This window comes from Scomber scombrus, chromosome 6 (genome assembly GCF_963691925.1).
Source record: "Scomber scombrus chromosome 6, fScoSco1.1, whole genome shotgun sequence".
In the NCBI taxonomy this organism is placed as follows: domain Eukaryota; kingdom Metazoa; phylum Chordata; class Actinopteri; order Scombriformes; family Scombridae; genus Scomber; species Scomber scombrus.
Genome location: NC_084975.1, coordinates 23530149 through 23671934, shown reverse-complemented (window position 1 = coordinate 23671934; position 141786 = coordinate 23530149). Strand labels below are relative to the sequence as shown.

The 141786-nt window shown below is 39.7% G+C and overlaps 7 protein-coding genes across 17 annotated transcripts; 3 read left to right on the top strand and 4 right to left on the bottom strand.

Moving 5' to 3' along the window:
* Positions 1 to 36599: 36599 nt before the first annotated feature.
* tjp1b (tight junction protein 1b) lies at positions 36600 to 75778 on the top strand. Of its 8 annotated transcripts, none has more exons than XM_062421340.1 (28): positions 36600 to 36740; positions 55827 to 55883; positions 56309 to 56433; positions 56553 to 56655; positions 56873 to 57188; positions 57549 to 57652; positions 58349 to 58517; positions 58704 to 58848; positions 60921 to 61054; positions 61606 to 61711; positions 62305 to 62455; positions 63080 to 63188; positions 63282 to 63501; positions 63745 to 63929; positions 64031 to 64126; positions 64235 to 64317; positions 64428 to 64638; positions 64734 to 64834; positions 64933 to 65283; positions 65619 to 65846; positions 66900 to 67760; positions 67861 to 67952; positions 68651 to 68866; positions 68967 to 69103; positions 69550 to 70015; positions 70200 to 70417; positions 71022 to 71126; positions 72801 to 75778. In XM_062421340.1, the coding sequence occupies exons 2-28, from the start codon at positions 55836 to 55838 to the stop codon at positions 72893 to 72895; spliced, it is 5175 nt and encodes a 1724-aa protein (XP_062277324.1). In that variant the 5' UTR covers positions 36600 to 36740; positions 55827 to 55835; the 3' UTR covers positions 72896 to 75778. The 8 variants fall into 8 exon arrangements, with proteins under 8 accessions (XP_062277324.1, XP_062277325.1, XP_062277321.1 ...); XM_062421341.1 differs by having other exon boundaries at positions 57546 to 57652; positions 71022 to 71105; XM_062421337.1 differs by having other exon boundaries at positions 57546 to 57652.
* Positions 75300 to 83818, bottom strand: zgc:101540 (hsFATP2a_ACSVL_like domain-containing protein). The gene is made up of 10 exons (XM_062421346.1): positions 83302 to 83818; positions 81244 to 81453; positions 79333 to 79491; positions 79096 to 79220; positions 78810 to 79004; positions 77131 to 77221; positions 76729 to 76927; positions 76374 to 76471; positions 76103 to 76233; positions 75300 to 75940 (listed from the first exon to the last, which is right to left on the bottom strand). The coding sequence occupies exons 1-10, from the start codon at positions 83774 to 83776 to the stop codon at positions 75764 to 75766; spliced, it is 1860 nt and encodes a 619-aa protein (XP_062277330.1). The 5' UTR covers positions 83777 to 83818; the 3' UTR covers positions 75300 to 75763.
* Positions 83819 to 85506: 1688 nt separating this feature from the next.
* On the bottom strand, positions 85507 to 93661 carry LOC133981415 (long-chain fatty acid transport protein 2-like). Of its 3 annotated transcripts, none has more exons than XR_009925298.1 (10): positions 93148 to 93661; positions 91049 to 91258; positions 90804 to 90959; positions 89652 to 89776; positions 89353 to 89547; positions 89163 to 89253; positions 87781 to 87979; positions 87599 to 87696; positions 85818 to 85943; positions 85507 to 85692 (listed from the first exon to the last, which is right to left on the bottom strand). XR_009925298.1 is itself a non-coding variant. In XM_062420082.1 (10 exons), the coding sequence occupies exons 1-10, from the start codon at positions 93602 to 93604 to the stop codon at positions 85516 to 85518; spliced, it is 1839 nt and encodes a 612-aa protein (XP_062276066.1). In that variant the 5' UTR covers positions 93605 to 93660; the 3' UTR covers positions 85507 to 85515. The 3 variants fall into 3 exon arrangements, 2 of the variants coding, with proteins under 2 accessions (XP_062276066.1, XP_062276068.1); XM_062420082.1 differs by having other exon boundaries at positions 85818 to 85948; positions 93148 to 93660; XM_062420084.1 differs by lacking the exons at positions 85507 to 85692; positions 85818 to 85943 and adding an exon at positions 85958 to 86978.
* Positions 93662 to 95891: 2230 nt separating this feature from the next.
* Positions 95892 to 109290, bottom strand: cep152 (centrosomal protein 152). The gene is made up of 28 exons (XM_062420510.1): positions 109105 to 109290; positions 108809 to 108923; positions 107078 to 107187; positions 106899 to 106959; positions 106492 to 106809; positions 105906 to 106071; positions 105334 to 105474; positions 104791 to 104930; positions 104200 to 104400; positions 103910 to 104057; positions 103716 to 103807; positions 103429 to 103592; positions 103058 to 103259; positions 102717 to 102821; positions 102498 to 102628; positions 102263 to 102391; positions 102020 to 102155; positions 101440 to 101625; positions 101089 to 101349; positions 100749 to 100880; positions 100003 to 100653; positions 99668 to 99743; positions 99398 to 99565; positions 99222 to 99306; positions 98436 to 98527; positions 98065 to 98221; positions 97874 to 97977; positions 95892 to 97788 (listed from the first exon to the last, which is right to left on the bottom strand). Exons 2-28 carry the CDS (start codon positions 108893 to 108895, stop codon positions 96992 to 96994), a joined length of 5040 nt encoding a protein of 1679 aa, XP_062276494.1. The 5' UTR covers positions 108896 to 108923; positions 109105 to 109290; the 3' UTR covers positions 95892 to 96991.
* Positions 109291 to 110355: 1065 nt separating this feature from the next.
* galk2 (galactokinase 2) lies at positions 110356 to 115684 on the top strand. Its single transcript, XM_062421056.1, is given in 11 exon segments — positions 110356 to 110472; positions 110584 to 110672; positions 111092 to 111215; positions 111335 to 111428; positions 111518 to 111664; positions 112280 to 112378; positions 112585 to 112737; positions 113133 to 113343; positions 114025 to 114226; positions 115129 to 115169; positions 115172 to 115684. Coding segments are annotated over 11 exon segments (1374 nt in total). The 5' UTR covers positions 110356 to 110422; the 3' UTR covers positions 115336 to 115684.
* Positions 115685 to 117137: 1453 nt separating this feature from the next.
* atp8b4 (ATPase phospholipid transporting 8B4) lies at positions 117138 to 129945 on the bottom strand. The gene is made up of 28 exons (XM_062421541.1): positions 129903 to 129945; positions 129457 to 129515; positions 126387 to 126479; positions 126160 to 126273; positions 125964 to 126062; positions 125801 to 125862; positions 125640 to 125712; positions 125279 to 125349; positions 125078 to 125157; positions 124797 to 124955; positions 124623 to 124711; positions 124251 to 124447; positions 123853 to 124061; positions 122937 to 122980; positions 122674 to 122839; positions 122399 to 122587; positions 122070 to 122185; positions 120930 to 121094; positions 120732 to 120843; positions 120530 to 120635; positions 120186 to 120327; positions 119613 to 119796; positions 118904 to 119127; positions 118729 to 118812; positions 118005 to 118250; positions 117769 to 117907; positions 117544 to 117674; positions 117138 to 117461 (listed from the first exon to the last, which is right to left on the bottom strand). The coding sequence occupies exons 1-28, from the start codon at positions 129943 to 129945 to the stop codon at positions 117138 to 117140; spliced, it is 3720 nt and encodes a 1239-aa protein (XP_062277525.1).
* Positions 129946 to 132808: 2863 nt separating this feature from the next.
* On the top strand, positions 132809 to 140133 carry LOC133982423 (sulfide:quinone oxidoreductase, mitochondrial-like). 2 transcript variants are annotated; one of them, XM_062421476.1, is made up of 10 exons: positions 132809 to 132938; positions 133561 to 133765; positions 133993 to 134163; positions 134331 to 134384; positions 134492 to 134686; positions 134769 to 134978; positions 137072 to 137255; positions 138540 to 138607; positions 138916 to 139094; positions 139187 to 140133. In XM_062421476.1, the coding sequence occupies exons 2-10, from the start codon at positions 133568 to 133570 to the stop codon at positions 139242 to 139244; spliced, it is 1317 nt and encodes a 438-aa protein (XP_062277460.1). In that variant the 5' UTR covers positions 132809 to 132938; positions 133561 to 133567; the 3' UTR covers positions 139245 to 140133. The 2 variants fall into 2 exon arrangements, with proteins under 2 accessions (XP_062277460.1, XP_062277461.1); XM_062421477.1 differs by lacking the exons at positions 137072 to 137255; positions 138540 to 138607; positions 138916 to 139094; positions 139187 to 140133 and adding an exon at positions 135430 to 137064.
* Positions 140134 to 141786: the final 1653 nt, after the last annotated feature.

The following is a 141786-nucleotide window of genomic DNA, read 5'->3' as shown; positions in this document are numbered from 1 at the left end:
CATTTACACCTAACTGATAAAATGAACCCTTAAGGAGCTGAGTTGTGTCTTATACATTCGTGTTATTTATTAGTTAAGCCATCATTCTACAGAAAACTGCATTTTTCACATTTATGTGTATGTGTGATATTTGGACAACACAATTATTTCACCATTAACAAATGATACTGCACAGTTCCACAAGAACAGGCTGTACACATGTGTTTGCTGATCAGATAGAGTTATGTCTATGCAAAGATTTAATGGACTGAGTCAATTTTATGGAGATGTATTTTGTGATGTTTACGGAGCAGGTTAAGCAATAAGCCACAGAAGGGAGACGGCACTTCAGTGTGGATTAAAGTACACGTGTGCTCAAACAAAAACATCCACTATACTGATGAAGTGTCTTTGAACAAGACAGAAGCAGTATTGGCTCCTGAGACACCAAGCACGAAGTTTACCCATAAAAAAAAGAAGATAAAATAAAATCCATGCAGGAATTAAAATGACAATTACAGTCATACCTGCCACAGTCATGGGATGCAGATGAAAACAATGCTGTTACTTTTATTTACTTAGGATAGTTTAACAGGAACGCCCTGCTCCGTTCACAACAGCTGATTAACTTTGTTGGTTTTGATATAACTTAATCTTTATTTAACCTCTTGAAATATAATATGTCTTTCAAGGGAAATGTGGCTGAAATGTCAGCGTACAATAGAAAAGTTACTTTAAGTTAAGTTACTTTAAAACATTGATTTACAACAATCTCAGAAAATATGAGCAAGATAAAACATGACTATTTGAACAAATACATTCCCCATGAAACATTTTTTTCAATGTGATGCTTGAATTACCGATATGAAAGCCATGTTTCCAGATGAAGTTTATCTCATTTTTGAATTCATATTTTTCCACAAGAAGAAGAATCAAATCAAAAACAAGTGGATCAAACTGCTGACAATGCAAGTTAGTTAGATGATGTACGTTCCCATTCTTTAACAGTGCACCGGTGTCAATACTGTCAATTAAAACGTAATTTGCAAGTATTTTTTACTAGACCTTAAATGTTATTACAGAGAAAACATGTCTGTCTGAAGACATTTCCATCTACTTTACTGCTTGTTAAGCATGTGCTTGGATCTGGATTCCACCCTCTTGTGGCCTTGGCTGAATAAAATATACACTATTTTCCTCATAAAACTGGCTTGAGTTGAATGCAGGTAGGACATAATTATTCAGCCAGTCATTGAGATCGTTCATAGAAGGAATCTTCAAATCTGATGCAGGAGTCGTGTAAATTGGTGGTGCAGGAGAGGAGAGGTATCATTCATTCAATTGTGTTATAAAAATGTTATACTGCGTTTCGTAATAATTCTTCTGAAAATAGTAATATGGGAAGCCAGGAATGTACATTAGTCCCTTTCACTACCCCCATTCTTATTATAAATGGTGTGCAAATATGAAACATTGCAAAATTGACAGTACCCTTACATCATGAGGAATCTGTCACACAATCAGAATCCTACAAAAGAACAAAAGAGCATACTTTACCTTTGTCTTACATGTCATCATTTTTTGTTGTATTTTCTTGAGTACGTTCAGTTTTTTTTTCTTATCTGTATACAGTTTTATCGTACCACAACGCCATTTATCTAATCTTTTTTTATCTGTGAGCCACCATGCAGAGCCTAGTGAATTTGGTTAATATTTGGTCAGGTTGTTGGCACAGATATGGTCACGAAATACAAATTACCGGCAGCGTCCTTAATCATTCTGCACCACAGCCTCTCCCATCTAAGCTTGATAACTTCTCTTTGTCTCCATACTGTACAACTTGTAAAGACTTGAAGAAAGAAAAAAAAGTTTTTAGACAGATAAGAGAAATAAACACTGACACCATGAAATGGCCCTTACATCACCCAGTTATGTGTCTATCTTTGTCACTGTCACTTGTTAGCTAACATTTGTACATACAATATTTTGGCAAGCACTTTACAAGGAGTTATACACAAGTTGAGTCATAAAAGCAGTTCCTGGTATTATGACCAATTTAAACTATGGGGTTTTTTCCACATGCCGGGAATAAGAAAAGTGACTGAGAAGAAGTTTGGGGCAGAAATATATATAGGGAAACAAATGGATTGTATAATTCATACTGTATGAAAGTTTCCTGCTTTGAATTATCACATATCAGATTTGAAATTGCTTTAAAATGTACCCAAAAACAATTTATTATGATACCTATAGTAAAAACCATAAACAGGACCACATTGTGTCATTAATACCAGAAACAAGACTCAAGTAGTAGTTTGGAAATAAGGAAGCGATGCAACAGTAAAGTTTTGATAGCAAGCAGAGTCTCAAATACCAAACATACAGCTGATAGAGAGACCTCCTTCTGTTCGCCAAAGGTGTGTGTGTGTGTGTGTGTGTGTGTGTGTGTGTGTGTGTGTGTGTGTGTGTGTGTGTGTGTGTGTGTGTGTGTGTGTGTGTGAGAGAGAGAGGCAATTTCGTTGGAAGATGAAGGTTACAGGAAAATGCCCTGTGCCCTGTTTCTTGGGAAAGGTGGATAACCCTGACTATTTTTACAAGCCAGTTCTCAGATCGAGAACCAGAAACTGAAATCGTGCCTTGTCTTTAAACTTTGAAAAGTAATATCCATGTTTATGATTTGTTTTGTGCTGACATGTTTTTCATGATCTCTGTTAGGCCTGTGAAGGGTGTTAAGCAAAAAGAGGATGATGTTGTCTTTGGCATCATCATGACTGCTGTGCAGAAATTAGATGGAAAGAGGATGGATGCCCAACCTAACCTAACCTAACCTAACCTAACCTAACCTAACCTAACCTAACCTAACCTAACCTAACCTAACCTAACCTGTCTAATTTCCAAGGAGCTCAGGCTACTTCTTCTAAATATTATTTTTTTAATCACACATAAATGGTAACATTCTTCCTAGATGACCGGGCAGATGCTTGTTATGACATACTTTTAGTTAGACAGAAACCAGCTCAAGCTTCAGGGTCATGATGTTGTTGAAATCTACTTTGTTTGTTTTTCCTATTGATATTGTAACTTAGTGTGGATGGTTGCTGGTTTTAATCTGCTTCCCAATTTTATAATTGTTTGTCTTGAGGGACTCTTCTCTTCTCTCCCTTTCAAGAGAAAGTAGCTGCCACTCTGCAGCCTTCTGTCTCTGTTTTCCCTTTGTGGTTTTGGCAAGAGAAAGCTGGATATTTTGGTTTTCATTTATGCTTCTATACAAAGAACATAAGACTAAAGCTAGAGGTTTGAAAGGCCATGAGTAGAACATGAAATAGTCTTTGGATTTGCATTTTGAGCAAGACTTCTGTAAACTTAACAAAGGTGCTTGACTCAGAGGACTCAGACACATGTCCTCCACAGAAGATAAAAATGAATTGCCAATTCTTTGGAGAAATGTCTTATGGGGGCTCCTGAGGGAGCTTAACTAAGTTTGAGAAAATAACCATAATGACGCTATCGGCATTATCTCTAACTGAGCTTGAGTCTTCAAATCTTTAACAGCAAGCCTGCCAAAGTGGGCATGTGCAGTTGTCCGTGTTTATTCGGCACAGAGGATTCTGACCACCATCTTTTAAATGTGTCTCCTGTAAGTCTCACAACTCCTGTGCACTTTGTAAGTGCAACACTAAATCAGTAACACTTCTAAATGTATAGCCACTGGAAGTATTAGGTCCATTCGTGACTTTTGTGTGGCAATAGGTTTTTTTTCATTCTCCCATCTGTTATATAAAATACGGCTTCCAACCTCTGACACACTGAACCACACAGGGGCACTTTATGTCAAGTCACTGTTTTATTATCCCACAGCTGTATGCAACATGCAGTCGCACCTGCATGATTGTGCAATGAGATAAGGAGCTTTGATTTAAACTGAGACAGAAAAGAATCATATCATTTTCTGTTTGGTTTATTTGTGAATAGAGTAGTCACACATTGTTAGACGGGCAGGTGACCACAAATAAGAGAACAATATGTGTTTTACAACCACAAGAATGTTTGGAGCAGCTTCTATGACTCTGCAATTTTGACATTTATCTGCTGTATCAAAGGTCACATGAAGGGTGTGTGATGCCAGACAGCAGCAGATAATGATGCTGTAATCACTATTGTGCAGATTATTTTAATATATAATAAAATATATTCTCTAATCAAGTTTAGTGAAAGTAAAAATTTAAACAATTGATTCCGATTTTTTCATATCTATCTAACAATACTCCCAAGTTATTGTCTGATATTCAGGATTCAGGGATAATATGTGACAACTGAATAAGTCAAATCAAGAGGGTTATTTCCAAAATTACAATATTTTTAAGAAGTTCCCTCTTTGTGTCACTGTCCGTGCACTGCAGCACAGCAAAGAAACATCCGGAGAAACACAAAGTAATTAAAAATGTACTGACAAGACATAGAGCTACAAGAGCAAGCTGAGCTTAATTGTCCAACAAAAGACCTATCCTTTAATTTGGATTAGTTCATAAATCAGGAAACCAGTGAATAAGATATTTTATACAAACATGAAATGTTTTTTGTTTTTTTAAAGTTATGACATTTTAGGAAATGGCATTTTTTGTTTGTTTTCAAATGTTTCATCTACTGGAAGCTCCTACACAGAGCTAGTATCATGTATAAGGCTATATTGTCTTTTGTGTTAATTTCAACTGACTTTATCAGCATGATGTAAAGATATTTGTGTTGCTAAAGCACTTAAAATAGTGGATGCAATAATTATGATACAAACTGGTTATGTAAAAAAGATTTTCAACAGTGAACATTCAAGAAAATCATTGTACTGTACATCTTTAGCACCATGTCTGTGTTATGTGTATAAGACATAATCCAGTCTGATTGTACAAATACAGTAAATTCAGCAGCTCTGTATGTGTGTTGATTCAATACGCACATAGCAGCTCAGTTGGCTGTGTGATTTGTTTCCTTCTGTCCATTGATTACAATACCCTTCTTTTAGGGGGTTTCAAAGGCTTTGATGGATTACACTGGTCTGTGGCTCTGAGGCCAGCTGGTTGTACTGGTTCATTTGTATTCTTTATACTTGTCGATACTCACTGATCAAATGGCACCCTCTCCTGGTAAAGAGTAAAGCTGTTCTCCATCCTTCTTCACAGCAGCTGGATAAAATGTGATTCAAGGTCATGCTGGTTTGTGCTGCATTACTGTTTAAAAAAAAAAAAGATTTTCAGTGCAATCATTCAGTGCATTGACCTCCTCTTTAAATGTCCTTGTTCCTTTCTATTATATGTTAATGTTTCTCCTCAGTACAGGCCTGACTTCTCAATGTAACGGGTCAATACCCATGACAAAAGGTTTTAGTCTTATTTAAATCAGGTGTCACATTCACCGCAATAACAGGGCCATGATCAGAGGAGCAGCTGGAGGGTCGGTGCCTTGCTCAGGGGCAATTTAAAAGTCTAATTCATTTTACAACAGTTTGACACGATGGAAAAGTTTTGAACCCCACAAGCCTCCATGTATAACTTCCTGATGATTTTTAGGCTAGTCAGCATTCCCCCAAATATGTGCGGATCCTGGTTGTGCTAAATTATCCTCAAGGAGCTGATAGAAAGGAGAGACACATTTTTAATTAAAGGGGGCATATGGTGATTAAATGACCACTTAAGGAGCTCAAATATTTAGTCTTCCAACAGGACAGACAAAATCATGTAAAATATGTTGAGGATGTCTGCGCAGTGGTGAACAGTTTGCATTGGCTTACTTAAGGGTCTGGTAATCTTCTTAGCGTCAGTAAGTACCCAGCTAGAAATCAGCTACTGTCCAGATTGCCTCTTCCTGTCCCAGATAAACGACTCAGACAACAACAAAGTGAGGCTTGGGGAAATATGTGGCATGGTAGCCTCACTGGCATAAAATATGCACCTCCCCTCCTTTGGGAACTGTGTTGACAGAGCTGTGGAAGACGTTTTGGTGGGTCTCCTCAACTTGAAGATGTTTGGCAGTGGCACAAAGAAGTGGTTTGTGAAGAAGCAGAGGAGGCAGCAGCAAAGGCCTGGCAGGAGGCCATGTGCCAGGAAGAAGAAGAGATGGGTTAAGATCCTCAAACAGCACCGACAAAAGATCTTGAGCGAGCTGGATGTCAACACTGTGCTCCCCTACTTGGTATATGATAAAGTTTTCTCACTTGGGGAGTACAAGGAAATACTGGGACAGGACTCCAGCAAGAAACGGACGGAGATATTCCTGGACCATCTGGCCTCGAAGGGGCCTACTGCATTCTGCTCATTCTGCTCTGTTTTGGAGGAAGTGTGTCCCCACCTGCTAACCTGCTTTCTGTTGGATGGAGAAGGTACAACCACTAATTAAACAATAATTACATCAGCCAATGACTAACACAAAAAACTAAGGCAATAGAGGGCAGCATGCTTCTGCACTAAGATTTAAAAAAAAAAAAAAAAAAACGTTTCAGTGTGCATTTCAAATGAACAAAAAAGGGTTTCAGCTCGTTGATCTGTAGAAGCTTTCTGTTTATTTGTGCAGCATTTTCACTTATCTTGTGTTGCATTTAATTTTCTGTGACTAACTGAAAACATCAATAACAAAACACATATAACATAAATAATAATATAATATAAAGAGAAGGAAACTACTTTGGAGTAAGCCAGCACCACAGACTAAGAGCCAGCAAAAATAGCTTCTTAAATCTGGATGGCTGAGGGGATTACTGAGCCACCACGCTAGCTAACTAGCCACTGACAACTTATGGCCTCAATGTGGCTGCAGTGTACGGGGCCTTGAGTGTGTTGCACCGCTCCAAATGAATATGATTTACTTGTCTTTACATAATAATGAGTGCAGAAAATGACTGGCATTTACAGCTCAGTGAGCGTCTGCTTAATCTCGGTGTAATATCCCACAATTAAGAACTTGTGTATCCTCCTGCTCACTCGCCCAGGCAGCAGGGGAAACGTGTAAATTAACTGCACTATAAAAATTGTCTGAAGTACAGTTTTAATCTGCTCTTACAGATGGTTCTCCAGGATGGGGCAGGAAAGGGGGTCTCCCTGTTCCCTCAAACAATTCAGGAAAGCAACCTCTGTGTCCCTCTTCCATGTACACTGACCCTGCATTTGTCTCCAGGTAAGAGTGCTTCTTCACGCATCATTGCTATGATGCCTGCAGAGTTTTCATTGTGTTAAAAAAAAAGGTTTTTCTTAGGGTCTAAAAGGTTGGAGAGCTGAGTTACACACAAATATGTTTTCCTTTAAATATATACAAAACTTCATAGTGTTCACGAGGCCTGCTTCAAATTATGCTTGCACCTGGAAAATCCAATAATGCAAGACAATTTGTTTCTATTTATGGTCATTACGTCATCTCACACTTGCACAAAGATTGCAACATAGACTGTTTTTTATATTCTTATGAATGGAGTTATTTGGGCATCTATGTGTAGCCTGCTATTTCCAAACCACTGTCTTTTCTGATCATTCACATTATGCTTTCAAATTTCAATGTTCAAAGTGCTTTATTTGTCATTGCTACAAGAACAACGAGACAGCACAGCATCTCGAGAAAATAGGCAATACTAGTTAAGAAATTTAACTTTAAACATACTAACGGGTAATACATTGAAAGATAAATTTGAAGCAACATCATAGATGCAGATGCTTGAAATACAGGACAGAGGGGGACTCTGAATGGTTGACTAATAATATAATGGCCTTTGACGTGACCAGATCTCAACCCAATTGAACACCTATAGCAAACGTTAGGCCAGCTTGTTAGATAGTCCTCTCCAGTGGCTTCATCAAAACACCAGATGAGTGGGTATCTTTTGGAAGAACACGTCTACACACTTGTAGAATCTGTGCCAATAAGCTTGGGGTGGCCCAAGACACTTTACGTGTTGTCTTTTAATCTGTCAACCGTCTGTTATTTGACTGATTTGGCAGAAGAGATTGCATACAAGTGAAGACTATTACGGCTCTATATTCATGTCTTTAAAGTGTGACACTTAACTGCAGATATAAATGAAATGACTGCAAAGAGGAGCATAAAATGACATCTGCTGTGGTATTCTTTGGTGTATGAGCGGTCCGGTACGCTGGCGCAGAGTCCTGTGAGGCTGCTTTTGTCACTGTGTGTCAGGCCTTGTGAATGCGTCATGGCTGAGTGATGGTGTCTTTCTGGGTGTGTGTGGACCCCTGGAGAGTACCCTTGGCCCAGCTAACACAGCAGGGGGAGGGGAGAGGCATGGAACACAGCACAGTTGACAGTGTGTGTGTATATATATACATGTGTGTGTGTGTGTGTGTGTGTGTGTGTGTGTGTGTGTGTGTGTGTGTGTGTGTGTGTGTGTGTGTGTGTGTGTGTGTGTGTGTGTGTGTGTGTGTGTGTGTGTATGAGAAGTAGTGGGTGGGGGTTTGCTCGGATGTGATGCCTGAAGTGACGGGACAGACAAGCTGATATGCTCCCTAGACCGTTAAGGAGGCCTCTTTAATGTATGACAGCTAAGTCAGCATGGAGACAGCTATCCCAGTGGTCTGGCCCTGGGCACTGACACACACACGCACACACATGCACACACACTCACACACATACACACAAACAGGCTGACAGAAACAGTCCAACTCACACAACACAGCTTTATAGCAGGACACACAGCCAGAATGATCACAGAGCCTCCACAAGAGACGCAGTACGCCAACAAGGCAATGTAAGTCTTCTTGAAATTTTGTTTTAGTCACATATCAATATAAACATTTATTTATATGTACTATACGCCAATGACTCCTGAGTGCACCTGTATGTGATGAAGCTCCTTAGATAGTGACATCTCTCACAAATAACTGTCGGTGTTAGGAAAAGCAGAACTTAGCTGCATGCTTTCGTTGCTCTTGCTGTGTTGTTTCGACCATGAACTGCTGCTTTTGCATCACCTGTCAATACGTGCAGATTCTGAGTGAAAGAGTCAAGCATCGGGCAAGACTGACTACATGTATATCGAGACGAAAATGGCATAATCTTTTGTTTGTTCACTCTTGGGAGAAGTAGGACAGAAACCGCCTCAAGTCATGGATGCTTGGCTTTGCGTGCCAGCATGTGTCCCTGTGTGACAGAGTGAAGCATGTCTGCATGCCACACTTGTTATTAATGTGAAAACAACCTGGGAGTATGTGCTCCTCACAGTGAACCGTACCTTTGCACCAAATTGTGTGTTTTTGCACACTTTCTCTGATCCACGCTGGAGGAGCGGATTGATTGTCAGCTCTGTACGTTCAAAGAGACACTGTGTTTATTAGTTTGGCTTTTCATGTCCGCCTCTGGTCAGTATCCTGCTGACTGAGGGTGAACATGCATGCATTTAATCACATCTCTGGGCTTCTGTCTTAAAGGGCAGAGGGGCCAAGGATCTGTGTATAACTGTAAGAGCAGCGCGGGAACTGATGTGATGCTGACTGAATCCAGTTTAATGGTCACCAACTGCAATATTATACTTCTTTTTAAACAGACATACAAAACTTTCACCGCAGTCTGAACAAAATGTTTCTGGGCAGAAATGAATGCGCTTATTTAAGTGCACTTAAACACATGATCATACAGAAATATTAATGGGATAACTGGGGGCGGGGGGGTGGGTTAACCAAAGGACATCCTGCAGAGGATGTGTGTGTGTGTTTCCTCAGTATGTGTTGCCATGTGGTTAGATCTGTGGCCTTATATGTATATGTGAGGCCACAGCGATGATGTAAGTCACCGTGCCTTCATCCATAAGTGGAGAAAATGAGATGCTGGCAGGTTGAAGAGGAGGTGGAGGAGGAGGAGGAGGAGAGGAGAGATTAGCTGAAGCTGTGAGGTTATGCTTCTCTGTGCTGATGACTCACCTCACAGCACATAGAGAGAAAGCACTGCGACAGCACTGAGGTGTGACTGTGTGTATGTGTGTGTGTGTGTGTGTGTGTGTGTGTGTGTGTGTGTGTGTGTGTGTTTCATTACTCTTGTTCTTCTTGGTGCAGTGCATTCATGTGAAGAGGACTTTCTCTGTGAACTTCTCCTCTTTGTTTGGTGCAAAAGTAATAAATCACGGTGTTACAGCGGTAGTGGTTCTTAGGGCTTTCGTCCAGGTTTGTCTCCTCTGGGAGGAGCCTCTGAGTCCTACAAACCAGCTTTGATTTTGCTGGTCAGAATAAAGTAGACAAGAGAGACTAAGGACACAAGAAAGAAGGGCAGCCCTGTCTGTCCTATTTACACGCTGGGAAAAAAAACAACAGTACTTCAGTGTGTTACGGGCGTAAACGTGCGTCTGTGCGTATCTTTGTGAGCTTGTGGCGTACAATAAAAGATGTCAGCTGTGGGTTCCCATGTAAGAAGGCTAATAATGGAGCAGGCTGCTCTGAGCCATTACTGTGGAGATGCAGAGGGGGGATACCAATGTGAAATCAAAGTGCTGCAGTGGAGTGTGCATGGGTATGCAGTGGGCTTCAGACTGCAGCACAACCACTGACCCACTGCTGTCTCAATGCTTCCCCAGTGACACACTACTACTGGTTCCCATGCATGCTGCATGTAACGTGTTTGTGTGTGTGTGTGTGTCTATAAAAGACAGCGAGAATGGGAGAGAGCCCTGATTAATATGTGTGTATGAGTGTGTGCGTGAGTCAGTTGCAGTTTCCCCATTCCCTAATGAATGCTGTGTCTTACATGTCCGGTAATGGTGATCTGTGGTGTCTGATTAATCTCGATAGTTATCTGAATGGCGTCCTAGTCGATGTGAGGTGACAGAGTGCATTGCTGGTAGGTTTGCACAGGAGGAGCTCTGCTCTGATGATTCCATTAGCGGTGTATTAGTTGAGTGTTGACTGGATTCAAGAGGCTACGAACAGGAAGCAGTGACATCACTGCCAGCGTGCAGTCAGGACTCATTGAAAACATTGTCTGTCCTCAGCATATGAAAACTGAATCATCATATGCTGTGCTATCATGCTACTAAAACTATTTTCTGCTAGTACAAGACATCTTGTTATTACACCAACTTACGACAAATTCTTTCAGTATAAATTTAAGCCCCATTTAGCTCCAAATCTGATACAGATTTTGGCTCAAATTGTCATTATTTCATGTCACTATATGATTCCTTATTTCCAGTTTCAAACAGATGAACCTGTGCGGCACTGAGGCTTGCTTAGTGTACACAAGTGTATTTGAAGTCATAATTTCCTTTAGTCCAGTGTGGCTTGAGATTGTTTGTTTTACCCAACCAAAACGTCTAAAACTCAGATATCCAATTAACAATTATATAAAACAGTGAAAAGCAGAAAATGCTCACATTTTGATGCTGAAAATAGCAAATGTTAAGGATTTTCTTCTTGATGAACTATTTAAATGATTTAAATTGTAAACAATTTATTTTCTATGAATTAGTGATTAGCTGGCTAATCATTTCAACTTTAATATGTGTAGACCAAAACATACTAAATATTGTTGTTTTTTTTGTTTTTTTTAATGAACCATCATACATTTCAGTAGAACCGTGCTCACCAGCAGGTACTGCATCGAGGAATATTTGTACATATGAGGACTGGATGAATTTAGGTTCCCTCAATGCCCTGAAGGGTTTTCTGCTTCCAGTCACCCAGAACTAACTAACTGGCAACCACAAAAAGGCTGTTTTCACTTTCAGAATAGGCCTGATGCTCATTCTCTGTGTTACACAAGCTTTGTTGTACAAAAATTCTAAAATACCTGAAGCTTGAACAGTTGATGTTTGTCATAGTTTTATCTACATTCAACTCATTTAATCAGATGTTTCCTTTCACATAGTGTGTTTAAACATGCAGATCTATGTGTTTACCCGACACAACAAAGAGGTTTACTCGGTCATTACTGTAGGTTATGCACACATGTGGGGGATACTTTCATCCACAGAGCACTACAGTGTCATGGGTGCATACATTTTTAGCAACGCAGGCCACAGAGGGATTTGTTCCCCTGACACTGGCAGCGTTAGTGCCATGCTCTGCCTGTTTGGCTGTATGGTGGAAAGCTTCTGCAGGACAAAACAGTTGTTCCAGTTCATTTTCAGCATGTGCTGCAGTCAGATTTTTTCCTAATTAAGAAACCAGATAATCCTTTTATCGCATAATGCTTATATCAGCTATTACCTCTATTGTACTGCTGAAAACAGATAAATGTACGTTTTTCCGTTTCCATTGATTTGGCCTCCTCAGACCTCTTATGTAGTTCGACATCAGCGTTTAAGTCTGTTTGGCATAGTGAGAGTGAAACGTGCACTTCTATACACAGGTGAGAGTGCGGCTCTCTCCTCTAAGACTTCAAAGTCTAGACTAATCGACTTACTCTCAAGCTTAGAACAGCACAAGTGTGTCAGTCTATTGACTGAAAAACAACCCATGCCAGCCTGTTTGCTGCTAATCACAGGTGGTGTAAAGTCCACTACAACAGAGCTGCTGTGTGTTTCACCTAGGATTTGACAGACTCAAGTCACAATATTCTGCAGCAGAACTGAGATGTAGCATATTGTTTCAAGCATCAAAATGTGTCTCTTTAACATTGGCTTAAAACTAAATTCAAGTCATGAATCTAGATGTAATTTAAATTTAAATCATTATCTCAAAAGACTTTAACTTCTCTTTTGTTCTTTGTGATATAGTGAGAAATATGCACAACATCACCAATAAAACTTAGAGCACAAGTGGGAAAAATACACTGTTTCTAAGAGGTCTAATATTAATGTAAGTATACAAAAAACATGACTGTACAGTAACATTGAACATCAATAATATCTGCCATTACTGTCATTGGCAGTGTTTAAACACATACAAGACGATGCAACTCTTCGTTAAAAATTAATATACTGAGTGTGAAAAATGTCTATGTTGCAATGTTGCATTAGGATGCATAAGCAAGTTGAATTAAAATGCACCATGTGGTGGTCAAGATCCAGTAAAGTATGTGACGTACAAACAAATCAACACTGTGGAGGCCAAACAGTGTGCAGAAAACTTTTTGTGTGGAGTTTGCATTTTCTCAGTGTCTGTGTGAGTTCTTCCAGTTTTGTTTGGTTAGGTGAGTTTGTGAATTAAAATTGCCAATAGATGTGACAGTGAGTGTGAATGGTTGTCTGTCCATACGCTGTAATCGACTGCCAAACCTGTCCTGAGTGCTCTCTGCCTCTTGTTCATTGTGAGCTGGGATAGGCTCCAACCCTGTAACCCTGTACAGGATGTAGATATAGATAATAGAAGGGTGGATAGATGAAATTAAGTAACATCATGCATTGTTCTCCAAAGTTTTATCAGTTCATTTAGTAACACTGGGATAGATTATCTGTGTATGTGTGTCATGAATAGAATTAAGCCCCTCTTTGGACATAAAAATTTGACATATTTCTTGTTAAACACACCAGAGGAACTGAGGCATGATCTCTAACCGGTATCAGTTTACCCTTCCCGGATTTTATTGTGCATTAATGAAGTTTAATTAACCACCAAACAGGTCCTGTTACCATCTGCCATTTTCTGTCAAACATTAATGGTTATCATCACAAAGCTGTCAGAAATGCCAGAGAGGTTTAATATCTGTGAGAAGAGGTGTTTTGATTGCATATCAATCAAATACACAGAATGCACAGTGACATGAAAGGATGTCTTGCTCATTTGCAGGAGAGCAAATCAAGTCAAACTCTGTACATTAAGAATAATCACTTAGGTCTTTAATATTACATACACTGTACTGGTATGACAGTGTAGGGTATACTATGAGCTTTAGAGGTGATTATTGACCTTGGAAAGAGCAGTCTGACAAAAAACCCCTCTGAGCACTAAGTGGAAATTTGCTGAGGGAAGCCATGAGATGCGGCTGAACGCACCGCTTACTGGAAATTAGCAGAAGCCACGCTGTGGTCTTCATCATCTGAGGGGGTTATTCCATCTGCTGATGAAGACATTTAAAATATCTGTAAAGGATAATCTGTTCCACAAGATGTGGCAGAAAGCTCCTGAAACCTTCTACTTAGTAGATGATGAGCTAATTTTTTCCATCAAATGAAACCTGCATATCTGTGTGTGTGTGTGTGTGTGTGTGTGTGTGTGTGTGCGTGCGTGCGTGCGTGCGTGCGTGTGTGTGTGTGTGTGTGTGTGTGTGTGTGTGTGCTAATTATATGAATTATTAATTGTAGGACAAAAAAATCCCTCGATCCACCACCCAAAAAAGCAGAAAAGGGGACAGAGCAGTGTCCTCTGAGGCTTTCAGGGGGGCTCAGAATTTCTACTCATGCCCCTTTCTTTGTAAGTCATTACTGCTTCCAGGAAATGTTGTATAACAGAGGCACATGATTTTCTATAATAATAAACAACCGTAAACAAACTTTAGACTTCCTAAACAGATGCTACAACTGAGCATCTCCAAATGAATCAGTCCCTTGCCTCCTCCTCCTCCTCCTCTTCCTCCCCCTCCTCCTCCTCCTCCTCCTCCTCCCCCTCTCCTCTCCCTCCTCCCCTCCCTCCCAGTCGCTCCCCTCTGACTACACTGTACACACACTCTCTCCCCTACCTCACACACACTGACGCTTGGACGCTGCAGCGTTTTTAAGAGAGTGTTTCCAGCCCTGGATAGGAGGGAGGAGGCAGCAGGAAGGAGATAATGTCCAAACCCTGACCGTATTTTTTTTTTTAAACAAAACAAAAACAAACTAACAGAAAAAAGGAGCCCAAATCGGATGGATCTGCGGTGTGTTTGCGAGCGTTAAACACGGTCAGAGTGTCATTGCAGACATGGGTCGCAGCGGTACGGCACCTTTCTTTCAGCTCCTTGGGGAGTGTTTTCACTGTCAGTCCTTCAGCGCTGGAAATGGCGTTGTGATGCTGAGCATGGAAGACGCAGCGGAGGCGGATGCCAGGGAATAAAGAAATATATGATCACCTGTGCTTTTCTTTGGGTTGGATTTTTAGTAGCGGTGGACAGTACCATGGTGAATTACCAGAAATACATTACTGTTATGCAGCTGGCTTTGGGGGTGACCGCCTCCAACAAAGAACATTGTCTTCCACCAAGGAAGCGTATGTGGTGAGTATGAATCTTGGTGCGGATGATGATGATGATGATGATGTGATGCAGGTTGGGAGAGAAAAAAAGGGGGGGCTGCGATGAGTCGAGCTGTTGCCTCCCACATCTCGTCAAATGATGAGCGGGTCATGGAGCCACGGTGCGCCCGCTTACTCCCCCCCCCCCCAAAAAAAAAAAAAAAATATTCCCTTTCAGCCACTGCAGCCAGTCTGCACCATGTTGCAAGCATCTGAAACCTATTGTGGTCGATACACAGTAGGTAAGGTAACTACTCCGCATGCTGGGAGTTTTGTATGCGTGCGTGCGTGTATGTGACACCAAGTCCAGTGGCTCTGGCTCTGTGTCCTTCCTCCACATCAGTTTGTAAAGTTGAATGCGTAGGATGATGTCATTGCCTCATCACTGTTTCTTTGCCTCTAACTTCATGTGCTTTAATGTAAACGGCCTTCACTGCACCGCTGCTGTCACTGGAAATGTCCTCATCAAGCTAACCATGTGGTAAAAAAAAAAAAAAGAAGAAAAAAAAGACCCATCATCCTCCCTCTTCAGCCCCACTCTTCCTCCCTCTGCTGTCATGTAACTAATTAATAAAATGTAAAGCATGAAATATGGTCATCTCCTGTTTTTATTTCCTGTGCTGCAGCCAGGCCTCTGTACACCTCTAATAACCATGTCTATTAAACATTTTCTACCCATACTCTGCTCTCAGCATGCGTTTGTGTCTTGTCTATCCACCTCTTCAGTGTCCTCATTACTCTCTGTGCCTGTATGCTACCGTAAATTGCAGTGACCACCTCTCTCTCTCTCTCTCTCTCTCACTCTCTGCTCTCTCTCTCTCTCTCTTTCCTGCTGCGGCCTTCTTCATTTGTTTACTTTAAGACAGTCCTCCTTTTCATTCCCCTTTTTCCTCGCTGTAAGCAGATTGCTGTCGAGGCTGCAACTTGTGTGACATAGTATCCCTAATTACAGCTGGATTACCATCTTCTTTGAAAGCAAAGACGCTTAATTAGGAGTCAATAGGCTCAATTGCACTCTGATAGGAAATGTCTCCAGCAGACTCAAAGTGTTTTTGCGTTGTGTGGATCATTTTCCCTTCATAAGGGCAACAATGCAGTTACATTGGCGTGGCTCCAGTGTGTGAGAGGCTTATCATCACATCTTCAAAACCAACCTAAACCACAACAAAACACCAATCCTCCATTATTGTCTTGTGGTAGATAATCATGATGAAATGAGGTTTACAAAGACGCCTGTGTTTTTAGAATTTGTGAATGAAAAAGAAGAAAATGACACATGCTGCAAATAGTAAATGTTGCACAACAGGTTACAAATCTTTTTTTTACTCTATCTTTATTCGTACATTTACAAGAACATAGCCACAATCTCCATGTAAACGCATAGAGAAGCAGTGTCACTGAAGTCAAAATGCTGCTGTAACCTCAGCAGGGGTCAGAAGCTTATCACATGCTGCTTTTTTTTTATCTCTTTGGCTTATCATATTCCTTAGTCATCCTCTTTTTATCCTATTGCCCCATTAGGAGAAGACAAGGGATTTTTTTTTTTCTGAGATCTTTCATGTTGCTCCTGTTATAGTTGTTTTAATACTCACATCTCCATATTCAAGTAGATTTAGTAAGGAGCTTCTGGTCTCATCTACAGCATGTGCACTCATACAAAAGGCTAAACTAGTTATGTAACTCTTAGAGTGAGATCTGGCCTTGTTAATTTTTTTTTTTTTTTTTTACAGCCAGAGTGGAAGAACAGTAGAGCCGACTATTGTGAGGTGAAGTGAAAATGCTGAGTTCTTTTAGCTCATTTACGCCTAATAAGCCCTCAGGAACAATGGAGTATTTGATATTTGTCATTTAAAGACTCTACCAAGAATTTTGCATATTTCACTCCATTTACCGGATATACTCTTCATTAACAACTAACCATTTTGTAAATCGCATTGCTGTGTCTTATACTTCTGAACCCATTTTTCCTGCCGTTGTCATTTTCCACTAACTCCTGCATTAAAAAATTATTATCCGGCTCTTGAAATTTGCATTAGTCATGTAATTCATCACATCGTACATCGTGTCTGCATTCATTTTTGTCAAAGTCACATTATTCTTTTTGAGGCAGTGGAGTGCAGACTTCTTTAAAAAAAACAATCACTGCATTACCACTATTGATCTTTAACAAGAAAAACTATTGCAGATGTGATAGCTACTGAGAAGGTTTACCCATCTGTAGCATGTTTCAAAAGACTGATGATTTATATTTGTGCTAATTCACTAATTCTTACAGTAATATCTGGAAATGAACGGCAACTTGGAAGGTGGGAAAATACATCCAAAAATAAATAAACAAAGCGACTTGTTATTTGTTTGTTCAGCTGTAATGTAAGAATTCATTAAGCAAAATCTGCATAATAGATGTATTTGTCAGGGAGATAAAACTTGCAATAACAGCGATATAGTCCTTTAATCTTAATTATTATATAAAGAGCATTTTCTTTATATCTAAGAAGGAAAAGCTAATTAAAAGCTAATTGTTATCCCTGAGTGCCATTAATTGACTGATAGCTAACATGAGTTGGTTTTATATCCTATTAACTTGATGTTGTGACATCTGAAATAACAAAGTAGTTCAAATTGATATTCATAGTAAACGGCTTCAATACACATTTATTAGTAGTAGTAGTAGGAGGAGTAGCAGTAGGTATTTGTAGCCAGTACAATTGCTGCCTTTCTTGTGTGAATTTGTTTCTTTTCTCCTTTTTACTCTTTTTATCACTGTGTCTTCAATGTATGTTTTACAAATATGATGAACTGCATGAGGAGTGTGTCCTCAAACATGAATTAAAAAAAAATAATAGCAATGTTGATAGATGTATTCTGTCAAATTTTGGTACAGATAAATACTCAGTAAAGCATGTTATTTATGTCCAACTGATTGAAACGAAGCCTATAGTGTCCACTGTCAATTTAAATATCTAAACCTGGTTACCGGAATAGGTTAATATCCGGTGAAACATGTTTTTGACACCTCATGAATCATGAACACTCAACGAATCCTGCATCAGGTTTCATAATAAGCCGATAAAAACTCAGAATTCTTATAATATCTATCAGACATGAAGCACAGTCTGATACGTATTAGACGTTTTCTACAGAGCAAGAATTTTATAACGATAAATGTCCAAATGTAAAATACAGTGTATATAACTCTTCATATTTTTATGATCTGTTCATATTATCTGAAGAAATATCCTTCATCTTGTTTTTGCCAATATTTTGGAGAAAATGCTCTATCGGTTTAACCTTTTTTCCACAAATCATATTGTTATCTTGATTAAAGTGACCTTTTAGATCAATACTGCTCTATACTTATTAACACTGTGTCCATACTGAACACTTCACTAGAGCTGAAACTAGTATTTGATTAATTGATATGTTGATTTACATAAAATAATCTTTGGATGTAAGGGTCAGGTCAAAATAATCAAGTGAATAGATGAAACATTTTCAGGTTAAATCTGCTCAAATGTGAAGATTTGCTGTTTTTCTCTTTAATCTTGTCCAATCATCCAATTTGAAGACATCACTTTGCTCTGGTCACTAGCGGCTGCCGTTTCTCATTCTCTTTGCGTTTTTAGAATAAATGATTGTTTAATCAAATTTTAATAATCAGTAGATTTTGTTGACAAAAAATAATCATTATTTATCTCCATAGATATTATTATTATGTTATATTGTCATCTGAATATGACACCCCATTCAGGATTTCTAGAGGCACAATAGGAAATTTGCCATTAGATAATTTCCGTCATTGATAAACACATTTAGTGTGCAGATGAATGACAAGATGTGATGATACCGACAGACACAGCACTTTGAATGAAAATATCATATCTTTGAGTTTTCCCATTTTTAAGTTCTTTACATAATTGCAACATTAATTCTTTCCCATTCCTGGTCAAGCGGTCAGAGCTTCTTTCCTGTTCGTTTGATCTCACAGCATGTGGTGATGAGATTACACACCACTCTGCCTGGACACTTATACCATCCACCGAGCAGACACTGTGTGCACCATGTGCATCACATCCTCCCAAAATTAGAGGAGGTGCAGCTCCGCTTGCCTTTGATAAAGACTGAATAGCAGCAGCTCTAAATTAGGATTAGTCTTCGCAAACAGATGTTCCTCTTGCCTGCAGTCTTAAAAACCCATTTCTCTCTGCGCATAGTCAAAGATTAGCATTAACCTGACTTAATGAACTTTACACTCTGTTGCAAACCTGGAGGGATAATACAACAAGTCTATTGTGTTTATGTAATGTTTCCTCTTATTTTTAACCTATTTTTACCATTTCTCTAAATAAACACAAACAAAAGCAGGCTGATAGTGTGGTTACAGTGCAGAACTAACTCATTTAGGCCCGTCAGATAAGGTCTGCTGTTGAATTAGCTGAGTATGATTGTGCGTTCTGTGTGTCTGTTTTATCTTGTGTGTACCAGACACTGGTCAGAATTGCTTTCATTGTTAAGTGTTATATTAGCACTAGCCAAGATGGGAGGAATGAAGCGTAACATTGCCTATTGACCTGCTGATTAAGCAGTAACTGTTACTGCTCAAACTGGATGAGTCCTCGAGGCAGACTGAGAGAGGGGGAACAGAGGGACTGCATAAAGTCCTGTAACTGATTAATGTGTGTGTGTCCCTCGTCCTTTCTTCGTAATAGCATTAGGCATCTGCTTGACCTTATCTGTGAACTACATTACCACGCTCTGTGGTGGACGGTGCGGAGACATCGGGGGTCTTGGCATTGATCTTATTCCATTTTCTTTTGAAGTGGATTAGTCTTTGTTCTCATAAACAGCAAAAGGTCCAATACTCCAATACAGTCATCATATCAGGGCCAAACAGGCATTTACCATGTTGTGAAACCTCAAATATAAAGCGCCTCACCTGTTTGCTAAAAAACAAGGCAAAGATAAAGATTTGAGGCCACCATTTATTTAATTACTGATAAAGATCATCTAATTTGCAGTCTTTACAGTACCATCTGACACCAATGGAGTAGAAAATCATGCATTGCTGTTTCAGTGATATTAAACAGTATTATAACTAAGCTCAGCCACAGAGCAGATCACATTTAAATAATTAAAGGAATGGTGCAGTTTTGGGAAATATGCTTATGCACTTTCTAGCAGAGAGTTAGATGAGACGATTGAGACCAATCTCATGTCTGTACATAACATTTTGCTTAAGTAAGCATAAAGACTAGAAGCAAGGAGAAACAGCTAGCCTGGCTCTGTTAAAAGGTAACAAAATCAACCTACCAGAACCTCTAGATTTCACTGTCATGTTATATGTTGTTTATTTGATCCATACAAATAACAAAGTAAAAAAAAAAAAGACTAATTGTGGTTTTACAGAGAGTTGAAGATATTTCTTTGCTGGGAGCAGTGATGACAAAAAAAATCTAAGAAGTCAATGCACCCGACCAAGAAGACCTTCCCACACATAAGCCCTCGTAAAACTGCAATTTGTCATTTGTACACTTTTGCTTTGCACAGATTAAACAAACAAAATAGTTTGTGTTAGTGGACGTTAGAAGAGCTGGTTGGCGGATTTTATTCCCTTTAGACAGAACCAAACTAAGTGTTTCCGAGACTGTCCTCCCTAAAAAAATGGCATAGGTCATAACGTCAGTCAAATAAAAAGGACACACGATACAGATGCCATCTAGCAGCTGCAGTAATTATGAACTGTAACAGTAGCACGGTTCAAATGACAACTATGTAAATTAACACATTTCCTCATTTGGAGATGGTGAGTTGGGTGGATGGTGTAACCCAACAGTGGACACAGGGGACTGCTCCTGCGATGCCTATGGTTATTATTGTAGCCATGACAATGAAGGTCTCCTGAGAAGGTAGTAACATGAATCCACGCCACATATATCTCTAAAATTAACATAGTTATAATTTTAACTCAAACCATCTTTGCCTAAACCTAACTAAGTGGGTTTTGTGCCTAAATCTAACCAGACCTTAACCACAGCATTGTCACATCATAAAGCATTACTTTACTTTTGGATAGCGCAGCTGTTTTAGTCAAGCGAATTATTTGGTGGAGTACTTGTTTCTAGTCTTTATGCTAAGCTAAGTCAACCGTCTCCTGGTTGTAGTTTCTTATTTAAAGTACAGACATGAAAGCGGTATTGACCGTCTCATCAAGAAAGTTAATTATTTCTCAAAATGTCAAATTACTCCTTTAAAATGATGTCATATTTTATGATTATGTACGTAAAATGTACAACGGTAAATGGTCCTTTGACTTTCAATAACTTGTGCAATATTTTTTGATGCCATGTGCCAAGTGCTGTTCATCCATGTATAGTTTAAACTGTACCCATAAATATGATAAAGAGAGGAGACATTAACATTAAATCTCACAGTTTTATACTTTCTCTCAAACCTCAAGTGAAACACATTACACCTGCATATTTGATAGAGAAGAAGAAGAATCCATCAGATGGCAATGTGAAATCATTCACTGCACATTATATCTGACTCGGCACAGTTGCTGGCACTATGTTACCTTCTGCCTTTGTGGCCTGAAGTGTTTTGGCTGAACTCCATTTCAGATTCAACATCCAAGAAATGAGCCTCTGAATGCGCAGGACTGCACCGGGCCTGTGATACAGTCCAAGCAGCTTTTCTCATTAGTCATGTTTGCTGTATTGTTTATGAGAACAATCTGAGTTCGCCTGTAATTGACTGCGTGTATTGTCAAATGCTTTTACGTTGCTTTTCCATCCAGTAAGCACCTCACTGCGCTTCAGGCAACGATTGAATTAATGCAGAGAGAAAGTGGAAGGTGATGTTCCCTTTCCCCCATCTTTGTTCATTCCTTCCTTCCATAATTTCCCCTGCTGAGTCTCCAAACCTCAGGAGCTCCTCGAGGCCTTGTGCTGAGCCTGCTAATGGATATCTACTGTCTCTGAGCCACACTGTGTTGACAGGATTTTTTCCTCATTGAATATTGTGTTAAATTCTCATTAAGAACAACTGTCCTCCATGACACTGAGAAATAGGACTGGGGTGATGTAGAGGAGAGAAGAGAAAAGAGGAGAAGAGAAGCTGTAACAATGGGGCCAATTCGAGCTACACTGTGGTGTATGAGCGCTGTGCATTTGTAATAAAAACTAAATTAAACAAGAAGGAAGTAGATAACAGTGAAATTGTCGTGCTAAGGTTGCTGGTCTGACTATCGATGTGGTATCAGAATGCAGCGAGTGAGGACTGAAGTGCAAATGAGAGGAAGGACACAGAGGAAACGTCTCAGTATATTTATTCCATTAGTTAAACAAAAAAACACTGCGCTCAATAAGGATATCTAACTGAGTCACTAGACTGTCACAACAACAGTGCAGAAAATAATACTGTAAAATAAGATAAACTCTTTTGTGATACTCACACATGAAAGCAGATTTAGGATTCAATAACCAGAACACACTAACAGGGGGTGTATAAATATATTAGGAAACATTTGAAGACATGATTAGACAGGTGAAGGTTTTAGCTGGAAGTTCCTGTTGGCAGGAGCCTTCCCACTACAGTGGGTGGGGAGGAGAAAGAGAACTCTAGGTAGCTCCCCAGCTGCTCTCAGCAGCAGGATCAGCACCTTGGAGAGCGCTGCGGCACACAGTCCTGACATGTGTTAGATATGATGGTACATCACCCTTTATAAAATGGTTTATAAGTTGTAACTAATGGTCTCATTCATGGTTAATAACGCCTTAATGAAGCTTTCCTTAAAAGACATTAATGAGAATACCTTTTGGGTTACCCGCTGGTGTTTATCCTCCTCCAGCAGACACGTTTTACACGTGTTTTAACTTGTTCTTTTCTTACCCCCCTTTCCCTGTGGAAAAAACTGCAGTATCTGGATCAAAATACATTTACCAACAACTCATTAACATTCATAACTCTGGAGTTCATGGCTCATTAGAAAAGCATGAAATCTACAAGCTTTTATGAATGCCAACATTTATAGCTGCAGAATTACCAGATAGAAAAGATAAACACCAGTAAGAAAGATTTTCACAACCTGGCAGCCCAAAAGTTACTCTTATGAATAGTTTTATTAACCATTAATAAATCCATTGATTACATTACAGCCTATAAACCCTTTATATAGGGATATAGTAATTATACTGCATATACACTTAGAATATAGGAGAAAGTTGTAACTGGTCTTGAAAAACTATGTACAAGATGGATTGATAAACCAAATTCTCACTTCAGTTCAGTTCTATTTACTCCCACAGGGATAGTTGATTTTACACATTACACAGCGATTAAGCAAAGAACATGGGAAACACAAAGGGAATGAGAGGCAGAGGGTTTCAGTGTGGTCAGTGGGGTGCCAACAGCGCTGCTTAAGTATGTCATTTGTGAAGGGTAAAACATTTCCTGAGAGTATTGGTGATAGGTCAGCCAAGTGTGCTTCTTCACCACATCTCACCATGACCCAGCTTCAGTCTGGCTGGTGTGGTCTACAGAGCCATTCAGGCCCTCTGTGTCTGAAGCTGCAGTGCTTCCTGAGCCTGAACCAGTTCCCCTACAGGGCCTCTGTGACATTAAATCCAATTATAGATTTCTTTAAATGCCATTTTATCCAGCGGGGGACTGTGGCCTTTTGAAAAACAGAACATGACCACAGCGGTCTTCATCCTCTTCTTCAGCCTGCCCGGTGGCGTTTTGTCCTGCTGTGATGCAACCATGCTGAATGTGTACTCACTTGTCCTGATGTAGTGCTGTTGTTTTTCTTTGTCCTCCTCCCGCCCCCTCCGTGCTGACCTTAGGATACACCCCAGCCCGACCGCTGGCTCCATCACAGCAGCCTCCTCAGTGAGCACCATTCAGGGCAAGCCATCACTCCGCCGCATCAAGGGCCGCATTCACAGGAGCAAGAGCCTGGACAGCATTGATCTCCTTGACTCCAATGTAAGTAAACAGCTAAACAGCTTAACTTAATATACTAATGACTCAGAGTCACTTAACCACAGCCACCATAATGTATGTCCGAATAAACAAGTCAGCAAACTAACAGTATGATAGATTTGGCCTTGGCTCACAACACATAATATGCATATATACTAACAGATATGTAAAAAGTTTGAAATTTCATTGTTTAGACCAAAATATTAGTCCAATAAATTAAAATCTCCTGCTCCAAACTGCTAATTTACACTCCTTCCAAGCCAATCTTCTGCCAAACAAGGTTGAACAAAGATATTTAAGATATTTTTGTCTTGGGTGAAAACACAGTGAGATAAACAACACACTCATCACTCAAAAAAAAAGAGATGCAGCATATTTTGGATTGGCACCAGGGGCCCATTGGGGAAGAGATTTCAAAGGGTGACAAAGTTTAATTTTTCAGAAATGAATAGGATGAAAATCCTACAGGGCTCTTGCATTCTTATCCACACGCTGCAAATGTGGCATTTGTTTTTATTATTGAAATGTGTTAAAGTTAAAGCATAAGGAAACTATCTCATGTTGCAAATCACTGCTTTCATGTTGCAAATGTGATAAGTGGGGCCCCTGATTGACATCACCTACCTTACTTAGAAAGGATAATGGCACAAGATTAATCTTAAAGAGGTTGTGAACATTTTTTAAAGGAGTCATGAAATGGTATCTGGCATCCTTATCCATAGATAGAATATTGATATCTGCTACTTTGTTATGTCAATATGTTTCCTTGACTAATGTGAACACATGGTTTACATCCACATTTAAGTCAAGTTGAAGATCCTGAATTTCACAGTGTGACATTTAATGATCTCCTCCAGACATGTTTTAAGACATATAAAATACTTTAAATACTTTGTTAAATATTCAAACAACAACATAAAGTCCTTCTACCTCCAAGAAAATCCAGAATCTATGAATATACAAATATAATTCATTTTAAAAGTTTAACTGTGTAACTAGTGCCAAACTTTGCACATACATCATTTAGCACAGTGAAGCTCAAACATTCAACCAAAAGTACAATAAGCAAAACACATTTTTGAGTGGAGGATACTTTAATGTATCCTCTAATATATGATATTTAATACAGGTGATACTTCATGCTCTGTTTTCAATTGAATATTTTTTGATGAAGATTATTTACGATTAAATTCTGCATTTTGTTCTACTTTTTGTTATGCCAAATATATTATAATTATTCTTGTTTAAGGATTAATGTATTGGACTGTAAGGACCATCAAGGTTGCTATTATATTCCCAGACATACACACATCCTACTTGCATGTGCATATTCACATTCAGAAAACAGCTATCTCAACTCTTAAATGCCTCAAAATGCTCTCAAATGCTCAGTTTGAAACCCTTTCATTTCAGTTTTTTCTTGTCACAGTGAATTATCATGAAATAATTTTGCATCAGTGTTTTTTTAGATACAGAAGGCATTTTTAATTCACAAAGCAGTATTTTAAATTTGGAGCACTTATTTGTGTAAATCAAAGCAGACACAGTTGTAATACACGTACCTTGTTGTTTCCAGACAGAGCAGTAGACTGCTGGAGGGCCTGAGCCTCAGGGGAGTTATATTGTGTTGACAGCTACGCTATGACCTGACTGTGAATTCAGCTCAAACGCTCCATCTCATTAAAGGATACAACAAACCCAAAAGTAGATGTATCAGAAATTTGAAAAAAGAAAATTTGCAAGGTGCATTTGCTGATTTGTATCTGCTTAAAAGCATGTTGAACCAAATTTTGTGATTAAAACCATGAATGAAGTTATTTGCAATACCATTTATTATGCCTTGAGAGTTCATATTTGACTCCTGTGCAAGTAAAGTCTCGCAGCTTAGTGGTGTTTTGTGTCACAGAGCTTCTCTCTGAAAAGCTGATTTATTAAAAACAGTGAAATTATTAGAGCACAGAGAATTTGGCAACAAATTCTCATCATTAATTGAACAGAAAGACCTAGATTTCAAAAAGTAATTTCAAAAATCATCATTCATTGGATGCTTTTAAGCTGTAATTGACAGATTAATGGTGGCCTTGATTTTAAGGCATACACAGCAAACATAAGCCTACATCTGAATGGAAAAGGCAGCGTCTAGTGTCATTGTATTCCTCGTATCCTCTCCTGCTCTGTAAGTCATAGAGAGAGTGACTTACCACATTGGGGTCATTTGTCTTTATGGCCTGCCACTCAGAGGAAGATTCAAATGGCTTCAAGAGGACACTATCTCACCAAAGACTGAGAGCTCAGCTAAGGGCTCTTGGCCTTTCCAAGGTATATTTCTTTTCTACAGGCTGTGTGTGCACTAGAGGAAAACTTGCTGACTTGCCTAAACTCAAATGCAGCTGATGGAAGTAACGGTCCGCCTTACAGTGAGTGATGAGATTGCAGGATGCTGAGCTTGAGGAGCAGTTTCCATTGCATCCTACTAAAATGTCACAACAGACACAACACTGCCGCTGAGCTGCTGGATGATATGCAGTCATTTCCTAACAGAAATATCGCCTAATTGGTTGTTTTAAGAGAAAAGCAACGATATTAATCAACTGAGTGTATGAATTTAGGTCCATAACTATCATTGCCCATCAGCGTAGGGCTAAATAATCAATAGTAGTTAAGACTTTGTTTATATCGATTGCTTCTTTTGATTGCTTTTCTCTCTTGATAGTCAGGGGAGGACTTTGGCGCCTGGCCCACTCACGCTGTCATTTGTGTTGGCAAGCAGTGCACTTGTTCACAGAAAGCTTGAATCAGATTTTAGTGCTAAGGCTGCAGAAAGCACAACAGAGATGGAGAGGGAGGGGGGGAAACTACAGTCTTTAATGCACCCGATGCCTTTGTGTATACAAGGAGTTATTTTTTTCTGCGTTCATCAACAACACCTCGTCCCTTCAAAGCAGCAGCATTTACAGTATTTCTTAATGCTTCAGGGAGATGCATAAGTCCATCGGTTCTACACAAAATCTTATTATCGTCAAATTCATTTATGCCACTAATACAGCCTCTCTTTGTGCCTTTTCTATTTTGCTTTTTTTTTTTTTAAAAGAAAGAAAATCTCAAGAATTCATGATAATGAACACTAAACTGCCACCTTCAAAGGAGATTTGGCTATTTTTCTCTGTGTGTTAGTATTTGTATCCATACATCAATATTGAAATTCTTCTGAATGGTGTGGATTATCCTTATTTGTGTTATATTTCAACACGGAAATGTGAGGGGAAAAAAATCTTTCACACCCACAAAACTACTGGTGCAGTGTGGATGCTAAACTGAGGTTGCGGTTTCTGGAACATGTGCCTTGATTTTGGGAAAGTTCTGTTTTTAATGCAGCATTTTTCCTGCCTTCTCAGCTGTTTTAGGAAATGTTAAAGGAATGTTTGCTGCAGAGGCTATAACCAGGTGAGTTGCAGAGAAACTAAGAGTGCATCAGCAGGACCAGATGCAAATAAGCCAAGATGAAAAGGGCAATTAAATTAATTACTCCTTAACAGATCAGGATCAGTCACCAACTGGGCCTGAGCTTTGCCTTGGTCAAAGTCTTAATCTCTTATTAGTTCTGCTTGCCCCATCCCACTTCTAAAATCCCATCCTTGGCTGCAGTCTGCCGTGGAGAGAGGCACTCCCCCCTAACCACCACCAAAAAAACCCTGGCGTAAGCATTTATTCGCTGCTCAGTCTTCGGAAAAGTGCTGCAGATGCATTTACAGAGAGAGCAACTGCAGCTGAATTAACCAATCTGCATATTCAGGGCCTGTTAGAGGGAGATTGTTCCCATGTGATGAAGGTGCACGAGGGTGGGCGCGGAAGGCCGGACCTGAGTGAGACACACCAAAAAGGCTGTGGAAAGAGACCAGAGAAGGAGGAGCTGTGCACAGGGGGTGGGCGCAGGAGATTTATCACGACTAACACTGTAGGAAGGCTTATTGGAAGGAGGAGAGGGGGGGATGAGGGGAGGCACTGTGATTGGAGCAGCAGCTGATTTTCTCTAGGTGAAACAGGTCTGTTACATAAGAACAGAGTCGAATGGATGTAATTTCTTTTCTTTGTCCTAGAGGTGATGAACACTGGGGGATGGTTGGAGGTGATGAAGGGGTTGTATGTAACACTGAGGTGGAGCCATGCGTGATGCGTTTGAAGGTTGCGTGTGTGGTCCCCACTGGCTGTGTGGAGGGGATGGCAGATGTTGGGTGCATTTCTGGAAGCTGTGTCTCAGGCGCAAGGCCTGCTTATGTGCCCTCTGATGGGACATATGGCAGGTCACTGTAGGCGCTGTGTGCATCTACTACCATCATGTCACACACCTTGTAGCACAATGTTGACTTCATCACAGCCTCTGCTGCAGAGATTAGTATCATTTTCAGGGCTTGTTTCTGAAATTGTAGCCTTCAAAAAAAAGGAAGAAAAAAAGAACATTATTAACATTAAATTATTATAATGTTGATCTTATACTGTTACTATATAATGTTTGTTTATTAAGCTTGTTTCATTGCTCAGTTTTATCTTATTTTATTTCTCATACAATTGGATCAAAATACCCCCTTGGTCCTTAAAGGATTCAGGGTAAAAATTATTAACAGCAGAGTCCTCAACTGTCAGAGGGAGATTTGAAGAAAATGACTCTTGCTTCTGAATTGTTTTTATGGTCGGGCTCGTGTCCTTCATCTACAACAAATCATTTCAAGAGAGAAGACTCAAACCCACATAAATCCCAACAACTCTATTGACTTCCCCACATGATTTATGACAAGAGGAGAGAGAGACCTGGACAGAAAGCACCATCAGCGGCCGAGGATTAGAAAATGTAGCACTAAACCAACATCACATGCAATATTTTCCATTCCAAAAATACAGTCTGTATCTATTTATAATAGACTCTTGTTGTAATTTTGGCTTATTTTTGAGGAGAGCTTGAGGTTCATTTGAGCACTCGAGGACAGGGTCAAGTGAAGGACAACCAGCAGGATGATGTAATGTTTGTAGGAATCAAGATGGTGGCCATGGTGGGGAAGTCAAGCATGAAGAATGAAACACTGGGAAGGTTGTCCTAAGACAACCTAATCAATCACTGTGTATGACGCTCACAGTTATGGATGCTCTGAAGATTACACTGTTCACTGTATGTTGATTGATTATCATGAGATGAACACATACTGCTTTTTTGTTTTTTTTGTGAAGGCGATATTTTTGTGTTCATCCACTGCAACTAAATTGAGATTTCACAGGTAGAAATACGGTCTGAATTTCCTCGTATTTATCTGCTTCTGTAGAAAAATATAAAAATCAAAATTGACTCATCTTTGTTGTGAGAATCACTGAATAATTGTGATGTTCAAAGAATATGAATTATTAGTAACACCATAATTCAAGCCCAATCAATCTTTTATTCATTGATCGGATAAAACAAGCCACATTCACTGGGGTGTATGAAAGCCTATTATTGTTGTCTAATCATATAACATGTAACAACAGAGGTCCATTGATGGTAAAAAGGACAATGCAAAAGATACACAAACACAATATAAACACCTGAGCTAAAAATAATTTGTTTTAATACAACAGGCTTCATTTCCTACATCAAGCCAAAATGTGTACACTGTGTTGGAGAATGAATGAAAGGAGGAAGTGTGTGTACATTTTGTGTATTTAAGATGGTGTCTACGGTGTCAATGGTGTGTGTTGTGTGTGTGTGTGTGTGTGTGTGTGTGTGTGTGTGTGTGTGTGTGTGTGTGTGTGTGTGTGTGTGTGTGTGTGTGTGTGTGTGTGTGTGTGTGTGTGTGTGTGTGTCATCACACAGCCTGCTGTGTTGCTGGACATGTAGGATGTGTGTTGTTGCCCAGGGAGGCACCATATGCTGTTTAGACTCAGGAGCATCCCATCACGGAGGACCCGTGGGTGAACAACCCCAGCCTCTTTCTTGTGTCTCCCTCTATCAGTTCAGGCGTGCATCATCAGCCAGCAGGGGTTGAAGTCACGCAGATCCACTCTCCTCACGCTTGTTTCCACGCCACTGCAAATCATTTTTCATATAGATTTCCTCTTGCAAGGCTCCACAGGGTCAGGTTTGACGCAGGCAAATAGTGTTCAGCTGAAGTCCTGCAGAGGGCAGACTTTTACTGCATAAGTGTGCAGGAACACACTGAAACATCCATGTTTGCACAGCTGATGCAATAGTGAAAGGAGGGGTTGGTTGTGCAGTTGGGATATTGGATTTGGATGAATGTGCCTGCAAGTGTTTTGGTGTTTGCCAAGATACATTGTGTTATTAAAAACAGTGGGCAGCGCAGCCACAAGAAGGGGGAGAGTTGTTGGGTTTAAGATCTATTGCTGCTCATGTGGTTGGTGAAGTCAAGCAGGCAAACATACAGTTTGACCTCCCATTAATCTGATATATTGCACAGGCAGTCTTTGCTCTGAAAAAATAATTGCTGTTTGATTTTTTTTTTTTACCTTATTGGATTTATCAATGAGTAAACATGTAGCTGTGATAAAATTCATTTCCAGCTGAATTGAAAAGCGGTGAAGATTTATTGTATTGTCTTCTTTCCGCAGTGCGGTGAATTAACCCAGGGTGATTTTTCTCCCTTTTTCCTTCCCTTCTGTGTTATCCCCATCACCTGCCCTCCACAATACCCCTTTGGTCTGGTCTGAGGGGAGCACCTGATCCCACACCACCACAGGCCTTTTATTGCTTTACTCTCATCCTGAGCAAGGCTGCTCTCTCAGGGGAGGAAAAAATCACAAATAGGCAACCTCTTATGTATCTAAACCAATTTAAAGGTCAGTTTGACGGAAAATGAAAAATTACAGACACTTCATTAATAATTTAACTGATAGTTCACGTCACAGGTCAAACAGTGTGTAAGGTGATTCCACTCTAATTACAGGAGTGTTTAATATTGTGTATTTCTCAGAAACACCAGCAAGTCTCCCTGGGCTCATGTGATAAGAGCCTCAGAGTACTTCTGGTTAATTAATATAGATAATTAATCTGCCGTCGCCATTTCCAGCTGTCTGTCTGTGAAATCACAATTGGATTGATCAGTATCCTGCTGCCTTAAAAGCTTTTATTCCCCCAAGGAATTCAGCGTCATGGATAGCACTACGATCTATGATCTGGGCGTGTGCTCAAAGGCAAAGTAAAGCACCATTTTGCTGCTAAAGACCTCTCTGTCATACATGCTTCCACATTAACTGATTGGAATTGTTCATCTTTATTAGCATTTGTGCTCCCCCTCCTGGGATAAACATACTTTAGGTGATTGCTTCTTTGCAACTGTACATGATGCTGTAGTTTGATCCAGAGGGGATTTGGACATTGGTGGCCCTGCATTGACAGCACGCCTGTTGTCACATGATCTGCCGGCTGGGGATGTGAGGTCATTTCATGTCACCTGATATGTCTGAGCTCTCAGCTGTTGGTGGGAAAAATGAGCCGGAGATTATAGGTTCATTTGGGGAATCTTGGAAAATATGTATTTCCTTTCTGTACATGGATTTCTGATTTTAGGCTTGAAATGTATGAATCAGCAAATCCAGATTGGTGCCTTTGTCAATCACATCCTGTATGTTCACAGTGTCAGATGGTGTTTGTCTCTTTCTCCTGCTGCCTGTGGCTCAATGTTATGTCAGAGTGCATGAAATACCTGGCTTTAAAGCAGAAGTGTTTTTAAAAATCACTATCGCTATCATCCTGCAATATTGCAAATGAATGCAAGCACAGTTTTTTTTAATGTCATCTATCTATATCTATCTATAGCACATAGTAACTGGAATGATATTTATTAATGTCATGCTTTATACAGATGTATTTGTTTCATTGCTGCATTTCCACTGCTGCCAGCGAAACACTGAAATGTCAAACATGCGCCTCCAATATGTAGCAAACTGTTAGAAACACAAAAGAGCTAAATTAGTCCTCTGCAAAAGCTGTTGTTTTATTGATTTAGTTAGCCCCTGTATAAAAGCTGAGACAAAAGCCAAAAGAGCAAAACCGGTTGGATCATTATCATTCTGTCTGTATACTCATGGAGGATCTAAATGTTATGCTCAAGATGGATGATGAGATATTTCTTCCTTTGTGAGACAGGTGGTGCAATCACATACTGTAAAATCAGCTGCTAATAAGCTGGACTTAGATCAGGAGGCTGCTGCCAAACTCCGGCATGTTTCAGCTGCAGTTTACTGCTGCACATCCTCAACTTGACTTCACCAAGGTCACACTTTACTCTTCTATAAAGCACCTTTTGATAAGTGTTTTTTTTACTGCTGACTTTACAAGGTAGCTCACGCTTTCTAGATCATGGACCACTGTCTCTCAGTTCGGGCGGCATTACAAAGCCTTGTGTAAAGAATTTCTGTCCTGAACTAATGGGCTGGCTGTCAAGTCAGTGTGCTGCTTTCTCGTGCTTGAGGTCAGTGATACTGACAGAGGACAACACAGAAGTCACAAAAATACAAGCCTCTGTACAGTAGCCAGCTCACTCCATTATGGGATTACATTGATATACTCCAATTTGTAAAACCAATGACTTGATAACAAGATAAGAAGCAGAAACTTGTGTGTATTGTCTTGCAGCTTTAGCAGCATAGTGTCACATAATATCTTTTTTTTCTTTTTCACTCTTGGACAAAAGCATTTATTTTCCTCTGCTGCAGTGCTATGTTTAACGTCTGTCATGTCATTTGATAGCTGCAGTCATTAAAGCTCATATATAGCCATGCCAACCTTTGCTTAGTAGGCTGTTTTCCTGACCTGTACAGCTGAGAGGTGACTCACTCGCCATCAGGGGCAGTGCACTCTAAAAGACAACCTGCTGTGAATTTCTAATTTGCTTTTCCACTCGTGTGATTTGTTTTCCTGCAGTCATACTCCGGTTTGGATTCTGTCTATGTGTCTAAATGTGCTGATAGGAGAGAGGGTCTGCATAATTCTGTTGCACGGCATGTGAAACTCCCTCTGTGCTGTTGGAGCTAGTGATGCGAACACTGTCGTAGCATTACCAGAGGGTACTTCAAGGGCTTCAACAGAGATAGATTAAGCAGCATAAGCTCACATCAAAGCCAAGTCACTCAACTACAGGCTGTAAAAAAAGTTCGCATTCATGCATTTTCAGAGAGGTTTGATGGCTTGATTATATGTTTTTGATCCAATACTTAAGCCAGCTTTAATACTGCATGGTGTTGACTAGTGATGACAATTGCTATCATCTAACTTATCTGTCATTCATGCCTAGTGACAAATACTATCCTGATATGTTGCTAAAGGTTTGTCTATTATCACTGCCAATGGACTCAATACAACTGTAGAGGTGCAGGTCACGCATATGTTTACTGTTTTGTGGCGTTTCCTTCTTCTTTTTTTTTTACAGCAGCATTTGCTGTTCATCATGTTTTGTTTCTCCACAGGATATCTATGACTGCCCTTGTTTATTGTATTCTTATGACCTTGGCCAACTCACATTGTTCCATTCAAGATACCCCCGCCCCCCTCTCCTTACGATCCTCCAATGGAATCTGCGGCAAGTCTCCTTATGTCAGCAACATTGCAGGACCTCTTTGCTCCTCCAGCATTATATGCAGCCCCTATCTTCTCCTGCGCTCATTAGTGCCAGAGGTAGAAGTGACAAGAATGGTCACACAATCTAAAAGTGATAAAATGCACAACAGTAGGTGCTGCGGAGAATTAGATACTTCTGGAAGGCCAGCACAAAAAAACTAAAGTGCATGCGATAGAGTCTTAAGAGTGGGGTTTGGTGCAGTGCACAATTTACATTCTACTGTATATTGATTAAATCTGTATACCCCATGGGAAGGAGTATTGAGCATCGTGACTGTAGGGTGGATTTTAGTTCTATCCTCTGCATTTTAAATGGCTTTATGCAGCATGTCATTACCACTTAAGTAGCCTACCTCAGCTTTCCTTATACAGAGTTTGTGTTTGCTGTAGTTAAAGCTGATATCCAATTAGATTTCTTCACACTGCCTTTTGCACTTAATACATTAAAGCATTCATGCAGTTATCCTCTAATTTTCATCCAGCAAAGCATATTTTGCAGATAGATAACATTTTGAAATAAATTGCAGTCTTTCCTGATTATGCCCACACACAGAGAAACGCCTAGGGGATAGACCATCTTGTCCTTGTTCAGTCCTTTGTTTCAATAGGACTCCCAATCATTCAAATCACTACTTTGTTTTATTTTATACGTCAAATCTGATCATAAATATTAAGGCCTACTTAACATGAGAAAGTTCATGTCTCCTTTTTCCTTTTACATTGGTATACAGAGATTATGCATCCAGATGTTCTGACTGTAGAGGTAACTACTGGATATCTATTGTATCTATCTGTTGGCTGTTTACATAACAGGTGTAAAAAAAAAAAAAATAAAATCCTATTGTTGTATGCAGAAGCAATTTAGAAATATTCTGGCAAGTCTTGAGCCCTAATACATGTTCAAGTACTGCTTAGCACGTGGTTGAAATGTGATGTGCAAATAGTCTATTTGCATCATTAAACAAAGCTAAATGTATAATATAAAGACAAGTTTTAAACACCTCTCTCTTTAGGTGAATGAGGGCAATATAGCTGCACCCTCACTGCAGACTGAGTAGCTCTCTCACGCTTACATCGATTTATTAGCTCGCTGTTTGATCAGGATGCATGTTAAAAGCTCTTTAAAGATAAGATGTGATTCCTTGTGTCACATGCGGCAAAGGCAAAGCTTACAATGGGTTGTGTGCACAGTGGTTTGTCAGGCCTACGGCAGTCTACTAGTAGTTGTCTGTAGCGCTGGTGCAGTAGGCAAATCATATCACCTGGAAGCGGAAGGGAAGCCTAGGAAGAGGAAGCCCATACAAAGTTCACACAGGGATGTTAACTGTTTATAAGCAGAAGAATTTTTTGCTTCATTGCTTTACTGCATTACCACTCACATAATTGTATTTTTGTTAAACATACCCTAAATAAGTTTTTATGAACACATAAAAGCCTTTAGCCTTTATCCACATAAAAAGTGTTAGACCTTACTAACTCATAATTCATTTTGAGAGCTGTCACTTACTCTCTGATCAACCAGACACTAACACAAAAGCAGTAGCCTAGCTGTTTTTGTCGAAGCTATAAAAAAAAAGGGCCAATGAAAAGAATAAACATGTTCTTTATTTGCAGTGTAGTTAATGCTTAACTCCTGCCATCAAGCCTAAAGTTTAAAGTAGGTTGTAAATAATTATATAATAATAATAGTCAGGGGTGGTGCTAAGGGATGGGTTTTGGGGCTGTAATGCCCCAAATGTTTTCTCAAAAGCCCTGAATCTATAAAAAAAAAAAAAAAAAAATCTGGTTAAAGTCACTTTTTATGAACAGTGACTTCAACCAGCTCCTGACTGAATCTGAGTAAGTTTATAACAATTGTGATTAAGCGTGAAACTTCTGAAGAAATTTCAGTTGAGTCAGTGTTAGAGAGTGAAACGCAGTAAAGATAATAATAATGTTGTCTTCATTTTGATTTAATTCCTTATTGTTTATTTATTTCTATGTACATTGTTTTTGAAAATTGTCGATAAGGACAAAAATAAATCACTACTACTACTACTACTGTTAAACTCCTGAATCCGCCCCAGATAATAACTAATTTAAAAATAAATAAATAAATAAATAATAATAATAATAACTTTATTTGTATAGCACCTTTCATAGAATAAAAGCAGCTCAAAGTGCTTTACAAGAAAAATAATTTACATACACCAAGTGCTTCACATAAAGGAGCATACAGCAATGTTTTAAAAAAAGAAAGGAAATGAAAACATTAATGTTATATAAGATGTGATATACGAATAAAAATAACAATTTAAATAGCACAAAGTAAAAGTAATTAAAAAAATCGGCCTAACAACATATAAAATCAAGTAAAAAACAACTATTACTATAATTATAATAATTATAATAATAATTGATGCTAATACTCATATATCAGGACCTTTCCTATAAAATGCAGTAGCCCTAGTCTAGAGTTTTCTCTTTTTTTTTAGGGTTAAGGATGATGTTTTTTGTAGGGACATCCTCCTTATTAATCGATACATTTGAAATACACGACATATTAATAACAGTCGCATCTATTTCTTCATCCATGGTGGGTACTGATGTAATTATGGGGCCTCCCTGGGTGTATTTTATTTTATTTTTTTACCCTCATCGACGACCCTCTGTTCTCCCGCTGGAATGGCGCTGGATGCTGGATGCTGCTGCTGGTGTGGACAGCCTCTCTGCATCCCTCCTCCTCTTCTCCTGTCCTCTCCTGTTCTCCTCTCCTCCTCTCCCCCTCTCAAACCGAAATGGTCCCTTCCAGTGCGAACCTGTCACTGTCACCGGTGAAGCGGCCGTGAAGGCAGCCGGAGTGTGAGAGCAGAAAGAGAGGGAGGGGGGTGGAGGAGAGGGAGAGAGAGAGAGAGGGAGAGAGGGAGGGAGGAAAGGAAGGCTTCATCCACTGCCTGCCATTGCAGTGCGGCGGCTGCTGCTCTGGAGCCACACCAGGAAAGATCTTTGCCTCTTTTTTTCTGTAACATTATTAACAAGCCTGCCGTGAGGAGGACCATTGCTTCTGCGAAAAGGTGAATGGGGGGTTTCTTGCTTTGTACCCGTGAGTATGTTATTCCAGAGTATATACGTATATGTTTTGGGGGGTGGGCTCCAGAGTGAGTGTGTGTGTGTGTGTGTGTGTGTGTGTGTGTGTGTGTGTGTGTGTGTGTGTGTGTGTGTGTGTGTGTGTGTGTGTGTGTGTGTGTGTGAGAGAGTGTGTGAGTGAGTGTGTGTGTGTGTGTGTCCTGCGGGTACAAGCTGAGCGGAGGTAAACTTAGCTACCTCACTGCTATGCTAAAGCTGTTAGCTAGTTACCCCCCTCCCTCCAAAACATGGTGGCGTTATCTTTTCACTGAGCGCATCAATAATGATGTGAATCGCTTTAATCTCTGTGGTGCTTGCATAAACTGTAATATTCAGTCACAATATCCATTGCGGTCGAGCTGTCACCGGGCGTCCAGGTAACATTAGCTAGCCTAGCGTTAGCCTGCTGTAACAAAATGTCGGCCAGCTAAGGGGGGGGGGGGGGGGGGGGGTGATGATTTGACCAAGCAAGGGGTACTTAAGTGGGCACAAGATTTATGAAGACTGCAGGAGGCAAAGAGTGTATGGTGTGTGGTGCAGCTTAGAAATATGACATCAGGTTTGCTAAAAAAAAAATGAAAGGGGGGAAGGTCAGGCGGTGGTTTCACCTTGTTTTGATGGCCGGTGTTATGTCGAAATATGTTCCCCTGTCAATATGTGTCCCCTCTCGTCCATACAATCGGGCGTCTTCTGAGGGGTTTAACCTTAAACCATGCTTACCTTAACCCCAACCAGCTAACTGTAACCATAACCTAACTCCAACCTGAGGATGTGTTGCTATGAGAAACAGTTTTAACAGGAGGGGAACATTATTCGAGGGGTGACAGACTTCGACATAACACCGGTTTAGTAAAAGCAAGAGTGGGCGAAGCTAGGTAGCAGATGAGCTAATGTTAGCAATGTTAGCTGGCTTTAGTTTGTGGTGGCACTGAAAGACAGACACTGCTTGCATGCACAGTGTTAAACCAGCTGTCATAATAACGCACTGTCATGTCAGCTGTGTGTGTGTGTGTGAGAGGGGGGGGGGGGGGGGGGGGGGTGGGGGGGTCTGTGTTTGGCACATCCAGGCGAGCTATCTGACTGTTTTTAATGTCCAGGACAAACACACACACACATAGACTGCGGCTAACATGAATAAAAAAAGAGCATCAGTTGTCACCTGTTGAGTATTGATGGACGGTGTCGGTGTGAGTTTAGTCACTGAGCCAGCATGCAGACTGATGACGTTATCTTGTTAGCACACTGTCCCCTCTCATCCTCTGACTGCTGTACTAAAATATGTAACGACCAGAGTTGGGAAGGTTACTTTAGAAATGTAACAGGTTACAGATTACTAGTTACACTATTTAAAAATGTTATAAATAATATAACTATTTCACTTGCCTAATCAAAGTAATGTAGCTTATTACATTTGATGACTTTTCTTATTTCTAACATGTTTTTAGCTGTTAGGGTAAGTGTACCCATGAAGCCCACCAAAATCTAAGTTCAGGTGTTTTTCATGGATACTGACATGATGTATAAGGGAGACCATTTTCTTATAAGTAATATTTATCTCTCACTTGAAAATGTATTTATTACTTCATGTAGATTTTGGAATATAAAATAAAGATATTTTTTGAAAAAAGTCTAAAATCTGGCATTGGCTTAATTGGTACTGTGACACCATTTAAGCCAATGTGTACTCCACATAAGCCCACATCATGATTTATTCACAAAATATAAAAATATTGTTTTCAAAGACTTAAAAACAGTAATTTATGTATTCAATACCATGTTGAATATTAAAAAATGAGGGGAAAAAACCCTCCTCCTGAGCAAAATCTTAAAGGTCTGACTTCAGATGTAACCTCCTTTGTAATCATCAACATTTTCATAACTAACTAATTTCACAGTTTTTCTCAGTAACTAACAATTACATTTATTTTGTGATTACATAACGCTGTTACATGTAACTAGTTGCTCCCCAACACTGGTAATGACAGTCAGGAGAGGAACATGTTGCACAGGAACAAAAAAATCATCATAGATCCTTGTAGACGCGTTTTGGCATGAATGCATTTGCCTCAGCCATTTGCTCTATAGAGGCGATGCAGTTAAATGAACTAATTGGGACTGTTCAAGTTCAGTGAATGCATCCTGCTTTACCAACATATCTCACAACCCTATTTTAGAGTACTAACTATGAAAGCATCTCTTATAATGGTCTGAATATGGCCATTAAATGTATCTTTATATATGTTTTTAGGAACTTTGTTTAGTGAAGTCTTGCACTCAGAAAAAGGCAAAAAAATAGTTTTGAAGCGCTTGTGAGTGGCAGTGTCGTATGGTGTACAGAAATAAAAACAAAAGAAAAAAAACAACTACAGGAAAAACAGCCAGCTTGGTCAAACTGTATTTCACATCTGATGGTGAGCATAGTATCCTAATTCCTCAGAACAGAATAAAAAAGAGAGAGAGAAAAATAAATACATTAAAATAATTATGGAAAAAAAAATGTAACCAAATAAAAGCTAGTAGTGGGACAGGGTCGGATCTTATTTGGGGAGAACTGGGAGTATAGTCTCTTCTGCCTAAGTGAGGAAATGCCCTGACACCTTATATATCTATACATCTTTAATGTAGTCATTATTCACCAGCTCCACTTTTCAGGTTGTTTCGAATTTTTGTAAATGCTAAAAGGCAGATAAGATGGTCATGTCATAGATTATTTGTCTAGTTTTTATAATGGATAACAGGCTCCCAAAATACTTTGTAAAGCATCCAGTGCCAAATATATATAAAACTGTAACATGTATAATGGTATCTTTCACAGGAAGTATGATTCATTTCACGTTTCAGTATTAGACTCTAAAAAAGGGATCACCCTTAGGTCTGAATGTGTCATCTTTTGCCTCATGATAGTGTTGTAAAGTTATATTAAAACGCAGCTTGGCAGGGCAACAGATTAGCCAAATTAAGTGGGGGGCAGGGGGAATGCAAATTATATTTGTCTCAGCCATTAGAAGTGTCATTGCACAATTTAGTTCAGTTTGTTCTCTTTAAATAATTCAAATTACAGCGCTGTGCAGGGGATGCCTCTGGGCAAGCATGTTGCCTGACATGAAGAGAAGATCTAGCTGCTCAAGGGCAGCTGTAAATGTTGGCCTTTAAATCATGTTGCCCTAAGCTGTCATAGAAACAGCAGCCATCTGAGTCATCGTGGTTTTGGAAGGTCAAATGTGTCCGATATTTTGCCTACTTAAGTCAAATTTGACTGCAGTCTCACGGTCGTATGTATTTTTGAAGCTGTCTCGAACAAGACGCTCATTCAGATGTTGCTTATGACATACTAATGAGACTTAATTACTGTATTTTTACATGTAAGGTAATGTGCACACAAATGGTCTAATGTTATGAATATAAAAAGGTGGATGGCCTCTGGTGTTTCTTTGAAGAGAGTAAAGTCTAACAGACAGGGTGCCGCAAAAACAATGACAAAAAAACGTTTGGAAACAATGTTAGCAGTAGCCCAGAGGTGCCATACGAATGAAAAGGAATATACTACTACTACTACTACTACTACTACTACTAATAATAATAGTAATAATAATAATAATAATAATAATAATGATGATAGTACATGTTATTTATAGCGCGTTTTTAACAATACTCAAAAACACTTTACAGAATCAAAAGCAATAAAACCATACAGAAGAAATGAAAACACAAAAAACAATGCAGAGAAGAAGAAACAAAATAGAAAAACAAAACAAATAAATACAATGCATCATTTTTTTGATAATTTTTGTGCAGCTAATACACATTTCTGTGTATGCAAATGTCAAAAATTGAACTGCCTCTATTAAAAACGCCCAAAAATCCCTTTTATTCATATTCTATAAAATGTAATCATGGACCATATACAGTGATTGTGAATGTTTTACAGCGTCATTAAGGATTAATCAAACATATATTAATAACTGATGGGGAATTTATGAATGTGAATGGGTGCAGAGACAAATTTTGAATGCGTACAGTAAGTAAGGGTTAAGTCCACTCAAACTCAAATTTTACTCTGCACGTTATTTAGTGTGAATTCAAATGCAGTGACTGCCACTGGATTGCCAGTTTAGCTAACATAAAAGTTTCACATCTCCATTGTATTCTTGATAAAATATAGTTAAGATGTAAAGTGCATTACATGTATTAATAGGCCTCATCTTTTTTTGTTCTTTACGCCACTCAGATTTTAGGCTACTATTTGGAGAAAGAGGTGTAATTAATGTTTACTGTGGGCATTAAAAGGTCATTTGCTCTGATACACGGCTACGATACGACTACTTAGCAAACACCTATTAAAAAATATGACATTAAAGTCCGTGTTCCTATAGTACAGCAAGTCTCCTTATCACCATGGCACGTTTACATTACGGCCACGGCTCCATTTTTACAGAAGCTCACTCGTATAAATCAGCTCCGTCGTAAATCCCTGTTTGAAAGAGGTGTGGAATTATCAGGATGAAGAGGCTTGCAAAATCTCTCATCAATCACATTACAACACGAACCTCCTTTTTTTCTAATGGCGCAGAAACATCCCATATCATTACCGTTTTTCATTGGCTCTGTTGTCCTCATTTCAATCACTGTGACGGAGAGGAGGCGGCGTTCAGGTCAGTAGCTCGGCTTATCAGCACATTCCTGCCCTCTTGTGTGCTCTGTGTGGGGCACTGATAACTTCCACCGGGCTGATTGAGTTCAGGAGCCGATTTCCTCGTCTGTCCATCTGTGCAGGATACACTGCTCTACACACCAGGTTGCATCAGCTGTGTTTAAGTTCTCGCCTAAGTTTGGGTGTAGAAGCAACACTATAGAAGCTTAGTAACTACTAAAATTGGTTGCACCACGATTATTTGGAGCATAATTTAACTATTTTGGATGTAAAGTCTTAACTGAGGTAAGTGGCCAATCAACAATCAAAGATAGCGTACACATTCGCTTTCTGGCTGGTATGTGCCATTTTGCATCTTAGCACATCATAGTAAGCTAGATCAATATTTAAATATATCAATAAATTGGGTCTCTACTGGATTAGTGTTTAAAAATAGCATGCAATGAATGACAAAATTATGTTTTTACCTTTTTAGTGAGTGTAATTCTGTGACATTTTATGATTTACACCTACCCTCGGGGCATGTGTAACTATTTAGTTGTTACTTAGAGTTATGTTTTAACTTATCTATGTGATGCAACCGCTTTTATTTTAGTAAAGCATGAATCACAACATGGTAATAAAATATTCAGGGCTCAAAATTAACTTTTTGGTCCAGCAAATGGCAGGTTAATGTTCAGCGTTTACCAGCTACTCAACAGATTACTATGTTTTTCTTTTTGCTAGGTAGTGAGTGACGCAAATCTACCATCTACTTGCATATTTCACCAACATTTGGCTGGTGCTAATGTTGAGCCATGAATATACGTCACAACTCGACTAAGTTTGAACTTACACACAGCCAGTGCAACAGGCGCCTGGTTATGATCACCGACTCCAGCTGTGGAGTCCTGACGTAGACTCCGCTAACACAGAGAGAGATCTAATGCTCAAATTAGGTTTTAAAAAATGTATTTGTAAAATGTATCCTTTTTTTTTTGTTTGAGTCAAATAATTTAATTTCTCATGTTAGCACAATTAACACAAGACAGACTATTTATTGATATGAAAATAAAACACACTTTGCCCAGATGAAAACACAATACAAAAGAGTAAGAAATAAAGTGGCATGAATATATGAGATGGGTCTTATTTCTCTGGAAAAAGAGGGAAGGGAAAAAAACATCTAAGAAAAAAATTACTTAATTGGTTGAGACTCTCTGTGACATGGCAACTGAACACAAGTAAAGAAGCAATCAAGTCATCAAATAAAAATAAAACCAACAAGTAGAAATTAAAGATAGCTGAGGAAGAGTTTGCTCTTCTTAACAAGTGAACAGTAATTTAGCGTCAGTGTCATGTAACACATTTGTATTTCAACAGAAAGAGGGATATAATCTCTTTAGATTCAAAATGCATTAGCCTGTGGGATTAATATCACATATTAGAAAGCAACTATTTAAGCTTTTTCCTGCACCACATGATGCGGTTTACATAATGTAATATGACAAAAAAGTGTAGAGAGCAACCAAACTGTTTCTGTGAAGTGTCATCCCAAAAAAACAGTCAGAAAAAGTGAATTATGTTACTATACTTTTAGACAGAAGGTACTTCTTTTGAGTCACTGTGCCTGCCTCATCTTTATCATTAAAATGTGTTGTTGTAACAGTAAATTATCAAATCGTCTGAACACAAACCTAATCTGAGCAGTCGTTAATTACAGCGTTGACAGCCAGACTAAACGTCTGTTCGCTTCCTCCACTGGAACGTGAAGACAAGTCTGGTTTTGACAGGTTTCATTGGGTGTGTTTGGCCAACACATTTTTAAATTTTTCATGTCCACTGGCCACATGTGCTGCTTTAAGAGACACATCCCACACAGACATTTTTGCTGCTCAAGTAACTTTGTGTCTCGGCTTTTGCTCCAGACATGACCGCAGGTTTTGAATGTAAAAGAAGCTCCCAAAACACTATTTGAGGCATTATATTTACATTTCTGTATTCTGATAACAAATACTTTTTTTCCTACTACTTGTTGGTACTTTTTTGAGTATATGTATAATATCATGATGGAGATTTATTGTCGTAAATAGTAGTACAGTTATCGTAAAGAGAATTAGGTTTTCTAGCTATAAAAATATGCTTCAATTTTTCCCCATTTACAGTTATTGGAGCTATGGTTTACTTTAATGAGGATATTTGTATTTTTTGAGTGTTTCAGAAGGGAAATGTATTTATTTTGCAGGGTGAGATCCGACTTATGCATTGTGCTCATGAATCAGGTATCATAAAAGAAGACGAACAGTCGCAGTGGCTGAACTGCTTGCTGACTTGTAGCGATTAGCGGCTCCGCTTCTCTTCATGCCTCTTGTGGTTGATGTGGAAATAATTAATTTTGAGGCTGATAGGCAGAAGGTAGTGGAGAGAGCAAACTATGTAAGGAATCTGTCGCCTCTCTCGGTGCTCCGTGCTGAGAGATGTAAATTTAACTTGTCCCCTTTGCCAGCGGTGACTTGGTGTCTGTCAGGCTTGTCCAACTCGATCATTATCCTGACTGATGAGAGCGTTGGTACGACCCACACAGCCTTGGTTTGGTGTTAGGTCTTTTGTGCTGATGAAACTGGGCTGAATGTTTATGAAAATGTGTAAATTTATTTCTCTGTTGAATTCTTTGGACTCTTGAATGCTTTTCTGTGTCAGTTGTCACCATGTCAGAGTTTGGCAAACCTTTTTAAATTTTCTTTTTTATTAGACAAGATCAAAGGGATACACATATACACATGGGTCATAGATATGATGCAACCCAGTGTCAGTTGGTGTAACCAGTATTTTTCCATAAAAATCTGATTATACAAAGGAAAGTAAATGTGAACTAAAATGTGGAATAAATATAATCCACTTTTGCAAGGCAACACTGTTTTTTTTAAACACATTTGACATAATTTGGAAAAATGGATGTTAATATTGACAAATGCTCTAAAATGTAACTGTATAAATACTCCAGATTTTTTTCTTTCATTTGATGTTTAAAAATGAAGTAATTATTTTTATAAATGCACTTAAATACACTGTAGGTGGATGAATTATTGAATATTTATCATTCTTTTGTGGTTACACCATTTGACATTTTCAGGAGCATTCAGTCTTACTTTTGGTTTAAAAAATGTTACAAATTTCATTTCAAATGACATAAAACCAACAAAAATGTACATTTTAACAAACCTGATGCTGCTTTTAAAACAATTTTAAGATATTTTTTAAATTGCTCATGTTGCCAAACCCTTATTTGTCACTGACTCATGTACAGTCAATGAAAATTATGTTAACAAATAATCTCTTCTGCTTGCCTGATTTCCTCGTTTCCATGTTTGCGTCCGACTCTGCAGTCTTCAGATGTCCATTAAGTGTAATAAGGTCCTGATGCTAGAAATAGCGTTACAAAATCTAGGATGGTAATTCTTCATTTGTATGACTTCTGGATTCAAATCTACATCCACTTCAGTAAAGTAGTCTTCTGTCTTTATCAAACTCTTACTATGAAGCGTTTCTTTCTTGCAATGTATTGAAAATGTCTACAAAGAAGAGTGGATCATCAGAATTAGGTGCATACAGATTTATTCAGAAAAAGTCTAGGCTATCCACTGAGAATCTACCTGCATGGTGTATTATTGTATCTTTGACCACAATATCTACTTCCTTTAAATACATTATCATTACACCTTTGAGTATCCATGTGAAAAGTATATCTTATAGCTCTTTTATAGATATCTTACATAAAGTATATCTTAATCTCCCCCACCCTCCCTCATTCTTTTTTCCACTTAATCTCATCCAGTTAGGTAAAATATATTATAGTTTGTATCTGTCTTTTCTTTTTTTTAATCAGATAAAGCATTGCAATTAAAGATTGATATTAATAATTCACACTAAGAGTAAGGGGAGCATTAATAGATTTTCTATTTTCCTGATTCTTGGAGAAGAAAAACAATAATAGCGACACAAAAACAATGGGAAGGGGCTGAGAGAAAAAGACAAAAAAAGGGCAAATAAAGTAATACAATAAAGTCAATTTAAAAAAGTAAAATACAGAGAGCAGAACGTATAACATGAGGTAACTGAAGAAAAACTGCCAACATTTTTCTTTTTGAGGCATATGTTTTATTTTTCCACGTCTTGATAAACATTTCTTGGTTCTTCATTTCCAACTTTACGGCATTGATTGTCTCTTTTAATTCTGTTTGCAACACATCCAGAAAGTCCACCTTATTATCGAGTTTATCAAGTAGACACATCTTTTCCTGAAACAGCGTTATGAGACTATATTTCGTGTCTGTAGCTCAAGTTTTTGTAGCAGTTCATGACGAAACAATCCTTCTTTTCTGATTGACTTGGGCTTCTCGCTCTTGCAAAAGTTTACAGAACAGTTTTCTCTGCAGGTGTACTTGTACCTGGATTACGAGGTGAGTGAGAGGCCGTGCTGTCCGGCGGCAGATAAACAAACGAGCGTATAAAGGAGTAAAGATGTTATAGTCAACTGAGCTTCAGTCCTTTGGGTACAGAGCGCTTGATGGAGTGGTCTTAAAGTTTGATTTCGCCTACAGCGTGCAGATTTCCTTTTCTTTGTTGCTGCTTCAATGCTGCACAATGCCAGCTACCATGGTGCCATATTGCCTTTGGAAGAGTTTTTGCTTACTCTTAATTGCATTGTGTGTATTTGTTTTCTTTTTCTTTTCAATATAATGCTTTCCTTCTTTCAAAGTCACAAACATATCTGTAATGATGACACAATGTATACCCATTCTCAACCTATTTATTTTTGTCTGGATTCACAGGACTTCATGGCAGGGATTATGGTTGGTTAACCTGCTTAACAAAGACATACAGCAGTGTTGGTTATCTATATCCTTAGATATTTGCTAAGGAAGAAGCCATTGAGGTTGAGTATATTGATTTTCGATGGTGGAATAGCATAAAATGTTGCTGCATTTGACATAGATATGGTATAAAAGTGCTAAATGGTACAGGAGTTGGTTTCCGTGGCTGTAGTCACACCTGTCTTCTTAACGTGACCTGGAAAATAGCTCTGTTGTAAAAGAGGAGGATTAACACAGCCTTTATAACAACGACATCATGCAGTACACCATGTATGTCCTATTAGTGGTGAGGGGAAGGTGCAGTCCTTTATAGACAACATGCCTCTGTATATGTGGTTGGCACGTTCTGCACATGCTTGAAGTTGCCTTAGGAGGAATTTGAAATGTTTGTGCAGCCATGCAGTACACTCCTGCACAGAAAACACACAAGTCTTAACAGTGTCGGGGAGAAAAAAAAATGGCTCGACTGCTAGAACAAATATAAGCACTCTTGACCAGTTGTCATCCCCTGTCCTCTCACAGCCTCTTGATCGGATACAAACATGTTTTCCACTGGACAGAAGAGTGTCCTTGCTTTTATTTGCCCTTTCGCTGGAAGCTGGATGGTAGAGAGTCGTTCCCTGAATAACGCCAATGTTCAAGGTTGCCACTTGTTATTAATGATGTAATGAAACTTCATGTTCAACACATTTGCACAGGCTGTCAAATTCATCTTAATGTTTCCATAAAGCATCTTATTGAACTGTTTTTTACGCTACGTAAACTAAATAACAAGTCAGTGATAAAATAAGATAAAATAAGATGCCTTTATTGTCACTGTATTCATAATACAATTAAATTGCGAGTGCCCATCTTAGTGCTATTTAGACATACTACTACATAATTCAGCATCACACCCAATCAATCACGACCCATTATATAACTATACAACATAAAAAACAAAAAAAGGCAGGTAATGTAAAAAATAATTTGCTGTGAGTGCAAGTGTAAAATATTGCACTAATAATATATTGCATATGAGTCATTTTTTTAAGAGTCACTGTGTGTTTATTGAGAGTCAGGATAGCTTGAAGGAAAGAAATTGTTCAGAAGTGACATTAAAGTGATTAAATTTGAATCAGTACAATCTAACAACGACTCCTTCTGCATGTATGTATGTCCTTCACATATCTCGAGAACCGTTCATCTGATCTACTTCACACTTGGTGGCTTTATTGCCGGGGACCCGAGCGAGTGCAGTCCCGAATTTGGTGCAATTTGGACACGTGACACGTTCAATATTAATAAACTTTAAAATAAACCAGCGATCAAGAGAGCAGCTCAGCTCTGTAGCAGCAGGGCGGGGCTTCACGGCTCTGCGGCTGCATGTGATGAGCACAGGTGGATATCAGCGCCGTACAGCGAGCCAGAGGAAAGAGTATTTTCACATGGTGTCCTTGGATATGCGACATGTTTAATATTTGAATAAACAAGCGAACAGCAAGACACTCAGCTTTGTGTTTGAGCACAGAGGGTGACGGTCGTCCGCTGCTGGAGTGGATCATCTCCCTCTATCTGGAAATTAATTTGGACTAGTGTGAGAGGATATTCTTACTAAATTTCATGGGGCCTAACTGGAAATGGTTAAATGACTTGCGTAATAGTCATATAACGAAATAACTACTGAAAATATTGAGTGTAAATTTCCTTTAAAGCCTCAAGTCACTGCATGAGGTGTTTTCACCATAAAATATTTATACTGCTGATTTTTTTGTTTTTGTGCTTCATAATAATAAAACTATAGCACAGCTGGCGATCAGAGCAGTACAGCGAGTCAGCGGAAATTCTTTTTTGACATTGTGTGCTCTAAAAAGAGAAAAGTAGACAGCGAAAACAAAGCTTTTAATCAAGAATGGGCAGACTCTTAGCAGGCTACCTCCCACGGGCCGTTAAAATACCAGCATGTAAGCACAAAAATGTTGAGAAAATATATCTGCTCAGATGATCCACACTGAAGCCACACAAGATAAACGATCTTAAAAGCCCATTATGATTTATTTTATTTTATTTTATTTTAACACTTTATTTGTAGTCTTTTTTCAGATTACAGAACAAGGAAAAATAAATAAAATAATGTATATATCTATATCTATATGTACATGCACACTCACAAACCTATAGATGTGCTCATACACTAAAATAATGCATACATACACATGCACTCATGCACTTATACATACATACGTACACACATGTATATGTACTCATAAACACACCTACAACCACATTAGAAGATAGTTTTAATATATAGCATATAGAATATTGTATAGAAAGCATTAATCAAACGCCATGATCCAGCTGGTCATTTTTTATTTTATTTTTAAATGCAGCGTTCATTATACTTGAAAAGAAGAGCAAAGATTTACTATTACAGCATTTTAACATCTGTGTTTAATAGAGTGTTAGTTTCTTTAATGCATTTACTCAGTCACACATCAACATTATTAATATTTCTATGCACTGAAGCAGCAGTAGCAGGCACTGCTCTCATGTATAGTAAATGGCTGCTAAACATGTCATGTTGCTTTATTATCCATTTGTTCAGATGTCACAATTTCCCTGAGCAGCCTTCCTTGTGTATGTGGGATGTTACACAAGTCTCATGTGCCTTCTTTGCTTTCCTCTCAGCCTCCTTTTTTTTCAAGGGCTGTTGAATTTTGGTTTTTATTTTTAGCTGCTTTGCAAATGTTCATTTTCTTTAGTGGTAAAAATTTAATGGGGATGTTATGTTTGTGTTGTTTTCACCTGATCAGCTGCAGTAAAGAATAAATAAATAAATAGTATTACGTCTTCATGCATTGTTAATGATTATCTGTCAGTTGGATGGCTGATCATCCTCTGTGCGATGTCACTGACACGTTGAGCATAATTTATGCACATAATGCAGCACACCTGAGGAGGAGGAGAAGGGACGTGATAATGTCCACCCACACGCTGAGAGAAATTGACGGATTCAGCTCAGGTCCGGCGCGGCAGCTTGAGGGTTAAGTCCGATACAGCAGTTTACACTGCGGATGGATGTTCGCTAGTACAGAGGAGTCCCATGCTGTAGCGGAACTGCAGATCCCACACAGATCGCTGCCAAGCCAGAGGGGATTTGCTTCGATCCCATGAGCGTGTAAGGAGAGAGTTTTGAGGTGGGGAGGAGGAGGGGGTGGGGGGGGGGATGTATTTTGAAGTAAGATGTCGAGAGAGTACAGAAACCCTTGCGGGACAGAGGAAGTGTTAGAGTGCAGCTGCGGGGTGTGTTTCATAACCCTTCACCTGTGGTCGTAATTTCAGTTGTTTCAGAAAGAGAAAGGAGGGGGGGGGAAAGAGGAGGTGGGGGCAAGTCCCTCCCAGCACTGATTGGTGCGGTCATGCACGGAGGCTGCTGATTTGCGTCTGCAGGAATCTCCTGCTTGGATTTACTGAGAAATAGCTGGAGGCTGGAGACGCTTTTTGTCTGCATCCTCTGTAGTGAGCAGGATGAACTGATGTAAGTACCTCTGATCTGCTGTTTTTAACCGTCAAGCATCCAGTTTAGTCTGAATACTTTGGCAACAAAAACAAAGACGAGGAGGAAGTCTTGTGTTTAACTGTAGTCTTTTTAAATAATACAAGTGTGTGTCTTTCGCAGCTGTAATGGCCGGCGATTAAGTTTTATGTCAGAGTTAATGGGTTTCATCTCTTGACCTTCTTATCGCTCTTTCAATGCTGCATCCCTCCCTCTCTGCCCTCCATTAGAGATCTGCAGTACAGTGTCCAACCATGTTACATGTGCTGAATGTCACTTAACTCTCAGGGGAGCCCCTTCTACCCCCCCTACCCCTTCCACCTGAATGGTGTTAAGGCATGGGCCCTCATTAGCATTTGAATACGTTTTTCCGAGGGGGGGGGGGGGGGGGCGAGGGAAGTTTTAGCAGTTGTCAGCACATCCCCGGCACATCGTTTTCAATTTCTGAAGTGATCAATCATCTTATTCTACTTGTTTGCTGCTTCACTGCCAGCAGCAGAGTGTGATCCTGTTGTTGTTTTCCGTCTTTGGCCGCAGTGCAACTCACACAATGTTCCTGAAAGTGTGCTGCTTCTTTGGACTTTTGTAGCAATTTGTTACCCTACTGATGTGCAAGTCGTTTTTGTCGATTTTATTCCTAATTTGATTTAACGGGGTTGCAGGATTTTGATTATATAAAACCTTTTTTTAACAAATTGGAGGTTTTTTTTCTTAGTTTTGTTACTGCAGGAGCCTCAGAGAGCTTTTAGTGCTGCTCTTATCACGTGGGAACTCATCTGTGGTTGCAGTGGGGAGGGGGAGCTCATTTGGGTCTCCAGAAAAAGAGTGGTGTCTTATCTCAAACTGATACCAGGGGGGGAAAAAAAGAAGAGCTGTGGTTTTCTGCATCTTCAAACCTCACAAGTAACGTTCCCAAGGCTTTTTTTTGCAGTAAACTATGAGCTAAATCTGGTGCTTTACTACCACTCTGTGTAACATGTGAGAATCCTGGCACCAGCATTAACTCGCCTCCATTTTAAATCTTTTTTTCTTCTTCTTTTTTTAATAGCCACATAAAGGATTTGTGAAATTGATCAACCTCTCTTTGTTGTCTTTAGACCCTGCAGACAAAAACCAACGAATGGGCCCTACTTAGAGAGGAAACTTAATTCATTTTCTTTTCTGTATTGCATCATTTTGTCTGAGTCAATCTGCTGCGTTTAAAATAACAAGAGGTCATTAAACATTCTCCAGTGTTCATGCTGCAAGTTTCCCTTAAATCACGCTGTTGCAGCATCACAACGGCAGAATTAATGAGAACTATTTTTAGCTCCTCTTGTCTCAGAGTGGTCAAAATTGAATAAGGTTCTGCCTCATCCCCCAAACCACACTACAGCAACAAAATCTATGCTCTCAGTCAGAGGATTGAACACGCCACCACAGTGCCTCAGTTCTTTCTTTTGGAAGAAATATGGTTTTATTTTTATGCTGAATAGGGAGTCTTGGAACATGCACTCTTTAATTTTAATGATCCTCCAAAGTGAATACAAAATGAAACACCATCTCAGCTTCCCTCGTCATGGGTCGTGTTGGGTAGTATTGTGATGATTCATTGTTTATTTTTGTCTCCAAGAAGACAGACTTTCTTCTTTTATTTTGGGGGATTTTTGGGTTCAGTTTTTGCTTACATGAATTCATCTAAACTGTATCAGTGTTTATAATACAGCAAAGATGTTAGACGCGCTTTGGAAATTCACATTTCAGGATTGTTTCAGTTGATTTTTTTCTGTTTTTGTGGTGGCTGCAGGACAGAGTCTGGGAAGTTAGGAAGAAGAAGGCAGAGATGCGAGACATGACTTGGAATAAAACCCAGATGATGAGCTCCTTTCACTATTTTTCCAGCCAAATAGATTTTTGAATTTGAAAACAACTGTCAAAAGACAGGTACCCTGCCAAAGTGGCTGGTAGGCATGCCAACAGCTGCCAAAATCTCTTCATATTCATTGTTCTTGTCTCAGACTGGAGCACCAGTTCGCACGTGTGTCGGGGGTTATTGTTGCTAAAAATGTCCTCCAAAATTCAAACTAGCCCTTAAACAGGCAGCTAAGTCAAACATTTCCATAAATATATTTTGTATATTTTGAATTTTTATGAGTTGTAGCTTCTTCAAGATACATTGTCCCTATTAAGGTCACAATGGTATACAATTGAATGCTTTATTTGATAAAGTGAAGTGATACATTCTTCCTTTCATTGTTATTACACATACTAGTTGCTAAACTAATTTTATTATTTATATCAAAGTATAGACCTACCACAAGCTTCAATTCTACCAATCTAGTTCTACCAATTCAAGGCACACACAATTGAACAACAACCTTAACCAATCATGCTCCTATCAGGGTGTTAAAGAGTCTGTATCTCCCGGTGCACGTTGCCTGTTTAAGGGCTAGACTTTATTTCTAAACATATGAAAAGTGGCACAGCAGAACAAAATAGCGTTTACTTAGCAGAGCTCAGCGTGCAAAAGAAAAAAAAGAAACTCGGATAAACATAGACGGCTTATAGATTTATAAATTCAATAAAGGAAAGGACAGTTTTCGTGTCTGTCCTCAACTCTCAGCTGTGTGATCCATCTGTGTTATAGTCCATCTGTGTCGTAGTGCTGGCTCCCAAGTTGCCTGGTTGTAATCCCCCAAGCATGACCCAACCAACATGGTGTGTCTCCACTGTGGAGCGGCTGCCAGCACTGGCTCTGGCTTGTGGCATGAAGCTTCTGTTGGCACCAGTTGTTTGTGGCCGTAAAGGTCGTACACAATAAAAACTCATCAGTTACTGGATGCTGATGGGACTTTACTATAATCTGCACACACACATATATAGGAGCGGAGCAGAGTCACGCCTCCTACTTCTGACTTACTTCTTTGTTTACTCTCATGGGATTAATGTCTTTAGCTCTGAATAGGGCACTAAGATGTTTGGTTGGTCGTAGGACTGAATACAAAAAATGCCATGTAAATAAATAGTGTTATTTTTTTGCGTTTGTTGCATCTTTGTTAAATCCTACAAAGCACAGCACTTTTAAGGTGATCAAAAGAAAATGGTAACATGTTTGTTTTAGGACAGACTTAAAAGCCATTAGTGCAGACTGTGTTGAGATGTAGACATATCAGCAGTTTAATAGAGCTCATCTCAAATGTAAAAAAGAGGCTTTTGTTTGCAAATTAATTCAGCCGTGTCTTTTTTAAAAACCTCCCACAGTCGAGAGGAACCTTCAGACACGGCCTGAAAATGTCAGGCCACTTGAACAACACCACACTGTTCCCCCCTCTGTTACCAGAGCAACAAGCTCTGCGGGAGGAGAAAGCAAAATTAAATCCCTTCAAAATGAAAGGTGTGTGTGTGTTAGAGAGAGAGAGAGAGAGAGAGAGGGAGGGTGGGAGCGAGGAAACACTGCAGGACCCTGCTAAATCTGTTTTTGTTTTTGTTGTGTCCCCCCCCCCTCCTAAATTCTGTTTAGTTTTTCCTCCATTTTTCAATCCCTCCTGTTTTTCCTCCATTTGGAATTTCACATACCATTAATTTTATGGTGATTTATTTATATTGGGAGCGCTCTCTAATCATATTTTCCAGACGACAAAATCACATTTCTCGCAACCCGGCTGCAACACGGCGCCTTAAATATTATACGTTTGTTTGTGTGCATGTTTGTGTTATGCTGCATTAAAGCCTATAAACATTTCTGAAAGTAGAAATGTCAACTGGAAACAAGTGCCTACCATAACTTTTCAGTCGAGTGCCAAACACCCCTCGATAAATTTACACCAAATGTTAAGACTTCTTTGCATCAGCGTTTCCACAGTGCTGATTAAGAAGACACAAGCATAAATCCTCCTCCCCCCCCTCCTCCTTAAAGAGCAAACTTTCCAGAGAATTCATACTTCTTTTTTCAGTCTTCTTTAATATTCAGATGTCTTTTTTTCCTCTCTCTCAGGAGCTGCAGCATTCAATGTAAAAGGCCAGGAGGGGGGCGGGGAGGGGGTGGCCTTGTTCAAACTTCTTTTTTTTCATTTTTTTTTCACCCACCATAAGCAGCTCGAGAGGTTTGCGACAGTTGCTGCCAAGCCGAGAACGTCCGGGGCCACTTGTGTCGATTTATTCAGCTGCCTGTGTTCCCAGACGACCGGCTAACGTTTGGCACATGGCCGACAGGTCACGACAGACATAAGGACGATGTGTTGAAGGAAGCCAGCGTGGTAAAAAATAAATAAAACAGAACAGCAACACATTCAGTCGGCTAAATTACTGCCTCAGACTTCTCTATTAGACACAAACAAAGTCGGGCGTTGTTCTCCTTCAAACTTAGAAGATGTTTCTTGAAATTGTAGCGACTCCTCCTCCAAGATGGAAGCATCATTATCACTTTTAGGAACTCGATAGCGACTGCCATTAGCAGGTTGTCATGTTAATATGGGCGCTTATCAATCTTTCATATGATGTCCGACTGACACCTGCTAGATGTTTCGGGTTTGGAGCTGCCAGCAGAGTTGTGGTTGATGTCAGAGAAAGGCCAAGTGCTGAAACTGATGCTGCTTTTAATATAAGATTCAGCTCCCCTCCCTCATCTTTCATCACACTTTAGTGCGCCGCAACATGAGATCATTCTTTCCAATGTGTTTTCTGCCGAGCTAGTCCGTACTGTAAGCGTCGGGGGTGTCAAAGAAATTACCAGCAAAGCAGGAGGGAAATGTGTGATAGTCTCACCTATTAAGGTCACAGACCTGGGATCAATTTACATGACGAATGGGGGTCATTGCATTAGGTGCTGCGATGTAGGTTGTAATTTGCCTCAAATGGATGGACCTGATAGTATTTTATATGCCGTCATTGAATGTCTAATGTATCGTGAGATTGTGGCGGAGGTGAAATGATACAGAAGCTGAGATAAGAAGTGAGCTGTAGGGCGCAGAGGACAATGCTGACCTCACAGCTGAAGGAGTCGACCTTCATCTTATCCTCTCCGGTTGTTAATGTGACGACGGGTTGTGCTTTAATTGCAAAGACTGTCTTTCACTGTGTGGGCTTGTTGTGCCTATTGTATTCAATACACTGTAAACACGGGACCGCATACAGTGGACTCATTATAAAGAAGAGCGTTTCCTGACTGACACCTACATGTTGAAAGTGTGTATGTGTGTGTGTGTGTGTGGTCTGTTTGATTGGCAATGTGTGGGTGCAGCATAGTGCTGCTATCTTTATCACTGTAAATAAGCAACAGAGTAAAAACAAAGTCAATAACCTGCTACGTGCAATGAGTTCAGTGACAGTTTGTGTCCTTATTAAATTTTGTGTCTGAAATAACTCAAACACTGAGATTGCTTTTCTCTCCTTTTTAGTAGAAACTCGTACTCAAGGAATGACACAGGCTTCACTAAAATACAGTTTAAATACTTAAATGCCTTTCAAAATTGTTACTTTAGTCTTTCTGTTCTTTTGTTCTTGGTAGTTCAGTTAGTATTTCTTGACATGCTTTATTTATGATGTAGGAGTGATGCAAATAATACAATAAAACAAAAATACCTCATGATACTATTTTAAAAAATGAATCATCCAAATAATTACTCAAAAATTACTTATTTTCTTCACTCTGTCTAATGTAATGCATGCTACAGTCATGTTAAATGGACATATGTGCCTGGAAGCAACAACACGTTTACACATTATACAGCAGATAGCTGACATACATCATTTAAAAAAAGATGATGATTGACCTTTCTGACTTTGATAAAGGTTAAATTCACTGTTGTTGGAGATTATATTGTAGGGACATTGGCTGTTTTGTGTAAGAAAACTTGGTCAGGACACGTTACATGTCTGGTGACTGAACACGTGTCTCTTTCACCACACGATAATCAGTCCAGCAGAACTTGTGTTGCCTTAATTTTCTTCTTTAGATTTAGAAATGGTTTGATCTGTCATGTTAATCACACTGTCATCTGTATCTCTGTTTTTCTAGAGCGCAGCAATGGAGGAGACTGTCATTTGGGAACAGCACACAGTAACACTACACAGGGTGAGTTTTTGGTATCCTCCCTCAGATGCTCTCTCTACTTACCTCTGTTGAATCCTGGTCCTGGTCCAGATATCCGTCTGTCCCGTGTGTTTGTCTTGTTATCTTTGCCCTCATCCCTCTGTTTTCTTTCTCTCCTATCTCCACTGCACAATCACTATCAAAAGTGGGCACAGTTTGTACACAGTTGCAGGAAGATAAGAAAAAACAGAGGAGCTTTTCTTTCACATCATCTTCTCTGACATTCATGGCTGTTAATATATATAACTACAACTATTCCTTCTTTGGTTTTAAATTAGTTTGTTCCCTGGTTGTTCACAAACAAACCAGGGCAAAATACTTATTTGGTCTTATCTTCTAGCAAATTATATGTATTTTTTCATCCACCTAAAATCAGCATCTTAAAGTGTTTGTTTCTGTGTTTGCAGGCACCAGGGTTTGGCTTCGGGATAGCCATATCAGGAGGTCGGGATAACCCTCATTTTCAGAGTGGCGAGACCTCCATTGTCATCTCGGATGTGCTGAAAGGCGGCCCGGCAGAAGGCCTACTACAGTAAGATTTTGTTGTGTTATTGGAAGCCTGGTCAGATTGTTAGTTATTCGTATTAAATTACCCTGCCTGCTCCAGAAGGACTCCACTATGTCTGTTCTCAGTGTCTCTCCTCTCTGTAGGGAAAATGACAGAGTCGTTATGGTCAATGCTGTCTCCATGGACAATGTGGAGCACGCGTACGCAGTCCAGCAGCTTCGTAAAAGTGGGAAAATTGCCAAAATTGTGAGTGTAAAAAGCGCTTCATGAATTGTTGAAGAAGACAATGATTCAGAAAAAGAGAGGTCATATTTATATTAATCTGAATGATATGTTAAACATCCTATGCTTGCCTTTTCTCATATTTCACAATTGATCGTGCTTGATCAGGGGACTGATTGATTCCTCTTACTGTAGCTGATGTGTTGTCAGGCTCTTCTAATATCTCATTTCATTCTGGCAGACAATCAGACGAAAGAGGAAGGTGCATGTCCCCATGGGCCGCCTAGGGGAGCGGGAAACTATGTCAGAGCATGACGAGGAGGAGGACAGCTACGATGAAGAGATATACGAGACACGGAGCGGACGCAGCGGTGCTTACAGCGGCGTGGGCGGAGCCATGGGCAGGCGCAGCGGCCGAAGCAGCGGGCGAAGGGACAGGGAACGCGAACGCAGCGGCTCGAGGGAGAGGAGTCTCTCCCCACGGTCAGACCGCCACTCGCACAACCTGCCCCCACGCCCTGCCAAGGTCACACTTGTCAAATCCCGCAAGAATGAAGGTGAGGCTCACAAAGTCGGGGATACAGAATCTGTTTTTGGACAAGTTGCAGTTGCTGGTAATCCAGGAAATCACCTGCCATTTTATTTACCCAAGTATTAAAAGACAGCCTGACTTTTAGAAGAGAATTAGACCTCCAAATCAGCACTGGTGAACTGCCAGAGTAAACAAAACTTGCCAGCCACAGCAAAATCCAAGTTAACTCAAGTAAATCTAAGTAGAAGAGCAATTAATCTTCTTTAATCAGTACCGTTAATCCCAGCGGGAGCAGCGGGTGTCAGCAAAGTGTGGTCCATGTGCTCTCGTCACGTGAACTCTGTGCTAACGTGGTCTTTGTTGCTGTCGTTCACTTTGTAAGCAGAATATGGCCTTCGCCTGGCCAGCCACATCTTTGTCAAGGACATCTCCCCTGAGAGCCTGGCTGCCAGGGACGGCAACATCCAGGAAGGGGACGTTGTACTGAAGGTGAGAGACAGAGTGGAGGAGGGAGAGAATCACAACTAAACAATAAAGATTAATGAAACAAGTGAAAATGTTGCATTATTTCCTGTTTTTTCATTTTTTGTATTGATAGAAATTCAAAAAATAACTGGTAAAATGCTGAAATTGACAAGTAATGTGTACTGCCACGCTGTGCTTTTTTACTACTATATGTCATGTGCTGTCTAATGTTGCATAACAGCAATTACAGTTGCAGCTTGATCTGCTTGATGAAGGTCAGCTCTTTTTGGAGCACACATAAAGTGCTCCATGTGCATAACAGGTACTTTTTGAACTGAATCAAACATTTCTCACATCCAGCCCTTCTCGCACGTGTCATGTCACTCTCTTTTAACAGCAGCGCTTCACAGATAAATGGTTAATAAAATGGACACTGGGCAGAATTTGCCTATTCTGTATCTGAGCCTTGGCTGCATGTCATTTTTCCTTGTCTAGGCTGCCTCTCATAGCTTTCTAATTTGATTTCACCACGACAAAGAGGAGCAGTGTTGCAGCTAATTTGCATCTGATCTCTTGCTGTTAAGATAACAATCCATTTGTGAACGTATTATTGTATTAAAATGTGAAACAAAGACATTGTTTCAAATTCCTTGGCAGTGGGAAAAAATTGTTCTTCGTCATGTCACGGCTAATGGGTCTTTTTTTTCCTGCTCCTCACAGATTAATGGCACAGTGACAGAGAACCTCTCCTTGATAGATGCCAAGAAACTGATAGAAAGGTCAAAGGGCAAGCTAAAAATGGTTGTTCAGAGGGACGACAGGGCGACCCTGCTGAACATCCCTGACCTTGATGACAGCATTCCTTCAGCCAACGCCTCTGACCGAGACGGTGAGAGTGGTTTAAGTGTTGGATTAAAAGCCGGTCATGTCAGTGTGTATCTCAGACTGCAGTCGTTGAACAGCTGTAAGATACAGCTTCAGACCTGAACTGTTATTTTCACCTGTTTTTCTTTTCTCTGCTGCTGCGTGTCCACTGAACTGAGGAGGAAATTAAATACTGCTCTTGTTTGATCAGACATTTCAGATATCCATTCTCTGGCATCCGACCATTCCAATCGATCGCATGACAGACATCGTAGCAGCCGCTCCCGCTCCCCAGACAGACGATCTGAACCCTCAGACCACTCAAGACACTCCCCACCACAAATCAGCAACGGCAGGTGAGGATCATCCGCCCGCAAATTGCAACCTGCAGATAAGTGTAGAATAATAATCATGTGGAGATAATTCAGTCTCTGCTTTTCATATTAAACAATAGTGACCCAGTTCCCACAATAATGGACATTTCAACAGAAAATAATCCAGTAGAGGCCACATTATTTAACAGAGGAGCTTCCAATTGTCAAAGCCAGTTAATACCGGCTTGTTTTTGTTTTGTTGTTGGGGCTTGTTGAGTTGTGAAGGACTTTCAATTTTTATGTTTGAGGTTAATACCAGCGATCAGCCCATCCGGCACTTCATTGACTGTAACCTTGTTTGAATGCGCCTCATTAATTCTTCATTTAAACTCAGCAGAGCACCACAATTGTTGCTTTTTTCACACCGCTTAGCAACCTGAGAAAGATAGAAGCTGCAAAATACTCAGTTTAGTTTAGTCAAAGTTCAGTTGTTGACCCATATTACTGCGTCTCTGGGATTAAATGTCATCTGTCATTTTCAAGCAGCAACAAAGGATTTTTGAAGCATCAGTTGCAAACACTGCGAAATGATCTTAAGTGGCAAAAGTGGAGTCTCACCAACACTGACAGAAAGACACTCAATAAGATTTGTCTGGTGTTAAATATTGCTCTTTTTATCCCCTTGATATGCCACCAGCTGGAGAGTACCGTAAGTTTGTGAATAGGTAGTAATAGTAGTAATAGACTAGCAGTAAACCCTGAATAGCTTTAAAGAACATTATTAGAGAAGTAGATCTTGTTGTAGATATTGTGACAAACTGTAGACTTGCAGCCATTGTAACAACAGAGAAGTGATGAATTCTTGTCTGGGAAACTTTTACCTGATAAAATATTGTTGAATTGGCATCAATTATTCAGTGACATGTCTTGTTTTGACTTGAGATGACAGCGTCCCGTGAAAGTGTCACAAAATCTCTGTGTCCTTGAATATTTTGGTGGACAAACCGCATGTTTGGCACAAGGACAATATGGCTTCAACACTGAGGGAAAAAAACGGACGTCGCCAACTATCAGTGTCAACTGTCTCCTCTTTTTTCATGTGGCTGAGCTTTTGTCAGGAATCCTGTCTTTATATCTGTGGATGTCTGGCTTAATAATGCTCTTTCTTCTCTGTTGAACAGATTGTCTTTTCAGCGGTGCTCACAAAAAGCAAAAATGTTTTGTAATGATTTCCTGACATCTAAGCCACTGAAATGCTTGAATAATTCATTTAAGAAAGTATTTTAATTAACAGGAAGGAGATGTTGGGACGGGATGCTATTGTTTATCTAAACCTGATTTGTGACCTGTGACCTTTCTCTCACTCCAGGAAGTTGGCAGTTAAAAGTAGGGCCACCTCCAGGATGAGTTGAAAGAGAAGTTTGTTCCACTGCAGTCACTTCAAACAGGGTCCTTCTTGGTAGTTTTGTCCCTCACCTCACCTTGTGAATAAAGTAATACTTGGCCAGTAAAGTTGTGCCAGTAAGCTGTACCACTGAGAAGTTGGCTTAGCTTCCCCTCTGTTCTCTTCTGAGTCCTCTCTGACAAACTCTTTGGTATTGACACCATTTATCAAAAACACAAGGAAATCCTGTCATCATTTCCACTCATAATTGGCCGGGGTCACTGTGCATCAGTTTGCTCAACCGTACCATTTAAAAACTGGCATTCAAGTCAAGCCTCTCCTGGTTTTTAGCCAGAGTCACACAGTGAAATTCACCTGGAGGACAGAATCCACTCTGACACCTTAGATAAGCTGCTCTAAAAATAGAGCACAAAAGAGAAGGAAAGGCAAAATTGTGACCTTCAAGACTAAGATACAGCTTAAGACCTGAACTGTTCTTTTCACCTGTTTTTCTTTTCTCAGCTGGTGCCTGTCCACTGAACTGAGGAGGAAATTAAATGCTGTGTAGGTTTTGTATTAAGAGTACAGCCTAGTTGTAGTGTGTAGTCAAGATGTTGTATCCTTAAAGCTCTCCTGCTGCCTCCAAGCTCAACATCTCCTGAATACACTATTTATAATGTCAGCCTTTTCTTAAGATACATTGTACAAAAATTTCTATTTTTGTCTGCAGTCACAGAAGTCGTGATGATGAACGGGTCTCGAAAGCGGCTTCAACACCAGCGAAGCTAGCAGAAGAAATTCCTCTGCCCAAACCGAAGGAGCCGGCTATTGCCAGAGAGGAGAAACAACTCCCACCACTCCCAGGTCAGAGATACAACACTCAGTTTTTATTATACTTGTAAGGCAACAAAACATTTCAGCAAGTATTTCCCTGTCTGTCATCAGCAGCAGACATTCAGATGACTTCATAATAGTGAAATGAAATCTTGTTTGAACTAGTCATTTTTGCCCTTTTTATAAGCACAAATACAAAAAAAAGTTAGATCCAGACGCCTGCTGAGCATGGCTGAGTTTGCCTAGAGCCAAGTGACAATAAACCGTATGAGCTGATCGAGTCTGACGTTCCTTCCCGGCCTGCAGCACTCTGCTGCTTTTCTGTTTGACCTCCCTGCTCAGGACGCTGTGTGCCTTGAGTGTGTGTGTGTGTGTGCTTGTGTGCACAAGTGTCAATGTGATAATGTTTTGCCTGTGTGGTTTTGAGCAGTTGTTTTTCATCGGTGCAGTTATTCTCAATTTAACTTATGTAAATGTAGTGTTGTTAATTTGTCACAATGTTCTGGGTATTTTCCTTTTTTCAAGCAAGCGCATGTTATTCACTTGTCTCGTTACTTACGTGTCATCGTGTGTGTTTTCAGAGCCCAAGCCGGTGTATGCTCAGCCTGGACAGCCGGATGTAGACCTGCCAGTCAGTCCCTCTGATGCCCCTGTGCCAAGCGCTGCTCATGACGATAGCATCCTACGGTAAAAATCAACAGCATCATAAACCATACCATAAAATATACCAGTCTCCTGAGGAACTACAGCCAAACGTCCATTAGCTCTCAGTACACTTAATCAGATGAGAAGGCGACTGTGAGGGGAAACTTTTAATGTGCAGTTCCATAGCGACAGTTTTTGAAATGCTCCTGTGCACATCGTGCCCTGAGTTATCTATAGAAAGCAGAGAATTCAGTGCCTTAAAAAACGTTGCACGCACTTGTTTGCTGGCAAGTTGAATAAGCGGCTTTGAATATGACTGAATGCACAATGTGTCAGTGCTTGTACATGAGACAAACACTTGTCTGTGGTTATTTTGGTCCATAGCTAAAACGTTGAAATGAATTCAAATGTTCCCTAGGATTGTATATTTCCTTTTCTAAAGAGCAATTTTACATCTTTGCTTTTGCAAACTCACTAAAAAGTAAACAGTCTCTCAACAAAAGAAAAACCTGGCTGGCAGCCAAGATTCACTTATTATTCATAAAGTGTAGTTTGCATTGGAGAAAAGGAAACGCCATCAAATGGTGCCATGTCAAAGAAAAGCAGCCTTAACTATCTTCTTCCCTCATCCTCAGGCCGAGCATGAAACTGGTGAAGTTCAAGAAGGGGGAGAGTGTGGGGCTGCGGCTGGCTGGGGGGAATGACGTGGGCATCTTCGTTGCTGGAGTGCTGGAGGATAGCCCAGCTGCTAAGGAGGGACTGGAGGAGGGCGACCAAATTCTCAGGGTAGATACTTTATTTTTTACACAGTGCAATGTATGAGCTGACTGCAGTTTTCAGAATTGATGTGGTTGTTTTACTTTAGAGTTGCTGAAAAAAAAGTTATCCTTCAAAAACTGTGTTGCAATTGATCTTTTTTTTTCTTCCCTTTGTTTTAACAATGGGTATCTGATAGTGTCTGTAAACAGCCATGTTTTATGGGGTATGTGTCTCAAGCTTTCCCTTTTATTCACGGTTTTACACGCTGGCTGCTCCAAAATTCCTTTACCTCCAGGCCGGTCTCTTAGCAATATCCCTGAGGGAGCACACACACACAAAAAACTGTTTCCTCTCGCTGTGTTTGTTCCATTTCCTCACAGCCATATATCTCACTGTTTGTACCTCCTCCTCTTTTCTCCCAGTATAATGAGGAATGACTTTGGTTCTTGCAGTGAAGTAAAACCTGCAGTTTCCCAGGCAATGCTGAGAACAGGAAGAGAAATGTAAACCTAAATTTAAATAGTGATTTACACTTTATGTTGTGCACACAATATACAATGAAGGCTTAAGTTAAACTGAAAAGTACTAGATAGCAAGGAAGTTATTTTGTAAAAAGTATGACACAGTAATCTCTGTTTTCCCACATTCCAGGTAAATAATGTAGATTTTGCAAATATAATCCGCGAGGAGGCGGTGCTTTTCCTCCTTGACCTTCCTAAGGGTGAAGAGGTCACAATTCTTGCCCAGAAGAAGAAAGATGGTAAGTGAAGTGAGTAAGGGGAAGCAACAAGACCTTGATTTCTATCGGTCTCATTGGTCCAGTGGATCTGACTCTCTGCTCTGTCCTGTTCAGTGTATCGGCGGATCGTGGAGTCTGATGTTGGCGACTCCTTCTACATCCGGACCCACTTTGAGTATGAGAAGGAATCTCCGTATGGGTTAAGCTTTAATAAGGGCGAGGTGTTCCGTGTTGTGGACACTCTCTATAATGGAAAACTGGGCTCCTGGCTGGCTATTCGCATCGGCAAGAACCACCAGGAGGTGGAGAGGGGCATCATCCCTAATAAAAACAGGTGACTCTAACACTTTGGCTTTAATTATACATCAGATTTCTCAAAGAATGACATGCTAGATACATGTTTGTCACAACAGTGGACAGTCATTCTCCTTATTTGTATTAAGTTTGTTATTGTTATCATTGCCCTGAAATGTACTTAGTTGCTGGCAGTGTTAAGGTGAGCAGTGCCAAGTTTATGACACATCCATTAGCTTGTGTTACATTATGAACTATCCCTCTTCCTGCTATGTGTCAACAGAGCGGAGCAGCTCTCCAGCGTGCAATACACTCTCCCCAAAACAGCAGGAGGCGACCGGGCGGACTTCTGGAGGTTCCGTGGTCTTCGCAGCTCGAAGAGGAACCTGAGGAAGAGCCGAGAGGACCTTTCCTCCCAGCCAGTTCAGACAAAGTTCCCGGCATACGAAAGGGTTGTACTGAGAGAAGGTGAAAAATCTGGCCACAGCTGCTTGTCCATATATGTCAATGTGAGACTAACGCTGCATTCTTAGTGTGCTCATGATTTTTTTTTTTTTTTTTTTTAACAGCTGGTTTCTTGAGACCTGTCGTGATATTTGGGCCCATCGCTGATGTTGCTCGAGAAAAACTCTCCAGAGAAGAGCCAGATCTTTTTGAGCTTGCAAGTAAGTTTGTAAATATAAATTGTAAATATAATTGCAACTGACACAAATCAGAATAGTATCTTCTCTTTTTGTTTGTTTGACGTAAATCTCTTCTGTCTTGTTTCCCAGAGAGTGAACCGAGAGACGCAGGAACCGACCAGCGTAGTTCAGGAATCATTCGTCTTCATACCATCAAGCAGATCATTGACAGAGTGAGCATGCCTCCTCTTTTTATTTAAAATGAATGCATTGTGGATTGACTTTCAGACTATTTAATCACATGTTCTTCATGCTTCCCTTTCTCTGTCTTTATTTCATGAAGGACAAACACGCTGTGCTGGACATCACCCCAAATGCTGTGGATAGGCTGAACTATGCTCAGTGGTATCCGATCGTAGTCTTCCTAAATCCTGATAATAAGCAGGGTGTGAAGAACATGAGGACCAGACTGTGTCCGGAGTCCAGGAAGAGCGCCAGGAAGCTCTATGAGCGAGCCATCAAACTGAGGAAGAATAATCACCACCTGTTCACCAGTGAGTGGGCGCAGAATGTTGAAAGACAGAAAGAAAATGAATTGTCTGTTTTTTAAATGTATTAACTTGATGAAATTACTTAATTTATTTCTTAGCCACCATCAACTTGAACAACATGAATGATGGTTGGTACGGTGCTCTTAAAGAAACCATCCAGCAGCAGCAGAACCAGTTGGTGTGGGTGTCAGAGGGCAAGGTGAGAGAGGGGCCGGTTAGGTTTTGTAAATCTGTATCATAGAACAACATTATGAGATCTGCTGGAGCCATGAGGTAATGTTTCTCTGCTCTCCTCAGGCGGATGGCACTACAGAGGATGACTTGGATATCCACGATGACCGTCTTTCCTACTTGTCGGCGCCAGGTAGCGAATACTCGATGTACAGCACAGACAGCCGCCACACTTCAGACTATGAGGACACTGACACAGAGGGTGGAGCGTACACAGACCAGGAGCTAGATGAGACTTTGAACGACGAGGTGGGTCTGCCCACGGAGCCCGCCATCACCCGCTCTTCCGAACCTGTGCGAGAGGACCCACCTGTAATTCAGGACACTCCTGGTTACCCTGGATACCAGCACCCAGTGCAGCCTGACCCAGCCAGTCGTATAGACCCTGCTGGTTTCAAGATGGCCGCTCCGCAGCAGGTAAAGTTCATATCTCGCTTTGCAGGCAAGCCACTGCAGGCTGTGCCTGTCAGAGATGGATGTATGGCTAAAAGTATATGACTGCAGAGCAGAGGAGTAGCTCCTTTGTGTTCAGTGTCGTTTCCTGACCTTTGTTAAGATTACATGTGCTTTGCTAAGTAATAAACATGTTTTAGAAGCTACTGGTATGTTATCTAAAACCACATTTTAGTGCCTTCTCTGGCCGGTGTAAAACTGATTCAGTGTAAGGAAGAAGATCATGGTGTTGGGGTGAGCTGTACTTTGTGTGCCCTTGGCAGGCTGTGTTATAAATGTCTTTTAACAATACTTCACAGCAAGATGAGGCTGCTCTGCCCATGCCCTCGTTGCCTCCGACGGTGGTAGCACCCCCTGCTGTTGAGCAGCCTGTACAGCTAGAGGGTATGCACCTAGAGGAGCCGTCTGCTGCAGCCGCAGCTCCTCAGGCTGATTCACTTAGCAGTCCCAGCCCTGCCCCTGAGCTTATTCAGCCCCCATCACCACATGAACCCCACCCGTCTGGACCGCCTGGTCCAGAACCAAAGGTACCCGCTGTTTCACCAGCCACTCGGACCGGGCCTGGGCCCCAGCCTGCTGTTTTAACTGCCTGTCTTCTCGCACATGCTTTCCACTCGCTCTCTGCATGACATGCCCACACTGTGTGACTCACTGAGCCCACTGTGTGCCTCTGGCTCCCAGAGAAAATGTGTGACAGACTAGTCCACATGCACCACAGTGGGCTGGGAGACCAGAAGGACTGGTACATCTGAGTCTTTGACCAGGGTGAAGACATCCACAACCAGCCCTAACTGTTGCCTCTTACTTCCTTTGCATGGCTCCTAATGTTTTTGGGTTCCTTTCAGCTTTAACTCTCCTCAGTAGATGAACAATAGTAGCACTTACAGTGGCATCGTAATGGTAGATGTGTCGTCTGTTGTAGTGCCAGTAGTTTGACGTTGCATTAGATGCAAACTGAATGTTGGTTGCATGATGAAAGCTAACCTGCAGACAGTACTATTGGTAATGATTTCCATCAAGCAATTCTCCCTATGGAAAGACACACCTACATCAACACACTGCATTATGTCTTCTGTTCCATAGTTTTGTTCTGAGTAGATGCCAACAAACAAACCTTCTTCCATAGGAAGTACTGTAACTAGATTTGCTGTCTACAGGCTACACATCATATGTTTGAAATGAGGCCTTTCAGAAATGTACAAATTGCTTGTTAGTCCACTATTTATAAAACCTGTTAATGTGTAAGATCTACTTGTGAATATTATCATCATTCTTGAAAGGCATCTTGTCAAACAGGCATTCAGAACTGTTTTGAACAATGGACAAATGTTTGCTTGTGTAATTTGCACTTTGACTTGATGTTTAATTAAATGATAAGGGTTTTTCAAAAATAGTTTAGTTAATATTTTAAATGTTCATTTCTTTTAAGATTTCACTTTATTTCCCAGTACTTCGAGTTAATTTTAATCTGGTTTTGGGAAATCCTTTTTCCCTGACTCTCTGTCCTTCAACATGGTGGTTGTTAGGAGCTCAAAATGATGATGTGACAGATGTATTCATTCAGTGTCGTTTCTTCACAGATGTATAAGAAAGATCTATACAGTATGGACGAACCCATGCGAGTCAACCATGGCCTGAAGCAGTCTTTGAGCTACAGTCACCAGCCGCCGTACCAGGACAAACAGCCATACCGTGAATACGACCACCCGCCTTACGGTTACGATGGAGGCGGCTACACAGAACCAAAGCCTCACAACACTGACTCTCACCTGCACTACGACAACCGTGTGCCTCATTACAACGAACAGTGGCCCCCCTACGACCAGCAGACCTCATCCTCCCAGCCCGCAGGTTACCAGCCAGGCCACCAGCAACCCATGGGCTACAACCCCAGGTCCCCCTACGAGGATGGGCCAGCGAGGGACTACAGCCCTCCTCAGCCACGCTACGATGAGGCCCCACCTGTCGGGTACGATGGCAGACCACGCCACAGTAAACCTGGGCCCATTCGTTATGATGAGCCGCCCCCACCCCCACCTCCAACAGGCTATGAAGCCCGCTCTCCTTACGAGTCAGAACCTCACTGCTTCCCCATTAATTCACCTCGATCACCGGAGCCCCCAAAGCAGTATTACGGCGACTCTGGTCTGAGGCCCACCTACATTCCCGGGCCTCCAAGCCGGGGCTACAAGCCAGGGATGCATGAGCCTATGATGAACTCTGAACCACCCATTCCCCCTCCTAAATCAGAGACCCTTTCCTCACCGGGCGAGCAAGCGATCTCTCCGGGCTCCAAACCGCTGCCCCCGCCACCCCGGGAAGACCTGGACGAGGACCCGGCCATGAAACCGCAGTCAGTGCTCAACAGAGTCAAGATGTTTGAGAATAAACGGTCTGTATCTATGGACAGGGCTAAAGAAGGAGAGTCACCTGCAGTCAGGGTAAGAGCTGTCGGCTCATTAGCTCAAACATTTTCTGCTGTAGAGTGAAACTCGAGTAAGATGCAAGAAGCACTAAACACATCCTCTCTTTGCCTTTCAGCCTGCAGATGTTCCCAAACCTGTGAGTGCACCTGGCCCAGTCCTCAAAGCTAATTCCCTCAGCAACCTGGAGCAGGAGAAGTCCACCTATAGGTGTGTAGTCCTCATTATAGCAATCCAGGCTGTAGAGTAGGTAGGTGAAGGACAACTCAAAGAACGTTGCAAAAAGCGGCTTTTAATTCATTCATTGTTGTTTGAGCTCCACCTAGTGGAGCCGAGTCACTGTGCTGGAAGCCAGACTTACAGTATATGGGGTGTAAAGATTCAAAATACTATTAGGAACCTCACAAATGGAGGAAGAAGTATTGAGATGTTTTATTTAAGTCAAAGTAGCAACACCACACTAGAAGTAAAGTTTAAGCTGCAAAATGTACTTAAAGTATGAGTTGAGGTGTCAGAAAGGCCAGTCTAATTATTATACTGTTGGATTAATCTTAGTGATGCATTACTGCCTGTGCAGTATTATAATGTGTAGCTGGTTGAGGAGGAGCTAATTCTAACTACATTATATGCTGCTGGGTAGTTCATCTAAAATAAAACATCATACTTGATATACTGATCATACAAAGTCTTAAAAAGCATTTATATACATTTTAATCAGTAAATCTGTCCATCCTTTGTATGCAGGTTATCTTGGTCCATGTCACATGATTATAAGTTATTGTTATACTGCTGTGAAGTACTAGGAAAAAAAGATGTAAGAATAAATAACTCCAGGTCATGTTCGTGTCCGCCGTCATACTTTAATACTTTGCAGCTGTTTCACTTGTTGTCCTTGGCTTCCTCCGCAGGACTCCTGAGCCACAGAAGCCTCACACTAAACCTCTGGATGATGTAGTGCGTTCCAACCACTATGACCCAGATGAGGATGAGGAGTACTACAGGAAGCAGTTGTCCTACTTTGATCGCCGTAGCTTCGACAGCAAAGCCATGGGCCAGCCCAGTCCTGGCATCAATCGCTTCCATGACCTGCCCAAACCAGCTCAGCTGTCGTACCCGTACAACAGGTACGACCACACACGGGACTGTCCTGAGCTCTGTGCTCACACCTGCTGCAGAGTCAGAGTTTTTTTTATTGATTGTGTCGTTTGTGTCGTCCTGCTGTAGAGTTGAGAGTGTAGAGAAAGTGAGTCCAGTGGAGAAAAGATACGAACCCCTGCCTCAGATCAGCCCCTCCTCTCAGTATGGGCCACCTGCCTCCGCCATCCCACCCAACACGCTGCCTAAACTCAGCCCCAGTGATGGTGAGCTCTATAACCTTTCCTGTCTGACTCTCATATATAATGTAATATTTATCTAGAGTTCATAAATATGCAATAATGTGTCACCTCTGCTCTTCAGATCTGTCGTTTTGGGCTTCAACTAAGAATCGATTTAATTATTAATGAATCTGTAGATTCAATCACATCTTCAAATTATTCAAGTTTCATTATAGTTTAAAACACAAAGATATTTAGTTTACTATCACATAGACAGAGCAATGCCACACATTTGAGAAGCTGGAACTAATATAATCCATTAACTAATAATCCATTAACTAATTGTTTCAGCTCAGAACACATTAAGAACATGTTATTGTTTTATTGTGCCTGTTTTTAAATAAAAATAGATCATTATCTAACCTGCTAAAGATAAAGTAATTTGATCAAGACTGTATTTCAGAGATTGTTTCCTCCCTCAATATTTGCAGGGAACTCTATACCAGAGCCACTGAGCTCGCCAAATCCTAAACCTGAGCTGTCAGCTCTCAGGCCGGCTAGCAGGGACGAACCCACACCAGGCGGCTACCTGCCTCCGAGGGGCCTCCCCGACAAGTCCCCCGTCAATGGCACTGACACAGCAGTCCCAAAGACCCTTGGTGCTCCCACTACCTACAACCGCTACGTCCCGAAGCCTTACACCAGCTCGGCCCGGCCCTTTGAGCGCAAATTTGAGAGCCCAAAGTTCAACCACAACCTCCTGCCCAACGACACACAGGTGAAGACGGACCTCCTCAGCAAGGCCGGCGTGGTGAGCAACAGCGGCGGAAAGCCTCAACTGTCACCACAGCCCCTGGACCACGACAGCGGCCTGGACACTTTCACGCGCACTATGGACAACAGACCCAAATACCAGCACAATAACATCAACGCCATCCCTAAGGCCATCCCTGTAAGGTACGACGCTCATAAATTTTACTCAAATCAAACAGCAGCAGTAAGTTCCTGGAGAGAAGTTACAGAGGCAGAACGAGACGTGTTTGTTCTCGGGAGGGTTCGCTCCTCTGCGCTCTGCTGTGCATTACTCTCTGCCTGCGCTGCTTTGACTGATGATACTAACTTCTGTGCCTCCGTCCCACAGCCCCAGCGCGCTGGACGATGACGACGAGGATGAAGGGCACACTGTGGTGGCCACCGCTCGAGGGATCTTCAACTGTAACGGAGGGGTCCTGAGCTCCATCGAAACAGGAGTCAGCATCATCATCCCCCAGGGTGCCATCCCCGAGAGCGTGGAGCAGGAGATTTACTTCAAGGTGTGCCGGGACAACAGCATCCTGCCCCCCCTCGACAAGGAGAAAGGTGAGTCCCACGGTGCCGTTTCTGTCCTGAAAATGTCAAAAAACAAGAAGTTAGAAACAAGAAACTACATCTGAGAAAAGTATTTACAGTAAACAGGAAGTTTTGTTGGGTTTTTTTTTTAGCACTGTTGCAGGATGTAGCTGCAGATATGCATATTAATAAATGTTTACATTAAGATAAAGGTTCAGCCGTACCTTCATCAGATAATTAAAGATATGAGTTCAGGAACAGTTACAGCAAACAATGTAAACATAGAACACTACATATCTTTATTATGAGTTGTATGAATTAAGCCTTAAATAGATGGAATATGTATAAAAGACATTTAGTTATATGTACACTTATAAATTTGTTCTCATATAAAATAACTCCATAATGTCAGCAGCTATATGTAGAGTGTTTTTTAATTAACATTTAATACCAGAGGAGTGTTGTAGTTTAATTAACCCAGCAAGTCGGTCAACAGTTAATATTCTTCCACTATGAAGACAACACAATCCATATTTCCTCTTGTTATAAATAATCCTCCCTTTGTGTTTGTGTGCTGATGAATTCCTGCCGGATTTGATTTCTGGATTAAATACCTTGCCGTGTGTCTTTGCAGGAGAAACGCTGCTAAGTCCGCTGGTGATGTGCGGCCCTCACGGACTCAAGTTCCTGAAGCCGGTGGAGCTGCGATTACCTCACTGTGCGTCTATGACCCCTGATGGTTGGTCTTTTGCTCTAAAATCCTCCGACTCCTCGTCGGGTACGCTGTCCTCTCTCTGTCCTTTTGGGGTCTGTGGGCTGCCTTTGGTGATTATAGCAGAGAATTAATTTGTGTCTGAATAATTTTAATCATCTCTTTTTTTCTCCTCACTTCTTCATCATGCATGTGCTGTTTGGAGATTTGAGTTATTTTTATTATTTTAATACACTTCAAGATTGTATTCAAATCTTGAGCTTCCTAACAATCATATAAATGTAATAAAAAAGACACAACACAACGTCACCAGAGCCGCAGCTGTTAGTCGATTAACTGTTAATTGAGTCCATCGACAGAAAATTAATCAGCAACTAAAATGCCAAGAAAACTCCTCAATAGTGATGATTTACTGCTTTTCTTTGTCTTATCTGACATTAAACTAAATATCTTACAGTTTTGGACTGTAGATTGAACAAAATAAGCAATTTAAAGTTTTTTCACTCTTTTCTGACATTTCACAGACCAAACACTTAATCAGCTAATTAAATTAAAGTGAATTAAAATAATCTGTAGATGAACTGATAGTGAAAATAATCGTTATAAATGCCACCCTTTTTTAAAAATAGGTTTTTTTATTTGCTTTGAACAGAGACGACGGTGTTACAGAAAGCATGCAGTTTATTTTCTGTCAGTTTTGAGTTCAGTTTTAGGAATGGATTAACAAAGCTTGACCTTTTTTTTTTTTACCTGCAGTTATGTTGCTTGTGCTGTAATCATGACTTTTATGTAAGATGTAATATAATTCTTTATGATGAAGGTGCAGAAGGTGTGCTTACATAATGCAGCTAACAGATTATATAATTTAATGCATAAATGAATGCAGAATGTATTATGAACTCCTGTTCATCCGCATTAATAAATGATCAAGTTGCTGTGAGTTAATGTGATCAGTTAACGCTCATTAACTCACAGTGACTTCATACTTTAATGTTTATGTCACCAAATTATCTGGAATCAAGTCACACAGGTAAGACTCATGCATGTAATCTGCCTTTCCGAAAACATAACAGTATTTATTTACTATTAATTAGTAAATACATATCATTTTTGTGAGTTTTAGTGTACATTAAGTTGTCATTTGCAATTTAGCGTCATGACATTTACTTTAGAGGACACAAATCAACACTCAGCAGTCACTGTATCAGGTGCAGTTCTGTTAGCTTTAACAGGTCTGACTGTTTTCACCCAACCTGCTCCATGCTTTTTGGGTTTTCATGCACCAAGTAAACAAGTAAATATAATTAAATCAAAACAAAACCACTCACATCTGACAGCCAAGTTTAATAAAAACAGCTTGATATTTGAGAAGCTGCTGTTGTGTTCTCAGAGAGGCTAAAGCTCCCTTTTTTTTCTATGCAACTTGATTCCTGTTAATTTGGTGACATATAAATGAATGTAAGAAGTAACTGAGTTAACATTCATTAAATATAGCATCAACTAATCACATAATAGAAATTCATTATACATCCTGCCTTCATTGATGCATTAAATGATCATAAGTGGTATCAGATGAACAATGTTTTTTATTGATAACATTTTTTTTTTTTGCTTTGAGCATCTGCCTTGTTTTTGTTGTCTGTATTTTAAAGAGGAAGGACGGTTCTCCAGCAACTGACATCATGTGTCTATTTCCCGCAGGTGATCCCAAAACCTGGCAGAACAAATCTCTCCCCGGAGATCCAAACTACCTGGTGGGTGCAAACTGTGTGTCTGTGCTCATTGACCACTTCTGAAGAGGGCAACAGCTGGCCTGTTACTGAATGTGATAAACAGGGGAACCTCAGTTTGCCCCTGCTGTGCTCCCTCCGTCATGGCGGGGGTGCAAAATGCTTGATGAAGTACAAACTTGACACTCTCACGTTGTTTACTGTGCCCAAAAGAAAAAAAAGGAGAAAAAAAAAAGAAAAAACACACACAAGGAGAGTCGGAGGAGTCCAGCATCCCCACGGCTGTACTCTTGTTCTTTTCTTTCATTTTTTTCGGTGCTTTCAAGGCTTGCAAAAAATAAAGATTAAAACAAGTTATTTAAACAAAGGAACTGAAGTTGGAATGCATGACCGGTGCCACAGACTGAATAATCTCATTTTGACATTTTTAGCTAATTTTGTAAAAGGTCAAAGCAGTGCAAAGAGAAAAAAAAAGAACATTTTGGAAAACTTGTTTAATATTGCAATGGGATTTTTGCGTACTGTTTAAAAAAACAACAACAACAACAAACACTCACAAACAGCAAAGTTGGTATATGCAAAACTTTTGTTTGTGAGTTCTGTGGTCATGCGTTTCACTCATGAAGGATCTCTGAGGACTTGAGAAATGCTGAGCCTGACTGATGAAGGATGACGTAAGCATCGTAAAGATTTAAAAAAATAAAAAATAAAAAAAAATGATAAGAATGAAGGTTAAGTATTAGTATCAGACGCCTGTTTGTTCTGACCGGGCGATCTCTGTTTAAAACTGATATTTTGTAGCACTGTTTTACCGTAGATAAATATACTGACTTGATTTTACAAACTCCTGCTGTCTAGAGATCTATGCATGTGCTATGACTCAGGTCCACAAGCCTGCTACTACTAAGTTCAACACATGAAAATCCCATCGTACACTGCAAGCAGTGATGCCTTATCTGCATATTAACTTTTCAGTGAAACTTTAAAAACATCGGATCCTTCAGTTATCGCGATCACTACGGAAGAAAAAGTTGTCTCTGCATTTTCTCATAAACAGTGAACTCGGATTTAGCACACGAGAATAATCGAGGCTGATGAAAAGGTATGCTTTCTTTTACTGCTATGCATATGAAGTCTGAGGAAATACATAAAGCTAGAAGATGTTTAAAATTGTGGCTGTACATATTGCTAGCATATGGCCTTGGTTCTCTGTAAATGAACTTTTGTACATCTTTGTTATTTTGTATAAAAGAGAAAATGTTTGTTAAAAAAGAGAAAGCGGTTACATTGGTTATGTTTGTATTCTGGTTATACCCCTGAGCCTTGGAACTGACATAAGCAGTAATAAGTCCGACTTTTCTACCAACATATACACACACACACTACTTAGGCATTTTTAACAGTCAGAAAACTTTTTATTCTTATTTACAAAATAGAGAAGTGCTTGGTTTAAATGATTTTAAAAGATGTACTTGAGGGGGTCTGCTGTGAAGAGTGGTCCCTTCCTTTATTTGTGATACTGGATGCTGTATTGTGTGCCCTGAAATGTATTTTTGTACTAATAGACAATTTATTATGGCACATCAGTACTATTTTTTTTTGATATGATAACACTGCTTCAACCCAACACTAGTTTATTTTCCTGTGTGGCTGACATTTTATTTATTTTGATTTCTCTTCGGTTCAAACTGGTTTTTTTTCTTTTTTTTTTCTTTGCAACACATTTCTAAGTATACCACTGTATTAATAAATAAATTCATTTTTAAAGTAACTGCTCAGACGATTCAAGTGTTATGTGTTGCTCCAGACTTCCAGATGTCTCATGTATCGACGCACTTTGGACTGTTTTTATTGTTATTGTTTATTTGTTTTCTGGATTGTGAAGTTGGCGAATGTATTAACAGCATGAAACGCTTAATTTACACTTTCTATGATTCACAGCTGCTTCATGTTCCACATGTAAACTGCAGGATTGTATCTGAAATTCAATGAACTGAGCAGTCAGGATTATTCTTGCAGACTCAAGAGTTAGTAACATGCATCTAATCGGTTTACTGAACAGTAGAAATCAGGCCTTTTCTGAATCACTGGCAGAAAATCAGGAATAAGTTCAGTTAAAATTGTCTTGACTTTGATTTAGCTTTCTGAAACGTGCAGTTAACCTCTGACTTCCACATTTTTCAAGTGACTAAGCTTGTGAAAAATGTAGAGCACAGCGTTGTGTGTGTGTGTCACTCAGGGTCAAAAGTTCCTCTGCCCAAAGAAGTTACAAAAACACATCAGAGGCCTCTAAATTAACCTTTCTAAAGCAATTTGATAAAGCTGTAGGTTAATCAGTATGTATGCTATTAGTACACACACACACACACACACACACACACACACACACACACACACACACACATACACACTGATAAAGCTCCCTGTATATAACATCAGAGCAGATAAAATGTACAATATGTGTCATGAGTAGGTTTTAAAAGGTTTAATACCCAAAGTTGTACCAAGTTAATTTACATATGATCAGAATTATTTTACAAGAAAATCTCAAATCTAATGCAAATATGCTTTAGATGATGAAAAGATTTCAGCTTAAAATTTTTAAAAAAATGTACATGCTACAATTTAACTGGACAATCAGATATTATTTAAAAAAACTACTAATTATTATAAAAGTACAACAGTGGATGTGAGACAGACCTGTGTGTTACATACTGTCAGCATTATGGAAATACATTTACAAACACTGCAGAGATGCACAGTAGCTGTTAATAAAAAAAAGAAAAGAAGAAGAAGTGGTCTCTTCAAACGTGGTGAAAAGTCCATCTGTCCCTGAGATTAGTTGATTGTGTTAACGAGGTCCATGAGTGAGCTCTTTCTTACATCGTCATAAACAAAACGGGCAACTTGAGGTTTTATTTTTTTTTTTCTGTGTTAGAGTTTGATTTGCCGGGCACCTATCGCTTTGTAAATCTCCTCGGTCAGGGGAACATACGACTTTTTCTCAGGTTCCAGGAAGTATAAAAGGTCATTGATGAGCGCTGGGTTGAATCCCTCCTCCACCAGCTTCACTTTCTTCATCTTGAACGTTCCTGTCATCTCCAGGCAGGGCTGCAAAACACATCGCAGGGATTTAAGAAAGAGAGACAACACACTATCCATAAGATCAATGTGAGGAATTGCATTGTAGTCTCACTTTTCTTACATAAAAATGGTTCGGATAAGTTTGATGCAGTGCGTAAAATATATGATCATACAATTAAACAGCGTTACCTGAATCCTGATGAATCGGGGTCGTGCGTACGCAGGGAGGTAGTTAGTGACCTTGTTGTAGGCGTCCAAACAGTCAAACTCTTCCCCTTCTTTCAGAGTAACAGCCGCCATGCCGATCCGCCCCTCATGACCTTAACAGAGCATTTTTATTCACATACAGATGATGTTAAAATGAACACTACAGCACTTTAAGTATTCATTTTCATTTCTTAAACTATAGAACTTATGTGAAACATGTCTGGAGGTCTGTTCGTGACTTAAGTGGTTTTACCTTCAACTTTAACACCGTAGACGTTTGCCTCCAAAATGCTCTGAGCCATCGAGAGAATATCTGCTACCTCCGATGTGGCGACGTTCTCTCCTTTCCATCTGTAATAAAAGACAGAGTTGTTGTTTTTTTTTAATGAAGCAACATCAAAACAAATACAACTGAAAAGGAAATGTTTTTTTGATTTTCTAATCGGTACCAAAGTCAAAAGTGGAAATATATCTTCAAGTGTTTGGACAGAACTGAGCTTATGACGTGTGAAGCCTCCTAAAACTATATTAATAGAAAAACCCTGTTAGAGAATTTGAAAAAAAAACAGCAAAACTGACAAAATCAAAATAAACGAGCCACAACTTGCCTGAAAGTGTCACCGACTCGATCCTGGAAGTACACAAAGTTCTCGTGGTCAAACCGAAGCAAGTCGCCAGTGTTGAAGTACAAGTCGCCTTTTTTCAAGACGTTGTGAAGCCTCTTCTTCTCAGTCTGCGTCTTGTTGCCGGCGTATCCAATAAAGGGAGACCTCTGAGTAACCCTTCCCACCAAAAGTCCCGTCTCACCTGACAAAGAGATGAAGAAATGAGTGAAGAAAAGTCCATCGGAGTTTCCCAGAGCCCAAAATAACATTTTTTTTAACAGCCGGTTTTGTCTGAGAATCTAACCTAAAAATATTTAAATAACAGTGATTTGAAATTATTTACTACCTTAGATGAGAAAACACAGGAATTACACAGGTGCGCATCCACCTGTAATACTGACTCACCTCTGTCTGCCTCGATGCAAAGACCCTCAGAGTTTCTGACGGGTTCCTCCTTCTCAATGTTAAACTTGATCAAAGTGTAGGGGAAGAAAAACTAGGAGGAAGAAATAAAAAGTTTATCAGTTAAAAGTCGTACAGTTTGTGGACATTTTTAACAGAAAATATTCAATTAAATTCAGCTTTGCTTGGAAAACAGGACTGACGGTATACAGCCGTGTTAGCGACTCTGTGAAGCTGTTTTTAGGCGCAGCGGTGCTATAAACTACATGCTGATGCTATAAACTACATGCTGATGTTATAAACTACATGCTAATGCTATAAACTACATGCTGATGTTATAAACTACATGCTAATGCTATAAACTACATGCTGATGTTATAAACTACATGCTAATGCTATAAACTACATGCTGATGTTATAAACTACATGCTGATTCTATAAACTACATGCTGATGTTATAAACTACATGCTGATGTTATAAACTACATGCTGATGCTATAAACTACATGCTGATGTTATAAACTACATGCTAATGCTATAAACTACATGCTGATGTTATAAACTACATGCTAATGCTATAAACTACATGCTGATGTTATAAACTACATGCTAATGCTATAAACTACATGCTGATGTTATAAACTACATGCTGATTCTATAAACTACATGCTGATGTTATAAACTACATGCTGATGTTATAAACTACATGCTGATGTTATAAACTACATGCTGATTCTATAAACTACATGCTGATGTTATAAACTACATGCTGATGTTATAAACTACATGCTGATGTTATAAACTACATGCTGATTCTATAAACTACATGCTGATGTTATAAACTACATGCTAATGCTATAAACTACATGCTGATGTTATAAACTACATGCTAATGCTATAAACTACATGCTGATGTTATAAACTACATGCTGATGTTATAAACTACATGCTGATTCTATAAACTACATGCTGATGTTATAAACTACATGCTGATGTTATAAACTACATGCTGATGCTATAAACTACATGCTGATGCTATAAAGTACATGCTGATGCTATAAACTACATGCTGATGCCAGCTAATTAACAGAAAACACAAAGTCCAGCTGGGGCTGATGGGAACATTTGTTTTACAGGTAAATTTTCATCAGATGATGGTGCTGAAGGAAAAGTGTGTTTATATGCACAATATTAAATAAGAATATAAAATATTTTTTAAAAATCTGATTAAAAATGATAACAGTTTAAACCACAAGGACAGAATTATACAATCATAAGAGACCTGGCTTAGAGAGAATCAAATTTTATCATCACAACATATTTCAGCAGCAAAATATCTACAATCAACATTCATGTGCTCATCTGTGCAAACCAGAATCTACAAACTGTTCAAAATAGAAAGACACTAAAAGTTAATTAATAATTTCGAATTGGACAAAATTTCAGGGTTATCTAATAGTAAAGACATCTGACTTCAAATCACACGTTAACCTCATAGTGGCACTAAAGGTAAAGTCCGCGGATCACCAGAGTCAGTAAGATTCATCTTCTGGGGACCATAAATGTACAAAATTTCATCCATCTGAAAGTTTACAAACTCAAATCAGGACTAAAGTGGTCGACCAACTGACCGACGCACCTACAGCTGTGTCTAAAAACACCACAGATGTTCCTCCACCTACCCTGTGGACGGGATTGACTCGTCCAACTGCACCAATCTTAGACGTGTAATTGATGAAGCCGATGTTTCCCTCTGTGGCGGCGTACAGCTCTTTGACTTTAATGTCACCGAACCGATTCAGAAAATCCGACCAAACATCTGACCGAACTCCGTTGCCAATGGCGATCCTCACTTTGTGGTCCTTCTCATTGTCTTTCTGTAGAGAAGAATATGAACTCTGATTTAAAACATCTGAGACGTGCATCAGGACAATATAATTCATTTAAACACACGTCGGTCTGGATTACCTCGGGCGTGTTGCAGAGGTAGCGCATTGTTTCACCGATGTACTGCATCACTGTCACATTATATTTCCTGCAGTCGTCCCAGAACTGAGAGGCGGAGAACTTTCTCTTTAAAACGAGGGTCATACCTGCAATTAAAATCACATTACACACATTTCTACATCACCTTCTTAAGTGCCCAAACCGGGTGTGTAAATGCTTCCGCTCTTAGACTCATGAGAGGTTTTCGGGGATCATTACCTCTCTCGATGCCTCCGGCCAGCCCGATGAGGAAGCCTGCGCTGTGATACAGAGGCAGATTGATGTAGAAGATGTCCGCTGATGTGGATCCACAAGCCGCCTGGACGAAGGAGGCGGCCCACACCCTCTCATGTGTGACAATGGCTGCTTTAGGCAAACCTTCCAAGGTCAAAGAAAAATTATGCATCTCAGCTTCTTGAATAAAGCAGGTACAGTTAGTATCCGGTAGAGTCTCTGTGCTTCAACAATATCACTGGAGAGGTTTGGCTTAAAATGATATTCCACCAAAATCTATCTTTTGAAACACACACTTCCTTTTGGCCTGAACGGAGGCTGGGAAAAGTTAAGTGATGAGTTTTCACAGACGAAAAAAAGGTACTAAAACGCCCTCAGATCAGCCCAGTCCTGCCACATAATCCTGCCACATAATCCACTTCTCCGCTTTCCATTCACATGCTCTACATGTTCCAACAGGCATATTTTCTCTAAAGCTGCATTAATCAATAGAACTGCAATGACGAGTTGACAAGAAACGATTTTTATAACATACTCGTTGCAGCTGCTTTCAGCTTCTCAAACGTGAGATTTAATGCTTTTCTTTGTCATACATAGTAAAAAACTGAATAAGAGCAGAAAACAGGTTGTGGACTGTCGGAAAAAATAAGACATCGGAAGACGTCACCTATGAAACTATTTTGTTCATTTTCACAATTTTCTACATTTTTCCAATTTCTTTTATATTAACAATGATGAAATGACTTTGAAAGGCATTGTTCATAGTGAGAATTATCACCTGACTTCTCTCAGCATTTTTCAGCTTGTTTCAGTTTCATTCTCATCACCGTCATTTCTAGCAGCAGGCAGCAGTTTTTGGTGAAAAAGTGCTCATAAAAACAACTGCAAACTACCTGCCCAGCAGAAAACAGCACAGACATCAAAATGAAGCATCAGCTACTTGAGGGACTGTTGTTTCTCTCAGGAGTTGGAGGAGACTAAAACTGAGATAAAAGGAGCAAACAGACTCCCAGAAACACGACTCCTAATGAATGATAATGTTGCTCCATGTCTGCAGGGTGAGTAAACAGTCTCCACTATCAGCATTATAAAGGTGTTTTGTTTACAGCTTGAGTTCATTAAACTCTGAGCTGAACCACAGTGATCGATTGTTGTAAAGTTAAAGTTTCTACAGAAACATTTCAAATTAGCACGAGGAGAGTGTTTCAAATTCAAAAATATTGTGCAGTGGATTATTCAAACATCAGCAGAATCAGATTGACGTGTTTGTCCCTACAGACTCAGATCACATCAGTAGACCTGTAGGGACCCGTAGGTTTGACGTGAGTAGAGAGCAGGAATGTCCATCTCTAAGGTAAATACTCAGCATTTATAAACCATTAACAATGGATTGTCAGGTTGTGGGAAATCCTCCACCTGCATCAAACTTACTCTGTCTTTTTAACTTTAGTTCACCAGAGACATTTAACCACTTATTTCCTATTAAAGGCTGCAGGACATTTGGACCAAAATCCATTTACAACTGCATAATTACCGCAGACTTGATGGATTACTGTAAGAACCCATTTAAATGATTTATTAACATTTATAATTGCAAGTGACTGACAACATTTTGCTGATGGCTTATTGAAAACTGAATCTTAAAACCCTTCATTAATGATTTACTACTGTACCCCTAAAATATTACAAACACCTCTCAGTATAATGCAACACACTTCCACAGGCACTACAAATTACAGCCTCCAGAATAATAAAGTTGAATCAACACCTTTACAAAACACTTTAAACTAAACCTGAACCTGAACCTGAACCTTTGTGAAAGGAGGATTTATTGTACCGATGACACTTTTTCTTTTCATTTATCAGTGGTTGTTATCGAGGCGCCTCCTTCTGTACCTGTAGTGCCTGACGTATAGATGTAAAGGGCAGTGCTCCTGATGTGGATGTTGGCTCTGAGTTGTGGGGACAGAGGTTCATCTGAGGCCCGCGAAATCTTTTCGGATAAAGTGTTGATGCCCTTGATTTTGCAGGTATCTGACAGGAGGTAGACACTGATGCCCTGTTCTCTCAGTGTAGGCAAAACTTCCTCCACAGCGTCCTGCAGCTCTGCAAAAACAAACAACACACAGAGGCTTTCAGCTCTATACAATGTGGGGAGTGTACTGTTGTGCAATGCTGCACATGTCGGCCTGTATCATGTTACCTCACATCCCGCCGGGATACGAGCACATGGTGCAGGCACATCAACTCAAATGTATGCATTTCTCAGGAGTGAGACTAGAGCCATAATAGGAGTTTGGAGACATTTTGAGGGTGCAGTGTTACCTCGCATGAACTGGACCAGGACTGAATGTGGAGCACACAAACTGCATCCATGAGGGAAAAAAGTGATTAAAACTTTTGTTCCTGATTTAATTTTCTGGGGAAACAGCTGTGAGCCGTCAACTGTCTTTACAAAAACGTTTGTCTGGTCTGTATGCTCATAAATGTTCATTACTTAAAAAATCACACTGCTGTGGTTGTAAAACAGATTTAAGTTGGAATCAACAGAACAGAAAACAAATGACAAATATGACAAAATGACAAAAAAATAAAATAAATAAGACTAACTGTAATAAATCTGGTGTGGTTTATTCATGAGCAGATTTGCACATAATGATGTTTCTTTATATAATCATACACTAGTAACACAATTCACATATCAGGATATTATAGTTGATTGTTCTCATGCATAAAAAAATGAAGTTAAATGTCACCAACATGTGTCACAGCATGAGGTATTACATATTTGAGATTTGGTATTTTGGTTTTCCTAAAAAAATAATTTCAGTTTTTTCACAGTTTATTTTGCATTTGTCATGCAGACAAACACATGTTAATCATTAAGAGAGCAGTGATGAAAGCCTTTAATGAAGTTTGATTTGCATTATTAGGTTTATTTTCTACCCAAACCTCCCCTGACTCTCTATGTGTGGTGTGACAATGTATCTGAAAATGTATAGATTTGTTTGTGGTGACATCTCGTGGTGGAAGATCAACTCCAATCTGTCCATAAAGTTAAAGTTGCAGCCATTATTAAAAACATTTTAATGCATTTTAATGTCATAGCTGTTGTAGGTGGTGCTAATTAACTACTCAGTAGCTCATAGGTATTCTTTTAAACTACTGCAGAGTCACTAATGGCCTCTGGTTTAATGTACAAAAAATGAGCTCAAAGTCATTTGCACATTAAAGCAGAATAGAAACTGAAATTATTATGGCCTAAAGGCAGGTTTCTGCAGTTTTACATAATGGCTTCTTTATTATTTCACTTTATACTGTGTTAACATGGTGAATATTAATAAATACACTGTTATAATCACACTACAGGGCAGAGTAGAGCAACAGAACAGCAGAACTGGACGATTTCATATGAAGCTGGTTTTCTCTGCACCCGATGGCAACCTGCTTATATCCAATTGTGTAAATGCATAACGTAAAGTTTGTATTGGCATACAGATACATTTTCATAGTTTTATATTTAATCCTAACTCTGTTTAATGATTTACGGAGGCTGGAAGAGAGGGCCAAGTAAGATCTTTATTGTACAGTGCGGCTGACCTTTCATTGTGATTATAACAATGAATATTTGATTTCATATGATTTGAAGTTGAGTGGGTAAATAAAACTGGGGTCAATTTTGTCAGCAGCTGGGGCCCTGATAGTGACACATTATGTTATCAGCTTATCAAATATTTGCATGTCTATCTCAAAGGTAAAACAGCTGTCAAATGAATGTGTTAAAGCAACAAAAATCCATCATGAACATGTTTTTTTTTTTTGCAAGAGTAAAAGTGGTTCAGTTACATCAGTGGCTCAAAGGCCTAACTGTACTTTGGACCTAACAAGCATGCATGTGCAGTAATGGTGGAGACAGAGAGCTGGGCCCCTCTTTTCTGCGCCCCTGACTCTTACCTGGAGAGGCGATGAGCACTTTGGCTCCGCAGCAGGAGAAACAGTGCAGGAGAGACTTAGATCTGATGTTAAAGTTGAGGAGAGCAACCGGACAGCCCAGCTTGGACAGGCCGAGCCAAGTCCAGACGAAGCTGGGCTCGTTGGCCAAAAACAGGGCGACCGTGTCCCCCTCCTTCAGCCGGGCTTCAGCCTGCAGAGCTCTGCCCACCTTGTTGCTCTTTTTATCCGCCTCGCCATAAGTGAACTGCTGACCCTCAAAGTGCAGGAGGATCTTGTCGGGATGCCTCTTCACTGCATCCAAGAAGCTGTCCAAGATGCTGTAAAAAGGTTTGATCTTCTTATATTTGACGAGCCTGATGCCAAGTTTAATGCTCCTCAGAATATAGGCGCAGTCGTCCTTAAAATATGGGGAAAATGATTTCAGGAATACAAAGAACAGAATAGCCAGTCCGGCTAAAACTGTAAACCAGATCATATTTGCAGGGTGCACCCGTTCATCCGTCAGTGGGAGTCAGAGGAGCTCACAGTAATTTAGCTCAGAGAAATTTGTGACAAAGTTCACTCTTAGTCTACCCCTCCCACATTCCGGGTGTTTTCTGGTTGCCAGATCTTGTTTCCACACCAGCTCTGGACTGACTTTTTACACTTATTTCTATTCATATTTATGTTGCTCTCATGTGAAATTATTTCTCCATTGTTCTCTACAACATGCTTCTTTGATGTAATGTCTTTAAGAGTGAGAAAAGTGAGTAAATATGGAAGAGAAGCACTGATTCACAACTGTGACACTTTCACGTTTTCACACTTCACTGAAGGTAATTTCCTCCCAATTCATTTTCAAATTGACATAAAGTGTCAAAAACAACCAAATGACGCACATTCACTGATGCACAGTTATAATGTAATTCATTTAACCGCTTAAGACACTCTGCAAATGGCAACCTTCATCAAAAATCCGCAATCTGAGCAGGAGGTGGGCGTCTACTCCTAAAACTGAACCGTATTTGTCTGCAGCTGTAAGGAGGGGGTCACTCAAGGGAGGGGCTAAATTACACACACTACTAAATCACCCAAACAACAGACATAACACTGCTGCCCTGCTGAAGAGTGAATGAAGGCCAGTGATGTTCAGTTTGAATGAGACTGTCAGAGGTGATTTATTCAACAGTACAGTTGTGTAATAGTTTAGTGTTCTAGTAAATGAGGATCTAATGAGACCACTTAGCTTTTCCTAAAATGTCCTATGTGAGATGCAACTAATATATCCGATAGATATATTGGTCAGCTGATATTATTGGCCCATACTGGTAGTTTTATAGGCAGTGTTTTTTTTTGTATATTTGATGTCTCTTTTAAATGTAGATTAAAAATATATAGGCACATCATGTGGTTTTTTTTTCTGTTTTTTATTTACGGTTATTTATGATTATTAAATTCACAGTATCTGTACAGTTTCAGTGCATTGATGTCATTTTATACAATAAAGTTTATTGTCAAACTGTAAAATATCATGCCTCTGTTACATATCTTTCTCACGAGTTTTTGATAAATACATTTCACTGCAAAGAATGTGTATTGATGTGTTTTGTTCATATAAGATTATCAGCCTAATATCGGTGTCAGCCACAATTGTTTCCATGGCCGACTACAGTCCCCGTGTGTGTCTTTATCTGTTATAGTCTGATGCCCTGTCGGCTCCAGGGCCACCACAACCTGGGTCACCATGCACCCAAACAGAGACTCAAGAAAGGATTTCTACTCTTGGAGCTGGTGGGACAAACTGATCTGAATTTTACTGCTTTAAAAAGACACTGATTCATATTTATTGAGGTACATGAAAAATACAGTGTTAATGCATCACTATGCACTATTATTATTCATGATGTAAAAACAAACCAGACAATTAAGTGAAATACTTTTACACGTTTCTAAACCTTAACTGGCTCAGAGTGTGTGACGAGGAGTTCAAGTTTAAGTACAGCTGATTTGAAACAAGCAAAGTGTGTATTTACAAAAAAAAGAAGCATGAAGATCAGCTGCATCAGATGTGCGAGAGGTGGATGGATGAGTGAGAAGGGTTGCATGATCTCTGTAAAGTTATTTAGGGGTATGTGTGAAATCAGAGCTGAAGTCAAATAAATCAGGTTCACAGTGATGTGTTCGCAGGAGGATTTTTCGCTTAACAGAGTGAACAGAGAGGCAACAAAAGCTTCTTTAAACTTTAATTTTCCCTGATGTAACAGCGTTGAATATATCCGCCGTGAGTGGGACGTAGTTCTTTTCCTTTTCATCTAGAAAATAGACAGGGTCCTTTATTTTATCGGGGTCGAAGCCCTCCTCAACCAGCTTTGTCTTCAAATGCTTGAATGTGCTCGTAACATCCAAGGAACTCTGTAACCAATCACAGTATTATTAATTATTAGTTGAATCTTTTTTTACATTTAAAAACCAAATAAGGCTCTCAACACCACGGCTGAAACTGTTGAGTGAAACTAAGACGACTGCAGTAAACATACCTGAATCCTCATGAATCGTGGCCTTGCGTAGGCCGGCAGGAAGTTTTCTAGATGTTTAAAAACATCTGCAGAGTCAAACATCTGTCCGTCTCTTAAAATGACTGCAGCCATTCCGGCCCTCCCCTCCTGATCTGTTAAAATATATCAGGGGACACTAATTAACTGTGGCAAAACATGACTGATTAAATATTTATTCAGATATGTTGACGACTTCCTCTGTTGTCCAGTTTAGTTAGCATTAATTAGCTCTTAAAGGAACAGTACACCAACAAATACAAATTAAGTACAAATGAAGATTAGTTTACATTTGTTTACTTCGTCAAATCAGATAAAATAAGGCTCATGATGTCAGATGCCAGAGTTTTCAGAGCTTGATCAGTACTCAGCACAAATCTCTCTCCCTCTTGCACAGTTTCTGACCTCTCTTCTATGAATCAGTCTTTCGCAAGTGTTCCTTTTTTAGTTGTCACCTTTCACTCCAAAATGTGTTTTTCCTTCTTGTTCCCTCAATTGAATGTTTGAGCTTCACTGTGCAGCATGACGTATGAGCAGAGTTTGACACTAGAAGGCTGTTTTCACATTCGTCTACTGAGGGGGGGAAAGTTTTCTCTTACATTTTTGTTGTATTTTCCTAAATTAAATTAGCTTTGTTTTCTCCTTAAGTTGAGAGAAAGTCCCTTGTATGAGCCTGTGGCCTCTTGACCTGTGTGGAGGGGATATTTAATATTAAAATGCTGGAGTCCCCTTTATATATAGACAGAGACATGGTGCTGGTGGTCCTGGGGAAACGGGTGGTCACATGGACGTCAGTTTCGGGTTTCAGCCAGACCGAACACACCAGGTATTGCTTACACCTGCCACAATTGGCTGCTTGAGCTCAGGTTACTTGTTCTGACACTGTGAATGCAGTTTAGCGTCTGCTGTCATTGTTGTAAATTCAGTTTAGGTTGCCTCTGAATAGAGTTGTGGGTCATTACATGCCAGGTGCGTTCGATATTCACGCTGTACGTTTGTTGTATCCCATCCAGGTCACAGTTCACTTATTTGAACTTCACCCTCTCTGTTGCTCACCCGTCCTTGGCAGCTTTACATAAACTGTCACCCAGTTCAGGGGGTGGGATTCACTGAGAGACTCAGTCCACTAGGAGAGCCAGATTGAACCTGCTGAATAATAGATTAGTTAAATATTTCGGCCAAAGTTTATGATGAAGACATTGACCTTAACTGACCAGAGAAGTGTAAACACCACTGGGAGCTGCAGAGGATAGACTGTTTGTGTCTGTCATATTCAAGATAAAAAAGGCTGCATTTCCTTTGCTTACAAACTGGAGCGGTGTCATAAGTCTACTGTGACAGATTCAGTCAAGAAAGATTCAGGGTTTAGAGCCTCGAATAAACAATGAATGAGAGGTGTTTTAGTCTCTCTACGCTAAACGATTTTTTTAATATATCAATTTTAATTATAAAATAATCATAGTACATTAAAAAGAAACTCAATATCAGTAACTACACAGGTAGTATGGTGTTCAGTGTGGACCTGTGTATTTGCACAGAGTTTCAGAAGGAAAAGAAGTTCAAATCAAGTTTCAGCTGAAGATGAATTTGGATGTTTGTAGACAACTGTGACAGGAAAAATCCAATATCAACAACTTCATCACTTCTAACAACCTTTTAGTGACAGCTTAGGTTGTGCATGTTTCTGAGGTAAAGTTACCGTCACTATTCCTGCTAAAACACTTTGCACCTGTCACTTAAAAAAGAAGATAAACTGTGAAAGTTACCTGGCACTTCAACTCCATACACATTGGCTTCTTTAACGCAGTCGGCCAGCGTGATGACGTCAGCCACCTCATTCGTAGACACGTTCTCTCCTTTCCATCTGTTGACAATAAAAACAAACATCGGGGCTGTGTGCACTCTGGGTTTTTATGCTGGACGTGACTAAAACAAAAGATGGACTCACCTGAAAGTGTCTCCAACACGATCCTGAAAGTAAATGAAATCATCTTCATCGATGACCACCAGGTCGCCGGTGTTGAAGTACAGGTCTCCTTTCTTCAAGACATCATGCAGCCGCTTCTTCTCAGTCTGCTGCAGGTCTCTGGCGTAACCGCTGAACGGAGCTCTTGCTGATATTTCAGACACCAGAAGTCCAGGCCCACCTGAGGAGAGTTAGTACAAGGAAGCTCAACTTTGAGGGAAGTTAAATGTAAGACGACCCTGTACTCACTGTGGACGCAGTGAGTTTGAGTGAGTGTGTGTGTATGTGTGTGTATGAGAGAGAGGAAGTATTTTTAATCATGAATCAAAAAATAAACCAATTCTTCTGTTTTAATATACAAGATCTTTACAACACATCTGTGTAACGCGGCAGAAACTTTACTGCATTTTGAAAACCTTCCCTGTGCATGATGATTATAATAAGATGGTGTTGTAGAGCACAGTGACCTGTGTAGATATAAGAGGGTATTATATTTAATTTAAAGCCCTCCAGCCCTCAAACATTTGTTGTTTGTTTAAGCTTCACTGTTGAAGTCACTACTTCACTGAGTTTTTCAAGTTTAACCCAGTTTAACACAATTTTACAACATCACAACTACTTTTTGAGGCCTGTCTTGGTCCAGTATTCAACTTAAGTGAGAGTGATGTATCATCTTGATGCCTTCAGTATACAAACGAAAAGAATTGAGCAGTGAAATAGGACATGTGTGTCCAGTGGTTAAACCTTTGAAATAGACAATATTTTAAATATATTCATAGATTCTGGGTTTTTCAATGGGGCAGGAGGAGATGATGTGCTATTAATAATTTGTGAGTTGTTTATTGAATTGTTTGTGGGGAAAAACAATGACAACAATGTTTTAAACATGTCTTTATGTATTTTAGAATCACTTAATACTGACTACACTAATCAGGGCCAGGGGAAGGATTTTAGAAATATTGATTTTTTAAAAAAGGTCCAAGCAGCCCCTAAACACCACATTTATATACCTGGAAATTCTGTAAAATTACTTCATTTTTTCAAGTTTAGTTCTTTTTTTGTTTGCAAAACTCTTGGAGTTTCTCTAAATTATGATCTAAAAGTGGTTTAACATTTTTGTCTTCTCCACTGTGGATTCATTCTATTACATTTTAATCTGTTCCATTTTTTATGCATTTCTTCATTTTTCTGGGCCTAAGAAAACAATCAAATATGAGGATATTGACTCTTAATACTGGCATTCACATTTTAAAAGCACAAGATGTGTAACTTTAAATGATACATGTAAAGTGCACTTCAGGTGCCCATATACCCATAAAATAACTGTGTCCACAGTGGTATCTACAGCTCTGGTACTAATGCACCTTTGGCAACTTCTATGCAGAAACCAGATGAATCCCTCAGAGCTTCTCCTTTGTCTACGTCATATTTGATCACAGCATAGGGATAAAACCTCTGCAAGACAAAGAAAAGAAAAAAGAAGAAGTAGCCCAAACACTGTTTATTCATTATCAGCTTTTACACATTAGCTTAAATTAAAACACAGACTTTTACCTTGTGGAAAAAGGTGTCTCGACCGATGGCTCCAATCTTGCCGCTGTAATTCATCAGAGCTAAATTTCCCTCTGTTGCTCCGTAAAACTCTCTGATTTGAATGTTTCCAAACCTGCTTAAGAAATCTCTCCAAACATCCGGTCTGATCCCGTTGCCCATTGCGAGTCTCACTTTGTGGTTTCGATCATTGAGTTTCTGTCAGTGAAGAAAATTGTAAGAAACATGAGAATGTTTTAAGTTCTGGTGACCTTAAGGGAGACAGTACCTTTACTATCAGTGCTGTAACATGCAGTGTGCACCTTTGGTGTGTTGCAGAGATACCGCATAATTTCTCCGATGTACAGTATGACGGTGACGTTGTATTTTCTGCAGTCGTCCCAGAACTGAGAGGCTGAAAATTTACTCCTCAAAGCAACAGTGACACCTGCACACAGCAATGAGATGACAAATAAAAAAACCTTATGGAACAAAACTGGGGATATTTTAGATTTTTCTTCTATCCTTCTAGTAAGTATCATCAGTCTGAGACTTTTGTACAGATTGAGAAGACGGACACTGAAAAAATGAAGCAATGTTCCTGGAGTTTACTTCCATATTCTGAGACTCCTCAGCATCCACTACAGCACTATTGAAAGAAACAAGAGTGGTATTGTGATTTTGTCCATAACCATAAAACTCCCCAACACTCTTCTAGTTGTAATCTGTGTTGCGTTAAGACTTGTACAACATTCTCTCCTCTCTGTCCTGCTGTTATTATAGAAATGTCTGAACTGGCTGTGACCTCTCCACTCATTCACAGTTTCCTCTCTCAAAAAGCAGGCAGCACAACATTCTGTTGTGAAAAATTCTGTTTCAAGGCTGCATTTTTAGTTACTGGCATAGTTAATCGGGTTATTGCAGTTATGCGTTGTACATGTTAACACCTTATCCTGGTTTCTGGATCCTGGATAAGGTCTTCTCCTGATTTTGAGAAACCTGGGTGCTACCTGGATTACTCTGATTGAAACCAGGATATTGTTGCATGTAAACACCTGATCCATGTTTCTGAACGTTTTGTTGAAAACATGGTGGCTGAGAAACTTCTCAAATACATCCGTACATGTTTGAGCCAGAATCGGATCCAAAACATGCGAGTGGAAAACATGAACAGCTCATGGAAGAACCTCACAAACAAAGACTGTGGAGAAGACAACTGTTTTTGGGCACAATCTGACGTCAGTTCGATGAGGAAGTAGAAGCAACAAAAAGGCAAATGAAGCAGGGAGCATTTTTACATACATTCACCTCAAGTTTTGTAACTTTGAACATGTTTAACGTAGACATCCGACATTATAACAGAATATAAATGACTGGAAAACAAACCATGTCTTCTTTAACAAAACCGTAAACAGTGATGCTGTTAAAACTTTTGTTTAACATCTTATCGAATATAAAGCTAAATGTGTACGTACCCATCTGGAGGGCTGCGGTGAATCCAACGAAGCCGGCGGTGTGATAAAGAGGGAGGCTTATATAAACCACATCTTTGGCAGTCACTCCTGCTATAGATTGAAGAAAAGACATGGCCCACAGTTTGCTATGAGTGATCACCGCCGCTTTGGGGAGACCTGTTGAAGAGAAGTTAAAGGTGCATGAAATGTAGAGACGGCTTCATTTTACCGTGAAATCCTGAACATTGACAGCAGATGCGGTTTACCTGTCGTCCCTGATGTGTACACATAGACAGCCGGACTCTGCAGGGTTAAATGCGATCTTAAATCCTTTGGCAGAGGCTCAGAGGAGACCTGGCTCATTTTGTCTTTGAAGCTCTCCACACCTGCAGCTTTGCATCTGTCAGCCAGGATGAAAACCGTCACCTGCTGCTCCAACAGACTGGGCAGGACCTCCTCCACAGCATCCTGTAACTCTGGAAATAAAACCCAAAGAACAAATGAAGGATTTACAAGAATGACCCTCCCTTTGCCTCCATCCCACTCCACCTACCCTGCACCTTCTAGACAAAGAAAAACCTCATATTAAGGCTTTTAATACAGTAATCACTTCTTTCTGGCAAGAAATAATTCTGGTTTTGCCTCGTGCATGTTGGCAGCCCATTGCTCCTCCTCCTCATGCTTGTTATGTCTATGAGGAACTTCCATTTCAAGCTACAGTATTAGTCACTTGGCAGCTATAAGACCAGCTAGCCAGAGACGTCTCTCTTCTCTTAACACAAGAGGTCATCTGTTTTATATGGGACTATTTTAAGATGTTGATGACCATGTTTCCCCAGGATTTGCAATACTGGCTAACCTTTTTGTCTTATTCTCTAATTTTATTTTACTTTATTTACATTTTCAAACCTTTTTTTTTCATTCTTATTTTCTCTTGTGTACATTGATCTCAATTTTTTGTTTTCCTTTTTAATTTGCTCTCTTTGCTCGTTTCTTTATGGTCAACACTTGTTCTGTCTTATTATCAGCTTGTCAATCAACTCCGAAGCACTTTGAACTACATTAACATGTACAGTATGAAAGGTGCTATATAAATAAAGTTTGATTGAATGATTGATTGAGTGACTGAGTGATTGATTGATTAACCAGCCAAGTAGTTCAGAATAGTGAATAGTATTTTGAGTTGTTACATTCAGGTTCGCATAAGACAAGTCAATCCTTGAACCCCTGGAGGATAACAGTCAGACCATTAGATTTCATCAGTCAGAACATTATGTACTATTTCAGCGCAAGGTTTGAGGCATGTCATTACTTCCATTACACTTCATACTTATGCTTCACTGTATTAAAGGGAAATATTACACATCTAACTTTTTTAAAACTATGCATAAAAGACATATCATCTTATACAATATTAGATTAAACTAACAGTAGTAGCATAAACTCCATCTCAACCAGCTGCAGCATTACACTTATTGCAGCAACAACGCAGCCATAAGCATAGAGACAGGTTGAAGTATCACAATTACATTTTAACTATTGAATGCATGACTTTCACTTGCAGCAGCAGTGTTTTTTGTGTTACTGCTCACTTCCTCCACCTTTTTGTCTTATTCTCTAATTTTATTTTACTTTATTTACATTTTCAAACCTTTTTTTTTCATTCTTATTTTCTCTTGTGTACATTGATCTCAATTTTTTGTTTTCCTTTTTAATTTGCTCTCTTTGCTCGTTTCTTTATGGTCAACACTTGTTCTGTCTTATTATCAGCTTGTCAATCAACTCCGAAGCACTTTGAACTACATTAACATGTACAGTATGAAAGGTGCTATATAAATAAAGTTTGATTGAATGATTGATTGAGTGACTGAGTGATTGATTGATTAACCAGCCAAGTAGTTCAGAATAGTGAATAGTATTTTGAGTTGTTACATTCAGGTCGCATAAGACAAGTCAATCCTTGAACCCCTGGAGGATAACAGTCAGACCATTAGATTTCATCAGTCAGAACATTATGTACTATTTCAGCGCAAGGTTTGAGGCATGTCATTACTTCCATTACACTTCATACTTATGCTTCACTGTATTAAAGGGAAATATTACACATCTAACTTTTTTAAAACTATGCATAAAAGACATATCATCTTATAAAAGATTAGATTAAACTAACAGTAGTAGCATAAACTCCATCTCAACCAGCTGCAGCATTACACTTATTGCAGCAACAACGCAGCCATAAGCATAGAGACAGGTTGAAGTATCACAATTACATTTTAACTATTGAATGCATGACTTTCACTTGCAGCAGCAGTGTTTTTTGTGTTACTGCTCACTTCCTCCACCTCTGAAAACATGACTCCTTCACCTTCAGCAGCCACCAGAGTCTTCGCTCCGCTGCAGCTGAAGCAGTGCAGCAGAGACCTGGACCTGATGTTGCAGTTGAGAAACGCTGCGGAACATCCGAGCTTCACCAAACCCAACCAGAGCCACAGGAACATGGGCTGGTTCCAGACCAACAGCGCCACCGTGTCTCCTTCTTTAACGCGTCCGGTGTGCAGGAGGACTCTGGCGGCTCTGTTACTGAGCTCATCCGCGTCTCGGTAGGAAAAAGTCTCATCTTTGAAACGGATGAACGGCTTGTGTGGCTGCGTCTGCACCACGTCTACAAAACGGTCCAGGATGGTGTAATTAGTCTTTATGTAGGTGAGAACGCGGTGCCTTACTTTCAGTTTATTTAGCACGTATTGGACATCCTGGAAGAAGTAAGGATAGCGGAAGAAAAGGCCGAGCAAAGCAGCTGCAAATATCAACCAGAGGAACATGTTTAAACGTCAAAAAATACTCAGCGTGTGATTCTTATACAACTGCAGGAAAAGTGTCAGGGGCCCAAAAAAATAGCTGTTAGGAAGAGGAGGAGGAGGAGGAGGAGGAGGAGGAGCACAAACTCACAAATCAAGGGTCAACATGCAACAGTAGAGAAAGACAATTATTAGTTAAATCAAAACATTATGTGCACTAGATTTAGAAACAAATTAACACATTAAGAAAGAGAGAAAGAATAAAATATGTACACAGTGCAGTTTTAGACATGGATGTGACACCTTACATAAATACTGAAATGATGACTGCAATATCAGTATTTTGCATTTACTACTACTTCAGTTCAACTGTGCAATTAATTTTTCATTTAAAGACCGTGCAATATCAGTATCAAACTCAGGTATATTATCAGTCAACCCCAATATTACTTTGTTTGTATATGTTGTTTGGTTTCTTTTTTACTATCATGTTTGTTTTATCGTTGGTGTACTTATTATTCATTGTTCTTTCTACTGATGGTCTTCTATTTTTGCTGTCCACTTGCTGCTGCAATAATGTAAATTTCCCCATCGTGGGATTAATAAAGGAATATCTTATCTTATAAAATGATAAGATTGATGATCACATCATCTTCAATCTTACAGACCTACACAGGCACACGCCCCCCTGACCCTTAACCCTAACCCTCCTCATGCCTAACCCTAATGGAGTGGGTGTGTTGTGTATATACTCGGAGTCCGCAAATAAACTTACTTGCTCTCTGCAGCAGTGGTTCTCAAATTGGGGCCTAACGACCCCCCAGGTGTGCTTGATGGGGTTTCAGGGGATTCATTCACTTTCTGTAATAAAACTTATAAAAGCTAAAATCTTATCAGAAGGGGGAACTTACTGAAAGGGTTTTTAGGGAGGGGTTATCAGCAGAAATGATCTCCTCCTGCACCAGATGGATGATTCTCCTGCTGCGTGTGCTCTACATGGTTAGGGAGGTCACCATGCACCCTAGTCTTGGTGTTTCTTTATTCAGTTTTTTTGTTTATCTTGTATCTTTGATCTGTAACTAACAACTATTTTCATTATCAATTAACTTGTGAGACACTGATTGTTTATTCTAACACGTCACAAACTAAATGACCCCCATAGTTTACTAAAAGTCAGGGTGACATGTTTAAGTTGCATGTTTTCTTGGCCAACAGCCCAAAATCCAAGAATATTTAGTACAGTATTAAACAAACAAAACACATTTGAGTGGCTGGAGCCAGTGAAGTTTGGGCATTTTCACTTAAAGTCTACAGCCATGCACACAGCTCTGTGAGGCTGTATTTAGGCACAGCAGGTGATCTGAGTTAAACACAATGTTAATTAATTAATTGGTTTTCCAATTATCACTAAATACAGCTGAGGATGATTGGAATGTGATTAGTTTGGCAGATATTTGGCCATAAACCAAAGTCAGAGGATAAACTGAAATCTGTGACATCACTTAAGTGACTACAGTTCGTCTTAAGTGTCAGCACCAGATTCCCACAATGATCCGTCCAACAGCTGTCGAGATGTTTCATTCAACGTCACAAACGTGAACCTCATGGTGCCACAAGAGGAACTGTCAGGTCTCCAAAGAGGGGGGACACGTTACACGTTACAAAATTGTGCAAATCCATCAAGAAGATGTAAAAATATTTTACAGGATAACTGAAAAGTTTGACCTGCTGTTGCCACAACAGAAGCACCAAAATCAATCTGTCTCATAGTTGAGATAATTTAGTCTGAACCAAAATGGTGGAGTGAGTGGCATTGCTATCCCTGATTTCAGATTAATTTATCCCTGATAAATTTCCTGTCTATCAATCACTTAATCATTTTACCTCCGGCTGTATCAGCTCTTACAAATACAAATGAATTATTGCTTCTGAATGTAGTCATTAGATTTATTAAAAATGAAATTAAAGCAACATATAAAAAACATGTATAATGTATGCACAGCATATCTCATTAACTTGATATTAAATATTTTAAAATATAAAAATCACAAACACACTGGAGTCTAAATCCTTCTGATCCCAGAGAAAGAGAAAACTGAACAGTGACAGAGTTTTTCTGGTACTCAGAGTGCAGCCGGTATCTAATTCACAGGTTAAAAATTACAGTGTGAGCAGAACTACGACTTTTGACCAGGAAACATTTTTCACACTTACAGGTGATATAAGTATCACTTACATCACAGGTAAGTACAAACATTTGCGTTCATGAGCAAACTTGTGATATTCAGCAAAAAAGAATGAGTTTTTAAAAAAGTGAAATATCTCTATGAACTCACAATTAACACCTTCACAGTGAAAAAAGCTTATAGAAAAGCTTTGTGGGTTTCTAATTATCGAGGCAGCATTCATCAGACCTCTCTGGGTAACGGTGAGCTCCTACACTGTCAAATCCAGTCTGAGCTCTGCAAATATTCACACAGTAAGTTTATGTCTTGGCTTCGTGCTCCTTAAAAACTTCTAAATCTCAGTGAAGCACGAAGCAAAGACCCGCAGCTGCATTTTTAAAACCTGGACTGAAACTCAGACAGGAGTATGAAAAGTGTCAGAGTGTCAGTCCTGATGTGACACCAAATCCAGACCAGAACAGAGAGGTATTAAAATGTGAGCAACGATTCTTAAAGCAGTAGTTCGACGTCTTTGTGAAATACACGTTATTTGCTTTTTGGTTGAGGTAGATGAGCAGATAAATATAAATATCACTCTCATGTCTGTGTGTTAGATGTAAAGATGCAGCCAGAAGCCGGTTAGTATAACAAAATCTAAACGAGGAAACATTACATCCAGTTTGTTTCGATCTCGTTAAATGTTCATTTAATCTCATTTAAATTCCCCCCCTGGCCAAGAAAATGTAATCAAACATTATATTTCATTTGTTTACTATTTCTTGGCTCGGAGCAGTGACTGTCTGGAGTTACAGACAGTCACTATCACAGTCACCATCGTAATACCCCGGTTTTTGTGAAGACTAAACAAAGCAATACAGTTTATGCGTTAATTAGGGATTTCGTCATCTTTGGAGAGAGCACTGCTAGCAGTTTCCTCCTGTTTTCAGTCTTTGTTGAGCTAAGTTAACTGGCTGTAGCTTCATTAGGAGTGTGGACATGAGTTTGGTATTGATCCTTTCATCCAAATCTTGGCAGAAAAGCAAATAAGTGAAAGTGCAAATGAGTTAATTTCCAAAAACGCTGAACTATTCCTTTAACATTTTAACGCTACTCACAAACACTGCAAACATCTATGACGGTTCTTTAAACTGTAACCCGTAAACACGGAACTAAAAGGCACAATTTGGTAAACTTTAAATCTTCACGTGAGTTTAAAACTAATCTCCCTGCTTCACCTCGGACTTTTTCATTTCTGATGGTAGAAAGGACTGTCGAAGCCGCTGTCCTGCTGACACTGTCTCAGCTCGGAGAACACAGGCCTGGAGCTGACACCGCGCTGCGTCCCACCCTCAGAGCCGGGAGTGGGCTGTCTGTGTGTGCTCATCTTCGCTTTGGGATGGTTCGAGGTTTGGGTGTGAGGTGTCTTTTTAGCAATATCATTATAAACTGTCAGGTCAGACACGTCCGGGGTGAAGCCAAACTCTCTAAAGTCAGCGGCCGACGCAGCAGACACAGAAAACGGCCTCACCGGTTCTACTTTCCTTCCCGAGTAGGACAGTCTGGGGACTTGGAAGCCTGTGTCCGAGTCGGTGCTGGTCATGCTCCAGTCTGTCCGTTTCTCATCTCGGACAGGAGGCTCTCTGCTCTGTCGCTCTGAGTTGAGGCGACTGTCTGCTTTGACACATTCACCTCCCTGCAGGTACGGCTCCCTGCTCTTACTCTTCGTAGACACACGGACAAAATCCACCTGGGACGGAGGGGCCATCTGTTGAGAAAGTTTGTGAGGGGGGAGTTGAGCGTAGCCCGCCGCCTGGAGGTTAATTCCTGCATCCGCTGAGGCCTCCTCCTTCCTGGATTCAGAAATGTCCTGGTGGCTCAAAGGTTTAGTCCTCGCTGTAGTGGTTATTTTCTGCTCTGGATCAGCAGAGGTCTTTCCCCTGTGGGATCTCTCCTCTGGCCTGATGTCGAAGGGCTCAGTTAGTGTCGACGGGGTCTTACTGAAACCTGGAGGGCAGCCAGTGGTGGGCAAAGCTGTCGGATAACCTGTCGATACGAAACACACATCAGCAGCAAAATCACACTGAGAAAAACAATCCACAGTAAAGCAGATCTGTACAAAAGGACTCACTCTGTAAACTGTAGTTCTTTCCTGATTTACTTTTGAAAGGCGTCTCGAGCACTTTAGCCATGGCTGCCAGCTTGCTTGCAGCATTCATTATTTTTTTTTCAGCCCTGCAGCAGACGGGAAGATCAATACAATTAGCCCGAGGAATCACAATGAAACAAGCAAACAAGTTTAGGACAATCATGGCCTCTTACCCCGTCGTCTTTCCTCCATCCTCCAGTAACTCCTGCAGACAGGTCAGATAATAGCGCCTCATCTTTCTGGCAGTGTCCTGCCTCTCCCTCTGCACCTCCACGCGGATCATCTCTGCCGCTCTGTCCCGACTCTCCTGGAGGTAACGAAGCATGTCTCCTGCCACACAAACACAATCACAGTCTGTGAGCGACTTGGTGAGGTTCTCGGCAGGTACTCATGAACAAACAACCTGCATCAGTTTCACACATGGGGAGATCCACATGCGTTAGAGGACATTTTATCTAGTGTGGAAACAGTGTCTACTTTAATCTGCACCGACTCCTTCCGTCACAGATGTACTTTTTTTTTTTAGAAGGTCACCATCACCAACCTCTGATCTTTTCTACAGTCGTCATGTATTGCTGTTTCATCTCCTCGAGGCCTTGCTGAAGATTTTGTTGGTCAGAAAGTTGATCAGAAGTCCTGTTAGAGAGAAGATTAAATGTGTTGGCATCATTTATTGAAATCAATGTTATCAATGCTTCTACCACTGTGCTCATCATGTGGCTTCAAAAGAGGACGATAAATCCACATATCACGTAAGAGCTACATGTTCATACAATATGTATTATTTCTCTTATAATAATAATGTTGTGCGTAGCTACATGGCTAATTTCAACAAGCCAGGTTTCATGAATCCTGTAAAAGTATTTTCTGGCCTACTGCAAATCATCTTTATTCACTCATAGCTAGGAAAAAAGTGTAAATCAGGTACAATCAAATAAATATAAAAACAGCATTAGGCCAAGCGCTGTTCTGTCAAATTTCAAGTCTAAACTGGGGCTCTCATTTCCTCCGTGGTTTGACTTGTTTCTGCATGGAGGTCTGAGCAGGACAAAAATGTCTAGAAGAACTGGGTGATTTGATTACTGAAAACCCAAGGTAGACGGTAGGTAGGTTTTATTCAAATCTGGGAGTCCATTGAGTTGTAATTGGTGGAATATTTAAATATGCAACCTGACCTAAAATGCTTAAGCAAACTTATCTAAAGAGGATTTAAATATTGTACATTTATAAAGATTAATTTTTTGACATCCCTGTCGTGTAACAATCCATCCCAAGAAACAACAATTTGACCTTTGAACTAAAGATGAGAAATAATAAAAGTAATACAAACCCTGAGATTTCGTTGGCTTTCTTCACTTCCTCCAGCTGCTTCAGATGTTCCTCCTTTGCCTTTTGTAAGCTACGTTCATGTTCATCTACAATCAGCATTAAAAAGGATTTACTGATACAGTTGAGTACATATTTACAGATGACATTTAAACAGACATTTTACATGTAATAAAATACCTTTGAGACGCTGTATAGCAATTTTGTGCTCTCGAACGCTGTGCTGGAGTTGACGACACGCTTTCTCTAAGTGTCTCTGGAGCTCCTGGTTCTTCTTCTGCAACTTACTCACAGTCTCAACACACTCCTTCCTGCAACGAGCCTGCTCTCTCCTCTGGGCCAAGGAGCCTGGAAACAGTGCGTGATACAGTGGATGATAGTGTCATGTAAACTGTTGATGGTCACTCTGCTTCAGTTTAATTAAATTAATTGATACTGCATGTCACATACTTTGCATTTTGTCGATTTCTTTTTCGTGCTGTTCCTGTGTCTCTTTTAATACACGGCTCAACCTCTCCTCACTTATCTACAGGAGGGAAAAAATGAAGCCATGAAAGGAAAAAGCAACTCAAACATTTATAACATCATAAAGAGAGCACATTCAAAAAATCTGTTTAACTCAATGCTGCAGAATTTAATCATGGCGGTTCTTCTTGTGATGGAACACTCTTACCTTTGTCTTCTGCTGACTCAGTTAATTAATCATTGAACAGAACAAGTCCTCTTAAATTATTAACAGATTCAATCACTTCTTTTATCTTTTGACAGCAGATAATAAAACTCACTCTCTTCCACTCCTTCTTGGCCTGGGATACTGCTCTGTTGACTATGTCTTTGCAGGAACTTTGGATGATGTGTGTTATTGAGCCCTCTGAGGTCGCCCCGCTGGTCCTCCTGGTTTCTTCAGCGCCCCGCTGATCTGTTTTGGGATCCCTGAGAAGTTGTCCCTGGACCTCAGCCAGCGCAGTCTGAAGCTCTGTGAGTAAATCACCTCTCATCTGCTGCGTCTGGGCCTGCTCCATCTCTGCCTGACTTCTCCACTCCTCCTCCCTGGCCCTCAGAGTCTGCTGTAGCTTGGCCTCCATCTGCAGGAGCAGCTCCTTCTTCTGGAGGTCGGCATCCTCTCGAGCCTCCTGCAGAGCCTGCTCCAGCTTCTTGTGCTGCTCCTGCAGCTTGGTTTGGTACACCTGCTCACTGCGAACTTGGATGCCGGAGATCTCCTGTTGTTTGTCTCGTTTCCAGGCTGCTCTAGCTCCGGCCAACTCAGCCTTCAGCAGGGCACCTTGCTCTCTTCTCAATTGCTCCAGCTGGCTCTGGAGAGTTGCCACCTCTTCTTGGACCTCCTCCACTCTCTGCATTCCAGGGGTCTGCTCCTCCAGCTGGTTCCTCTGCCGCTTAAGCCACTGCTCATCGGCCTCCCTCAGGGCCCGTGTTACCTGACACATTTAAAAGAAACATGTATTCAGAAAAGAAAAGCCAGATAACAGCAGTGACACTTTTTTTGACTAACAAAGATGAAAACCTGTAGTACCCGTTGTTCTGTGTGTTGTTCCTGTTGTTCTTCCCATTTTTCCTTCTCTGTTTGGAGACCAGTTTGGTATTCTGGTAATGAAGTAAAATTTTCAATCCAGCGATTATAGGCTCTGGTCACTGCACCTTCAACCTGTAACAATGTCATACATGTTTACTACCAAATTTGACCTTTTTATAATAATAATGGAGGAATTAATCATTGTTAAATCTAAAAACAACTATACACTTAATCAAGTGGTAAGCATCCACAGTCTAATTATAACTGGTACCACACATATAAAAATATAGAGTAGAACATTTTGGCTAAGTAGTGTCAGTATAACCGAAAGCCCACTGACCTGTCTGGCCATTTCCTCCAGGTGTTTCTCGTGAAGTTCTCTCTGGGCTTGTTTCCTGGTTTCCTCCACAGCTTTACGTTTGACTTTGTCAGCTTCCAGTTGTAGCTGCAGTTTCTGGGCGCTGAGCCTGGAGTCCAACTCCTCAACAGTAATTGTCACACTGCTGGCCTCAGTCTCATCTGCCTGACAGCCTCCCTCAGCAGTCTGTCTGTGTTTCTCTCTTCTAGCCTCCTCCAGCCTCTGGGCCCAGGTCCTCTCCATCTGCACGGAAACAGAACAAAACATCAAGTCTGATGTGTCATTGCCATATGGGGTGTGAGGGAGATGGACAGTAATTTGTGGAAATCATACCTCCTGCAGTTCCTCCTTCCAAGTGGCCATGGCTGAGGCTACATGAGAGTTCACCTGCTGCTGGATCTCAGTCTCTTTCTCTTTGGACCACAGAGCTTTCAGCTGGTTTATTGAGGCCTGATGCTGAGCATCAAGCTCATCTCTCAGTTTCTCCACACTTGTACCGCTCTCCTCTCTCATCTTTTGCTGAAAATTAGAACCGATTAATCATAAATAATTTATTTTCTTCAGACAATCGAGGAGGCAAATTATTTGCTCAGTAAACGTTTTGTCAAATACAGTTTTATGATGGGAATAAAGTTTAAAAAATGGATTGTTACAGCTTCCAGTCCAAGCTGAATCTACATCTGTATATATACACTAACATATAATCTATTAAAAATGGGGTAAATTTGGACATACTGAACAGTCCAAAACCCAACATAGTGAACTTAGTGATAGACATAAAACAAACCAGAAAAATTAGCCATTTGATAAATGACTTTAATGTTTGGTTGATTGATCGCCAACAATTCTGATAACTAAGCGTTTCACAACAACCATCAGTAATATTTTATACACATGTCTGAATCTTGTATACCTCATTTTCTCTCATCAAAGCCTCCTCCTTTTCCCTGTCTCGTATTCTTTCTTCCAGCAGGTCCTTTTCCTTGCAGATAGATATGTAACACTCTTGCACTGCCAACATTTTATCATTGGCCTCAGACAGCTGGGTCCTGTGCAGGAAACAGCATGTAAGGTAAATGAGCTGCAAATGTATCAGGAATACCAAACCACTAAAAATTTCAGTCAGATGCTACAGATATAGATACTGTAGACTTACTGCAGTTGTTGGAGCTGCTGCTGGTATTGTGCGGTCAGATGTTCAACCTGAGCAGCATGCTCCAGCATAAGCTCTGTTCTGACTCTGTTCACCACGTCGTCCCTATATTGCCGATTGATCCGCTCAGATCTCCATGAAGAAACAGAAATCATACATATAAATACACAGAAAACACTCATGAGGAGTTTAAAAAGAAAACATTAAATGTAATCTCATTTCTGACTATGTGTCTTACCGCTCCGCAGCCTCCTGCTTCTCTTGGTCCATCTCCTGGATCATCTCCCTCATCTTGGTGCACAGCTCAAGGTTGGCAGATCTCACCTTCTCCTCACTCAGCTTCTGCTCCTTAATCTTATTTTCTAGAACCTAGAGGTAGAACAGAACAACCACGTTTGGATATTTAATCAAAACACAAATAAAACATTAATACATGATTCATCTGGTGATGACCAACCTCCACTTGTTCCTGCAAGTGTCGTTTGTCTTCCTGTAGTCTCATTAACTCTTTCTTAGAATCTCCAGTCATGTCTAGATGTTTATTCGGGCTGGTGTCTTTGACCTGTGGACAAAGATGTATTTTTTATGATCACTGTTTGCATCAGAGCCATTCACTGTCTTATGCATCTACCATTAGGACAGCTAGGGAAAAACGTACAATAATATAACACTTTGACTCAGGTTTTTTTAAAGTTCATGTTTTTGAAAGGTTCATTTTCTTGCCTAAACATGCATTTTATAGCATGTTTTTCCCTTTTTCAGCGTTAAACATCATGTCTGGTCATGTAGAGTCCTCACCAAAGAGCTGAGCTTGGCTTCATCTAACTGGGTCTGCTGCTCGTTTACTCTGGCCTGACAGTGCTGGAGCTCCTCCTGTAGATGGCTGATCTTCTGCCGCTTCCCCTTCAAACTGCCCAGGCAGCGCTGCATCTCCACTCGCAGCAGCCGCAAAGCCTCATCCTTGGGCAGCTTAGAGTCCGACAGGTTAGCCAGGACCGTACTGACCATGGGGTAGAAAAAAATGATTTTTATTATTAGTGAGTGGTAGAAATATTGTCCAATCATAAAGTTTCACAGTATAAACTTTGTACTCACAGAACATAAAACAAAAAGACAAAGACAATTCAAAAAGTCCCAGACTCAGATATGACTCTACTGTCATGTTGTACCTGTGAAGAGTGCCATTTTTCCAGTTGGTTTTCTTTAATCCTAAATCCATACAGGATTCAGACAGCTGGTTCTCCCAGTCACCATTCAGGTCTAATGCAATAACACCGTGTTTAACAGCAGACTCATACAGAGTAATCTGCTCCTTCAAATCTGCCAGATCCTCCTTCAGGATAAAAAGGTCAAATAAAAGAAAAAGACTTTAGTCAACAAAGTTTAAGCACCTTCTTTTTGAGTAATGACATTTTGAAGATGATTCCATTCTGACACAAAAAATAGGAGAGCAAACCTGTAACCCTTTGTTCATGTTTTCACTCAGAGCCTTGGCTGATTGAGCCTGCTGTAGTTTGATTTGTAATTGACTCGTCTCCTGCACTGAACCTACAGAAAGCAGAACAACAACAGAGAACAATAAAAAACATCAAAGTTGCTCAGTCATGTTAAAAATGTGATTACTGTCCACATGCCGACGTGTTCGCTCACTTGTCTGCAGCAGCTGGGCACACTGTTTCTGACTCTCCTCCAGACGTTGAGTGAGGGCATTGACAACTCTGGCTCTCTCCAGTTGCTCTTCTTCTCTTTGGCGCTCCAGCTGCTTCACCTGCTCTCGTAACCTCTGACTCAGAGCAACCTGAAAGCAACAATAAACTATTAACATATGTTTACAACTGTATTATATCTGGACATTTATCTGAATTTAAAATGATGGATAACCAGTTGGTTCATTAATCTTATGTTTCATTGCTGCATTCTGTAACATTAAAACTACAGACCTGTTCACTCAGAGCCTGAGCGGTAGAGTCAAGCTTCTGCTCTATGGTCAACAGTGCAACCTCGTGTTGCTCCTTAATGACAGCGAGGTCTCGATCATGCTGCTCCCGAGTTCTGGACAGGGTGTCGGAGCGACAAAGCTCCAACATCTGCTGCTTCATGCTGTCTACTGCAGCCTCTGCCACCCTCTGCTTCTTCATGTTCTGCAATCAAAGTAAAACTACTGTTTCAACAAACAAAAAAACCAAACAAACAAACACCTGCTATCAAAGTTTTCTATAAAGATGGTCATACTATGTATGTGTTAGTGAATTTTAAATGGGTTAAAATAGTCCTGTTGTTTATATCCCAGTGTCGCATTATAAAGTGGATGGATTTAAAATGCAATAAATAAACTTAAATGACTGATTGCTTTTCAACAATAATTTTGCTTGTTATAGGTTTCTCCAATTACAGATGATGTAGTACTGCAGTTGACTGTCAGCTATCTGTACTGCAATACTATGGATACTGTAGTTTGTTATTGTGACAGGATAACACATTTAAACATTAAAGAAGACTAATAAAAGTGGGTTTATCAGAACAGAATTTACCTCCTGGTCTCTCTCATTCAGCGCCTTTACTTGCTGCTCCATTGTCTTAAATTTATTTTGCATCTGAACCTCTCGCTCCTTGGCCTCTTCAACCAGTCGACTCGATTCCTTAAGACTCACCGCTAGACCGTCCTTTTCATCTATTGATATTAAAATTATAACATTAAGAGTCAAGCAAGAAAATGAAGACACAGAAAACCAACATAGGATGATGTCCCACTGTGTCTGTGAAGAGTGCAATGCTTCCTTACAGCCACAAGAGGACAGATATGTATGGAGAGATATTTTATGTCTTTATGCTTCAACCAGACTCATTGGGAAAGTAGAAGTGCCAAACACAAAAGTAGACAGAGAGTGTCTCATAACTCTTTAAAGCTTTAGGTTAGAGATTTATTAATTCAAAAATGAGGTGATTTGTTTTATTTTAACAACATACATCTTAACTTTTAAATGCATGCATCCATTTCATTGGTTACATATTGTAATAAAGTCAGATGCAATTTTTGCCCTTTATTCTGAAAGTTATAACTTTATAAAACATACCTTTGACGATGGCAAACTGATGCTCGAGATATCTCATATTACGCCTTGAATCCTCTAGTTTTTGCTCCAAGTCTACAATTTGCCTTTGCTGAGCACTGTTTAAAATGTGCAGCTGGGCGAGCTGCTCCCTGTCAGCAGTTTCTGAAACAGAGCACAAGATTGATATTCAACACACCAATAATTGACCTCTTAAAGTGATAACTCCATGTTTTCATATCCATACATCCATTGACTAATTAAGGCTATTTAAGCAGCTTACCGAATGCATGAGAAAATACACTCATGCACTCAGCTGAATAACCAGATACATCTTCTTCTGACTTCATGATATAAAACGCATAGTTGTCAAGCATAATTATTAATTTTTATAGGTAAATAAAACTTTAAGATAAACCACTTTATAAAAACTTATTACTGAACCCAGTGTTTTATATTATCGTAGAGCTCCAGTAAATGTGACTTTTGCCTGGGGGGCTGAGACAGGATCACTGTTTCAGCTACAGTACTTTGATTGAAGTCACTCTACTCCTGTGTTATTAAATCAGGAGCTTAATCGAGGTTGTTAGACTTACGTTGTGTCGAGTCAAGGAATTCTCTCTGAAGATGGTCAAATTGACGTTCTTGGTGTGCAGCCTGTGAATTAAACATCTTTGGCTGATGGGCAGGATGGTGAGGATTGTAGATGGCCTTGTGCTGATCTGCACCTCTGTCCACTGCTCCAGACTTCACATTCTGATGCTAAAAACACAAGAAACACAAGAATTAAAATATTATTGTCTTCAGTAACTACAGAATGAAAAAATTCAAAGAAGCACAATTAAACTACAATATCACTTTTAATTCACAATGAAATTGCACAACATGCAAGCTGCCACATTCAAAATTTCTCGTTGACTCTTTTCTCGTTCTCAATTATTTAATGAAAAGGAAAGACAGACACACATATATATTTCATATACAAGGTAACAAGGGTGTTTAAAATAAAACATATGATATACATGAAGGGACAAATTACTGAAATTAGACAGCATGCCCGTTTTATAAACTCTAAAAAGACTTTACATGACAAGAGCAACAATAATTATGATGAACTATCAATGCATGTGCTGTTATTTTATTCTGCAATGATAAAAAAAACAAATATTAAATTCTACTGACTTGAAAATGATTTCTGGTGTTGTTGTGTTCCCCGTAGATGTGGTTGTCCCTGCGCCCTCCTTCTCCGTTATATTCCAAGGGGTCATTAGTACATCGAGGGTTAGATGTTTCATCTGTGGAGAAATCATTGCTTTCTGTGGAGTTTTCTGTTCCCGTGCTGTGTGTATAACCTTGGGTGAACTGGTGATCCTGTGACTGCGGGTTCCATGGGTGAGGAAGAGGCTGAGCTTGAGGATGACACTGATGTCCATTGAGTTGAACTTCACCATCCTCATAAGCATACTCATGGGAGCCTTGATCATAGTCAACTTCATAGTTCTTTAGAGAAACATTGACAGTAACAGTGATTCATTTTTTAAATAGAAGTTAAGAAAACAAAAATCTGTGAGAGCAAACTAACACCTCACCTGTTCATGAGAGTTTGGACTTGGATGGACTGACCATTGCTGAGTCCATGTGGACTGTGGGCTGAGTAGAGAGGGCAAAAAAAGCATAATTATATTACAATGAATGTATTTGTGGTATGTCTCACTTGTCACTCATAGTTATTATTAATGTCTCCACAATCACATACAGTATGTGTTACCTGTTGCCAGTGTTTTTATTGCTGCAGTGAGAGTACTCCAGCTCCGGGGAGGAGGAGTCTCTGCTATCCTCCAGCATGTCATCAGGCAGGTCTGTGAGCAGCTTGTGCAGCTGCAGGAAAAAACACAACACATGGAAATGAGTCATCAAGGTTGCTCTGCAACTGAGTTATAAAATAACACGGGGAAAAAAAGCGCAGAGAGGAGCAGCAATCACTGCCAAGCAGAAACAAATATGTCACTGGGTTTTTCTCCAAAGTGATTAAAAACTTCAATTTTGTGACACAATTTTAAGTTTTTACATTAAAAATTCAGAATGCAATATTTTGAAAATAGGTTAAACCAAAATGTATATTGCCTGGTGATGAGTAAGGCTCAATATAGACAGTTAAACATTTTCCTTAAGTTTTAGTACTATTAGTACATAATATTTGAGGATGTTATGTGTCACTTAGCATGTATGTAGCTCTCACAGTAAAATAAAGTTATACTGTAAAATACAGTTAGTTTGCTTTTGGTCGAGACAAACACAAACACAAAACAGATGTCTTGACATTGAAACAGCACTTCATGTCACAAAAACCAACAAGGCAAATTCTTCTCTATGTCAGTAACAGACTGAGCAGTCTTGCTTTGCAGCCAGTCATGAGTGATGGAACAAGCAGAGCCAGCTGGACTTACTTCCCACAAGGACTGTTGAATATTCCTCAAATCCTCCACTGTGTCCACCACTGAAGGACCCATATTATCCCACTTACACATTTAACAAAGTTAACAGGGACTTCTGCTTCAGCTGTGAAACCACATGATAACCACCCGGTCTAATCTTTCTGCAGGGAAGTCCTTCAGTGTGAAACACCCAACAAATATGTCCCTGGCATGTGGTCGACTCCCTGCAGTATTGCCGTGTTTGGCTCAGAAAGACCTCCATTGTTTGACAAAACATATAGAAAAGTTAACTGGAGCAGAAACATTCCAATTACCGGTGGCAAATATTTTCCACTCCACCAGCTTGTGCGTAATACATAGACTACTCCTCAAAAAAACTAAATAAATAAATAACTCCAAGATTAATATTCTCCCAAAGTCCAATTCCTCTGATCGTTGTAGCCCACGACAATCAGTTTCTTCATCCTCACTCTATTCAAGTACAAGTGGTGTGAAGCACAGAGACAAGGTAACCTAAATAGAGAGATCAAGTGGGGGAAACAACAGGGCAGTGCAAGTATCAGTGTGACACACCTGGAAGGACGCCTTTTCCTTGAGCCAAAAATAGCACAGTTTTATGGTGTCACAGATTGTAGGTGTGAGTAACAACACAGCATGCCTTTCTAACTGTGAAGCTGCCGGTGCATGTAAAATTTAAACAGTGCACACCTGAAAATGCTTCCCCAACACAACAACACTATGAACTCAGACCTAACTCAGAAAAACCTGACAGATTTAATGTTCACAACAGCTCAAAAAGGGACTGTTATAATAAGGCTAACATACCAACATGACCAAAAACATTATGCATTATCAGTGAGCAAAGGAGTGTAGGTAATGCATGGAAAACTCCACATTACAGGCTACTTTTTCACTATATTAGTATTATATTATTACTATGATCTGACGAGCTGATTCATTGATGTTCGAATTACAGTACAATAAAATAAACTAACATAGCTCGAGTAATCAGAGTACCCAGCGAAAAACAACTTTAAAACACTGCAACTATGTGTGTGTCTCACCTCTTGCTCTCTTGCATAGTCCTCTTGGTCGTATTCATCCTCATCTTGCTGGGTTTGAAGAGCAGCGCTGTCAAAATCAATAGACATAATGCACAGCCTGCTGGTGTATGGTGAGCTGGGGGGGAAAAGAGGTGGAAAACAAACAAACGTAAAAAAGGGAAAGTTACAATCAACCAGGAGACGTGTGTTTGTTAAGATTGAAGGTCTGATGCTCAAAGTTAAACTACCTAGATGACATTATAAGGTAGCTAGAAGTTATGCAAGAGTATAACCAGTCAAACAGACCAATTGCTTACCTCTTAAAAAAGTCCTTTGGTGAGATTCCTATTTGACATTAATGTTTATAAGCTGCCAGCCACATTACTGTTTACAGTACAAAGAGGCGACGTTAAGCTAGCTGACTAGCATCACCATGGCCACACTGACTTTTCTCTGCAACAACGAACCCGACAAACATGAAAAAAACACCTTGCCATGCTACGAAAAACCTAGGCTAGTTACATATGATCAAGATGCGTGAGTCCGTTTGGAGGTTAAACGCCACTTTGGTTACTATTAGTCCAAGCAGTAAACTTCGTTAGCTACACGGCTAGCACATGCTAATGTTGCTACAGCAGTCTCGCCCACTTTGAAAAGTCGCGCGCAGCAGCAGCGCCAAACCGCGGCGGATCTTATTGGTGAAGCAGGTTAAACACTGACTGAACCGAGCTTCTTATAACATCATGACTGATGTTATTTCACGAACTCGTACATTTGTCTAATATTCATTCTCATTAACAAAGAATGCATGGTAGTGGCTATTTTATAAACAATATTCATCTTTATAATCAAGCCCGGAACTGCGAAGCTGACTACGTCTCCATGGTAATAGCTTTTTTTTAATATAATTCTGTGTAGTGTAGTCATGGATGTAGTCACCTTGTTTCCTTGGAAACGAAGCTGGAGCGATGTCTAAACTTCAAGCGATATAAAATGATTATACTTTACACAACTGAGATGAAAACTACACTTTTACACACTGGATAATAGGAAAAGCGCAAGAACGTTTCATCTTAAAGCAGGCACACTCGCTTAGCACGAAAAAGATTTCAGTAAACTAAACATTTGCTGCATTGTTTTGTTTTGTTTTTTTCAGGTATAAACATAATGCAATCTCATAGTTTGTCTACTAAAGTTTGTTTTTTAAATGTTGTGTTTGAATAATATTGGAAATTGAAATAACGAGTTAACATACGGTGGCTCTGAGGGTCAAAATAAAAAAATAAAAATTATAAAAAAATAAAAAATAATAATGAAAAGGGATACTGTGACGTAATCGCCCCGAGCGTACGTTTCTATGTGCGTATATTGGCCACGCCCCCTCTGCAGTCACTTCCGCGTTTGTGCCGCAGCTGCTCTTCCAGCTGTTTCAGGGTCAGCCCTTCTGTTATTTACACGAATTTAGCGGCACAAAACTAATGGGAGCGCATGTTTGACAGCTGATCCCAGTTCAGCGGTTCTGGCATCCTCCTGTGATCCTCTTGTGACAGTCAGCTGATCGCGTCCACCAGGATCTGTGAGTGCTTCAGTCTGACAGCCACAAGAGTTCACAAGTCGGTTTAAAACAGGCAGAAAATGGACACAAATCCACCCAAGTTAAAAACTGCGATTACTGCCAATGAAAGGTGAGTAGATGTAAAGATGTGCCTATTGAAAGATAGACAAACAGGTGACAGGTATTTCTCTGTCTAATGTTCCCTCACTTCACTTCACTGCTTATTTCGGATTCTTTACAGGCTGCAAAAGTTGAAAGAAGCTTTTGAAACAAAGTATGGAAAATCTCCTCTTTTCTATGCTTGTGCACCAGGAAGGGTAAATCTCATAGGTAATCTTATTTCTGTTTTATTTATCACTCAATTGCTCTGAAGTATTGTTTGTTAGATTAAATTGTTTATTCAGAAAGAAAAAATTTAATTCATAGTTTCAATGGAGGATCTTAACATCTGTGTGTGTTCACCACCCTCATTGGGAAACAAAAGGAGAGATCTGTGATTTTAAGGGAGGAAAATAATCAAATTTCAGCTTTATTTTATTTTATTATGCAGTGGTCTCCTTCTCATAAGATAAGATGTATCTTTATTGATCCCCCTTGGGAGAAATTCAAATTAACACAGCAGTACAGTTGGGGAAAAAGTAGCAGCGTAAGGGTGAAAGTGATCAAATAAAATCTGGCTGAACGTGCTCCTGAGCTGCCTAAGCTCGGCATATCTGACATCTATTTTTCACATTTTTCACATTCAACAGGAGAGCACATTGATTACTGCGGCTACTCTGTGCTCCCGATGGCAATTGAACAGAATATCCTCGCAGCCGTCTCAGTAAACAATTCAGGGACAATCCAGCTGGCCAACACAAATCCTCAGTACAAGTAAGACGTGAACACCCGTGATCATTGTTGAACTTTTACATGTGATTGTGTAATTAATTCAGGAGTATTCAGCAGTGTCCTCATCTGTACTCAGGAAATTGTTGTTTGTCTCTTTGCAGCGTTTTCACTGTATCGTGTTCAGAGGACATCGCCATCGACAGAGACAATCCAAAGTGGCATTATTATTTCCTCTGTGGCGTTAAAGGTATTCAGGTACGATTATTTTGCTCTCATGCTGCTTCATTAGAAACCAGTTTGTAATACTGCATACATAATGGTAAAGAGTTTTGTTTTTATTACAGGAGAAGTTTGGGCTGGCTCCTTTATCAGGGATGTCGTGTGTCGTTGATGGGACCATTCCTCCGAGCTCTGGCCTGTCCAGTTCTAGTGCCTTAGTTTGTTGCGCCGGGCTTGTAACAATGGAGGCAAATCAGAAGTCCCTCTCCAAGGTAAAAAAGCTTTAAAATTGGGATGTTTTATATAAACACTACAGTGGATATAAAATCAAAAGGTGCTTCAACGATGTAGTTTAGTAGTTTAGTTTAAGGGTGTGCATATTTATGCAACCAAGTCATTGTAAATTGTTTATCTTAGTCTCATTTTTTACACCACAAAAAACAGGTGTGTAGACTTTTTATATCCACTGTATATAATCTTGTTTTTTAATTTAACAAATTATTTAGGCAAAAATGGGCAACTGTGAGTGATTTAGTCTGCAGAAAATTAATCAATCAGAACACTTACAAACAAAGACTAATGAACATGTGGAAAAAAAAGAGAAGAATAACAATAATAACTAGTAAAATAGATCTCTAATAAATTAGGAATTAAAACTTATAAAAGACAGTGATGATTAAAAAATGGTAAGATGATAAAGTAAAATAAATAATGGTCATAAAATACAGGCTGAAGAGGTAGATGAACTCTTTTACAAGCAACTCCCTAACTTGAAAATGAAACCATAATGTGCTTCACTTTCATGCTGTCAGTCAGTTTAAGAGAGTGTTTGTCCTTCTCGAATGGTCTGTGTAATCCTTCCCTCGTTCTGCTCTGTCTTCCTCCAGGTGGCTCTGGCTGAGATATGTGCCAAATGTGAGCGCTACATTGGCACAGAGGGAGGGGGCATGGACCAGTCCATCTCCTTCCTGGCAGAGAAAGGAACTGTATGTTGTGCTCATGGAATATCTCCAATACACTATAAAGCATAAATACACTATATAATTATCTAAAAAGATGCACAATGTGTGTGTTTGATTGGTGCAAAGTCTCAACCATATAACATAATGACCTGGTTTATACTTTGTAGTTGTTTAATAGTTTCAATCTAGTCAGCGGTTTAAACCCTTTTAAATTTCCTATCTTCCGTCAGGCAAAGCTGATAGAGTTTCAGCCTCTGCGGGCCACTGATGTCAAACTCCCAGACGGGGCCGTCTTTGTGATTTCCAACTGCTGCGTGGAGATGAACAAAGCTGCTTCTTCTCACTTCAACATCCGTGTCGTGGAGTGTCGGATCGCCACAAAGGTACGGTCGCCCGTTCTTCAACAGATCCTGTTTTCCAACTGGAAAAGATGACTCACTTTACATTTGCAGCTTTTAATGTGAATTTTGAACACTTTTTTTTAACCGCTCAAAAAAGGTTCTGTAGGTAATTCAGTCGTGCTTTGTTGCAGAGTTTACAAATGTCTTTTAAAGAGATATCCAGCCTGGGCCTTACTTAATTAACTACTGCTTTTAAAAAATATTTGGGTTCTCAAGCTCAAGCTGTGTTGTGGTGTGATTCTACGCAATATGTAAATATTCATGTTAAAAGTGAAATGAAAGTGAAAAAACATGATTTTGACGTTTGAACAGGATGGATGATGTGTGTAATATAACGTCAAAATTTACATAAAACGTCTTGTCTGGTGTGAACTCAGATGCTGGCCCAGGCGCGCGGTCTGGACTCGAGCAGGTTGTTGAAGCTGGCGCAGGTTCAGACGGAGCTGAAGGCGTCTCTGGAGGAGATGCTGGCTCTGGTGGACGAGGTGCTGCATCCTGAGCCATACAGCCGAGAGGAGATCTGCAAGGCGCTGAGCATCACCTCGGAGCATTTCTCCACTGAGCTGCTGAGCTCTAACACTCAGCATGGTGAGCAACAGGAAATGGCTTCATCTGCGTACTTTTATATCGCAGAGATTATTACGTTTTATGTTGAATAGTTGAATAATCAGTTTTAAGGGTGTATTGATGACAATTTTGATAGTCAAGGAGCTGTCAGTGAAAATCCCAAATATGACCTTTTGCAGTGTGAGAACTTATTGAATTTCTTCTTATTGTCTTGGAGGGTTTTTTTTATTACCTTTTTAGATTCTGATAACTTGTGACAGGCGTTCATCATTATTTACGACAATTTATAGACTAAACAAATTAAAAATATATCTTTAGATATATCATTTGGGACTGTAATTAATAATGTAGTATGATATTTATATATTCCTGGACTTAATAACATAACATTTATACAACATACATTTTAAGCACATCATCTCTCTCTCTTAAGAATCTCCTCTCTTCCAGCTGAGAGAAATTAATAACCATTATATTCTTTTAAAAACATTCATGTGCATAAATATCTTCTAAAAAGCTCCAGATTATCCTGAAAATATCATCACATCCTACTGACACTGAGGTATTTAGTCAAAAATATTTAAATATGCCAGTATTGCTGAACTGTGTCAACATCACAACTTAGAAGACAGTTTGGCAGGACCAGTGTCTCCAGACAGATGTGATAGCACATCTGCTTTGTCTCCTCTCTCTCTCTCTCAGTAACTCACTTCAAGCTGTACCAACGAGCCATGCATGTGTACGGTGAAGCTGCGCGGGTGCTACGGTTTAAGAGTGTGTGTGATTCTGAACCCGCTGAATCAGTACAGCTTCTAGGAGACCTGATGAACCAGAGCCACGCAAGCTGCAGAGACCTGTACCAGTGCAGCTGCCCTGAACTGGACCAACTAGTGGACATCTGCCTGTGAGTGAAGCAATTCAGTCTCTATTCACTCACTGCAATACGGAAATGGAAATCAAAATGCTTTTTGTAAACAATATAGTTTTAGAGATTTAACCTTTAACAGAAGTTAGTCTCTTAGAACATCAAACTTAAGGTAAAGTGAGTTTTTAAGTTGTGTGGTGTAGTGATATCTGCTTCGTAATCTCTGCCATCACCATTTTGGGGAACTACTTCACACAACATTAAGCGGAAAAGCAAAGCTGTAAATAATAAAATTCATGATGGCTGCGTTTCATTTAGCTGCTTCAGTTTCAGGGTCCATGTTATTAGTAATACTTTTTCCTACTATGACAAGACAAAATGTCTGCTATTAAAAAAGGCATATTATGCAGTGTTTACAAGTCAATACTGCACCATATACATCCTTAACCTTACATACTGTTCAGGTTAAATTTGACACATTTTTACATTGAAGAGCAGCAAAAACACCCTAATCACCTTTTTAGCCTGCAGTTTTAAGATCCTAAAGTGACCCAGAATATGGAAAAAATGTATTTCATTTTATTTACATTTTTGTGCACCTGATACAAATTTTGCTACATTAAGATGTTCTAGGTCAATTTTGACCCCTGTATATATTCAGAAATTTTAAAAAGATCATGGCTGCTATGTTGATCTGCTTTATTTTTTGCAGCTGAAAAATGTAGAATTTGGACCTCTTATCCCATGTGTTGTATATTTAAGATAAGATCGTTACTACCTCTTCCATATTATACTATCACTTCACTCTTTATGCTCCATACTCATACTACCCTTTGGTCAAATGATGAAGGGAATCAATGGCTAGCTACACTGAGGTTGAAACACTGTACTGAAATAATGTCATGGACTAAATAGCTCTCTCTTGTTTCTCTTGGTTACAGGAAGTCGGGGGCAGTGGGCTCTCGGCTGACAGGAGCAGGCTGGGGGGCTGTGCTGTTTCCATGGTTCCCAGCAAGAAAGTGGAGTCTTTCTTACAGGCAGTGAGGGAAGCGTACTACCTCTCCGATCCTCGCAGAGCAGCGATGGAAAAACAAAGTTTGTTCGTAACAAAGCCGGGTGGAGGAGCTGCTATTTTCCTCGAGGAGTGAAATACATCGTCCATGTCTGATTGCACAACTATAATTCAAATTCAAATACACTCATGCAGGGAAAGACATTAATTATTTTTTTTTTTTTTTTTTTTACACTTGACATATGTTTACAAATAATAATGGTATAACGGTAAATCTTTCTTTAATGTTTCATTTTACTTCTTTAATTAGGATTATTCTTGAAGGGCCAAAAATTGATATCAGGGGTGCATTATTTCTTACAAAGGGAAGTTACTTTTTGTGTTAAAATGTGCTTTTCAAAATCATGAATGTTTTTGTAATAAAAATGATTTAACGCACTGTCTTAGTGTTCATTATAGATTATGTTCTTGTAAACAACAAAAGATGACAAATAAAATAACAATCACGTTTAATTTGTGCTTTATAAAATCCATCCATCCATCTTTTATTAACATTTCCAGCATCAACATCATGTAAATAACAAGGGAAAAAACAAATTAAAAGAAAGAATTGAATATCCTGACTATTTTCAGGTTTTACCTGTGTAGTAGTTGTCATAACAGGAAATGCATCACTTTGAAATGTTTTTTTCCTGCTGTTGCAGTACATGTATATCAGATTCATGTTGTGTTAAAAGGTGTGTGAGCCATCAGGGTAGAAAGTCCTGATTATAGGATCCCACTCTGACTCCAGCTTCTGCACAGGATTCATTTTTCCTTCCATTAGAGAGCTGTGATGGTGGAGGTGTGGTTTAAGGCACATGCTACTGTAGTGTATATACTGCAGCACTCTACATTCACATCTGTTCAGGGACCTTTATCATTTAGTATCCCCAACCCAGTCAGTACTTCTTTTTTGCTCTTCCTGGTAAACAAGCAAGTCTTATTTTTTTTCAGTCACTGTCCTCATATTGGGGAGTAGGCCTATAGGACTATGCTATGAACCAAATTGAAATAAATATTATGTTTGAAGTCTAATTATGATCATTCATATGTTGTGCAGCAACTGAGGACAAGTTTAAAATGACGAGTAAATCTTTCATTCAAGCCATTAATTCTTTTACGGGAACCATACAAGGCACAGCACAGAAAACAGATCTCAGAATGACTTGTTGTAATAACAATCCCATATGTGAGTTTTCAGTTTGATATATAGTGACAAAATATACAGTCAGTAAAATGTAATAAAGGTAATATTCAATAAATCAGTTGTGCTTATCAACATATTTAGCAGCATTATTTAAGTATTTACAGAAACACTTGTATTTTAGCACTTTGGGTGTAGGTTGAGAGTTTCAGTGCATAGGCGTTACAGATGGAACGTTGGTGCTTTTTATACAGGTGCACAGAGCCACTTTCATTCATGTATAATACAGTAGTTTGTGACAAATTTCCAACTGAAATGTCCCAACCTTTCTTTAATCAGAAAAGAATAATGAATAAATGCTCCAATCCACAAAAGGATCGAATTGGACTGGACACAAGACGATAAAGATTTATTTAAATTTGGCAACTCATGCATAGTATTATCCTAAAATATACCTGTCGTTGTCAAGCCAAAAATTTTACAAATTAAACAAATGTTTTGCATGATCAAAATTAAAATATTGTCCATTGCCGGTTTTAAAGAGACTCCTTTTTGGGAAATTGTTCCTCTAGATAATCATGTTTTGATTGGCTTTAACATTCAGAGTCCACATGATTCACTCTAATAAAAAAATGAGGTACATCTGTGTTGTTGAATTAGAGCATCAACTCACCCAAATGAATTTGTGCTAGGTCTTTGGGATCCATGCGTATGGTATCCTGTATGCATCACCTTTAAGTCTGAGGTGGAGCTCAGTCTGTGTGCTGCTGTTTTGGAGTCTGTGTGACTCTGCTGCTGCTTTCTGGTGCTCCGCTGCTTTCATCAGAGGTGCAAGAAACTTCATTCTTTCTCCTTAAAATGTTTTCTATCCAGGTGGAGTTTTGTGCTGTTTTTCCAGGGGACCGTGCAGAAGAGACTGAGCTCATCTTCATGTTTTTGCCTGAAGTGATCAGCTCTCCGTAGCCTTGTTGGTGGGAGAAGGCATAGGCAGAGCGGCGGGAGCTCGTCCTGCGTACTCGCCTCAGGTTCTGCTCCTGAGGTCCTTGTTTCTTTCTAGACTGTTGTAGATGACGCACCTGTTGAAATACAGCAATGGGAGGATTATTAATGAAGCGCTGAACATTTACATAAGCAGTTAATGAATGAATGCTATTCTACCTTGTCTGTTAGAGGTGGGAAAAGGTTCACTCTCAGAAAGCTGACTGCTACGCCGGGGACGACACACACCACTGTGGTGAGCAGAATAACCAACCACACACTCTTCTCTGATAGACAGTTGCGGGCCGTTCCTGAGGACACACAGACCCAAATTTATTTGTGATCAATTTCCATGCATCAATATTTTTTCCTCACATGTCTGTCATGTCACTGAGGAAAACTCACCAATGAATGGAAAATTACTTGGAAAGATGCCAAATATGCCATCACTTTGCATTGCAAATAAAATGGCAAAGTATACAGACAGGCTCCCCCATATGAAGAAGTGATTGACAGCTGTCCAGTAGTGTGTGTCAAGTCCAATCTACAAAGAGATACGTGAATCATTTACATAATTATATGTTGACTTTCTCAATCAATGGTGCTATTTTTAATCTGTTTGCTTCTGTTTCCACTCTTACCTGAACACTTACAACAATGACCAAGGATGTTGCTATGGTGACAGCAAACGTTTGTTGGTCGGAAAAGTGGGAGCCATCCTCTCTCACCATGACAGAGAAGGCTCCGTATGGAATAAAGAAAAGCAGGAAAGATGTCACCACCCCCTGCAGCGTGCACAGGAAGAACTGTTGTTTGTTGAAGAGAAGGTTTTGTTGGCCCGGTTTGTACAGACTCGGGTAACGTAGGCTGTTCTTGTCATTCACATCCTGTAGGAAAAAAAAAATCATGAGTGTCATGTTATATGTGCTACTAAATAATACATATATGAGATGGCAGGGACGGGAAGTGCTCGGTGGTAGTCATGTGGAAGATGATTAATTTCAGATGATAGATGAACAATATACAATATTGTTGTATATTAATATGGGTTGATTAGTTTGTGGGAGCTACTCACACATTAGTTAAACTGAGTGAGGTACTTGGGTTAGATATTTAGGTACCTATAGGAAGTTTATTAATTATGAAACAGTAAAGGAGGTCAACAGTTATAATATATTCACCTGTATGACTTGACAGTATCTTGAAAGAAAAACAAACAGAAATGTATAAGAAAAAATAAGAAAAATAAAAGGACTTAAGTGAAAATGTAAAAAATAAGGAGAATCTTGAATAAAGATTTTAGATATTTTATTATTCACTATATAAGTCTGTGCTGCTTTATAATCACATATTTAATAGTATTACCTGATCAAAAAGTCCCATTGCGAGGACTGGCAAAGATGTATAGACTATATTGAAGAGGGTAATGAACCACTGATCATACACAGTCTGTGGAAAGAAGAAAGTTACATGTATCATTCATTCTGCGAAAAAACAAGACACTTTCAAAAGGCCGAATGATAAATTACAGTCTTTTTACCTGAGCTGAGAAACCACAGAAGAAACCGTACCAAAAGTGTACCAGGGTGAAGGCAAAGTTCTTGTAGAAAAAGTAACGCAGGAAATTACACATGCGGAAGTAGGACCAGCGCCCGTGCACCAGCAAGAGCCGCTGCAGGTAACGAAACTGAGCAAAGGAGTAGTCTGATGCCAGAACAGCCTGCATCCCCTCCTGACCGCTGATGCCAACACCGATGTGAGCGGCTGAGGAAGAAGAACACAGTTTTACAATTATGTTATGATCTGTGATCCGAATGTCACTTTAAAATTAGCTGACAGATCTTAAAATACCAGGATTTAAAATAAAGGCATATACTATAATGTCGCAAATCATATAATGATAAATCAAATAAAACAAATACTTACAGTATAAGTTAAAACAAGCATTTACTTTGCATGTGATGAGTTAAGAACCATCTATAACTCAATAATACACCTCAAATGTAGGTAGTTAGAAAATTGCAGATTGGGGATTTTGAATGATGAAATTTGTTGTTGCTTGCCTTTTTGCACAGGAAATTCAGGTTCAACTACAGAGGAGCATATTGGGGGCTGAAAGGGACTCACACAAGCTGCTGACAACTTAAGAAAGTAAAGTACAATCACTTCAGCTCAACACACAGCAGCACTGTGCCATGCTGCTGTTTCCGAACAGGCTGTTTCAGTGTCATATCGATCCTGACACTTACTCTTGATCATGCTGACATCATTGGCTCCGTCTCCGATGGCCAGGGTGACGGACCTCTTGTGTCTCTTCACCAGCTCCACCACCTGAGCTTTTTGCATCGGGGTGACCCGGCAGCAGATGACTGTTTTACACAAGCAGGCCAAATCCACTAACACATGCTCCAGCTGTGGCTCCAGAGCATGAGCCTGCAGCAAGGAACACACACACATCACACCTGTTAAAACCTATGATTAACATCCTATAACGTCAACCCCCTGTGGAGGCAACACCAAGCAACAGCTCAGTGTAACATTTCCACCAAGCTGTGTTCATCATGCACAGTGCTCAAAGCACAGCAAGGGAGCAGCTACTCTGTGAGGAAATACTGTAGATGTTAATGAAAACCTGTAACAGAGCCGAGGGCCCTCAGCAGCACAGCAGCCCTCTACTCATTACAGACTCCACAGTCAGCAGCAGGTACACAGATGCCAGATTCAGTAGACAGCAACACAATCACAGTTAACAAAGTAAAACCTGCGGGCTCCAGCCCAAGAATAAAAACAAAGCATGTAAAAAGAAGATAGAGTTCACTTACCAGACTGTGTCCATTGATGACTAAGGCATACTCTGCAATAATGGTTTCTTCAAACACAGAGTCATCTGCAAACATGTCTGCCTTCTCAAAATGTCCTGCACTGCTAACTCGACTCAGACTGAGGATGTGCTCCTTAGCACTCCTAAAGAGAGAGGTAACCTGTAAACATTCATTCATGTAAAATCCATTCTTCTCCTATGTACCACATGAAAAAGGTATCTCACTCAACAGGATAGATTGATAAACTAATATTAGAATTTTTAAAAATCAGACTGGGATTTTCCAGTGGACTTTTAGTTCATTTGAGAATATGAACCTCCTGTGTGAGGTGAGGAGTGTGTCACCTGAGCTGCTGCTGCACCTCCAGCAGTGTGTGACCGGAGATAACGAACACCTCATTCATGTCGTCTCGCAGCATGTTGCAGGAGTAGCCGATGTTCATGGCTGTCTCTGCAAAATCACACACAGTTTACAGCTAGGGACGGTCGGTTAACAGTTATCATAGAATGAGTCTTTCTGGTGAAGATGTTGTATTGTTGTAATCACCTAGTTTGTCGCCTGTGAGGACCCAGATCTTGATATCGGACAGATTTAGGCGGGCGATTGTTTCAGGGACCCCTTCCTGAAGTTTGTCCTCGATTGCTGTGGCCCCTAGAAGCTTCAACCAGGACAGCAGTCAGTCTGCAGAGGCTAAAGTTTGAGTTTGATCGCTACAAGGATATAAACAGAGGATGACAATTTTACCTTCAAGTCCTGCTCGATCTCCTCATACAGAACCGCCAGCTGTTCCTCGCGGTTCTCAGTTTCAGTGCTGGCAAACAGGAGCTTCTTCATCCAAATGCCAAAGTAATCTTCATCAAGATCTTTGTAGGCCAGAGCTAAAGTCCGGAGACCTTCTCCAGCAAATTCCTGCAGGGAGAAAAAAGTGAAGTAAAAAGTAAAAATACATACAGCTGTCGTGTGGTGTTGTGTTCTCTGAATATACTGTAGCAGTTAATCTAATAAGCAAACCAGACATAATCCAGAGTACATGCTTTTTTTCTGCTTCAGTCACCTAAATTGCCTATTTTCTCAGGAGAGACACGAGCACAGTATGAATCTTGTCAAAAAATGTTTGTTGCAATGGTAAAAGTGTGACATACGTACATTTTAACATTTAAATATTGAAATATTTCACAGTCCTCCTACACACATTGTGGCCAATATACACATTTATAATGTGTGTCCTTTAAAATTCTTACATTTGCTCTTCTTCTAATTATTATTCTTTATTGCAGACAGCTTTGAGAATATGCCACACTGCATATCACTGCACATACTGTATGAGCATGTGACAAATCAAACCTTTGAATCTATAAATAATATGCCACAGCAGATACTCTCTGAACAAACTGCTGCAAGAATCATCAGTCTTACTGTTTGTAAGCACATTAATGTGATCGATAACTTTGACAGCTTTATTGATTTGAAACACTGATACTACAGATGCATAGTACATCTACAGTATTTATACTTGTTTGTAATGTGAACCCTTACATACTGTTCAGGGTCAAATTTTACCAATTTTTTCACATTTGTGAGATGTAAAAACACCCTATACACAATTCTTTTAGCCGGACATTTCCTAATGTTAGCCATAATGTACATACATGGAAATAAAATGCATCTTTTTTAAATTTTGTATAAACACACATTTACAAATATACAAGTGTGTTTATTCCAAAGATCTCCTGCACTATAAAATAGATAAAATCCATCATCTTTTTTCCCATAAGATTAATCAAACATTTATTAATGAGTTTATGTACGTGAACTGGTGTAAAGATGAATTATGAGTCAGAATATGAACAGTATGTAAGAGTTAAATGTTCTAATAACACTCACATTGAGATGTTCTGAGGTAGTGTACATGAGATCTTCACTGGAGGGGTCCAAGCGGGCAAAGATGATAGTGTCAGCTCCTTTGGTGTACAGTTTAATCTGGCCTTGTGGATTTCTCACTAAAACACAGCAACAAACACAACATTACTTTTTGGTCAAAGGTGACTCTTATTAACATGCACAGTCGAAGCAAACACAAACAGAAGTACTTTACAAATAAAGATGTGTTACTAATAATACAATCAGTCAGTCTGTCAAAGTCATTTTCTAAATTATTCACATGCACATAATGTTGTGTTGACTACTTGTGCTGTTATGAATGAAGACCTAACCAATGACACTCATTCTCTTGCGCACGTTGTTGAAGTCCAGTATGGCCAGCAGCTGGTAGGTGACCGCTCGTCCTATTTCACACAGTGTGATGGTCTCTGGGGTTCGGGCCCGGAAGACAAACCCAAAGTTTCGTGCTGCGGTGACCAAGGCTCCCTCGTCGGGTGACTGGGCCTGGTACACCAAATTTCCTTCATGTTAACAAAAACATCGATCAGACAATGATTTAATATACTGAGTAATTTGAACGACTTGATTGAGTGTGCGTGTAGTTTACCTTCACTCCTCTCCTCTGGCATGACAGTGTGGCACAAAGCCAGCAGTCTGAAGAACTCCTGCACTGCAGAATCCTCCAGTTTAATGGCTTCGACCAGGCTGCCGTCATAAAACTTAAACTTTGTGTCACAGAGAGGGTTGAAGGAAAAGTCCACGCAGGCTGTTTTCTAAAGATCACATGTGGACCACCATCATGGTTATTATGTTATTATTTGGCTGTTAGAGACTGAAGAATTCATGCAGGCTCAGATCTACTGTACTTACCTCTGTGATTTCCACCTTCTGGTCAAATTCATCATAGACGTCACCTACAGCATGAGATGAGAAGTTAAAATATTTACAAATCAAATGGTATCAGTGTTTCTGAGGTCAGTGACATGCATCTTTTGAGACTGAAGCTGTTAATAGTCATAATTTTGACAAATGACAAGCACACAATTTAAAAACATTTACAAAACTGGACGGACGGACCTCTGAAATAGTATTTTAATCATCTGAGATACATTCACCTGTCCTAAAACTGTTCACTAAAACTAACAGGTGCAACTATTTGGTTGAGTTGGCAGCACTTTAAGGTAAGACAAGATATTCTTTCGTAAAGCGTGAAATATATTCATCGAGTGTGATCCTCCAGTAGCACAGTGGAGGTGTGAAATAAATCACTATTGGAATTTGTTTAATGTTTTTTTGAATTTTTTCTTTACCATTTAACATGTTTCAATATTTAATAATAGGATGTGATATGAGCCAATGATATCACATTCAGTATCAGTTTAAAGGTGCAGTGTGTAGGATTTAGTGGCATCTATCGGTGACATTACAGATTACAACCAAATGAATATACCTCCCCTCACCCTCCTGTTCCAAGTGTAGGACCTACTGTGTTTGTGAAATCTGCGAAAAATGTTAAAGTGTTTAGTTTGTCCACTTTGGGCTTCTATAGGAAAACATGGTGGTGCAACATGGCGGCTTCCATGGAGTGGGAGCCACTCCCTATAGTTATAGAGGGGATAATTGTAAGGTAACAAAAACACAATGATTCTTATTTTCAGGTGATTACACACTTAATCAAAACATACTTATGAATATTAGTCTGTTTCACTAGATGCCACTAAATTGTACACACTACACCTTTAAAATTATACCACTTTTTGGAGAAGAGGTTCATAAAGCTCCCTACCGTACGTCTGTCCATTAATGGAGCACTTGCTGAAGACCATGATGTTCTGGGTAAGGGTGCCGGTCTTGTCTGAGAAGATAAACTCCACCTGGCCCAGCTCCTCACTCAGGGTAGTTGTACGAGCTTCAGCTGCGGTGTCGGTCTGACTGTAGTACATCTTCCCATCCCAGTTAATGAAGTAACTGTGGCCAAGCCGCAGAACCTCCACACTGAAAGATTATTTAACACACATTTGGCTCCACAACTAAAGAATTAAATGTCAATTGCCTGAAAACAGTGACAATTTACTGCTGGGAAATAATGCCATTTTTTATTGATAGGAGAAAAAAACACTTGTAAGGGTGGATACATGACTATTAGGAGAGAAAAAAAAACATTTGATGCCTTTGTCTCCTTACCTGACATACAGTGAGATGGGCACAACAGTGTTGAGGATGATGATGTAGGACCAGAAGGTGAGGAAGCCAGAGAAAACGGCACTGCTCTGAAATGTATCCCAGGGCAAAAACACCTGGAAGCTTCTACCAATAAAACTCTCCCAAATAGTGTTTCCAATGGCCAAAATCACTCCCATACAAATGAGGGAGGCAAAGATCTGCAATATAAAAATAAGCATGTATGTTCAATTCGAAAGATGTGTCAAATACAAAGAGCTATGATATTTTATTATGAGATTTTTGATAACGTAGATGACGTAGATAGAACATGATATTTCCTGCACAAAAAGAGCTGAAGTGCACTCTGTAAGTTGCCATGTAAAAGCAACTTACCCACAAAACTAGAGTGTTCATCAGTTTGTCAATACTGGTCCTTTTAAATTTAGTCCTTCCGCAATTCTGCATCAATTTAGTCTGTAATCCTGTTGGAAAAAATAACCACTGTCAGTACTAGGAAAACACTGACAGGAGGCGCTTTTATGATCTGGAGAACAGATAATATCATACCAGCAAAGATGACCATCCCAAAGCACCACTCAGTGTTTCTGAGAATGCAACCTCGCAGCAACATTTTCTCATTATCCAGAGGGTATTTATTGTCTCTCCAGAATAATGTTCCTGTGAATTTATCCAGCTTGTTGTTTGGTGGCTCACAAATGACTTCCCCTGAGGAACACGAGATCAGTCAACCCAGTTGGAGGGATGATTTATTGCTATTTGAGTTTAAGTCTGATTCTGATACTGAAGAGTGTCATAAGTCTGCAAAATAAGCAAATATGTCACCTCACCATCAAAATCTGTCAGTTTTGTAATATCTCCCAAATCTGAGGTTACTGTCAAGGCCTGACGGACTTTCAGATTAGTCTCTCTGCAATGTGGAGAAACGGAAAGACCAAATGTACAAAGCTTTGTCTTTAATGGTGCCATAGAAATGTTAAAACAGTAAGACCATTAGGTCTAATTCATTTCGAGTGCAGTGCAACACTTACCCATCTAGCTCTGCAGTCTCAATATAGCACAGTCCACAAGGCTCACTGCTACAGAGAAGGAGAATGTCTGCCTGTGTGTAAAACCAATACAAAACACAGAAAACAAATCAACAACAACAAATCAATCTCTACACCACACTGAACCCACAAGAGCACTCAACATCTCCCAGAAGAAATATTTAATTGTTGTCTAACCATTTTCTCTTTTATATCTAAATAAAATTGACAGAATAGAACACATTATCATCAATTATCCAAAAATTTAATAAAACGCCTTCTCTAAATCTCTAACTGAATCAACAGCACAAAATCCTCCAATTTACAGGATAACATTCAACATACTGCAGCAGAGTTTACTCACAGAAACAAACTGATTATTCTCTAGTTTGATGATATCTCCCACACGAACGTTCATCCATTTCTCATTCTGTAAACTTGGATTTGAAAGACAAAAAATCAATCTGAATTAACCACATAAATGTCACTGAACAGTATAAAATCATTTCAGGAACGTGGTAGTACCTTCCCCTGATGAGAACCTGAGACTGACGGTTGTTGACTTGCTGGTCACTTTTATGACGGAACTGAAATTTTAGGAATAAAATGGTTGAAATAAGTATTTTAACAACAAGGAGATGTAAAAGAGGAGCATTCAGAGGAGGATAGATATAATAGTTGAACGAACATAATCATCTGTGGCGTCTTTTACAGCAGTGATTATCAGCACCATCACCAAAGGCACGATGGTTGTGAACCAGGATAGAGAGGATATTTCTGGAATTACCTACATGAAAAAATCTGCGTTAGCCAACACGGTTTAACCTGATGACCCCCCCCCCCCACCCATAAAAACTATGTGTGAATGCAGATATTTCTCCTACCTGCAGGATCAACAGCACTAAGAAATAAGCATTCGCAACCCTCTGGAACTGCTCAAACAAATTAATGGGCAGGAAGGTGAAGATGTTGTACTTTGAGGTTTTGATGTGGTTGTCCTGAGGAACATATTTAGAAGAAGCATTAATACTCTCAATATTTAAAAAACAAAACAAAAAAACACAGTGTAACATTGTAGCTGAAACCTGATATAATTTTGGGTCCTACTTACGGCATAAGAGAACTTGTCATTATAGTCCAGTGCATTGGCTTTCACATGGCGTTCCTTCTCTGCATAAAGAGGATTCTCAGTTATTATAAAGAGCTGAAATGATACACAAACAGACTCAACATTATAATGTTATAAAATAGCACAGATTAGTTTTGATTTACAGTCCTGTAGAGATTCATACAGGCACAATCAAGGGCTCAATATAGTATTTTTCATTCAATTTGTTAGGTAAGTTCACAAGAGCTCTACCTCTTTACTATTAAATCAAAAATGTTTGCTTGCTACATAAGACTAGTTGTCAGGTATTATAAAACTTTCATTTCCCAAGCGGTGAGATTTTCCATTGGGAGAACCTTAAAGATTTCTCTGTACCGCTGTAATATATGCTCACGCTTTTCTTTAATCCCCAATGAAACAGAGTCTGTCTTCTTGCCAGCAAGAGTAGGTTTGCTGATGAGGAGTACAGCAATGTCCAGGTGAACAGAGGAAGACTTTGATTTCCATAGGGAAGAAAAGGGTATTAAGCTCATTTTATATAATTGTGCAGTATCCTTTAATAAACATTCACACAAAATAAAAACATGCATATTTTATACAAACAGAAGTGACTTTGAATCAAACTTAATAACTGAGTTGTTTGTCGTAATATATGATGTGTCAGTCAGCAACATGTTTGTACCTTTAGCTCTGTTGTCATGGCAACTAAAACTAAACTAAAAATGTCAGTGCACATTTTTAGTTACTTGCACATCACTGGTAGCCGCCAATCAGGAAAATGAGATTTTAGATATATCTGGTACAATAAATGTATTGTGCATTGTTAAATGACTATTTACTATTAATTATTAAGACAGCTGCTTCAGTTTCAGGTTGCTGGTATTGTGCATGAAGACTGTCACACTGTTGGCTCACTGGGGCACTTGAAGAGAGCAGAGTTGTCGTTAATGTTATTAGTAGCACCTGTGCTTTTCCTACCATGACAAGTTGAATTATCTGCTGTGCACCACATCCTGTTTTTACTGAACTGTTACGATGTAATACTGACTCTCAGTTTATCTGCTACAAGAAAATGGTCATTGTCTTAAGTAGTATGTGAACCAATATTTCTCCTAATCTAATGAATCCTTTTAATAAGTGCTTATTACTTGAGACATATTAAAAGTGTATGTGTATGTGTGCGTTTTTTTGACATTTGTATGTCTTTGTCTCACATTTTGGTCCCACTTCTCCATTGAAGCTCATGACACTAAAAGATCCATATCTCTGGTGGTCACTGCTCTGCTGTTACTTTTATTTTCTTTCACACAGTGTTGTGAATGAGACAATATCTTATGGCTTGGTTACGGCTGGTGAGATGTAGACATGAATCCACCATGACGCCTCAGTTGTTGATGCAGATCGAGAAATATAAGGCATCATATAAAAACACTGTGGTGAGTCTGCTTCATGGGTTTTTGATTACACACAACGGGGAGACTGTCTGCGGCATGTGGACGTTGTCTGAGCCTGTCCTTTTACCCAAGAACTGAAGACTTCATCCGTAGTTACAACTTTGGCATTCATCTCATGGCTCATATGTCAAGATGATGCATTGAGGGTCATTATCATACTAAGTCATGGTTTTTAAACTGTCTCAACAGGCAATATATTCACTCACAAGCAACACAATAAATATTGGACACCTGCAAGATGATGAAACCATTCATCAAAGCACTTTAACTTCCTCCACAGAGCAGTGGCCGAAGAAGCGCGCAGATAGATCTGTTGTTTCCAAACGAGGTTAAATTGATGTTGAATTATGCATAAATCACCCGAGAGACCAACAGCACACGCACACGCACACACACACACACACACACACACACACACACACACACACACACACACACACACACACACACACACACACACTCTAATCCTTTTAGGACATCAAATTGACTTCCATTCATTGTGGACAACCTAACCTAAACCCTAACTTTAACCAGGTCTTCAATAATGACGTTTTGCCTCATTAGGACCAGGCTTTGGTCTCCATGAGGACTACAGGTCCTGACAAGGTCAGTGTTTATACCAGAAAAGGTCTCCAAGATGTGACAAAACCGTGCACACAGACACACACAGTGATGTCCTCACACAACAGACTGGCATCATCCTGCTATCAGTTACTGTGAAAATGAATTATTAAGAAAGGCTTTTGTCTTCTGCTGATTAAATGTCTGTTTAAACATTAATTCAAAGATGTTCAAATGCAATATTGCTTTTCTAAAACAGCTTAATCTCCATTTTCCACACATTCTTTTCTGTAAGATCTTATCTTTTTTACTGGGATCTTCAGCAGCCTGCAAGTCCGAGCGGGCAGCTTATACAAGTCAGTATTTATTACAGTGAAATGATTCACAAATGCTTTGGGAAATAATTCAGAACCATATTCCTCCCGAGGCTAAAGTCGATACAGGAAGCTTTTAGATGGTTTGTTTTAATAGCTACAAGCTACATCTTCTTTCCCAAACACAATAACTGCACCTGGCAGCTTTCACTTCTCCAGGAAAATGTACAAAAAATATTGTTAAAGGAATTTAAATACATTTAAATCTCATCCAGAAAACATCACAAGGTCCCCCCATTCTTTGTGTGTGTGTGTGTGTGTGTGTGTGTGTGTGTGTGTGTGTGTGTGTGTGTGTGTGTGTGTGTGTGTGTGTGTGTGTGTGTGTGTGTGTGTGTGTGTGTGTGTGTGCGTGTGTGTGTGCGTGCGTGCGCGGGTGTGAGAGTGTGAGGCAGATACTGATTACAGGATGCTACAGACAGACACACCAACACACGTGAAAAACACAGACCACATAGAGAGGGAGAGAGAGGCTACTGTACACTGTCTCTATGTGAACCAGTGCTCTGCACCAGGAGAGGTAGAGGAGTTACTGTACATTTCCCTGAGAGATGAACATAAACAAGATCTGTCTATTTCTTTTGAAAGACAAACCAAAGATGAGCCTGTGATATTCATTTCATTTCATGTCAGTCTCCTCAACATCTTTTTATATTAAAATATATAATCAAGGAACATTTGTCTTACCAACATAAGTATTTCGCCTCCAGAATGCCATCGTCTTCGGGGACCTCCCGAGGGTTTCCCTGATAAGAGACACATGGACAACCCAAAACCATCAACTAACTCCACTAAAAAGTGTTGAGCTGTGGAGAATTGTGCAGTGCAGGGAGTGATGAGGTGGAAGACTGAATGTGTTGTCTTGTTTCTTTTCTGTTCAGACAAGCAACTTTAATTAAGTGGTTGGTGTACAGTAAGCAGCATCAGCAGCAGCGGGTAAATCCCCAGTGAAATGTGTCTCCTTAGATCCCACATGAGCAAAGCTGAGTGTAATCCCCTATAAACAGTATGTGTATTTTCTTATTTTTTAGCATGTAATGTATATTTTTTTATGTAGTTTTCTCTATAGTAGCAGTGCTGCTGATGTAGTCATAGTCACATATTGCTGAAGCATTCCCCCTTTTTTTACTTACCTTGCACAAGTTTGTCACAGGCGCAGGCTTGTGTTGTCTCCATGTATCCTGACGTTCAGTGGCGACCATTTATTTCAAGCATCACATTCCGCAGATTTCTCCACAGCAAACGTTGTCTTCCTCCTGAATTATATAAATATATACATATAAAAATGACCAAACATGGATGTACAGCAAGCAAAGCCCTTTTTCAGCTGCGGTGAGTAAGAAGAAAAAGAAGAAGAGGAGGAGGAGAAGAGGAGGAGGAGACACTGCCGACGATGCGGTCTTCAGTGGGGATGTGTGTGTGTGTGTGTATGTGTGTGCGCGTATGTGTGTATGAACAACTCTCTCTCTCTCTCTCTCTCTCTCTCTCTCTCTCTCTCTCTCTCTCTCTCTCTCTCTCTCGTGATGATGTTCCAAACGTTGAATCGACTTCAATTAAACTATCCTCAAAACTCAAACAGCGATAAAACAAAATGCAATTACTCCAAAACCCTACTAAAAACACCCCCATCAAATTAGGACTGTGAGAGCAGAATTAAAACAATTAAGCAAAATGTTTCACAGGTTATATGTTGCAATTAAATGTAGCTTGAAATGGTGCAACTTCGCCCCCATGAGGATTTACACCATATTTTCATAACAGTGGGAAGATGCACCAATCCTTCTTGGTGCTAAATTTTAATTAGATTATTAAAAAAAAAAGTTATAATATTTGAGTTAAAGTTACACCAGAGATAGATATCACTGCCTTTTCATGAGTGCACTCTCATTGATTTCTATATGATGACACTTTTGATGTATGATGCTGAACATATCTATATTTTTTCCCATAATATGTCTGTTAAAAAAAGGATTCATATCATATAGTAATCAGTTTTCTAATTTCACACGTCATATCATCTTGAGGTGAAACAGTAGTTGTAGCGCCCCCAGCTGGTATCCAAGACACACTGTAGACTGTAGAGAGCCAATAATGTGGAGCTAATGTACTGCTGCTGGTGGTCTGTGTGTTTTGCAGCTGCCATCTGGGGGGAGATGGGTGCAGTCGAGAAAAATAGTAATAAAAAAAACAAAAAAACGAGCAAAATAAAAAGGTAAGTGTAATATGTATAATATGTAATTTGGTATTACCTGTTTGAGGTCATAAAGCGGTACCAGTGTCTGGTCTGAAGTCAGTGTCAAAGTTTTCTACACAGTTGTTATGTAATCCTTTCTGGAAAAAGTTGTGTTGTGTCCTGATAGTGTTACATTACCTGTTGCATTTGCATTTGTCTAGCTGGATATCTCACATCACACTCTATTTAAAGTTCCTCACACTGACTTCCCATCAGGTTTAGGATTCATTATAAGGTTTTTCTTTTCATGTATAGAGCCCTGCATGGTCCAGCACCTGAGTACATCTGTGACTTCATCAATTCCTTTATCGCCAGTAAATCACTGATGTCTTCTGACCCTCACCCTTGGCTGAAAACAAAAGGTGATAGTGCTTTGCACTGTGGAGCTCTCTTCTTTTAGACTTTTTGAAGTTGTCTAGTGATTGTTCTTTTGTGTGTTTCTTTTGGGGTACTGTGTTGCCTGCCTTGTGTTTGTATGTTAACTTTGTCTTGTGGCTTATGTTTTTTTTTTTATTGTTTATATGTTTATAGTCTTATATATAACTTTAATTCTTGTGAAGCATTTTGTGAATGTTATTTCTGTAAAAGGTGTTATTGTAAGTGCTTCAGATGTAATAGCCGTCACCAAGGTGTGTTGATCAAATACTGAAGACGCAGAACTTTCCTTAACCAGTTCATTGGCAGGTAGGTAAGTGTGTGTTTCTTTCATTCGTGCCGACAGATAATCCAAAGTGGAATTAACAACTAATTAAACCGGTAACCTGGCTGCTGCAACTGTTTCTTGCTTTTTCTCTTTTCCTCCCCGGTTTCCTTCATCCACTGATTTTCTACTGATTACTGCCACAGTGGGGACACCCAATCACACAAGTCCACTCTCACATCAAGAGTCTCTTGAACAGTTATTGTAGTGGACATAATGATAAAGTGATCATGTCCACCTCGTTGTGTCAGCCAGAACACCAATTAAGGCCAAGGCTTCCAAGTATGGCTAAATAAAGGGTTGAGAGATGTACATGTGCTGTTAACTTCCCTCTTTACTTCTCATTTTGCAGCAACACATACAGGTATTCCTGTAACAGCTGGATGTTATGGTGGTGGTTTCTTTCATTCACATAGCCTACAGATAATGAAGTTATTGAAATGAACAGCTGTAACCCATTGCGCTCTTTAATCAGAAGAGTGTTGTGATTAGCCCTTTTTTGAATTTGAAAATGTACATTTGTGCTGTTACATAAACTTTGCAAGTTGATCTCTGCGGCAGCCACTGGGGGGGAAAGGGCAAAGGACAAAGGTCAGCTGCAGTCAATGTTTGTTAATTATGGCAGTGTTGCCCAGCTTTAATAGATAATATTTAAAACCACAAACTACAAACTTTCTAATTGCAAAAGGAATAACTTGCTCCCAAGGCCATGACTGTTTAGTCTTTATGGCAGCAGTCTAAAGACCTCTATGTCATACTGTAGACCTATAGTCATACACAATTATCAAGGCAAATAATAATGAGGCTAAACATTATCTGAAAAGCTGAAATTGTGACCATTTAGACAACATTGGCAACACACAACAAACTGTACCAATCAGTAGTAACAGTACCAAACACGTCTATTCTCATGATCTTTGCGAGGTTGATACAAATCAGTCTCGTTAATTAACACAAAGTTGCACATGAAATATAAAATATAATGTTGTGATACTGTAAACTGGTAGTTGGTGATGCGTTTTCTGATTGGTCGAGCGGGTGGAGGAGGCGGGACTAACGTTATACACTTCAGCTCCGTTGACGTTAAAGTGCTTTCAAGTTCATACCGGATACAACGCTTCAGACTTCAGCTGGTGGTGCTCCCTTTTAATCAAGTCTGAGTCATTCTGCTGGGTTACCGAAGACTTTTGACAAAACTGATAGTAAAACGAATTGTTACGTATAGCGCTGGTCAAAGTAAGTATGCGACAAGTCTATTTATTAATCGAGGTTATTGTGTGAAACTTTACCTGTACCTGCAGTCATGTTATTATCAGGTCTTAATCAGGCCAAACAGTGAATGCTTGTTAATAGAGGCTCAGTTAGTTTATTATTAGTATGCAGCAGCAACGTTTCAGCACATAGAGGAAGATATTTAAACACTCCAACTCAATATATATTATTACATGTGTAGTTATCAGCCTTACCCTTAAAAAAAAGTAAAAGTCCCAGCAACACTTGTAGTATACAGAACAACTTTATTGTTGACCAACATGTTTTGGCCTGTGGCCTTCATCATAACACATTACAGCATTTAAATAGGGTAGTTAAAAAGCAGAAAAAATCAAAGAGATAGAAAAATTTACAAAAAATAATTATTATGTGCATCCAGATGTGTATTAACCCATATGGTACCTACCAAGATGGGTTGGGTATATGATTATGTGACTTCATTTAATCATTAACCCAGACAGGCAGGAGGGCAAATATCCAATAAGATACATGGGTGTGTGCAGTTTGTTGAAAAAGTTTTGTTTAGTCTGAAGCTCAGATATTATGACTGAAATGCTGCTAACCAAAATATCTTGTCCTCTTTCAGACACACAATGGCTGCATTGCGTCGTCTGAAGCAGGGCCGCTCCACGGCCATCGCTATCTCTCAACTTCATACAAGCAGCTGTGCCTTTGCCAAACAGCATTACAAAATGTTAGTACTTGGAGGAGGAGCTGGAGGGATTGCAATGAGTGCACGAATGAAGAGGATCATGGGAGCTGAGAATGTGGCTGTTGTGGAGCCCAGTGAGGCAAGGATCCAGTAGTTTATGATATCTATTAATTGCAATACTTCTTTTTTGTGTGATCACTGTCATGACCTAGACCATAATACAAACTGCAATTTATAAAAGTGAATTTGTGTATTGTATTTATATATTTTCACTATATATTTTCATATGTATATTATATATATATAGCAGTATTTTCTGTCATACAAAGTTGGTGTTTAACAACTTTTTAATTTCTCTTTTTGTAGATGCACTACTATCAGCCCATATGGACCCTAGTTGGTGCTGGTGCAAAAACTGTAGCTTCATCAGGTCGGCCAACAGCAAATGTTATGCCATCAGGAGTGAAGTGGGTGAAATCTAAAGTTCAGGAAATAAATCCAGACACAAATACTGTCTGCACAGATGATGGCACTGAAGTATGTTTGCTTAAGGAAACTCTTATAAAACAGAGTTTATAGTTAAGTTATAAAACTGTGTCATCTACTGGCTTGGGATTGAGTGTCAATTTGTTAATGAAAGATTATTTTTAAATGACACAATGATGTGCAATGTGCACCTAACCATACTTTCTTTTACATTACAGATCTCCTATGAGTATATGATTGTGGCTTTGGGTTTACAACTTCATTATGAGAAGGTGAGGTAATGCTTTGTCTGTAAAAGTCTACTTCTACCTTGTAACCTTTTGCTCTTGTATATAAATTCAGTTACTTACCAGGAAACTTGCACTTTTTCAATATGTAGATCAAAGGGCTACCAGAGGGGTTTGGATATCCAAATATCGGGTCAAACTACTCAGTTCAAACTGTGGAGAAAACATGGAAGGCACTGCAGAACTTCAAAGAAGGCAACACTGTGTTCACATTCCCAAATACTCCTGTGAAATGTGCTGGAGCACCTCAGAAGATCATGTATCTCACAGATGCTTATCTCAGAAAGGTACTTGAAGTTTTCAGGTTCTCAAACTAGTAGTTGCCATTTTCCAAATTTAATGAAAATATTTTATATGTTCCTATTTAAGACAGGAAAAAGGGGAAAAGCCAATATAATATACAACACATCCCTACCTGTACTCTTTGGGGTCAAGAAATATGCTGACTCACTGTGGGAAATTGTGAAACAACGTGACCTAAAAGTGAACCTCAGGCAAAACTTGATCGAAGTACGGGCAGACAAGCAAGAAGCTGTGTTTGAAAATCTTGACAAACCAGGGGAAACCCAAGTGCTTGAGGTAACTATTTCACTGTATTTCAACAGGAACTTGGGCTGCTTTGTACAATGGACAACTTCCATATTGTACCATGTGCTATGTAATCTCTGAAAGTATGTAGTTTTTGTATGTAATGCCTCAACTACTTAATGCACTGCACATTTAGTCTTTTTGTACTTAATACTTTAATACACTGCTCAAAAAATTATGGGAACACTTATTCATCACAGTATAACACTAAGTTAGTTCAACTTTAGGGATATCAATCTGTTCATTTTGGAATCACAAGTGATTGTAAATCAATTTTGCTTTGGTGCAAATGAAAGTGCCAACAGGTGCAATGGAGAGGCAAAAGCAAGACAACCCCCAAAAGGGAATGGTTTTATATGTGGTGGACACTTGCTCTCTTCTTATCCTTCTTGACTGATTCTTCTCAAATTTTGTGTTCTGCTAATGTACTGCATCAATGTAGCATGAGGCAGTACCTGCATCCCAATCAGGTTGCACAGGTAGTCCAGCTCCTCTAGGATGGCACATCCGTACGTGTGGTCGCAAGAAGGTTTGCTGTGTCTCCCAGCACAGTCTCAAGAGCATGGAGGAGATACCAGGAGACTGGCCGCTACACAAGGAGACCTGGACAGGGCTGCAAAACTGGTATCGGCTCCTTTGTGTGAGGAGGAACAGGAGGAACACTACCAGAACCCTCCAAAATGACCTCCAGCAGGCTACTAATGTTCATGTTTCTGACTAAACTGTTAGAAACAGAATCCAAGAGGGTGGCATGAGGGCCCGATGTCCTCTAGTGGGACCTGTATTCACAGCCCAGCGCCATGCAGCTGGATTGGTATTTGCCAGAGAACACCAAAATTGGCAGGTCTGCCATTGACACCCCATCTCTACAGATGAGAGCAGGTTCACACTGAGCACATGTGACGGGTGTGAAAGAGTCTGGAGACGCCGTGATCAACATTATGCTGCCTGTAACATCACCCAGCATGACTGGTTTGGTGGTGGGTCAGTGATGGTCTTGGGAGGTATCCTAGAGGGTCACACAGACCTCCATGTCATAGCCAAGGGTACCCTGACTGCTCTTAGGTACCGTGATGAAATCCTCAGAGCGATTGTCAGACCTTAAGCTGATGCACCCCAACCTGGGTTCCTCTTGGTGCAGAACAATACCCGGCCTCATGTGGCCCTCATGTTCCCCTGACCTAAATCCAATTAAGCACCTATGGGACTTTATGTCGGTGTATCCAACACTGCCAAGTACTGCCACAGACAGTTCAGGAGCTCACTAATGCCCTGATCCAGGTCTGAGAAGAGATCCCTCAGGACACCATCTGCCAACTCAGGAGCATGCCTAGACATCTGGAGTGCATACAGGCAGGCGGGGGTCATATATAAGACTGATTCACATTAGGAGTTGCCGTGATGAATTCCACACAAGTTGGATGAGCCTGTGATTTAATTTTGGTACTGTGGGTGTGATTTTTAATTCAGCCCTCAGTGGGTTGATGATTTTGGTTTCCATTGACTGTTGTCATATCATTTTGTTCTTAACAAATAATACAATGTACAGTGCTGTGTAAAAGTCTTAGGCCACCACCATCATACAAACAGAAAATACAGGAACTATGTACACAAAATGTAACATTAATTATGAATGATTATTAATAATTAAGGTTCAGTTCCATTTAGGTTTAAGAGAGCCAGGTTCCTGCTATTGCTCAAGTGTAAGGGGAGGTCACACTTAATACTTGCCACTTTAGCCAATAGAAGCTGTTTTCTTTTTTCTTTTCTGTTGTTTTAACACTTACGCTTACACTTGAGCAATAGCAGGAACCTGGCTCTCTTAAACCTCAATGGAATGGAGCCTCAATTAATAATATTAAATAGTTAATGTTACATTTTGTGTACATATTTCCTGTATGTTCTGTTTGTATGATGGTGATGGCCTAAGACTTTTGCACAGTACTGTATATCAGTAAATATTTTCAAGATTTCCAATTGTGTTATTAAAGTGTTCCTTTAATTTTTTTTGAGAATTGTACATGCTAAATCAAGGACAATATTCTAGTGAATAACTGCTAAACATTTCAGATTTTTATCTCTAGTATGAAATGCTTCATGTCACACCACCAATGGGACCTAATTTGGTGGTTAAAAGCAGCCCGCTGGCTGATGAGGCTGGCTGGTTGGATGTCAACAAAGACAACCTACAGCACAAGAAGTATCCAAATGTGTTTGGGATTGGAGACTGTACCAATCTGCCCACAATCAGAACGGCTGCTGCTGTCGGTAAGTGATAATAGGTTGAAACATTGTAACACAAAACTGGAAAGCACTGTTGTTTGATAAGATTCACACAATTGTATTCCTCATTAACTGCTTGTTGTTTTTGTAATTTAAAAGGTATTGTCCTCAATAACTGTATTGCACAATAATATATTTACACAAGACTATAAAATCATACACCACACCAATTAAGCCTTCAATGTAGAGGCACTTTTCTGTAGTATTTAACAGGTTGTATCATTTCCTCAGTTTACCTTTGTGCTTAATGTGATTGTACTATTTACACATGGTGTAAACCCTGTCACCATCAGTACCCTTTCACTTACCACTCCCTGCACAACTGTAATTTGACTGCAGTAAATAATTTAGCCTAATCACATTTATATTCAGTGTATGCATGCAAGCTTTGTCATGCTGAATGTATCTGTGTCTGTTTTTTTGTGTGGCAGAAATGAAATATAACATTCACGAGTGTGTTTTAAGTGTATAGTCTTTGGTGTTTAATCACCTGAAAATCAGAATTTCTGTGTTATCCTTAGTGTATAATGGCCCTCTATATTTACATTGGGAGTGGGTCCTCTTCTATGAAGCTTGCCATGTTGTTCTTTAACATTTTTCACTAGTTTTGCAGTCACTATAGGTTCTGCAGGAGTATTCAGTTGGTTGCAATCTGCAACCTCACCACTAGATGTCACTAAATTCTACACAATAGTCCTGTAAGCCCACAAGTACACCTGAAGTGGAGCCAAATACACAGTTTTACCAACTGTGTATCTGGTTCCAGAAACAGTCACATCCAGTCCATGCAGTGATTGTCCCGGTGTTTGGAGGTACGCAGAATGTGATATTGTCTCTCAAAAAGGTTGTTTCATTCCTCACACAATTACGCCCGCCACTTTTTGTGTGTACAAACAAATGCAACACTAGGAAGGCTATAGGAGAGATGGTCAGACAAAAAACCCTCTAAATCTCATATAAACAAATATTGCATCTCACCCTTTTCTATGACAGCAGGCTTTCCACTTGGCCCGACAATGTCATGCTAGTTTGTTTTGAGTGTAATCCTGTCTTAAGCATGGATGGATGGTAAAAACCTTAGTTTTCGCTTGTGACACCAGAGAAGATCACATTTTTTTTGTTCTATGGTGGTCATAGATTTATAGTAATATCCAGTTTTCATCCATCCAACACATTTTTTTGTGACTCCACGACTTCTAGTCATGTTAATAAAAAGAGAATGTAAACAGTTAAAGAAAGAGCGTAACATTTGTTTTTTTCTCATTTTAGCTGCACAGTCTGCCATCTTAAACAGAACCATCAGCAAAGTTCTGAAAAACGAAAAGCCTGATAAAAAGGTAAGTGCCCATTAAAAGTAAAATATGATTAATTTTTTAAAGAGTAACTTAACACCAGTTAAACAACAAAACATTAAAAAACAAAGTTTCACTGACTTCTCTGGTTGGATCAACCCTGTTTCCACCTTTGACTACAAAATCACCTGTACTGTACATCTCTACAGCAAGGTGAGAAGTAAAACCACTGGAGGTCTGCAACAAGGTTTTCAGGGGGTGCTAAGTTACTCTTTGAGAAATGTGATCTCTTTTGTGTTTTAGATACCATGAAAACTGTGCAAATACATAATTGGTTATCTCCTTATTTATAGTATGATGGCTACACGTCATGTCCCTTGGTTACAAGCTACAACACAGTAATTATGGCGGAGTTTGACTACAATGTACAACCGCTAGAAACGTTCCCCATCAACCAAGCCAAGGAAAGAAGAATAATGTACCACATGAAAGCTGATCTGATGCCTCACCTCTATTGGCATGGGCTTCTCACGTATGTATATTGACAACATGATAATTGTCTGTGGTAATGAATTGTTCCACATCAGTCGTTTTATTAATTTCTCTTTATTTTTATTTGGTCAGGGGCCTGTGGGGTGGACCAGAACCATACAGGAAACTTCTTCATCTGGGGATGAAATGAAACCTCATCATCAGTTTGCATATTAAGGCTTAAATATCTTAAAAATCTTTGCATTGATATTATTTGGAGCCTGGACATGATGACTGATCAGAGAAAGATGGATCAAATAGTGCATTTGTAGGATAAAATTACTCCTTTTTATTAGAAAGGGTTGCTTATAGTGCATCACATCCATTATTCAACCAGCAGTGAAGTTTTTTATAGGAGCCTAGAGCAAAACTTTGCAGATTCTTACTCCACGTGCTGGTATATTTTTAGAAGTCAGTAGGTTTCATCAAAAACCAGCAGCCAAATTGTAATTAGTTGGATTAATGCAAAGTTTACTTCTCTGCAGAGCATACAGTCAATTTTGCCCACGTTAATCCAAAACGTGCAAATGTACTCCTTTTCAGGTACTACACTAAAAAGTTTGAATGATAGTTGTAGGAGCCTAATTGCAATTTATCTTTGTTTGGTTAATTAGTGTGTAATAATTTAAGTTCATATGTAAAACAGCATATTTGAAAGAAATTGAAAGGAGTGTTTACATGTTGATGTATTTACAGTTCATATTTGCATTGCATAATGTAAAAAGTCAACTGTTTGATTCTTTGTTCTTAAAATGTATATGTACATGTAGCTTAAAATGCCGAACTTTTATTTTATATTATATTAGTAACATTTGTTAAAAGATTATTATTAATGTTGCGTTGTAGTAGATCTGCACCTTTAGGGAGGATTACAGGAGGAAGGGGTATGGATATTATTAAGTGGATAGCCAGGCATGTAGAGAGTGGAGCCACACAGTTTTTTGCCCTACCTTTTTTTTCTTCTTCTTATCAGTAATAACTTTGGAAAAGGACAATTGCTCTGTATAATTTTTTTTTTCAAAGTAAACCGTTGTAATTTACGAAGTGGTCCTGTGGATTTTTTTGTGATGTGGATTCACAAGGGGAATCGTTACAGTTAAGGCTTCATTCTTCAAAAACCTACGATAGTGAAAATCAGTCATATGTAGTATCTCATCATTTTAGGACTTAAATAGTCTTGTGTGTTTCCATCTTGAATGCTAAATGTCTTATTTCTTTATTCCAGCCATAACTCTACAATAATCTGCACTACCAAAAGGCTTGTATGAATAGTTATTCTTGGGCATCACAGACTATTAACATGCAATTTATCACAAGTGCTTTTTTTCTTAAATGTAAAGATGAATGTCAGAAACAATTTTGCACATGATGATTGTATTTTTATATCAGTTATTAACATCTTTGTGATACATTCAGTGCTTACTTAATTATTATTAAATGAATGTACACTTACAAGCTTTCTTTTATTTTCCTGAGGAAGTCAAACAGAAGTTGCTGATGATAAATATATGATCAGAAATAATAATGATCATTCACAATATAGTTTTAACTTTGTTGCACTCACTAGTGTCTTATTTTTGCTGCAGTGTGGTGTGTGTACTTTCCTGCAGTCCTGACTAATATGAATAAACCTGCAATTTGAGTTGAGCCGTTGCTGCATAAGAGTCCACATGCTTAGTGTCCAAACATGAAACGTTTACAATCTACTAAATTGGACGTGACTGTCTGACCATGTTTGGGATGCAAATGTTAATTGATTTTTATCTTGAAGCACTGCACTGATGCTTTCCCACGATTTTGCTCAGTTAATTATACACCATTGCAATTTATATTACTGCCAACCATTTCTCCTAGTTTTACCATTGTTTTAGGATCGTTCAGTGCCTTTGTCCTTCCTTCCAGAACAAGACTCATATTACATGATTTGTTCATGCAAACATGTTGGCAGTAGTCTGTTACCAGTTTTGGTATTTCCTATGCAAGAAAAACAATGGAGTGTTTTCCTGCTGATAAATTGTATTTGGCTCTCATGATTCAGCACCCTCTATTGATAACAGTTGAGTGTGCTGATTATGCTGATTGTTATTATTGTTGCCTTCCAGTAAGTCAGTGCATGTCAGTGTGGTATTACAGTCATCCTGCAGAGTGTGAAACTTGCTTGAGAATTTAATTTACTTAATGATTGGTTTTCATGGCCATAGACTTACAGCTGAAGAAAAGGTATTTGAAGTCTCCTCATTGTTGGTTTGAAGCTGCCAACAGACAGGACAAGGGCTTGAAACTGTTGTATAATTGTGTGATTGCTGCACCTGTAGCTTTTTTTATTGGGTCGTGTTTCTTCAGTGCCGACCTAGTCCCACACTCTTTGACAGATAGTTCAAATTCTAAGGAGTTGAGCATGTTTCCACTAGCAGCTGGCAGTCTACTCAGCCAGCAGCAATCACATGCATTTTCATCAGGAAATACACATTCTAGTTTGGCATATGCAAAGCTTTTCATTTGATGCTTGATGTAATTTGAATTAAAGATCATTCACACAGTCAGTCTTAATTTTCTACATGGAGGTTAGAATAATAAAATGTCATTTCTGAGAGACAGGGTGTGGCAGTGTATGCATCCTGCAGCCAAATCAAATAGACCAGACTCCATACTACATTTCCAAAAGAAGCTGTAAACTGAATGACCACTGGGCT

Bases quoted from the DNA above. Each gene is read 5' to 3' on its own strand.
- LOC133981415 (XM_062420082.1), bottom strand. From the start codon at position 93,604: ATGTTCCTCTGGTTGATATTTGCAGCTGCTTTGCTCGGCCTTTTCTTC. The intron at 90,960-91,048 runs GTAAACCGCATC...TCTCTTCAACAG, and splicing joins GTACACATCAGGGACGACAG to GTCTCCCCAAAGCGGCGGTG. The intron at 89,254-89,352 runs GTAAAAGTCTGT...TTTGTCTTGCAG, and splicing joins GAGACACCTTTTTCCACAAG to AGGTTTTATCCCTATGCTGT.
- tjp1b (XM_062421337.1), top strand. From the start codon at position 55,836: ATGGAGGAGACTGTCATTTGGGAACAGCACACAGTAACACTACACAGG. The intron at 67,953-68,650 runs GTGTGTAGTCCT...CTTCCTCCGCAG, and splicing joins CAGGAGAAGTCCACCTATAG to GACTCCTGAGCCACAGAAGC. The intron at 68,867-68,966 runs GTACGACCACAC...GTCCTGCTGTAG, and splicing joins CTGTCGTACCCGTACAACAG to AGTTGAGAGTGTAGAGAAAG.
- LOC133982423 (XM_062421476.1), top strand. From the start codon at position 133,568: ATGGCTGCATTGCGTCGTCTGAAGCAGGGCCGCTCCACGGCCATCGCT. The intron at 133,766-133,992 runs GCAAGGATCCAG...CTCTTTTTGTAG, and splicing joins CTGTTGTGGAGCCCAGTGAG to ATGCACTACTATCAGCCCAT. The intron at 134,164-134,330 runs GTATGTTTGCTT...TTTACATTACAG, and splicing joins GCACAGATGATGGCACTGAA to ATCTCCTATGAGTATATGAT.
- zgc:101540 (XM_062421346.1), bottom strand. From the start codon at position 83,776: ATGATCTGGTTTACAGTTTTAGCCGGACTGGCTATTCTGTTCTTTGTA. The intron at 77,222-78,809 runs GTAGGTGGAGGA...TCTTCCTCCTAG, and splicing joins GAGTCAATCCCGTCCACAGG to TTTTTCTTCCCCTACACTTT. The intron at 76,928-77,130 runs GTGAGTCAGTAT...TCTCTTTGTCAG, and splicing joins TTGCATCGAGGCAGACAGAG to GTGAGACGGGACTTTTGGTG.
- cep152 (XM_062420510.1), bottom strand. From the start codon at position 108,895: ATGTCTATTGATTTTGACAGCGCTGCTCTTCAAACCCAGCAAGATGAG. The intron at 103,260-103,428 runs GTACAACATGAC...CCCCATGGTCAG, and splicing joins AAAAATGGCACTCTTCACAG to TACGGTCCTGGCTAACCTGT. The intron at 100,654-100,748 runs GTACTACAGGTT...TAAATGTGTCAG, and splicing joins AACAACACACAGAACAACGG to GTAACACGGGCCCTGAGGGA.
- atp8b4 (XM_062421541.1), bottom strand. From the start codon at position 129,945: ATGGAGACAACACAAGCCTGCGCCTGTGACAAACTTGTGCAAG. The intron at 129,516-129,902 runs GTAAGTAAAAAA...GTCTCTTATCAG, and splicing joins CTGTGACAAACTTGTGCAAG to GGAAACCCTCGGGAGGTCCC. The intron at 122,186-122,398 runs GTTAGGTCTTCA...GCTGTGTTTTAG, and splicing joins CAAGAGAATGAGTGTCATTG to TGAGAAATCCACAAGGCCAG.